The sequence below is a fragment of the Brachycentrus maculatus genome, unplaced genomic scaffold (genome assembly GCF_059751285.1).
Source record: "Brachycentrus maculatus isolate JH-2025_06_01 unplaced genomic scaffold, ASM5975128v1 h1tg000818l, whole genome shotgun sequence".
NCBI lineage: Eukaryota > Metazoa > Arthropoda > Insecta > Trichoptera > Brachycentridae > Brachycentrus > Brachycentrus maculatus.
The window spans coordinates 992-145170 of NW_028281546.1; the positions used below are offsets into that span (position 1 = coordinate 992).

Below are 144179 nucleotides of genomic sequence, written 5' to 3' on the forward strand. Positions count from 1 at the left end.
GAAAACAATGTTTTTTTCACATTAAGAATATTGTTCCAAAAAAATACAATATTTAGAAGTGGAACCGATATGTCCTGAAGGAATTGGTCCAAGTTTCAAAACCTTAAAAGGTTTTGAAACTTGGGAGTTTTGGGATAAGTTTTTTCTTATCGAAGTTATTGCCTTTTTTAATGGCTGGTAGAATATATTTTTTCTTCCTAGGTTGAAAGATTATGACTAAGATGAATGGGATTTGGAAAGTATTACGATCCCCGAGGACTCTGAGAGTCTTCTTCCTTGGATCTTCGGAATTATGAAACATTTCGTGAAAGCTCTCGAAAGTGAAAGGTTTTTTTTAGTTCCAGAGAAAAGTGTGTTTAGGTCTTAACACCAATCGTGTACTAATTTTCTTTAGTAAATATTAAGAATGTTCAGTTGGTATAGTCTGTTGATTTACAAATAAAGGGAAAACTATGAAATTTTGGGACAAATTAATTGAGTATTTTAGTTATTATACAGACCTGAATGATGGAAGTTTAACTTCTGAAACATGTAGTCTATGATAAAACTCAAGTGGTAAAAAACGAAGTGTTTTCTTTAAACATTGTAACATGTCTTACCACAAAGTTAATGCCGAAACAATAAATAAAATTGAGTATTATTAAAATAGAGTATTTGTATCAAATAAATTCTACTGCCTTCATGTGTTAGTACATTTAACCACCATTAATAAGGTTCTAGATTCGCAGCAGCAAAATAGATAAAGTCGTAATTTCGTACTCTAAGGTCACTGTAAAAAATATCTTTGAATTAATTTTTAAATTAAATACAGATTTTTTGAGTCCACTAAGTCGTATTTTATTTTTTTTTTAAAAACGCATATAAATATATACTGTGCCAATTGTTTCACCTAGTTATGTTATTTTCTAACAAATGTGAAGATTAAATGGACTGAAGGGTCTTCACATCGTTCAAAAATACCATAACTATGCAAAACAATTGTCACAATATTAATTTCAAGTGTTTTTTTAATAAAATACAACTCAAAAATCTGTGTTTGATTTAAAAACTAATTCATAAATTTAAATGGAGGTCTACAAATTAAACGCCAAATAAATAAATAAGTAAAAAAATATCGTTTAATGTTTACATATATACTTATACCTTTAATGTTTATCGCACATATCATGTATTTCAAAAATATTATCTGATCACTTAAATTAGCGAATGTCGTGTCAATAAGCCCCTAGATAAATACTTAGATCTTCATTTTAAATCTCAACAACTTCTTCGTTTTTGTTGAGACAGCAAAATATCTTCTATTTCTTTTTCTGAATTTATAAATTGATAAACATGTATGTATATTATGTTTTTAATACATTAAATCATTAAAACTGAATAATATTGAAAATATTGATTCCTGTAAAATTTTTGACAATGTATGTATTTCTGAACAAAAAGTTTTTGATTTAAAAACTAACTAACTAACCATCACGCCGCTTCCCCGCATCGGTAGGCAGAGAGAATAGAACGCCACACCACTCTGTCTTTGCAAACATTCTTCGCCTCTTCCACGTTCATGCATACCCGCCGATTGTTATGACTCCCAACCTGACCACTTTCAAGTATTTGGCATACTTGATCGTCACTCACTGACCGCCTTTTCTTTTTCGATATATCTACATATGATAGTTTCTCGAAGAGACATAATATGTAACCTCACGTGACATAAGTTATAATTTATTTCACATTTCGATTTGAATATAATTATCTTTATTTATATTATAATTTAACTTCACCAATTTCTCACCAGCAGCTTTAAATAGCTTTATTTCATCCCCTTAATTTTTCTTTTAAATTATTAAATTAAATTTTTGAAAAAAACTTTTTTAATTACGGATATTATTCAATATCTCGGGAGTTTTCTCCTTGTTTCTTTGTTATATCTTCACAAAAATAGTGAATAAAGCAGGAAGTCGTTTCCGTTTTAGCGTAGTGATTACGCGAAATAAATGGGGAAGGTATTCCTTACAAATTGTAAAAGCAGCGGAAAAATATGATGAATAGAAAGAAAAGTTATTTGATTTTTTTTAGTGAATGACGAAAACGAAAAAAAATCCTTACAAATATTTTTTTTGATCAATTTAAGTCGATTTTAATGATAAATATAAGGTAATACACCGTAATATATGATTTCATCGTATTTTATTGAATAAATTTGACCTTTTTTATAAGAATTTTGTCAATTTGTTTGGTAGTGTCACATTTGGGCATATTTTTGTCACATTTTTTTTTTGTTTGTTATTATTATTTTCACTTTTTTTATTTCATGCTATTTCTGTGAGCCTAAGTAACTCATTCTTAGAAATAGGTATCAAATTGCAGTAGAGGGGTTCAAATAAAAAAACTCTGACTTAAGAGTCCGCGACACTAACAACCGAACCACAACCCGACACTCACTCATTTGCTCACATTTTTATTTTATATATGTACCTCCGTAATGTAGTGGTTAGCATGTTTGGCTACCATGTTGGATGTCATAGATTCGAATCCCATGGACTTTAAAAAAATGACGTTCATTCATTTCCATATGTATTAAATGTCACTTGTCAAATGTCAAATGTCTTAAAATTGGTAATTTATTATTAGATTAAAACCAATATTTTTAGCTTTTCCACTTTTTTATTTGTCCAGCGACCGGGTTTCGTCGTTCCCGACATCACCAGTCTGATGATGTCGGTAACGACGAAACCCGGTCGCTGGTCAAATAAAAAAGTGGAAAAGCTAAAAATATTGGTTTTAATCTAATAATAAATTAAAAATGCAATTCCATCACGAAGTGTCAGTGGATAATATAAATCTATTAAAATTGGTACTTTAAACGAGGCACTGATCGCTTCGATTTCATTTAATAAACGATCAAGAATGAAGATAAGGAACAAAAATTTAATTTATTTCCAGAAAAGAAAATTTATATTTTTTAATTCATTGCAAAATTAGCCGAGGAACTATAAAAACAAAGATGTTTTTGTAAAGTGACAGAAAAGCAAGAGTTTTCTGTTGTTTATAAACTTTATTTTAACAACTTTGTCATATGCAATGACAAAGTTGAAACAAAGAAATAAGAACACATTAAAAAGATTTTCTGTACAGAAGGGGTACTAGCATGTTGGTTGGTGTAACGTATAATGCAATACCAACTTGCCTTCGCATCCCTTAGGCGCTTGGGGGTTAGGGGTTATGTTCAACAGAGAGGGTCGTTGTCCTAGTTTCAAGAGTTCGAGATATAGAAATACTGGGTGTAGATGCAATTATGTCTTTCATCTGAAAAAAATCCATTTAATTTACCAAATAACATACGAGTGTGTTATATTATTTGGTCACAATAGACCTAATATAGTCGCAGTGACATAAGGGATGCCAGACCCCTTGACCTCACAAAAATGTTAAATCGTTTGTTGAATTGGCATTAACTTTATGGAAAAACAATATGATTTAAATATAAAAATAAAACAATTGTAAAATACCACATTTTGAGTTTATTAATGGAAACAAAACTAGTTTCGAGAACAACAGATGTTCTCATTAACAGGCGAAAATACAAACAGTTCGTATTTACACCTGACAGTCATGTTTACATTAATAAACTCAAAAAGGGGGCTTGCACAAGTTTTTTTTTATATTTAAATAAAATTATAATATTTTTCATCTTCTTCTTATATTTACTTTATCGAAAATTTTATGAAGGTATTCTGATAAGTCTAATGCTTCAGGTGACATTCCATGGTAATTTTAAATAAATATAAAAGTAAAAAATTACAAGTTTATATTTATTTTGATACTCCTGGGAATCGATTTAATCTTTGTTAATTAAATGATAATTTATTAAACAAAACAAAAACGACAAAAAAATTTACACCTTTAATATTAACAACAAACACTTGGCTTGATGAACACTACGGCGTTATTTATTTACGGTTTTAAAAAGGTTGAATAACATTTTAATAATCTGTTATAGATTGTAGATTCGTAATATATTTTTTTAAACAATTACGACGTTTGTATTCTGGCAACAGTTATGGCCGGATATTTTTCGTACACCGTACACATAATCGTGACCCGTGTACTTCCGGTTTCAGAAAAATCTCATGGCTGAAACCATTCTCGTGTATACTCTTTACAATGAAATTCAGGACAGCATACTGCCACTAAATTTTATTTTCGCATTTCCCAAATATTGTTCCAAGGAAAACGGTCATTTTATCATATGTAACAATATTATCGCAGTAAAACATGACATTAATGAAAATGTTATTTGATTAATTAATTTGTCAGTCACATCAAATATCTATCTTTATTCAATTAAAATTTAGACATAATCGTATTTACCAAGGAAAACTTTTAAAAAAATTGGAATAATTTTTAATTTTACGCCATTAATACTTGATAAATCTTTTAGATTTTAATTATCCTATTTCTAAAAATATCTACCAAGGTTATTTGATTTAAGATTAGAGGTTAGAGGTCAATTATTATTTTAAAGCTTTAAAGCATAATCCTTTAGACCATATATTTTTTAAAGCTTTTTTTAACAAACTAACTTACTAACCATCATACTGCTTCCACGCAGTGGTATTCAGAGTATTCAGACAAGACTAGAACGCCACACCACACTGTCATTGCAAATATTCCTCGCCTCATCCCAATTCTCGCATCTCCTCATATATATATATCTCAACTCACGACCAGAAAACTTTCAGGTATTTGAAATACTTGTTCATGTCTCGGTCATCTTCTGCTTCTATTTCGAACTACATTTCCCTCTTAAATTTGTTAAACCGCATGATTTTTTATCATTTTTTCATCCCAAGAAGAAGGAAATATTTGCATTAACATATATTAATACATTCACATGGTGAAAAATTCTATTTTTGATAGAATTTATTTATAAAACTGTTTAAATTAACATAAAAAAACCTAAAAACGCAAACGATAAGAAAATCTAGGAATTATTTTTTTACAACAAAAAAAGTAACACGTGTTTGGTTTTTTACAAAATCAGAAATTGAACGAAAAAATTAAATTCTTAGCAGTTATGATGTATATTTAAATTGTAAAAAAACAAAAGCTAAAATGAGTTTAAAATACAACGGGATGAGAAGATTCCAGATGTTTTACTGTAAAAAATAAATTCAAATTTAAATGAAAAGTAAATCTCGAGAACCGCTTGTATTTTTAAAGTATTTAAATTGGCTTTCTCGTAATTATTGGGCAAATGCGACTCAAATCCTTTTACCAAAACGTGTTACGTGTGGTAATGATAGCCATTATGATAAAAGGCTAATTTGTCTTCTTTTAAGGGTTACATTCACGCCACAATGGTTTCACACGATTTGAAAAAAAATGTCGTTATATTCGAAAGGGGTAGAACTCTCATTAATTTTGTTCAATGTTCTAGAAACGAAACGGAAATCAATTTTCTGTTTAATTGAGTTAATTAAAACTTAAGGTCCCTTTTTGTTCTAAATGTTGTCTTATTTATTGATTTTGTACCATTTTTTTAAATTATTATTTTGTTTAAGCCTTTGTTTATGACGTACGTTATTTACATTTGAATAAAATGGTTAAAAATGAATTTTTAAAAAATACAACGAGATTTTTACTTTTTTTCTTATGACAGTTAATAACGTAATTTTTACATAAGCATAATTTTTACCCTATATTTTTCAACCTGTCTCCCTAAATTTTTAATAACAATATCTGTTTTCAGACAAAGAAAGTTTAAGATTAATTTAATATTTTTTTAACCTTAAAAAATATTTAATCTTTCTTTAAATAATGCTGTAATTTTAATGGTATTTTTAATTTATATATTTAAAAATCGAGACAGAAAAATACACATGATAATATGGTAATATCACAACATTGTAGGAAAAACTGATTGTAGTAAAGCAGGATTTGAACTCAATTGCTCTGATGCCCGGATCTGTTAAGTTATTCTGTAAAACCATATGACTGTATGACAGAAAACGCGTGATTGAATAAAAAAAAATTCTGTTGATTCTTCGTACTTAATCAGTTTTATGATGATTATAACCCTTTTGAAATGAGGTAATCGCATAAATTTCATTAAAATTATCGTTAACTACATATTTATCATCTCATCAAAAATTAACTGAAGCTTTCATTCTGTAATATTAATTTGGTAATAAATTTAAACTGGTACGAGTATATTATCAGTCTAAATTTGTTGGGTTTGTGGGCAGTTAAATTTTAGTAACGGATCCTTTCTTTTATTTATTTCCTCAATAAACTGGACCCCAATAAATTTCACCCCGTCTTATTACGATATATTCTAGGTAGATCGCTTCACCAAGTAAGAGTAATAGGGTGGGAAATTCTAAAAATTTTACCTTGAACCAACCTGGTTCAAATGTTCTCTATTCGTCTAAAATTGTACCAATTATACCCTGAACTGAGTTTTTATAGGCCAAAGGTTATAATTTTAAACCATTTGTATTTAAATAAGGAAAAAATACTTAATCTTAAAAGCAGATTTTTGTTTTCAAAATACGTTGAATGCTGAAAAATTAACCCACAACATAGAAAAAAAATCAGGATTTTTTAAATGATATCTCAACATCGATGGAGAAGATAATGGAAATCCTTGCATCAACAGGGCTTACAACCTAATTGAGGTGATCATATTAAAAATTATCACATTCACAATTCTATTCACGATTGAAAACTACACTTATCTTATTTTGGATGTTATATTTATGCTTCAGTTTAAAATATCTTCATTTTGCTACTTCTCTAGCGATCTATGTTAGGAAAATTCGTTCCCCATATATATTCTAATGCGATACACACACACACACACAAACAAACACACACACACACACACACACACACACACACACACACACACACACACACACACACACACACACACATACACACACACACACACACACACACACACACACACACACACACACACACACACACACACACATACACACACACACACACACACACACACACACACACACACACACACACACACACACACACACACACACACACACACACACTAACACACACACACACACACACACACACTAACACACACACACGCACACTAACACACATACACATTTATACAAATATACACACATACTCATAAATATACACATAAAATATAAAAAATTAAAACTTAAGAAGGTAGCAAGTGGAAAGAGTCTGAATGATCACTTTTTAAAGATACCATTTTAATGATAAATAATGCTGAAAAAACGCAGAGCGATTAAATTGAACCATTTTTTGTTTCTTATCGCTTGTACTTGAGAGTACAATATCTCAACTATTCACACCAACTTGTCTGGTGAGGTAAGATACGATGGTACATAATACAAAGATTAATGACTGAGGGTAGAAAATTACACGATCAATTTTACGACCCCGTAATCCATTATCCGTGTTTCTTGTTTTAAAGTTTATCGGATCGTTCCCAAAGTAATTGGATCATATTAAAACGAGCATTTTATAAGATGAGTATTTAGATCAATCATGGTTTGGCATCAGTATTGTGTTAATATCAAAATTTTATGTGATGTTTAAATTTTCATCTAATTACTTTTTTAACATTATCACTCAAGGAAATCGCACAAAGCTTACACGAGCCATTCCGTATACGAGTAAGCACCCCGAGTGCCTAGCTATTGCTGCTATACTCTTTCTCTCTTCCATGGTACCTAATATTTCTTTTCTTATCCGTTCATATGTGTCCGCTTCCGTAGTTTAATGGTTACCGTGTTTAGATACCGTACTGGAGGTCCCGAGTTAGATTTCCGAATTAGTCCCCAGGGGGGGGGGGTTGAAAATAAATACTAGTGTTTTAACACTATAATATTTATTTAATATTTCTCTGGACTAGTTTCTGATGCGCAAATTTGATCACCTTGCTTTCATAAAAGTAACAATCAAGATAACACTCCATCAAAACGATGCAGTGCTCAATACAACATCGGGTGCGGTAAGGGTAAGAAAGAATGGGGGAGCAATGTTCTTCACCAATTTAGTCAAGTATCCCACCCAACATATTTTATTTTCAAAGTCTACCCATTTTTTATCTCTGTTTAATTTGGTATATACCACTATTTCTTAAAATCTGTTGTGACACGTGTTTTGATGCATTCCGCACAAAACACATTTAAAATCTAAAATAATGCGAAATTTATCGAAACACGTGTCACAGTGGATTTTAAGAAAATGTGGTTTTTACCAAGTAAAACTTAATACATTATTAGATTTGAAAAAAAAAAATTAGCTTTTCCACTTTATTTTAAAATATAAAAAAATAAATTATAAAAAAATAAATTGGAAAAGCTAAAAATATTGGTTTTAATCTAATAATATATTAAAATGCAATTCCATCACGATGTGCCAGTGGATAGTATAAATCTATTAAGTAAAACTTAAATTAAAACAAATATGTTTTAACATAATCTGACTGCCGACTTACTCAATTAATAAAATATTTTGTATTATATTCTAGTTTTAGCAAGTTACGAAAAATCATTAAAAATAAAATTAAGAAGAATTTTCTTTTAAGTCACAAAGTTTAAAAGTCTTCTATCGAAAAATTATTTATTTTAATTTTTTTACTGAATTATACAAAAAACAGCAGTTGAAATTTTTCGGCTGAAATGAAAATGGAAAGTCCTTTAAGCCAAACTTATTTAGGAGTGAGGTTTATTTTCAACACTGCTAAAATTTCCGCCGATCCCAACCAATATCTCTCTTTAGCATATTTTTTGTCCCGCAAATTCCAAATAAAAGAATATGTACATCATTTCGCTGGGAAATTTCACACAGCACAATAATTCTCCGTGCTGAAGAATGAAAAGAAAACAAGGTCCTAGATTTATATCTTAAATTTTGTAGCGTTTTTTGCTAGAACTTGAAACATGGTGATTTAGTTTCAAGACCCAATAAAAGCTTTAAATAAAAGCTGAAATGATTAAAGTATTTATAAGAAAATATAGGAACTTTTAGAAAATAAATCGTTTTCTGAACTTTAATATGTCTTATGGCTCGTTTATATATTTATTTTTTAATTATATTGATTTTTTTCATCATCTGTTATTGGATTACTCACCCTTCCGATGATATGTCAGAAGGCTTTACACCTGCAAATCTTAAAAGATAAAAGCACCGTGCCAAAATTCCACACTTATCGACATTGAAACTAAATAACGCTCGTAACAAATAAAGTATTGCTTTTACAAAAATGCCAAAAAATTGAAATGGGTACTATTGAATGATCGATTTTAATGAATTACAAAACAATTTTATTTCACTTAATAAATTAAATCACAGGTTTGTTTTCAACAACTTTTATTTATGGTGCTTTACTGGCTTCGAAAAGCACCTTCTCATATTTAGATGAGATGAAAAGGTGCTTGTCGATACCGAAAAAGTAGCAAAAATAAATGTGGTTAAAAACGAAGTTTCAGTTTTATTAAATGTGCAAAATACAAAATATCTGCATAAAACATTCAAGAAAAGTAATTTTATTGGTTATTTTTTTAAAGAAACGTCTTTGATTGGTACATTTAAATTATATTCAACCCCTTTAAATAAGTGTCAAAGAAATAAGCTAGGTCTTTTATTCAAAGAAAAATGTAAATGCTTAAGCCTAGATAGTCTATTACCGCTTGCCATTGGGTCTAGGGGAGGTCCTTTAGGGACATTAGAGGCCCTAGGAAGGCTGGAGAGTGGACCATATAATTTTATCCTTCCTTCTCTCTATCAGGGGACCATCTAACAATTTCCTTTCCCTATTTGCAGAGAAATTTTGGGTAGGGGGTGTGAAGTATCGAAAAAATTGGGAATCTTTGGTCTTGATGGATATATAATTTATTTAAATAATTATTCTTCTGTCAACTCCATTTTTCTTTAAGTTTTACATGCCAAATAGCTAATCGATATTGCCTCTCAGATATAAGGTCAATTCTTTGTAGATTATATCTTTATACTAAAGTAGATAGATCTCCCATCCTTCTCCGATTTCATGGAATTTACCCCTAAAATATTTTACCGCAAAACGAAACAAAGCAATTAAGTTACCAAAAAGCAGATTAAAAATTAATGCACGCTAGAGTCTTGGTTCCAACCCTAATGTATGGAAGTGAAGCATGGAGTCGGCAAAAGAACGATGAAAGTAAACTGAATGGAGTTGAAATGCAATTTCTTAGACGAATGTGAGGCAAAACGATGTATGACAGATGTTCAAATGGTGCCAAAAGGAAATAAGAAATAAGCATGATAGATAAATTTAAGAAAGGTGTGTTAAGATGGTTTGAGCATATGAATCGAACGAGTGATGAAAGAAAAGTAAAACTAATTTATGAGGTGAATGTGTTTGGTAATAGACGCAAAAGAAGACCCAAGAAAATTTGGCATGATCAAGGTTTTCAAATACTTGAAAGTAGTCAGGTCAAGAGTCAGAATAATTAGCGGGTTATGTATGACGATTTGCATAAATGTGGAAAACGCGAAGAATGTTTGCATAGACAGATTGGTATGGCATTCTATTTTCTCTGCCTACCCCTGTGGGGAAGCGGCATGATGGTAAGTTAGTTAGTTTTTTATATTAAAAAGTACCGGATTAAAAAATCGTGAGAAATAATGTTTTATTTAGCTTCTTGTATATAATTAAATGTACACAAGCGGGTTTATTGCTTTGCTGAAATAAATATTTTTCAACCATTCAAAAAACACATGTATTATTATTCAAGGTTTGAGATTTGTGGGCAGTTAGTGCTTGTAAAATAGGTATAGAGGTGGAAAAAATATTTACAAAAATTATCAGTTTGAACGATAATATAACAGCAATATTGTATAATATACTTATGAAATTGTAAATTGAAGAAAACGGGGATGACAAGGAAGTTTGATAGGGTAAGGAGTCGAAGGGGAAAGGAAAAGAAACCAAGGAAGGGATGATATGATGTAATATTAAATATTTTACGAGACAAACAATTTTCTCCTCGAAAATAATATCTTCCACGCCCTTTTTTCGACTGCCTTAAATGTAAATGATATTCGTTTTACTTAAGCAATTATTCGAAAACATGATAAAAACTAATTTCCACGATTTTTAACTTTTTGTTAATTTTCTGGAGATGTTAATCGAGAAAAAAAGTTATATAAAATTTTTTAATCATATAAAAATATTATTTAAATAATTGTTGCTGATTTCACAATTCAAACATTTATTATCATACATCGGTTTGGCGCACATTTGTCTGAGAGTTTGCATTTCGATTTCGAAACTACATATCATATAATATCACAACTAGCGCTCTTAGGGTAGTATTTTGTAAAAGTGGCGCCATGTAAATTATCGAAAATTATTTTTATATTAACACTCTCCTTGTCATTTATTGTTCAATTTTTATTATTTCGAAACCGATACTCACGAAGTAGTATTTTTTCTCAACAATGCTTTTAATATATAAAATATATAATTATGTTATCTAGAATATTTATATATTTTTTTAAATATACTTTGTTTACAAGCAAGAAAAACAGTTAAATTGAAAATCATCCCAATTTTTCTAAAATAATTACAGTGCTTTCAATTTTTCACAAAAGTGTCCGCAGAAATAAATAAGTATAAGTTGAGTCGGCAGTTACTTTGTGTTAAATATCTATCAATTTTTTAATTAAAGTTTTACTTGGTACATACCATTAAAAAAAAACTATTGTGACATGTGTAGTTATGAATTTAACATCATATACGGTATTTGAAAATGATGCTGAATGCATCAAAATAGGTGTCACAATAGATTATAAAAAAGTGGTATTTACCAAGTAAAACCTAATTACAAATTTATAAATAAGCTATCATTGCCTTAAAAACTTAGGGTATCTGCCAAAAAATATTGAAAATTATTCAACACTAACATATTCTTAATCTTTTTAACAAATTTTTGAGTGTGTCCAAATGCTGTAATAACAATTACACTATAATCCAGGATTTGGACCTCACGTATATACAAATAAATGAGTTTGTAAGAGTTTGCCTCAATAAAAAGCTTCTTTCATTTCACCATAGACGTTTCTAGTAAATTCTAGTCAATTCAAGCAATTTGTTTTAAATTTGAACAATATATATAGAACATTTTGAGTGTGTCCAAATACTTGTTCACAAAATCTGGATTAACTCCAATTACAGAAGTTATTTTCATATTATTTTTTGACATCTCATCAAAGATGAAGAAGAATATGGAAGTCTGGGCATTTACGGGGCTGACGACCGTCATAGGCTGGTTTAAGTGATCACTTTACATACGTGTAACATTCACCAATTATACCCATTATTGACAACCACACTACTCAAATTCTTGGAAGTTCTCATATGTGTGATTATAATCCAGGATTCGGATCTCACATACTAATATAAGAGTTTTTGCTTAGTAAAAAGCTTCTTTACATCTCACCAATAGATGTCTCTAGTGAAGTTCTAGTGATTCAAGAACGAGGTTTCTAAATTGGTTCATATATATAGAACTTCCAAGAATTTGAGTAGTGTGGTTGTCAATAATGGGTAGAATTGGTAAATGTTACACGTGTGTAAAGTGATCACTTAAACCAGCCTATGACGGTCGTCAGCCCCGTAAATGCCCAGACTTCCATATTCTTCTTCATCTTTGGTTAGATGTCAAAAAATAATATATATATAAAGTTTCAAGAATTTGAGTAGTATCGTTGTCAATCATGGGTAGAATTGGCGAATGCTACACGTGTATAAAGTGTAGCATTCGCTTTAGTATCACTTTAACATGCCGATGACGGTCATTAGCCCCGTAAATGCCCAGACTTTCATATTCTTCTTCATCTATGTTGAGGTGTCAAAAAATAATACAATATATTCTAAATCGTTGGTTTTGTGAAAATAGTTTTTGTTGGTCGCATTTAATATTTGGATCGTAAAATTAACTTTAACCGCAATCTACGGAAAGATCTACTGTGTACGATTTAACGTAAACCAGGAGTAAAAGATTACTACTTCTTATAGAATCTACCTTAGTCTTACGTGATAAGAATTACAAAATACTTTTATTAGGATTGTGAACCTTAGAACTGTGCTTTTCTCTCTTTTGGGGTAGTAATTTTCATTCTTCTCTCGTTTAGACCAGTTCTATAACCTTTTTATGCGACATGACTTTAACTTGCTCATTTCTTTGTTAAAATGAGCTGTTTTTCCAGTTCTTTACTAAATTTTATTCTGAAATAATGTTATATTTTCACAAGGATGAAAACCCAAGTTTAAAACACTTTTTTTTAACCCTTTTTTTTAACCCTTTTGAATAACACATTATCAAGCTTTTTGGCTCAATAAATATTGATTTACAACCAATTAATAATTATTTTACTTTTAAAATTATTATAACTATTAAAAATAGTTTATTCAATTGTTAACATTTATGTTTCTATTTCTCAAATGTTTTCGTATTTCATTTTTACAATTTTTGAGTGTTGTAAATCATTGTACCAACTAAAGAATCGTTAAAATATTTTTTCTTTAATGTAAAATTGATATTCGAAGTGATTTGAGATTTTAAAAAAATATGTAGGGAGATTAGAAGATCTCAATATTATCCTTTACCAAAAAAGATTTAAAAAAGTTTATCATATTTTTGTCAGTTCGAACAAAATGTAATACTAGCTTTAAAGAAATATATTATTTATCTAGATATGTGATAGCGAAATTTATTTTTTTAACGTTTTTCTAAACACTATGATAAATTATCATTAAATATATTATTAAACATAATGAAAGGGCACCGCATCGGATTTGTGTGGTGTTTACTCGATCGCTGATTATATGAAAGCATGATTAACAGTCCCGTTTTGCAAATTCTTAGAGAGGAATATGTGAAGTAGTGTGCAGATGGCGTAAGTGAAGGAGCTCAAGGGGAACTACTATTGGGGAAAAAAAGAAGTAATTGAAGATACTAAAGAAACGGAAAAGAGAATAACGTCCATGGGTAGGACACTCCGGATAGCATTACCTTACTTTTGCCAGCTTTAAAAAGTATTAATATTCTTTAACGTGCGTAACAGTTATTTATCGCAAATTTTATACAGGTGAAAATAAAAATCAAATGATAAATATAACTTAATATGTTTTACAGTTGTTTCAAAATAAACTGAAAACTGGTGTTATACGAGTGTTTTTTGTATTTTTTTTAATATCTCGATTCTGTTATTTCACAATGTTAATTCCAAATCAATAAATAATATATCAAACAAAATAGGGGTATCACAAAATACACTATTACATGTAAAATTCCATCTGATTCATTAATAAATCGATAATACCCGTTCAGTCGGTTTGATTATCAATTATGTTTCAATTACTGAAATGGGTCCCGTCTTTGCCGCTAACTGAAACAATTTAGATTTTCAGATTGAACGGCGATTAATAAATGATTACTCCTCGAAAATATACAAAATGGTGGACTTCGCAAAATTAATGTAACACGTATTTTGTACCGTTGAATAATTCATTGAATTTATGTTTGTATAGTACATGCAGAAATCTGTTGTATTTCATATTAATTATGAAATACCTGGATTTATTACTAATAAACGGTTTTAACCCTAGACCACTGGACTTGTTGTAATGTATCTAAATGGGGGACTATGGCAAAATAAAACTCGTAATACGACAGAGTGGTGTAGCGTTCTATTCTCTCTGCCTATCTCTAAGCGTCATGGTTAGTAAGCTTTGTGAAAAAGTAAGAATGTGTTTTCGTAACTTAAAATTGTTATAAATCCTTAAATTACTAACAGACTATTATGATTTTTTTTATCTGAGTTAAAATGCCATTATTAAAAATGATGAAAGTGCATTTTAAATTGAAATACACACTTTTTTATATGAAAAGTAAATATAAAGTTTTTGCTGCAATGGTAGCGCCATCTATTAAACGATCCAGTAAACGATCAAGATAAAACTGCGTTTAGATGCGGATAAGGGTTTTATTATTACTATTATTATTTTTTTTTTTTAAATTTTTTTTTAAACATATGGGGATACCCCGTGGTATTATGTACTTATGAAAGAATTTAATAAAAGAATTGTATTTTCAACAGTTTGATGCTATGAAATTATATAGAAGAGCTTTTTAATTTTTCTCAAATTAGAACTGATCAAAAGTTAAACTGACTTAATTGAATAATGGAATTTTTATGAAGATTTCTATAAAGAAAACATTAAAAATTCCATTAAGAATTTCGTGAGAGTTCGCCATGATAATGGAGTTTGCAAAATAATTAGCTCTCTTGAGAAGAGGAGCTATCAATAGGGGAAGTTCTATTCACGATGATGAATAAACTATGATTCATTATAAAGTTTGTATGCAGTCTGCGGAATTCATAATGGGTCGAGGATATAAGTATTTTTTTTAAATATCTCTTTGGAAAGCAAATTATTTTACTTTTTTAAAAAAACAGTTTATAAAATAAAATCGCTGAAAAAAGCTTACTATAAAAAAGCTCAAAAATTGAATATTGAGGTGGGCAAATCTGAAAAAAAGATCGCTCGGCCTGTCGTAATTTGATTGAAAGTTATAAAAGTTTTTCTTTTTTAAAATTGTTTAAAGTTTAATTTTTAAATGTGCCCTTGGCATGAAAAAACTCAACAAGGGCGCATAATTGTAATTTTTATTATATGTGTAATAAAATACCTAGGTACCTACCTATACATTTTATTAAGTACTTACATATAGTACCTACATAAAACAGATCTACCACCAGATGTCGCATGCGTCGCGCTGAATAAAACAAAAGACATCAGATAGAAAAAATATACTATTCTGAACTGTCAGAATCAGATAGATAGATAGATAGAAAAATATTATAAAGATAAATTAAGAATAAACTTTAATTATAAACTTTAAGTACAAAGAAACACATTGTTTTTTTTTTATTATTATACACCCACTTTACATATTATTTACACGGAATATTTTAAGGAAAATATTACCACGTTATATATGTACGATGAAATATAAAAATAATATTTTTTTAATGTGTCCAATTTTCGTTTTAAATATTGGATTTTAATATACTTAAGAGAAATTTATTTCAAGATTTTTATTGATATCGAAAGATAAAGAAAACATTAAAATCCGGCATAAAAGTCAGATGACGAACTCTCATAATTACCGGCTATATATAAAGAGATGAATATGAATGTAGCGATGATTGCTCGCAAAGACAGATTGGTGTGGCGTTCTATTCTCTCTGGCTACCCCTGCAGAGATACGGCGTCATGGTTTGTTATTTGTTTTTATCACTTTTTGGTGAAAAATGAATTCTCTAATTTATAAAAGATAATTTTAATTTTGGTGTATGATGGCCTTGAAGGATATTTATTTCATGTATTTTCGCGCCTCACGTACAAAAATATTTTCTTCCTTCCAAATATCAAGGATTCACATCCTTATAAATTTATTTATGAAATGTTCCCTTGAGAAATTTCTAGCCTTCGGAGTAATAAATTTGTCATGCATACACAAAATAATTATTTAAGATAATGTCACAGCATGAAATATTTTGAATAATTTTCCTACAACCCTGATCCGCACCCAGTGGCGCATGGAGCACTGAATCGTATGTAATTTAGAATTTTTGTTGATAGTTAAATAATCAAACATAAGGTCAAACACATCACGTAAAATGGTCTTAGGTCCAAATCCGGAATTAAAGTACATATAATAAAATACCTGCTACATAATATAGTTTTTTCCATATATTTTATTAGACTAGTGACCAGTTACTGACATCATCAAACTGATGGGAGGCTACACAAAATGTTATTGACACAATAGTGCAGGGGTTAAAAACCATGATTTAATAAAAATAAATCTTCAATGAATTAAAAGTGAGTGAAATAAATGATTTCTTATTTAAGATTAAATATTTCTTTCAAGTCTTTCTCTTTCTTCCTCTGCTTCCATTTCGAACTTTATTCGCCCCATAAATTATTTAACATTTGTTTTATAATCATTTTTTCCACATGTTTAAACCATTTCAACAATCCGTTCTTGATTTCACGTATAATACTTATGTCGGCGATGCATTTTATTCCTTGTTTTATCATTTGGTACATCTTTTTACCGCATATTCGTCTGAGAAATAATGTCTGACTGATCCAAACTATTAATATTCTTCTTTGGCCACCTAAATGCTGCATTTTAATACGTTAACCTTTCCCTTCCGGTGCTAAAATAAAAACGAGCGTCCCGGTGTTGAGTCGTTACTAGACAATTAAAAATTATCGATTTTAAATCTTTTAAATACGGACATTCATAGCTAATCCCCTTAATTAATTATAAATGAAGTAAAAAAATAATAATAACGCAGAATTATTTGCTGAAAACATTTTTAAAAATCTAGTAACGCTCACGGAACAAGCATAAGTCCACTCTTGTCGGAAGCCTAAAAACTACTGCCGCTCGCCAGAGATCATTGAGCTTTGAGCTCCTCACGCTTTCACAGTAGAAGTATACAAGAGTGAGATGCAAATATACTGTCGCGGTTCCCGCACACTCTTCACGCGCTGTTTATACGGGAATTTGTTTCCGATATTCACAAAATACTTCCGATGTACCCGATAAAATCTGATTATTAATAATATTATTTTTTAAATTATTGCTTTATTATTTTCTGTAGGAATACCTAAAATCTGAGCCTTGCATTTATTATATTTAAAGATATATTGATGGTTATTAGAAGCAATGTGTAAAAGGTATACAACACCGGGAAGGGAGGGCTAAGGTAATTATAATGGCAACGTTTGCATATTAAATAATCCATTAAAACATAAATACTAGCATAAAAATTCTTTCTCGATCAAAATATTTAAATTTGTTTTGATAATGCACTGAAAATATTAAATATTAGGCCATCCATTGTATCGTAATTTAAAATAATCAAAAGCCATAGGCGATGAACCATATATTTTAATGAATTCTTGTCGTTTTAAGTTAATGCTTCATTAACTTTTCCAATTTACCGCTGGGGTGAAATTTATTGCTGTTAACATACATATATGTGCGTTCATAGCAAATTTACGTTTGTGTAAGCTTTGGCGTAGATCGCTTAATAAAGCGGTGTTTTAATAAACACGTCCTAATTAAGGGAAAAATTATTTTCTTCGGTCTAAACCTACAAATACATAATATCCGATAGAAAGAACAATTTTTATAAACAAAAACCATGTTAAGTTTAAACAATTTCTATAATCACAAAAATTGTTTTTGCGTAAGTAATTACATTCATAGTTGTACAAAATTGTACCATTTTTTTAAATATAAGAGCAGCGAAAAAAAAAAGAAGTTAATAAAACACATAAAAATATCTGATGGATTTTGATGCTTTATTCGCTTACGTTTATTTCAGTTTTCGTAAAGAAAATAAGCAATTAAACTTTTTTGAATATTTGGTTTACGAAGATATACCACAATATTTAATAGTAGAATTTGAAAATCTTAAGTGTTTTTTTCATGTTTTAATATTACTATTTATTCAAAACAAATTATAATTGAAAAAAGCATGATTTAAAATTCATTGTTAATTAATTTATCATAAACGAAAATAGATTTATATTATCCACTGACACTTCGTGATGGAATTGCATTTTTAATTTATTATTAGATTAAAACCAATATTTTTAGCTTTTCCACTTTTTTATTTGACCAGCGACCGGGTTTCGTCGTTACCGACATCATCACCAGTCTGATGATGTCGGTAACGACGAAACCCGGTCGCTGGTCAAATAAAAAAGTGGAAAAGCTAAAAATATTGGTTTTAATCTAATAATAAATTATAAACGAAAATAATATTCGAATATTTTTTTTCACCTGGTTTTTTGCAAAGATTTATTTTATTTCTTGCTCAACGTACGTTTATTTCTTTCACATATTTTCATTATTCATTTTAATTTATTGTATTATTGTATCAAACTTTAAATTGTTACCAAAATATAGTACTAAATAATAAAATCGCAGGGTTTATATTCCTGAGTAAACTCCTTTTACTAAAATTTATTACATACATGTGTACACACTGGCTTTTTACACCGTTATCTCTTATAAGTGAATAATATACCTCGCTTACATAATTAATGTGCAAATTTATTGAACTGAACTTTAATAAAGCTTTTATTCTCTGGTTTATTCATATTAATATTTTTTTTTCTTAAATTTAATTTTAACTAGTATACTTACAGAATAACCACCACGCTGCTTTCCAGCAGGGGTAGACATAGAGAATAGAACGCCACACCACTCTGGCTTTGCAAACATTCTTGGCCACTTCCACGTTCATGCATCTCCTCATACATACCCGCCGATTATTTCAATTATTCCTTACCTGACCGCTTTCAAGTATCTGACATTATTGATCATGCCTAGAATTTTTCGGTCTTCCTCTGTATTTATTATAATTTTATAATTTTACTCACGTTTATTTATTTTAAACAATTAATTTTAAACATTTTGTCCGCCTCCGTAGTGTAATGGTCAGCATGCTCGGCTACCGTTTTGGAGATCCCGGGTTCGATTCCCAGGGGGGTTCAATAAATATAAGTGATTTTTTCACTCTAATATTTATTCAATATTACACTGGACTGGTACCTGAAGTGGAGGGCTGATCACCTTTCCTTCATGTGTAATCGATCGAGATAACACTGCGTTTATATGAAGCAGTACCCTATGCACCATTGGGGTGCGGTTAGGGATTTATTATTATTATTATTATTATTAAACAATTAAATATCCTAATATTTTTAACATTTGTATGTATTTCAATCAACTAAAATAAAACAATAATCTTACTTTGTAAATTTTTAAGATTTTGAAAATAATACTTTAAAAAATATATTTACCAATCATACATCAAAACTCTAATATTAAAAAATTTTGAATATTTAGAGCTAAAAAATAAAAAAAATATTTTTCTAAATTTTCGCTGAGTGTGATTTTCGAGTCTCTTCGATAATTGGCTTTGAATATCCTTAACTTGTTCGTAATTCCCCTTGTCATATGATTATCTTGCCCTCTAACGGGCATTGCGCATGCGCTAACGATTAAAGAGTAAAACATTATGGATGTGCGCGCTTCGACCTTTGGTTAATAACGGTACCTTTATTGTTTGTCTGAGATCAATCGGAAATAATGAATTTCGTCCTAATGTTTGACGTGCTTTGAAAACGTGACTCAGAAACATATAAACACGTCATTTAATGTTTTTCTTAAATGACTTTGTGTGTAAATATTTGTTAGAATGTAATAATGTTTTCTTCATCAAATGTATAGACTAATATATTTTAGTAACCTTATAGTAATAATCTTTAAAATATAAACTCAGCTCCCCTAATGTATTATTTAATAAGGAAATAGGTTTCATGTAATTACGTAGTATCCGGAAACATCCTGAAAACTAGCTCATGAATAAATAATTTCAGGTACATGGTTCAAATTAAGCTTGTAATTTCAATGGACTTCCGGTATAATAATTTAAGCTTATTGTATAATTTATTGACTTGGCGTTTAATTTGTAGAACTCCATTTTAATTTATGTATTAATTTTAAATCAAACACAGATTTTTTGAGTCTACTAAGTTGTATTTTATTAACAAAAAACACATAAAAAATTACATTGTGACAATTGTTTTGCCTTGTTAGGGCATTATCAAACGAATGTGAAGATCAAATGGATTACGGTCCTTATGTAGCTATACAATTCTAAGTGACAGTTTTAACATGTGCAGCAATAATTTATGGGAGACAACAGTAGCTAATGGGGGATGTAGGATGTAGGTATGTGCCCTTATATTTGTTTTCTGGGAAAGGAAGAATTTATTGACATGGCCATATTTTAGAGATTTTAATACAATTGTTGGTAATATTATTTTTAAGAATTTTTATATGTAGATGTAATTATTAGTTTATCAATAACGCATCATGCAAGCGTTTACATAGAGAGAGATGATGTACAGTAATAGTCTATTTAAATATATTTAGCAGTAGTGAAGACCTAAGGTTAGTTTGTTCATAAAGTAGTGGGGGATGTAGGTATGTACCCTTATATTTATTTTCGGGGAAGGGAGAATTTATTGACATGGCAATTTTTATTTTTATTTTGTTGTATAATTTTAATGAATGTACATAAATAAATATGGAAATGTTTTTTTTTTGTTCGAAATCTTCAATCAACAATAAAAGTTGTTCACTAATTACTTTAACGTTTTGACACATACACGTAATACTTCACGTTGCTCATGGCAGACATCATTTTTCTGAACAGTTTACAAAATTTTTAATACACTTCATGATATCTCTTGTTTTACTTTTTCATTTAATCGGACTGAACTACAGCAACGCGTGACTGGGTATAACAAATAATAAATATCGTTTATATTTAAAATAAATTTTGACATAATTTACTTTATCGATTCAAATTTTACTTGGTAAATATCTCTGTTTTATAAATAGTGGGATTCACCAACAAATATTTTCATAAAAATTGATAATACCGCAAAGTGACTGCCAAATCAACAAGAGAAAATTATTTACTTTATAGATGCCATTCATATCAATATATGGATATTTGGGAAAGCTGATATAATTTTTTTTATTAATTTCTACTTAATGTTATGATTTTTTTTAAACTTTAAATTTTCATTTCTTTGCTATTCTCACATACTCACATTTACGCACGGCGTAATACGAGCAAAACTTCCCTGCTGGTACATACATACATAATACAAAGGGTAAGATTAGCTTTTGTCCTTCATTAAGCAGACGAGATACCTGATGCTTTCATGTTTTCCGGGTTATTTGAGAGTTTACGTTGTAAAACATACTTTAACAAAACGTCGTTATAGCCGCTTCTTAATGAGGACGTCGCTTCAAAACATCAACATTCAGATAAGAAAGGAAACGTATCTGCTGCAGAAATTTGTATTAGCAAGAACACTTTTACACTCTCCTTATCATTCATCGTTCACTTTGTGTAATACTATTTAAACAAAGAAGTAGTATCGCATAAAGTGAAAGATGATTGATAAGAATAATGTTATATTACCATACCACAAAGTTTAGAATGCTTTTCATATAAAAAAAGCTTATTTCTTTCATTCAATCATATACTTAATGTGCATTTGTTATTTATTCAAGTAATATTGTTTAAATCTATTGTAACATGTGTTTCGATACATACAAATACCGCGTGGTTGGGATATTGAATGATGAAGAGAGAGTAGGAGCTGTTTCTTATTAATTTAGCTATTATTACTTAGAGGGGATTTAAAATATTTCTTACTTATATTAATTAATTTGTTATTTTTTTATCAGTGGGAACGTAGACAATAGACAAAAATATAGGTCATTTTTATTTTTCTAACTAGGTATTGATTTTAACTTATATTTTTATGAATAATACTTTTGTTTTAAAATGGTACAGTTAATGACTTTTTGTATTTATATTTTTAAGAGAGTTGTTTTATGTGTGATCATTATATATCAAATGGTTAGCGAACTCTTGAAAAAATCAAAAATATTTTTTTCAAACAGTGACTGAGCTGAATCAATGAATGAAATAACTTTTTACCTTGATTAAAGAAAACACTTCGTTTTTTACCACTTGAGTTTTATTATAGACTGCATGTTTCAGAAGTTAAACTTCCATCATTCAGGTCTGTATAATAACATGTAGTCTATAAACTCAAGTGGTAAAAAACGAAGTGTTTTCTTTAATCATTGTAACATGTCTTACCACAAAGTTAATGCCGAAACAATAAATAAAACTTTTTACCTAACTAACAAACTAACCATCACACCGCTTCCCTCGGAGATAGGCAAAGAGAATAGAAAACTACACTAATGGCTACATTCTATAGATAAATATCTGTTATCTAAAGGGTTTTCTTCGGTGGGATCGATTTCCCTAAGGTATGTTGTATATGTCCAATAAAGCTCCAAGCTTTACTCGAAAATGATTTTATTTCTAAGCTTTAAAAGCCTTCCCGTAAAGAAAAAGCGGTTGAGTATTTCCGCACATAGCGTGTGCTCAGCTGACTGACAGGCTTAGTGTCACTTAGATGTTCAGGCTTACTTATATTATATATGTTTGCACATCGTTTATCTTCGTAGGTATTTAAGGTAGATTCTGTCACAGTATTTAACGTTTGATATTTAAAATAAATAGACATTTCCGTATGAATGCTCACCGAGGAAGAAAAACGTTGAAATAGGATTAAATTTGAGTAAACATTACAAAAGTTAGAACACTTTTTTTACAGAAGGTTTATCATTCTTCGTATTATAATGAATATTATAAAGGGTAGGGAAGATAACTGACGTTTAATTTTTTAACGGATTTAAATGGAGGAGGGTTTAACTCTTTTCTCATGCTTAATACAGAGTTTGTGACAGCTGGTACACATAAATTAAATTTGATTTTGTTAGTTTTAGTATTGTTTTTAGAAAAGTCTTCAAAATATCAATTTATTGTGTAATTTATTATACAGCCAAAGACAATGTATATATACAATCGTCATTTTGTATTTACATTCAATTTCCCTTAAAAGTTTCACAGCCTTAAAATTAATATTCCAAAGTCTTTTGAATCACAAATATTTACTCCTAAGAATCCTTTTTCATTTAAGGAAAGGCATTTATTTAGAGTATAGTTAGTAAAGTACATAAAAGATACAGTAAGCGAGAAAAGTATTGAGGATCCTTGAAACGATATTTTGATAAAACGGCTCAAACAATTTAGCCCAATAATATAATATATGACCTTTTTTAAGATTTTTAATTATAATAATATTTAAATTATTTATACCTGATTTTGAGTTGAAATTTGATGTTCATTGATATCAATCCCTCAAAAGTTAAATCGATTATTTGTGGGAAAAGATTTTTACATTATACTACTATGAAAAAACATGACATCATGAAATTACTAAGGAAAGTTTATTTTTCCAATTGGTTTATTGATGACAACTAGTTTCGGAAGCTTAACTGCCATCTTTAGGTCAAAATGTAAAGTATTGAATATGGAAGCTTGGCTTTCGAATTGATATCTATTGATATGTCAAGATATTTCTGGAAGGTTAAATACATTTACTGTGTAAAAAGATTTTTACATCATATTGACATTATGATATCAATCCCTCGAAAGTTGAATAAGTTAACTGCATTTTAAGAGTTTTAAATTATATTGATATTTTGATATCAATCCCTCGAAAGGTAAATCCGTTAACTGTATTAAAAGAGTTTTAAATTAAATTGATATTTTGATATCAATCAATCGAAAGTCAAATCCATTTACTGTGTTAAAAGAGTTTTAAATTATATTGATATTAATCCCTCGAAAGTCAAACCCATTTACTGTGTTAAAAGAGTTTTAAATTGTATTGATATTTTGATATCAATCCCTTGAAAGTCAAATCCATTTACTGTGTTAAAAGAGTTTTACATTATATTGATTTGGCGTTTAATTTGTAGAACTCCATTTTAATTTATGTATTAATTTTAAATCAAACACAGATTTTTTGAGTCTACTAAGTTGTATTTTATTAACAAAAACACATAAAAAATTATATTGTGATAATTGTTTCGCCATGTTAGGAAACGAATGTGAAGATCAAATGGACTACGGTCCTTATGTAGCTATACAATTCTAAGTGACAGTTTTAACACGTGCAGCAATAATTTATGGGAGACAACAGTAGCTAATGGGGGGTGTAGGTATGTACCCTTATATTTATTTTCTGGGAAAGGAAGAATTTATTGACATGGCCATATTTTTGTAAATAAAATACAACTTAGTAGACTCAAAAAATCTGTGTTTGATTTAAAATTAATACATAAACTCATTTACTGTGTTAAAAGAGTTTTAAATTATATTGATATTTTGATATCAATCCCTCGAAAGTCAAATCCATTTACTGTGTTAAAAGAGTTTTAAATTATACTGATATTTGATATCAATCCCTCGAAAGGTAAATTCATTCTTTTGAAAAAGATTTAAACATTTTATTGACATCTTGATATCAATCACATGAATCTTAAATCCATCATTTGTGGAAACCGATTTTATATTTGATATCAATCTTTTGAAGGTTAAATCTGTTTTTGTGGAAAAAGATTTTTACATTTTATTGCTCATAACAATTATTCTGAAAATTTTATTTAAAAGCCTTTTTATTGGGTAGGCGTAAAAGAAGACATAAAACGGTAGGGTAGGTCAAATTCTGTGTTTGTCAACTTCCACTTAAGGCTTTTATAAAATCCACCCAGCTGTAAATGTTTCGTTTGTTTAAGAGAGAATCTATACTCCTAAGCCCTCTTCGCCAGTTTTCCGGATGAATTAATGATTCGGCGCCTAATAGCGAACAAAAATAGCTTTACAGCTAAGTGTGCGTAAAAGCCCGTACAAACAAGACTTGGTGACACAATTATTTTCCGAAGAATTTGGAATAAGCTAAGAATTTGCTCACACGCAGCACTTTTGCTCTGGTTATTAAAATTAATGGAACTTAGCATTTTGAAAACATCCTACCTACAAATACTATGAAATATATATTTTTTCAAATGTTAAGGAAAAGTAATGTTTTTTTTTTTATTTTTTTTATAAACACGGAAACATTTATTTAGCAAATACCCTTTCATTTTATTGTGCTCAAGATCCTAACCGAATTATTTTACAAACTCGGAGACACTTGAAAAAGTGATTTTAATTTTTGATGTAGCTGACAATTAGACCAGTTATTTCACAATATTTTGGGTGTGACTAAATCCTTCTTCACAATTCTTAAATTGCAAATTTAAACAGGAAGTGATGTGCGAATAATATGATATAGGTATGAGCTCCAAAACTTTCCGTAGTGTGGTTTTCAATTATGGATACAGGTGTATAAAGTGATCACTTAAACCAACTTATGGCAGGTCGTAATGCCTGTAAATACCCAGATTAATATATTCTCCTTCACCTATGTTGGGATGTCAAAATGTAAAATAACTCCCAAGTGGAGAAACTCAGATTTGTGAACAACGATTTGGACTCACCCAAAATGTTGTGAAACTTTTTTTTCCTCTTTCTTATAAAAACTAATATGTATTTGAAAATTACGTTCGCTTTTTCCACGTTAATACTTACCCGACGATTATTTTGACTTTTGACTACTTTGATTTATTAATATTATTATTGAAATTTTATTTCAATTATTTCAATTTATTTATTATCAAGTATTTGAAATACTTGATGAAAATAATTATCTGGCGAATAAAGTTGTTATCAAGCCAAGGGTTATCATGTGTAAATGAGGCTTTAAGAAGTGCAAATTGATCAAAAATACTTAAATTGCACTATCAATTTAAACCAGTGTAAAAAGAAATCTTTAATAAAAAATGTACATACAGTTTATATGGGGAGAATTCGTGCAGTTCAGCTGCCTGCGAACTGGGCCTAAATGAAGCTTGGTGGGGGTAAGGTTTTAACAAAAAACAGAATACCTCATTTGCTGTCGGCAATCGGCCGACACCTTTTTGTGGGTTAGTGGATGGGACTCTTATTGGTTCCCCTCAATTTAAGAAGGGTATGAAATAAAAACCTATAAATTGTATAAAATGGTCGTGTTTCCACTTTGCACTGTTAAATTCCCCTCCCAATGAACGTTAAGATATTGTAAAATAGATAAGCGATTTTCAGGCGTATATTTCCAGTATTTCATATCTTACGGTGACTGCGATAAAAAATATACTGGCCAAACTGCGAGAAGTCTTAAAGTTAGAATAAGAGGACATCGCCATCATATAATTATTTTTTGGAATTTGCAAATCATATCATGGAAACTAATCACTCATTTGACTCACATACAGTTTTATTATTATACTCTATTACAAATAAAGGTCAAGTCATGAATAATTTAGTAAATTTAGAAATACATAAAAATTACATTCAGATTAAACGTTAATTAATAATATGCTGTTTCTAAATACGTCACCATTATTATCTATGTTTCCTTTAACAAAAAATCCCGTTAATAAGCCCCCCTTCCTCTATATTTATTACCCTATCAACCTCTAAATATACTCCTAAATATTTTTTGCTCGTTAATTTAAATTTTCACCTGTAGATGAAAACATTTGTGAGTTTTTAAAATTAGTCGTGCATAATAAAAATAAAAGTCATTAAGTGTTTATTACAAGTAATTAATTTTAAAAATAATTCCATATTTCTACCATTGATAAATTTAGAAGTTTAAAAAAAGACAATTACTTTCATTTTTTAAATGTTAGTAATATTATTATATAACCACTCACCGAGATTAGGTCTAGCGGTTACAAACAATACTACCCGTCACCGAGGACCCTAATGCATGTTTGTCCTCGGGTCGACTAAAATCGCATGTGATAAACATTTTGTATGGTTTTAAGTGTGTGAATAGTGCTATGGTAGTGAAGGGTAGTATAGTTTGCACGCTGTTGTAGTGGTTGTCCTGACGAAAAGACGGGTACGTGGTTGTAATTTAGAAACCTTGTTCTTGAATCACTAGCACTTCACTAGAGACATCTATAGGTGAGATGTAAAGAAGCTTTTTACTAAGCAGAAACTCTTATATTAGTATGTGGGGTCCGAATACTGGATTATAATCACACACATGGGAAACGCCAGATGATATTATTTTTCATATTAGTTTTTGACATCTCAAAAAATAAAATGAAAAAATAATATGAGATGTCAAAAAATAATATGAAAATAACTCTTGTAATTGGAGATAATCCAGATTTTATGAATTAGTATTTGGACACACTCAAAATGATGTATTATTTTTTTGGCTAGATTTATTAATATTTTGAGAAAATAAATAAATGTTAAGTTGTGACGTTGTGTGTCCAGGCCTGCCGGACGTCCGGCACCGCGGCACGTCGCCGCTGTCCATCTCGCCGCGGCACTCGATCGACGAGCGCAGCCAGCTGGGGCTGTACCCGCCCGGGCTGGCGGCCAGCATCGCGGGCAGCCTGGCGTCCAGCGGCTCGGGCGGCTCGGCGGGCGGCGCGGGCAGCGCGTGGGCCGAGGCGGCCGTGGACGCGCTCGTGCGCCGCTGCTGCGCGCCGCTGCCCGACGACGCCGACAGGCCCGACTTCCACGCGCTCAAGGAGAATATCAGAAGGATCAATAAGTAAGATTTTTTTGGATTATTTTTCACAAACGCCTTACTCGCAGACATATAATTCAGTAAGCAACGCACGTCTCTCCACGCCCATTTTATTAAGTGAATCAATATACATTTGCTTCTGAAAACACCGTTTTTTTATTAAATTAGTTTTTCATGTAAATAAATATATGGTTTTGAAAATAAAAGAGATATTGAAAGGTAAGGAGTTAAAAAAATATATATTATTATTTTTTATTTTATGTTTATTCTAAATAAAAGAACTAACAATAAATGCTTTTTTTTTCAGAATACATATTTAGAGAAAAAAATTATATATTTTTTTAATGCCTTAGCTTTCAATGATTCCTTTCTTGACAAAACCATATATTCAATTGGAATATAAATCTATTTTTTCACGAATTTCAGAAAAACAAAATCACCTTAAATGTTATTCTCTTTCTTCTAACCCTTATCTATACCCAATGGTGCATAGGGCACTGCATAGTATTGATACACACTGCAGTGATATCTTGACCGTTACTTATATAAACGCAAGGCGATCAATTATGCCCTTCAGGGATTAGTCCAGGGTAATATTAAATAAATATCAGAGTGCAAGGTCACTCAAATTTATTTTCACCCGCACCCCAGGAATCGGAACCTGGGACCTCCAGCACGGTAGATAAATACGCTAACCATTATACCACGGAGACGGACGTTGAATGCTACCTGGGTTTGAAGAAAATAAAGTCGTGGGATATTGATTACGGGGCCTTAATTGATGTACAGAGTGGCTCAAAATTAATCACCCTATTGGAAAATATTATAATTTTAGGAAATGGCGTTGTACGTCAATCATATTTGACATTTCGCTCACTCCTTTCAAGAACGTCATAAATCAAAAATCGTCAATTTTCAGATGTGCATGTTTTCGGAATGTCCAGAAAATGTACTATTTCCCAGCAAAAGAGGCATATTTTAAACATAATATTCACCCGCTACAGGTCAGAAAGTGTTGTTTTTGCATTTTGAAGAAAAGGTTTTGTTTAATGAATTTTTTTAAATATATTAAATATTTTCAAATGGGGAAAAAACCTTCAGGTTTAACCTAAAAAGATCTGTTGCACAGTAAAAAGTTCAATAAGTGGCTTGATATTTATTTTTAATGCATTGTATTATATTTTTAAACTTTAAAACCGTTCTCCTGAAAAATCAAGTTTTTTGATTTATGACGTTCTTGAAAGGAGTGGGCGATTTATAAACTAGACAGCTTTTTATACAAACGAATTCAAGATGATGCAAAATAAATCATCCGATTTTGTTAAAAATTAAAAATAAAAACTTAAATGAAAAAAAACTTTTAGTACTGGGAATCTATATTTAAACTTTTATCTTTTCTGTTATGTGGAAACTATGATATCTTTCAACTAGCTGCCGCTAGTATAAATACACATGTGTACCGGTTTTGTCAATTTGTTTGTATACTGCAGCCGTCTTGTTCACAAATTTGAAATATGATTGACGTACGAAGCCATTTGCAAAAAATATAACATCTTCCGATGCTATTTTTTGACATCTCATCAAAGATGAAGAATAATATGTAAGTTTGGGCATTTACGGGGCTGACGACCGTCATAGGCTTGTTTAAGTGATCACTTTTTACACACATGTAACATTCACCAATTCTAATCTTCCGATGTAGTGATTAATTTTGTACCCTCCCGTATATAATCCGGTCCCAGTGACGTCAGGCACATTAACCTCTAAGCTTTACAGCCACTTAGCGAGGCCTATAAATTATATAATACCTATCTTCACAGGGAATTTCAACACCATCTAACGCCAAACTACATTGATATTTTTTCTCTTCGTTTATTAACTATAGAGCAAGCTTTACTTATTGAATAGTTGCTGATTGAAGAGACAAACTCAGATTAAAAAACCCTTTTACAAACATTTCTCTTTTCCAAAGAAATCAGTTAAGTTCGATGCATTTCGCATAATTATTAAACACCATATGTGAAACTATAATTTTTAGAGTAATTAAAAAAACCTAACTAACTTTCACGCCGCTTCCCCGCAGGGGTAGGCAGAGAGAATAGAACGAAACACCACTCTGTCTTTGCAAACATTCTTCGCCTCTTCCATGTTCATATATCTCCTCATACATACCCGCCGATTGTTACGACTCCTAACATGACCGCTTTCAAGTATTAATTAAGTATTGATTACGATCGTTTAAGGATAAAATTCTACAAATTACCAAAACTTGGTTATTTTAAGAGTTATATCCTTAAACATCATTTAATCTGTCTTTGCGAAAAATCTTCGCCTCTTCCACATTCATGCATCTCCTCATACACACACGATTATTCTTACTCCTGACCTGAACACGCCCAAGTATTTGAAATACTTGGTCATATCAATTTTTCCCCGATCTTTCATTAGTTTGTATTACTGTTATTTCTTTACTTATTCGTTCCATGTGACCGAACCATCCCATCATACCTTTTTAGTTTTTGTTTTAATAGTCTTCATATCGCTATAAAACATTAAACATTTCGCAATGTGGGTGAAAAAATATTTATATTTTTTAACATCTCATCAAATATAAAGAAGAATATGGAAGTCTGGGCATTTACGGGGCTGACGACCATCATAGGCTGGTTTAAGTGATCACTTTACACACCTGTAACATTCACAAATTCTACCCATTATTGACAACCACACCACTAAATATTTTTTTTGAATTTCCTTACCTCCAAGTGATTCTGAAATCTAGCTACGGCTTATGTTACACCGCTTATCATGACTCTACTCAGGCTTCAACTTTTTAAGTTTCTCTTAATGTTGTCTTAAATATTTTATCTTTATGTTTAAAGTTACTATTATTTCATTCTTGGATGTTCTATATATATGAACCAATTAAGAAACCTTGTTCTTGAATTACTAGAACTTCACCAGAGACATCTACTGGTGAGATGAAAATAAGCTTTTCATTGAGCAGAAACTCTTATATTAGTATGTGAGGTCCGAATTCTGGACACACTCAAAATGTTGAGACAAATATTGTTTGCATAGACAGATTGGTGTGGCATTATATTCTCTCCACTTACCTCAGCGGGGAAGCAGCGTGATGGTTAGTTAGTCAGTTTTAATGAAAAATATTACATTTTAAACGGTTTCAAAATGGTAATGAGCTAATTGCAAATTCATGAACGTCATTAAAGCAAAACATGAAGCAGAATACATTTTAATAAATTAAAAGTACTGTGAATTAATTCCGAAAGCAGGTTCCACAATGATTATTCTTGTACAAGAAACATAAATGATATTTCATTATCTTTGCAAAAGCTCGCAGGATTCCTTGACAAAAGCTTTCATGACTGGTCCCTTTTGGGTTCGCAGCACATTATTTATGATTAATTTCATAGAATTTAATACAGCGACTCGAGTTTGTATGGAGCAACTGTAATTAACTGGAAATGAAAATGATTTTGAAGAATAAACATTAAAAAAACATTTTTATGTCATTACATATTTAATACTGTAAAATCAAAATGGCTTCAAATAAAAATCTTTAGCTTCTAAAAAAAATGTTAAACATAATATGATTTTTACAATTGAATGAAATTTCACTATCAAGACATTTTCCGGTGAGCATTAATCCCATCTCATGAGTTGTATAAAACGATATTACATTTATATATATATATATATATATATATATACATATATATATATATATATATATATATATATATATATATATATATATATATATATATATATATATATATATATATATATATATATATATATATATATATATATATATATATATATATATATATATATATATATATTATATATATATATATATATATATATATATATATATATATATATATATATATATATATATATATATATATATATATATATATATATATATATATATATATATATATATATATATATATAAATATAAATTTGGATGGATATCTAATTTAAACACTACTTAAAAAGATACATTGTATTATCTACTAAAAAGGGGTTCTCAAAGTGTCCGAAGAAATAGTTGGTCAAAATTCACAACGACAAAAAGCATCTTCAAACTTCCCATTAATAGGAAACAATTTTATGAATTTACAGTGGACTCAATATTATATTTATTTATTTATTTGTTTTCAATTATTATTGAGTGTGATTTTGTTTTATATTGTGGTGTATAATGTGCATTATATTTTGGTGTAACATTTTGGTGTTATTTTCTTGAAATAATAATCATTTAAATAATAAACTTTTTGTTATTAATAAACCGAGTTTGAGAAACGCTTTTCTAGGGGTTAATTCGCAAAATGAAATTTAAAAATCAAATTTCGAATAAAGCGCGGAATTGTACTCCTCCTATTGGTCCACACAAATGATTGTCTTTTACCCAATCAGGAATATTGAATTTCATTCGCTTGGTAGGATTTGTTTTCAATATTTCCTTTTCTTGTTCGTATATCAAAAACATGTATCTGTGGATGCCGGTCCCTTTAGGCGGCCCTGGTCCAAGATAGGCTGCAAAAAAATATTATCAATTAAAATATCTTGCTGACGTATTTTTAAATTTAATCGCACATATTCTCACATTTTTAAGTTACTATAATTTCATGTAATTCATGACAGAAAACTCTAGGCAAAAATACTTTTTCACTAAAATCTCGAAAGGCAATTTGTAATATATTCAACGATTGATTAATATGAGATGGAAAACGTGATAGGTATTCTTACAAGGTTTACAACGCGACACTGGGTAGTTTGAAAGATTTGACTTTACTTTTCAAATTTCAAATATTAATACGTACATGTGATATTTTTTGACAAAGACCATTTACACTGTTACACCCACATTTTAGTGTTGCTATATATTTGCTTAAATTTTATGTTTAGGCATTAAACGTTGCGCTATGTTTAACGAAGCCACATACTGGTCATAAGGCCTGTAGATGACGAGACCTACGAATTCGTATCTCAAGAACTTCTTTGTCTTTATTGCGATATCAATGAAAAGTTCGTATTATTTTTTAATGTTTTATTGCTATAAAATATCAATGTATTTTATGGTCAAATAAACATTATTTATTAAATACTTACGCTGGACCCCCGTACCATTACACTTGCATCCCTTTTTAAGGTCTGCTCCCTAAAATAAAAATAAAAACATAAGAATAAAATCTTAAATCAGTAAAACACGTGTTATATCTATCTGGTTTCGGTGTCTCCATTCTCAATGTATGTAAATTTCACAAAGAATAAGAAAAACATGTGTTATTTTTTTATTATATAGTTAGACTCTTATTAATATGAGTTGATCGAAGGGCATTGTCTGCAGATAGAAAAGATCGGATGAGGAAGTAAAGATCACAAGTGTATTACAACAACTCAACTTTACGAATGCTGATTTCGGAATAACCATTCCATCATGTGTCGCGTCGTGGTCCCGTGGGTAGTGTCAGGGATTATTAAGTCAGAGTTTCTCGGTTCGAACCCACTCACCAAAATTTGATACTTATTTCTAATAATGAGCCACTTAGGCTCAAATAAATAGTTTGAAATTGAAATGTTTGTTTAAATAATGAAAACACAAAAAATTCTCTTTTTTTTAAATAAATAATAAAAAATCATCAGGTCGACTAAAGGCTTAAGTGAATTTTCTTTCCCGTTTTCCATTTATGTTTTTTTTAATTTAAAAGAGAGAGAAAGAAGATAATTAAAAGAAAAGGAATCACAATGGTAATTATTTCGAAAGTGGACTTGACGTAAAATTAAGTTGGCTATTTAAAATGGGTGAACCTTTATTAATTGCTTTACTTATTTCAAAAATTTCAAGATCATCTTAACGAAGACCACAAAGTAAACAATGCTCTTTATATACAAAATATTTAACATTAATTTTACTGAAATTTCGTCTTATATCAAACAATTTTTATCCGTAATTAAAGCTTTCTAATTTTTCGTAACAAATAAGGCTTTGACCCAACGACACGACGTTTTATATGTTTTCATTACCGGAATAAAATATTAAGGTTTCTTTGAGGCCGCTATGAACTCCCGTTTTTTTAATATTTTTACCTTCAAATTCTTCCTTTGAAATCACGTAATTAATTAGTGAGCTTTATTTTACATTTAAAATACCTTTACATATGCATATTCTAAAATTATGTATTTAAAAATATTAATGTAATATTTAAAAAAATATGACTGAAATATCAATGTCATTACGACTTGTTTCAAAACATGTTAATTTATTTTATATTATTTGTTATTAGTTGTTAAGTTTTTATTATCAGGCGGCTTGCTTGACAGTAAATTGCATTACTATTGACCCTTTAGCAACTGTTTTTTCATTAATCTAAAACGTATATTTATTTATATCTATAAATGTATATATTTATACTTATTTCTCGTTATATTACTTACTGAATATGTCTTTGCATTGTAAAATAAAATGACATTTAAAATATAAAATTAAGACACTTGTGTAAAACCACTTTTGAGTTTATTAATATAATCACTACAAGTTTCGAAAACTAGAGATTTTCTCAACGACAGGGGAAAACACAAAATAAGTGTGTGTTGGTACATTTTTCTAACACTTTTTTTAACACATGTAATAAATCAAAGCAACTAACCCTTAGCGTCAAGTCAAGGAGCTTAGAAACTGAAAAACATGCTGACAAAGGACCACAACCATGCTATTCAAAGGATTAAAATACATTTTTGAATTATTTTGTATGCACATCTTTGAAATTGTGCTTAAACCACAAAAAAAATTAACTAACATGACTGTTTAAGAAAAAGAACTTTTGAAGATGTAATTAATTTTCAAGATAGTTTTGTCACGTGAGCATGTAGTTAACCAGGCAAAAAAAATGGATCTTCCTCGAAAGTCATCTAGAGGAAGACCAAGGAATTCATGGGTGAAGCAGAAAGATAACATAATTCGAAGGCATGGCCTAGGTGACGTTATCTAGGACAGAAAGACATATAACCTGAGGACGAAAAGAGCTGACTCCAGCAGTCTACGAGGACAATAAGCTGGGATGTAGCCAGGAAGAAGAATATAGTTTATCACCAGTCAAAATATCTGTTACTTTAATAAATAAATCTATCGTAAAGCCGAATAGTGTCCTTATTAAAATTAATGACAATAATATATTCTACTCCAACATAGAATAATCTGATCGCAGGACGGATATCTTTTGCTTCATTATAATCGTTAATATCCAGATTTCCAAACTTCCATCTCAACAACTTCATTACCTCTTTTGATATACCAAATTTTGATAACTACTCATTTGTAAGGATAAATCCAGAATTTGTATATTAATATTGAAAATTGCAAACATATTGTGATGTGTATTTAATTTTGCTTCTTTGGTTCTATTATCTAAGTAAATAAATATGTAAATGTTTGCTTTCGCGAAATCCTAAAACGCTTATGTTTTTCACTGATTGCTTTGAAAATTTTCATAACGCTGCATTTAAATTTAACGTTAAAATAGTTGCTGGGTAATATATTTAAAATTAAACACGGTTATTGGATTAGATTCTACTTTTTTTTACATATATGATATATGTATTAAGACTTATTAAGACATTATCAAACACTCTATGTTTGATAATGTCTTAATAAGACGAAACGCATCACATATCATATGTGTAAATAAAACTAGAATTCAATCCAATAACCGTGTTTAATTTTTGTTATATTACCCAACAATTCAATATGGAATTCTACCACCTGTCCTGCAGTTACAATAAATAAGTATTTAATAGTTTTTATTTTCACCTCTTCGTTAGAACATTTGTATATGTAGTTCTCAAAAGTAGTCGTGTTTACATTTATAAACTCGAAAGTTATATTATTTATAGACCACAGTTAATCAGATACTGGATTTAATTTGAACAGTTTTCCTGTGATTTTTTTACATTTTGAAGGTTTCAAAAGTACAATAGTGAATGTAATGAGTCCATGTTTGATTTGTTTACCCTTTATGTCAAAAAAAGTAATAATTTTATTAAAGTTTACCAAACGATGAAATCCTGTTGAAATATTCGTTCAATTTTTTTTTAGTTATTTTAACTCTTAAGGATTTATATAAAAAAGTATCATCGTGGTTTTGGATAGGTGAAATATTGTTTTTTTTTTTTTATATGGGTTATGGACATATGATTTATTACTGGAACTAAAAATGGAGTTGGAAAAATAATTTGATTAAGGCAGGCACATTTTGGTAGACAGTCAACTCAACTGGCGCCCCGGTCAAATTCACGCCAAATGGAATTAAAATTGACAGATCTATTTTTAAGTTTTGTGGACGTTGTGAATATTTCACATTTTTCCTGTATCTTTTTAAAAGAGAAAGGTCTCTAAAATAGAGACTTTATTCATCTCAGAATGAAAAATGATAAAAACAAAATCCCATAAGAAATAATATTTAAAATATCTCATACAGATTTCAAAAATATAATTGTATTAAGAATTTAAGGAACTCCTTCTCTTTTTCATACATGTTCAACATACATGTAAAATAATATGTACACTTGTACTTGGCTACGCTTTGCCGTATCTCTGTCTGATTAAATGGAAAAGAAAGAGAAAGAAAAAAAGAGCACAAATTTATATAACGTATAATTTTACAGTACTTTTAAAGAAATTAAAATAACGCAATCAAATACATACAAAATTCTTAGTTATAGCAGTTGTCAAAAAGTATGCTGAACTCCATGAACAATGTTTTGTATTGTGTGTGTAGCAGTTACATTCAACAGATGACAAAATAAGTTTTCAAAAACAGTTTTTATAGAAACAGGCACGCATTCACATGCAACGTTGTGTCAAAATTTCAAAGCATTCTGTCAATAACTTTAGGAGATTTGAGATCTTAAATATAATTACATTTTTTTTTATATAGACAACATATTTGCATATAGATAACAAATGTACTCGTATGTAGAAACACGCGCGTACGCTAATGCTACGTTAAGACAAACATTCAAAGAAATCATTTAATTACTTTTGGAGATTTATGGAGATGAACAAACTAAAATTAACTTATTTTATTTTTATAGATGGCTGCTGAGTAACTGAGTAAAAGATTTGAATTAAAAAATAAAAATACAAAAACTGTTATAGTGTCGTAAAGGGTTACGTAGAGTCGGCACGCTTTTACGAACGAACAAATGCCATTTATAAGAGAAAGTTGCCTACTTGATACAAGTTTTTATGAGTAAGCTAGTTAGGTTACGAATTCAAACTTTGAATTATATTGTTCTTGTTTTGTTAATAAAAGTGCCAAATGATTTACGGCAGAGATCGGAAACTTTTGGTAAGAAAGAAAAATAAGGAAGAAACAAAAAAATGTGAATGATGAGTGCAATTTGCGTAAAAGAAAGAATTTAACGACAGAAGCTGATTTAGCAGCCATGTTTATATCCGCCTCGCAAAAGAAATGAAACACTTGGAATTTTAAGAAAAATAAAGAAAGAAAGAATTATTATGTATTCCTATTTTAGTATCTTTATCTTGAGGAAGACGCTGTTTAATTCGAAACCGGTTAACATTACAATAAACTTAAAATATGTTATCTTTATACAGTTTTTTTTTTAATATACGTAATCACTAACCCGTTTATTGTTTAATGCTTTATATTTTGCCCTGTGGTAGTTTTGTTTAGTTTTTTTAATATTTTTTTGTAACTTTTTTATTTTTCAATCATTATGTTTCAATCTTGTTAACCTTTATCCCATGTCCCAAAATGAGAAATGGAAGTAACTCGTACGGAATATTATACATATGACTTATGTTTGTAATTTGTTTTGAAATAAAATAAATAAAAATTATGGTATAACATTTTTTTTTCGCAAGCAGGTTAGTACATTTTAATAAATTGACTATAATTTTAGAGATTTTTATTACTTTTCTAAGTAAAAAGTCAAAAATTGACGAAATACATGTAAATTTAAACATTTTTTACCAAAAAATAATACATACCTTAATATTTGATTTCAAAGAATGCAGAAATACTAATTTAGACGATTTTTCCTCAATATCTGGATCCACAAAAATAAGTGTGTAGAATTTTCCCTGCAACATATTTTTAGTTATTTTAAGATATGGTGCAGATAAAAATTATTCTTGTTTTTTTTTAACATTTACATAATATAAAAGCATTTTTAGAAATTTTCATATTCTTAATCCCGAGCTAGATTTAATATGAAGCCACGGTTGGATTTCATATTTATATCAAATACATTTTAATAAATTAATTAAATTTGATGGCAAAATTAAAATAAGATGTTTATCCAAAAAATGCTCATAAAAATAATAATATTTTATGTTTAAATTTTTAAATCAAACACAGATTTTTTGAGTCTACTATAAAATTGCATACAAATAATATTGTGATAATTGTTTTGCCAGTTAAGGCATTTTAAAACGTTTGTGAAGTTTTTTTTAATAAAATATAACTAAGTTAACTCAAAAAATTTGTGTTTGATTTAAAAATTAATACAGAAATTAAAAGGGAGATGTAAAATTAAAAGCCAAATCAATTAATAAGTAAAAATATTTAATTAATATGTAAATAACAATTAATAAGAACTAATATGAAATTTCAATGGAACTCAATAATTATTGAATAAAACGTTTTGGAAAAAAACTTTATATAATAGCTTTTTCACTTTGATTTCATTATACCAGTGACCAGTTATCATCATTACCGATTGTCAGATCATCAGAATTGAAATACTAACAAAAACATAGTTTTTAAAAAAGTCTTGTATAATATTTAAAAACACAATCTGAAAATGTCAGTAACGTGATTAAACCCAAATAAAATAAATGTGGAAAATTTGTGTATTTAGGAGTTTTATTTTATAAAATGCAATTTCATCAAGAAAAGTAAGTGAAAACATTATATCAAATAAAATGCTATATTTAAAAAATAAATATTTGAATATGCAGGTTGAATCAAACTTATCCATATAATATCGGTATGTTAATATAATTCAGTCACAAAAATAAAGTTTTAAGTTAAAAAAAAAGTTATTAATAAAAGCCATGAATTTTTCCTTCTAGCAAAACAAAACATAAATAACTAATAGCATACTACATCACATAGATCCACAACATATAGAAATACATCAAACATAAAGCATATTCGATAAAAGCAATTTTGAAAATTACCTAATACGCTTTATAACCCGCTTCCATTATACGTAGTCATTAAATAATGACACTTTGTTTTATATAGCTATTAATAATTGTTTAATGGAGCTGGGTAGTTTTGCCATCATTGCATGATAAACAACTAATCAAATAACTCAATCAAAAAATATTTTTTTAAATTCTCTCGAAACTGGAAAACCTAGTGAGAACTTTTTATTGATAATTTAAAATTTTAAAAATTTGTTTAATGAAAAAAAAAATACATAAATAAGTATCGTCAAAAGACGCTTTTATTTTAACGTTAAAACACAGAAAAAAGGCAATAAAGTTTATCCCTCCAAAAACTTTACTGGGTTGTAAACTTTGGATCGAAGTTCCTATAAAACACATTTAACTTCGTATGGACAATAAATTTTAAGTAAAAAAAAGACTTACGTCTTCAGCTGAGGCCAGCATTATACCCGGCTCTTTTTCAAACACTTTTTTTGGCAAAAGAACGTCGCAATTCGAATCATTCACAATGGTTCCCCCTTGTGACTTGATAGAGAGACCTTTTATGATGGAACAACCTTCGAAAATATCCACATCAATTTTACATCCTTCAATACTTTCCGTACTAAGACTTTGGAATAAGCAAAAAAGTGTGAGCGAACTTAATGTCATATATGTAATTTTAAAAATCATTTTAAAACTTTTTCTGAACGAGCGAACGCACCACACGATCTTGATTTTGAAACTGACCAGTCTTGTCGTTTTGGTGCTAAAATGTCAGTTAAGAGTTTCAAAATTACGATACCACGCATTACGTCATGCTTTTATATACCGGTCGTAACAATCCAATATCATTGTAGGCGTTTGAAACCTTTTCATGAAAAGAATTTGACATACATATTATTATAAAAGACATAGTATTATAAAATTAAACAATATTCTAGATTAATTTTGGTTCTTGAATAAACATGTTTTTTCAAAGAATTAAATAAATTATTTGGTATTGAAAAACTACACCTTTATAGATGCTCAGAAGTTTTCGTTTGAAACTGGCGTTCTCAGTCTAAACTAACAGTGCACAACTGATTGCTGGTACCAACCATAATGTAGGAAAATGATTCATAGATTCGATAGATTAGATTGAATGCACTTGTAATGTGCAGTAAAACGATGTATAAAAGATATTTGAATGGTAAAATAAGGATAAAATATTAGGCTGAGATAATCGTTATGAATAAAATTATATTCATAACGATTAGATATTTGGACATATTTTAGTTTGGATAGTTTGGACATATGGAACAAATGAGTAAGAAAAGAACTCCATTTTAATTTATGTACTAATTTTTAAATCAAACACACTTATTTTGAGTCAACGTAAGTTGTACTTTATTAAAAATCAAAATTGTGAAACAACTGTCACAATATTAATTTTTATATTATTTTTTGACATCTCAGTGAAGATGAAGAAGAATATGGAAGTCTGGGCATTTACGGGGCTGATGACCATCATAGGCTGGTTTAAGTGATCACTTTACACACGTGTAACATTCACCAATTCTACCCATTATTGACAACCACACTACTCAAATCCTTGGAAGTTCTGAATATATGAACCAATTTAGAAACCTTGTTCTTGAATCACTAGAACTTCACTAGAGACATCTATTGGTGAGATGTAAAGAATATATTTTTTTTTGTTTTTAAATAAAATACAACTTAGTAGACTGGAAAAATCTGTGTTTGATTAAAAAATTATTACATAAATTAAAACATCGTATGTTTAAGTACTTCGTATGAAAACTGATAGATAGTCTTCATGTTTTTTACGAACTGTTTTTTACGTTTTTTTTTAATGCTGTAAACCAACCTTATTTAGTATCATAAATACCATTGTATACAATAAATATAAAAACCTAAATATATTTTTTCATAAAAAAATTATATTTAGAAGGTAACATAAAGTCAAAAGCAAAAGTTAAATAACAACATTCAAACACTCTGTTTTTGTGGTGGAACGCTCGTCTGAAGGTCACCAGTTCAATGAATTATTCAGTCAATTAAGTATCTGTAAAATTTACAGTCTTTTAATAAGCATACTGCTAGTATTTGCACGAAGCTCTGGATATTTGAACCCAGTGCAGTGCAATCACTGAATGAATGAATTGTGGATGGATTGATTCTCTTTGTCGTCTTTTCTTGATCAAACTCCATCAAAATGTCATCAGTATTACTATTCCCCAAGCTAATTCAACCCTTTCACGTCTGGTGCACAATTTATTTTGAAATACATTATTTATAAAATATTTAAAGCAAAGATATTTGTTTAATGGCGATCTATCTTTTTTCATTTTATTTTATGGAGTTCTCAACTGAAGGCTATACTGTCAGATATAATTCGAACTATATTAAATAAAAATAAGTACGTGAAATGAAACCAACAAGAAATCATACATGCATTAAAAAATGTTTAGAAATTGGATAGAGTGTTGAATGTTGCAGTAAGTAAAGTGATCACTTTACTAGAATCAGATGGTTTATAAGCCCATAATCACCAAGATTTCCATATTCTTCTTCATCTTTGTTGAGATGTCAAAATGCGAAATGGACAAAGTTTATAAAGTGATCACTTTAGCCAGTCAAATACCAGGCTGTAAACCTTGGGCCTTGTTTAATAGCTGTGAGTGATTTACTTTTGTTTTTTTTTTCAGATTTTAAATTAGTTTCTGCACTCTTCCACACATACGTATACGGAATTTCCACTTAAAACAAAATTTGTTCCTGTCAAACAGCGCTTAAGTGACTTCTGATTCCCTTTTTTTATTTGACCTTTGACATAACTGGTGACAAATATCCTTCAACGAAATTTCTCACGTTATCTCAAAAACTACTGAAATGAAATAAGTGGTGCTTTCATATATGTTATTAGTCAAACGTCAAGCTTGCAGAATGGCAGAAATGACTTATGTATATTAAACTAGTTACCAGTCTTCAAAAAAAAATATGTTTCAGAATATTAGCATTTTCATTCCTTATATTATGTATGTATAGGATAAATGAGTGAATTAAGCAATAAACACCCTTGAGTGGAAAATTAAACTTTCTCAGTTTACGGTGAACAATTCTCAAAGAAAACATCTAAGCCTGAATGAAAGTTTTTGCGCTACTTACCCTGACTTTTGCGAATCGGGGCTGAAAATAAATACGCTTAGATTTAATTACTGAGGGGGTTTACGCAAGCAAAAGCCTTGCTTATTTTCTTTAAAATAACCTTTTCATATTTTTTTCCCAATTGAAAAAAGTTCTGACAGCCTTCAACCCTTTTATAAAAAAACATTTTTATTCTTCACTTTAATCCACAGGTTCCCAACCTTTTGTGGAATTAGCTCTCCTACGTAAAAAAATGGACGTCAACGGGGTGAATATCCATAATTTACCCTTGTAGAGAAAAAAAATGGATTTTAAAATAAATTTTCCACTTAATGGCCTTATTGGTTAGATAAACATATTATAAAGGGAACACCTAAACAAGCCAATGAACATTCAGCCATCAACTTCAGACCTGTGAATATCCAGACTTTTACTCCATATCTAAAAAGACTCTTTTTTATATTCAATGCATTTTAGATTGGTACGAAAAATACAACATTTTAGGTTTCTCCAAAATTTTATTTATTTCATAATGATTATAAATTAAAAATTACAATAATTTACACTCACTTAATTTTACTACAATAATTTACGCTAACTTAATTTTCCCGTGAAGAAAAAACATTTTAAAATATTTATTGATAAAATTATAATAAAACAAATTTGTTTTTGCAATCAAATAATACATGGCCGAAAATATGATATATTCAAGATTTATTCACTTATTAATAATTTAGAAAATTTTGATTAAAAAAAATTAACATAGTGATTAAACAGTAATTGATAATGTGTTTTTCCAAAATTACTCATCATAATTGTCTATATTCCCGTTATAAAAAGTCCCACACCCTAACTTCCCTCCCTCTTATTAATAACGCAACTACTTCTACCAATCCCTGAATGATATTTTGCTCGTTAGTTTTTGTGTCATGTCGATGAAAACATCTGTAGTTTTTGAAACTAGTCATGTGAAATGAGACAAAAAAGAAATTGGAGGGTTTAATCAAGTGTTTTCAAGCTTATTTTCTTCAAAATGAGATTGCTGGTTGTACAACTTTATTGCATAAACAATCAAAGTTTTTTTTAACCAAAAGATGTATCGAATTTGGTTTGATTTGATTCTGTTTTAAATCTTGTAATATATACGTTACCATAAAGTGTACAATTGCGATTCGTACTTTGCTGTGAGGTATTTTTTGTGTTATATGAGAGTAATTCTTAAATGCATACATTAGAATAGATTTAACATATAGTTGCTGGACTGTATACTTCGACTCCTCCGTGGGAGTAAATCAATAAATAAATAGCAATGTCATTTGATATTTTGAAGTTTTGTTGTTTTGTATGAAAAATCACGGCTCTATGTCTGGGTTAAGAAACGAAATCTTATGAACCACGCGAATAAGCGCAGGGGAATGGATGTCATTGAGAGGCTATAAGAGGGAGTGTATTCAACCCTTAAAGTAAATTTTTATTGCTTTATACATCATTTTTACGATCTTTATATCAATTTTATACCTTTATGGTGCATCGCGTACTGCAGCACTAGCGATTTACAAGTTTACACAGTACAGGAATTGAATATTTGGAAATAACCATTTTTTTTACAAATGGCGGATCAATAATTATTTGACTAAAGTAAAAATCATCTCATTACGATTACTATGGTGACTGTCTAGAATCACCACGATAATTGGTGAGCTCGAAACGATTTAGTTTATATACTAGAATATATCTTTATAAAAATATGTATTTTATCTTTATAATTATTAATAAAGATTTGTAAAAAGAATAGGGCAGATAGGGCGTTGAGAGGGCTTACTTAAAAACATCTTGATATAAATAAATCTCAAATATAGCACAATCCAGATTTTTTAACAAAAAATTAAAAAGACTCAAAATATTTTTAAGAGATAAATGTATATTACCCTAAAATAGCCTTTTATGATTTTTGTAAAATCTTCAAGGTGTAATGGGTTCCATGAGTAATATTATAAGGCATTTATATTCTACACTTTTTTCCGTATTTTTTCATATCCCTGAATTTTAAAATAATTTTTTTTCGTACCTAATCACGTTATACTTAAAAATTTGTTTGCTCAAAATTTAGGCCGAGGCACTTTTCTGTTCAATATGTAAAATATCTGATAAAAATAAATCAGGTATATCTCCTAGCTAAAGTATGAGAAAAATGCTGACTGGTACTAGTGGTAATCGATGTACGGCAGGTCTATGTCGAGGCAAGTAGTATCGTTTTGGACAGTCACCATATTTTTTAAAAAAAACTTCCACGTAAAATTATTTAAGTTTTTTTTATCACTATCAAACCTTTCATTGAATGGAATGTTTATGTTTTTTGGTCATTTTTTTAATTACCTAAAGTTACGGCTTATGCAAACACGACTTATCATGTCCCTACCTAGGCTCCAACTTTACAAGTTTTATAGCTTATTCCTACTTGTGAGTCGGTTTACTCTTTATGTTTAATAATACTTTTATTTCATGTAATGAAGTAGTGAAAATGTACATACAGTAAATAATCACATTTTACAAAATATTTTATTTTTATACATGTATTTATCAAATATATAAATATATACATGTATTTAATTTTTCTAAGTATTTTGGCATTTACATTTTCAATCTCTGAATAATTTATTTCTATGGCTAAGTAATAAATCATTAAAATGTAGTGAAAGTGTATATTAATCATCGCAAATGACAAAACACCATTACGTCCTCTACTAGCCATAAAAGTACGACATGTATACTATAGTCAGGTAATAATAATAACAAAAAAAAAACAAAGAAATATTAAAATAGATTTCGTAACATCTTTTCTGCATTATCTTTATTTAGATATGAATTATTTAAAAAAAATAAAACGTTATATTGGTATGCATTAGTGAACGCAAATTATAAAAAAAATACAAAATAAAAATGACAATATCATTTTAACTTATTAATTGATTCGTCGCTTTGTGGTAATATCTAAGATTATTCGATTTTAAATTTTACTTTTTAAATTATAAAAAAGTCCTTTTAATATATTTAATCTTAATGTGACACCTATTTCGATGCATTCATTTAGACTAAGACACACACACTTTACTTGATAATGATATTGAATGCATCGAAATATATGCTCAAGTGGTAAAAAACGAAGTGTTTTCTTTAATCGTTGCTACAAATAAGTTGTGGTTTTAACTTTGTAGCTGTCATAATTTATTTAGATTTTTTTACTTGAAGAACACAGGTGTTTTCAAATACGTAATGGAAATACTAAATTGAGCAAAATAACAACTTTAGATAAATATTACAAAAAATTGCAATATGGTGAAATTCCAGAAACACGCAGGTGTTAGAAAACAGCCATGCGTGAAATTGCTAAAGTATTATAAAACATACATGAAGTGGCTCAACAGAGGGTAGCCTTTTATCGTTTTTATATGAAAATAGAATTGCATTTCATGTTCTCTCTTCGAATTATACTTATGTGAAATAATTCTGAATGAATCTCACCTATGTCCAAGTAAACAAAGCCATTTACTTCACATATTCTTATCTGAAGACAGCACCATGAACCAAAAATCAACATATTTCAAAATTACAAGTTACCTTCAAATGAAATTCAACAAAAATGCATATAATGATTAAAGAAAACACTTCGTTTTTTACCACTTTTATTATAGACTACATGTTTCAGAAGTTAAACTTCCATCATTCAGGTCTGTATAATATCTAAAATATAAAATATAAAATTGTTCTATAAATAAAGAGAGGGGAAAGTAAGGGGAAGGGGTAAGTCAAGGGACGGAGTTTGAAAACAAAGGAAAAATGGAAAGCAATGGTGAAGAATTTTGAAAAAATATATTATTTTATAAATTATTATTTGAATTCAGGTTTTTTTTTGGATTTCTAAATTTTCAAGATAATTCATAATTTGGCCTTTATATGGAACAAGGTGTAATAATTTTAATTTATGTGAGTGAAATGAGTGATTAGTATCTATTATGTGATTTGCATATTCCGAAAAACATGTCTTACCACAAAGTTAATGCCGAAACAATAAATAAAATAAAAATGCATATAATTATGAATATTTAAAAAATTAAAGCAATAAAGATGTTAAATAACGGCAATAGAAAGTGATCAGTCTATACAGCCAAATACCAGGTTTTAAGCCACGGAATGAGGCTTCTATCTTCTTTTGTATAAATAAATTATAGACGCCTAGGCTCAATACAATAACACTTGTGATAGAAATATTTATTACTTGATAAAGAAGAAACTGTCATTAATCCACTTTTCATTTGTTTATTAATTTTTAAATATTCTGTTATTTATGTTGAAAACGCTGAAATATCGTGAAATAAGTGTTATGTAAAAAATGCTTACCCACCAAATATGTGTACCACATACATGTCTTTTATTCGATATTTGTACAAAATGTATACCGTAAAATCTACTCTTTTCAGCTTACGCTGTGCTTTTTGAAACGCGCTAAATATATTTATTTGATTGAATACGAAACAGCGAGGTTTCAGAACTCGCACCCGCTGTAAATCTGAAAATGCTGACAAAACATTAACAATTCAACCTTTTAACACATTTTTATTATTTTATAACTCCTAAAGCTTGAATTGTTGGAGTTTAATTTTTTACACAATTTGTTTTTTTGTCATTCTTTAAAAAATCAAATTTATACTTTGATATTTTCTATAATCAGTTCTTAGTTCTTATCAATATTAATGTATGTGACTATAAAAACAATAATGAATTCATCGTTTGCATTAGAGATGGCAAGGAAATGTAGATTACTTTGAAAGAATACTAGTAGACTTAAGAAAATATGACAGTCAAGTTTATGGAAAATTCAATTTCATTACATTTATAATAAACTCATTATTATAATGCAATACTTGTATATATGGGAAAAATGAAAAACTCATACAAAAAAGAAAATTATCGCTTTGAGTCCGTTATAAATTAAGCTATAAAATGAAATAAATATTGACCTAGCGTTCTTTATAAATGAAATATCCAATTTATTTATCTCGATTTTAAACTTTGAAATAAAAAATGCAAGCTTCCAAAGCCTTTATTAAATTCTGTACTGCCTTTATTTAAAATATAATACAAGGAATTTAAGTACTAAAAATTCAATAAAATTAAGAAAATGTTTACATTAAAAAATAATAAATAAATATACATAATACACCAAAAGTAAATTGATATTTTATACAATATTTATAAAAATTCAATTCACTTTTGGAATAGTAATTATTCATTAATTTCTATTGTGTTTTGATTATAATTCATCTTTTTTCTTCTTCTTCTGCTTGGTGTAGGCCTTGTGGACTGTATGTAGGAGGGATTAGCCTCTTGCAATGTCGATTCCCAGCTGTCGGTCTTTCTTTGGTGGTCTGCCCGGGAGTCATCTGCCTTGTGGTTGGCCGTACAATGTGGGGGGGGGGGGATTTGTATGGTTCTATTCTTAACTCCTTTTAATGTATTTGAAATACTAAAAGAGCCAAATGTTAATAATTAAATTGGATGTGAAAGAGGCGGAGAATGTTGCAAAGACCAACTGGTATGGCATTTTATTTTCTCTGCCTACCCCTACGGGAAAGCGGCGTGATGTTAAGTTAGTTAGTTATATGAGAATATATAAAAGCGCGGACCACTACACTACGGACGAACTGTAATAATTACTTTATATTTTCCCGTGTTTATTGCTTTGTGTACGTGTTACCTTTTTCAAAATAACAGCTACAATTGTACCAAATTGTACATTAACGCGAGAATTGGCTGTTAAATTAATGATGTGTTACTCATACGAATCGTACTATTAAGCCGCCGAGTGCAGATAAATACCACCCCAAAGTAGGGTATAGAATAATCTCGTTCCGGAATTAACTATTTACGTAATGTACAAGTTACCCCACCCTAACCTAGTTGTAACACCTGATTCTTTAATTACCTGAGTGGTCTACCATTTGTACGAATCCATTGCAGCCCCACTTGGGATTCTGCAGAAAAATGAGCGTGACGTTTTCTCGTGACAGCGAATAAAAAGGGTCGAAGATACTTTTATCATAATTCATATTACAATAAAAATAAATTATCTTCTTTGATCAAAGTCAATATGACATTCAAAAGGTATTTTATGCGCGGTTAAACAAATTGGCATGGAATTAACGAAAAAGTAATATGCTTATTTAATGAGTAGTCCACTCGCAAACCACGTTATGTCAAAAAAATATTTGTTATATATAGTTATTATGTAGTTATAAATAGTTATTAATGGCGACAGACTGTAGAATATTAAATCTTCTACCGATTTGACCTTTTTTGAGAGATTTTAGAAAGTGAACTATCAATCGGCATAGCTAGTAATTTCATTTTATTCCTAACTTAACGACTTTTGGCAGATTATGGTGGTTAGTATTTTCAATTTTCTACCGATTGGAGACATTTTCTAAAATACTTAATTTTTAACATGGTTTGCAAGTGGACTACTGAAATGTACCCTTATAGCATTTTGGTTTGAATCTCAGATAACTTATTTCACATATTAAATGTTTACTGTTAATCTCATCATTCGTTATAATCATTTAATACCAGTATAAGAACGGTATTATAGTGCCCATAATTTGGCGCCCATAAGAAGGATGAAAGTAGACTGAATGCACTCGAAATGTGATCTCTCAGAAGAATATGCGACAAAACGATGTATGATAGATGTGCGAATCGTGAAATAAGGAAGGAATGTAAAGCTGAGATAAGCATTATCGATAAAATTAAGAAAGGTGTGTTGAGATGGTTTGGACATGTAGAACGAATGAGTAAGGAAAGAACGGTAAAACAAATTTATGAGGCGAATGTTAGTGGGAAAAGAAGCAGAAGAAGACCGAGAAAAACATGGCACGATCAGGTATGACAAATACTTGAAAGTGGTCAGGTTAGGAGTCGTAACAGGTTAGGAGTCGGGTATGTATGAGGAGATGAATGAACGTGGAAGAGGCGAAGAATGTTTGCAAGGACAGAGTGGTGTTGCGCTCTTTTCTCTCTGCCTACCCCTGCGGGGAAGCGGCGTGATAGTTAGTTAGTTTAAGAACTCAATAGATATCTAACTCATAGATTATTAAGTATCATACTCAAATGGTTTTATACAATGTGAAAAAATACACTAGACTAGAAATATAAAGCATCTACCAGTGGGAAAATACAAGAGTTAAGTATGAATAATGAAGAGAAAAACATATTTCGTTTTAAATCGTTGTAAAATGCGTTTAACAGTATCATTTATGTATGTAGGTGATTTCAAACAACTTTTTAGTATTAAATCATTTAAAAATGCTTGTTTAAAACCACTTTAGTGTTTATCAATGTAAATATGACTAATTTCGGAGAACTAGGGATGTTTTGACCAACAAATAATACAAACTGACGAAAAATTACACTTACAACAGGTGAAAATTCAAAACGGTTGATTAAAACATCTGTAGTTCTTGAAACTATGGGTGTTTACATTTATAAACTCAAGGGTGATTGATCCTTTTACACGTGTTTTATTTTTAAATTTACACCATCAAGTTACTCCGCAAAGTTGATGCCAAATCGAGAAATGATAAATGTTTACTTATAAAATTGAAAATAAGATCGTAATGTCTTCGAAAATAAATCAAAGTCACTTTATTTTAGCGAAAATCAAGCCGTGCTTATTATCGGCATTAAATTAAATTAATTGTGAATCGCCTACGGCTGTTTCCTTTACGCAGCAAAAAGATAAGGGGCTAAGTAAAGCGATGACAGAATTTTACTGCGTCACCAAAAGAAGCCATCAGATAGGGGTTCATTTATTATTTACCTTGAAGCGCCAATTTCCACAATTATTTCAGCTTTCATGTAGAACTTTACGTTTAATTTAAACAGTCTTTTATTTGTCTAATACTCATTATTTAAATTTTCCGCAGTTTTATCTTGTCCAGTTCTCTCGGAAATTTTATAGTTTATTTTGGTTCCAGCTAACGAGTTTTCAAACAAGTGTTTTATTCTCATTTAATTTTTAATTTACTCGGCAAAAAAAACTATTTTGACACAAGTTTTAATACATTGCTCATTTTCATTCTTAGTATAATCAAACACCAATGTTTGATAATGATTGTGAATACATACAAACACATTTATGTTATTTATAATAAAACAAAAATATATATCATAATAAATAAAAATCTATAAAAATAAATTACAGTGCCTAAATTTTTGTCCGCAACTTTTGGATTTAATGGGTATATAAGTTTTTTAAAAAAATAAAAAAATTATAAAAGATAATGAGGGTGCTATTATAAAGAGATACTAGCAATAATTAAGAGAAGAAATAACTTAAAATTCGTTGGAAAACATACATTTAGAATCTATTAAGTACAAAACGTATTTTCATTTTTGTATGTTTTTTTTAATTCATATTTATCAGCCTAATATTTCCGATAGTATAACAGATATGGCTAACTGTATCTATATAAATGAAAATGTAATTTTTCGCCGGTTCAAAATCATGCTTTTTGGAAAAACAACTCATTATAACCCAAAAGCAGCGTCATATTTATAGGGATAAATATCCAGACTTCCATATTCTTCTATGAATGTTTTTTAAAATGTTATAATAAACGTCGTTCATGGCGGAATACGTGCTTCTTGACGGCTGCTGTAATAAAAATTTCTAATGTTTTAAATTCGACTGTTGCTTCATAGATTTTTTAAAACATTCTCATTGCTTCATAGGCATTGTAATATGGCACATATTAGAAATGTGTGTTATTATTTTGTATCTATTTTGTTAGACTAAGTCACAGCATCGCGTGGTCGGGTACAGCTAGTTTATTATAAAATAAAGTTTTTATTTATTACTTTTTACTTTTTCAACTGCAACCAGCTTGAGTTTCCTTTGTATTTCCTCTGCCCACCTGATGTAGGGTGCTTATTTGTAATTCCAATACACCCCGTAAAACAAAGGATAGTTTCAGTATAACGAATAGCGTTACCTCTATAGAAACCCTATTAGTAGTGTGTTCAATTGGGAAACTCAATTATTATTTCAGTTTGATTGTGTTATTTTTAGGTTCAACGCAACTAACGAACAAAAAAAGAGTCTAAACTTTTTTAAATATGTTAAGTTTCACATAAAATATTTTATTCTTTAAACATTGCTTTTCTTTTATGTGTACTTATATACAATATATTCAGTTAATGATTTATTATATAATTATTTCAACTTAACAAATTTTATTTCAAATAAATTTCTTTGATTCAAAGTAATTTATTCAATATTTTCTTCTTATCCTTACTGTTATTTCATGTTTTTTCTTATAGAAAAAAGCTTAAAAAAATAATGCTGAAAAAATATTGCGTAATATATTTCTTTGTTGGTGAAATATTTAGAGAGATGGTAAAATATAATTTTTTTGAAAATCTCGACTGATTATTTGTAACAAAAGGTCTCATGAAAATAATACCTATATTAATTTTAATTAATACAAATCTTTAACTAAGCTTTTCAAAGGTTGGTTACTAAAACAAACATAAAAGTTGCCCGAATTTAATTACTTATTGTTATACAATACAGTTTATTATTTTTATTCTGATTTATCTATGTCGCATAAATATGAATAACATTTCACTCGGCTCAAAATTTGTGAACCTTATTTATTATGTAGCTGTATAAAATAATATTTTTGCCATAAAATAATATATTTTATTACGAATTACAGTCGTTATCCGTTTGCGTCATTCGTCATTTTGACAATTTTATTGTGTGTCACGTATTTCACATAGAATGTATGTGTCTTCAGGAAAATTGTACTTTGCCATAAATATTTAAGTTTGTGAGCTGTAAGCGTAAATCAATAGGGAAATAAAAAAGTCTTTCTACAATAGAAATGAAAGAAAAAACTCCATATCTCTTCATGTACATAGGATTTTAAATCATTTTTATTTCATTTATTTTAATGACCTTTTTTATATTTATATATATATACACATTTAACTTTGTTTCTTAAACCCAACATAAGTGTAGTTTTTAAGGATGTTGAAATCTCCCTTATTTTCAGTTTCATTGTTATTTTAGTTAAGTGCTCCAAAGCGATGTTTAATTCAATGTGTTTTCTTTCACATCAAAACTCCAAATCTTTTTTCTCACCCTTATCCACATCCACTGATGCATTGTGCACACGTGCATGATAGAGCATTGCACGTACATGTATAAGCAGTATAATTTTGATTGATAAATATATTCTGATGAAGTGATTATTCCAGCGCCTTGGGCACCAGGTCCATGCTTATAGTAAATAAATCAGTCACATTTTAATAAAAAATATTTATTTGTAGAGTGAAAAATCAAATACTTGTATATATATTGGACCTCCAAGGAATTAAACCAAAACTTTTTATTATAATATTTAAAAACTTTAATTTCTTTCGGAAGTATGTATACATGCATTCATCAAACATTTTTTTCTGCAGAAATAACACGCATAGCCTTTATTTTAGAGGCTTATCTGCCTGAATAATAGTAAAAACAGGAACAATTGATTTAAAAAATACTCGTTAAACTTAAATACTCAAAGCAATCGAAAATAATTATTTTTATTTTTAATTTTTGCCAGGAATAACCCGCAAAACGTCTATTTTAGATGCTGGTCTGCAGGTAGTAATCGGACCCTAGACGCATGTTTTCCAGACAAACGTCTATCCAACTACATCTCGACCCTTGTTATGAGTATAAACTCTTTTATGCATATAACTATTATGACTATTTAAAAAAAATGTGAGAATGTAAATAATAAAAAAATTCAAAGCAATGATGTTTTAACTATGAATTTTCCCGTACCCTTAATCAATTCATGTATCTTAAGATATTCAATAAGTCTAATGGTAAAGTGATAATATATTTATGAACTCAACGTACAGAACCTGCAAGAAGACGCCTTATAGTGTTCAATTTGTATGGGTCGTTAAATGAAGACTTTATTACCGTAGAAAGCTAGTGGTTTAGAAACTTTACACGATATTTGTATGTATGTAGGTGTATCTATAGATTTGAGAAAACTTACACCAGCGCTTTTAAAAGATATTCCTCGTATCTTGTTGATAAAGATATCAAAAACATTTTTTGTTTATTATTTCCTGATAAACATTGATGAACATTTACAGCATTTTGAGTGTGTCTAAATACTTGTTCACAAATCTGGATTATCTCCAATTATAGGAGTTATTTTTCTTATTATTTTTTGACATCTCATCAAAGATGAAGAAGAATATGGATGTCTGGTCATTTGCGGGGCTGACGACCACCATAGGCTGGTTTAAGCGATCATTTTACACACGTGTAACATTCACCAATTCTAACCAATATTGACAACCACAGTACTAGATGTCTTGAGATTAATGATATATGCAGGAGTTCCAAAATAATAAGTAGTGTGGTTGTTAATCATAACTTGAATGTTTCACGTATGTAATGGAATCACTTAACCACATTTGACAAGTCTACTCATTGCTCTTATTTGCACACAATAGTGCATAGGTCACTACATCGTGTTAACGCAGTGTAATCTTGATCTTTAGTTACATGAATGCAAAGCAATCACACCTGCGCTTCAGGGACTAGTCCAGTATAATATTGAATACATATTAGAGTGAAAAATTACTTACATATATCAATTTTATCCTGGAACCTTTACTACGGTAGCCAAGGGTGCTGACCACTGCTGGTCATAGACCCTATAAAAACCGAATCTTCTATATTTTTATCTATATTGAGATGTCAAAAAACGAACATGTGTGTATTTGCATATCTGCCACAAAAGTATCGATATAAGAAATACAGTATTTAATCTTATTCTACAAAAATAAAAATAAATATAAAAAAAACTTTTTCCAGATACTCCATCATTGTTTGGCGTAGCAGATTTTGCAATTTTTATGTAAGGGACATTTTCTTGATTGGAAAATAAATTTATATTCTACGACAAATTCTTTATCGCACCCCGTCATTCACCGCCAAATTTATTGATGAGGGTCGACGCGATACCGCTATCTGGTCTAATATTATTATGACCACGTATAAAATACATTTTATGTCTACGCTTTATATTGTCTGGTTTAATCCCCCATAATTACACGGGTTTCTTCATCTTTGATAATCCATATTGCCTTGTTCAATAATTAATATGAATTTCCCATCAGTTATTCACTCGTGTGGAGTAAACAACCTTCAGATAATATATATATTTCTTGGAATAAAACCTTCGTACTACCAATAAAAACCGATATAACGAGATTATTTAGATAATCAACTAATTCTTTTTGTATTCGTGTAACGTTTGATGGCTTCCGAGTAAAGCTCTTTTTAATGATCGGAATTATTAGAAACATTATTACGTCGCATTTGAATATGAGTAAAATCACTGGAAATATTTTCTTTAGAATACCGTCTCGCTGAAACATAATTCAATTTAATTTTGATCAAGTAATACCATTGAAAATATTGTTTTTTGCTCATACGTAAACATTTTAATAAATGTCAAATACATAATGGACTTAGATCAGGAGATACCATAAACATACTAAAAACTACAACAACAATAGCGTAACAATGACACTAGTTTGTCGGAAAAACGAAATTAAATATCTAAACAGGAGAAATAATATATATGTCGTAGTCGTACAGGAGAAAGTGACCAACTAACAAAACTTAAAATGTTCAGGAGGGCCATGTAAGTCAAATTAGTTTTATCCGTTAAAAATATATTTTTTTTTTATAACCCTTGTGTATACGTGTATAGGTTATTGCATCGTATAAATATTATTACGATTTTTTATTCATGATTTTTATTAAATTTACACATGTAATTTAATATAAAACTTAAAAACGTTTTAAAAAAATTTAAATTATCTTTGTTAGCATGGAATCTTCTCTGGTTACTTAAGCAATGCAATAAAAGATATAACTTAATCACAAAAAAAGAGAATCAAGATTATTTTATGAACTAAGAAAAATATGTCTTTTTTATAATATGTTCACATATTAAAAAAAAGAATCGGCGAACTTAGTATAGAGGCTATTTAAGTTGGTCAGGCGTTTCAATAAAAAAAACATGTATTAAAAATTTAATTTATAAAAAAAAACTTTAAAAAACCACAACATAAAACAATAATTTATTAAGGATAAAAAAATAAGTTCTTTTTATAAAATTATTGAGTTCTTATTAACAACAAAATGACTTACAAAAAAAGAAAAATATACAGATAAATTTAATTACAAAAAACTATTTTGTTAGTTCATTTATTAATTAATCAATATATACACTGTTTGTCTAGTTGTTGTCGACATATTCAAATAAGACATTAATTTATTCCAGCGGGCCATTGTCACGCCACCGCGCACCGCACCGCAGGCCAAAATTTCATTTAAAATATGTACAATATTGTAAATACGTTATTATGTCAAATGGTTTCAGTTATCCACTGGGAATCTACGTTTAAGTTTCAACTTGACAAATGGTGTCGGCATTAACTTTGCAACACTTCATAATTAATTATGATTTAGCTAACTATGTTAAAAGTATTTCGATGCTTGGGTTTCAAGTTTACACTTATACATAGTTGTAGGATAGTTGGTCAGATTAAATTTGTTTAAAATGACGTGAAATTGATTTCAAGAAATTTTGTCGAAGTTTAATTATTAAGTTATGTAGTTAAAATTTATGAAATATGGATGTTGGTAAAAAGATAGAAAAGTGAATGTTATCCAAGTGTATGATGTAATCACTAAAGCTAAATACCAAGTCTTTAGCTCAAGAAATCTCAGATTTTCATATTCTTTCGGTTAAAAACGATAGATATTTCATCTCAGTTGAGATACTCAACACATTATCGACATTGTTCATATATATGAATTAATATATGTTAACAATATCAATATCGATAATGTGATATCTCTTCCGTGTAAACATATTTTAATTGGAAAAAAAATAGCTCACACTGAGTGTAAGTCCCTCTCTAAGCACAAAAGCTGAGTCTCTTTTTTGGAGAGGCACAGAGTAACTAGTATAAGACATGGTAAAAGCAGAAATATCTTGTGAATTAATTAAATTGTTATATTTTTCGTAACTATATTTAAACAATAAAATAAACGAATATCGAATTACTTTGATGTTTTAGAAATTTAAAAAATAAATAATGTTAAATTGATTCGAATATTGTATAATTTTTCCTATAAAGAAAGCCATTTCGATTACATTTCAAGTTAGCAGGTGTTTCTGTTATTCGGGTAAACAAAATATTCGTGTAATTTTCCACCAGTCTTGACACCGCTGTCAAACGCATGTTCCTGACACATCGTAAAGGGATGAGTCCTAATACCCTCGGTTCATTTTAATCCAACCGTATTACGTATAATACCGATATGCCGACGTACATTTATATACCATATCATCCATTTTTTCAATCATAATATTTTTTCTCATCTCATATTTATTATTTGCTCAAATACAGCCGAACATCATTATGATCATCAAAGATAATACTGACACTGTGAAAATGGAATTTTATACCGAAATATTAATACAAGAAAACCATTACAACAAGAAAATATGTCCTGGAGCGTTCGGATGTTGCAATCTGAATTTTCAATTTCATAAAATTTTCTGTAGTATTTAATATATGTGTTCAATGATGTTTAAGGGGATATTCGCAAAGATATAACTCGTTCACCGGCCATCCGCCTAAGAGGTAACATGTCTTTCTACGCCCAATTAAAAAAAAATATGCTAACTCCTTACCTTTCAAAAACTCTTTTTTTTCAAAACCATAGGTATAATTATTTCTAGAAAAACTTTTTTGCTATACAAAAAAGGTGTTTTAAGAAAACATTTGAAAAATTGCATAAAATGTTACCTGGGTTTAGAAAAAATTAAGTTGTGACTCATCAAAAACGTGACCTTAAAAAATAAACAGAAGCAACATGTTTTTCAATATTTATATTATATATTATATCAGACACTGGATTAATCACCGTATAGATTATACGTCAATATTATAGGTATTGCAACTGAATATGAAATATCTATCAAACGTAGGAAGCAAATTTTTCATATAGTGTATGTGTTTCATTTTTCTACAATCAGCCATACTTTCAAACATATATATATATATATCCCCCAAGCGACACAGCTATCTTTTTTTTGGAGAGGCTGAGCGCAACTAAAATTATAAGATTGTATTAACTAGAAATGTGTAGAAATTGTTTAAAAAAAATAATTACACCAAATTAAATATAAAAACTATTTGTTAGAAAAATCTATGCAATATGGATGTTTATTTATGTGCAGAATGGTGAACGTTACACAAGTGTTTAAGTGATCGCTTAAGCCAGTCAAATGCCAGATCCTAAGCCTTGAAATGCTCAGACTTCCATCTTCCTTCATATAAAGAGGAACGATACATGGCTCACATTGGTTTAAGACACCTTTAATATGTTTTTCAATAATAAAATACGAGAGAGTTGACGAATACTATGCATTCCTGCTAATGAGTATACCTGACTTATCTACTTTGCCAGTCGGATATAAAGCAGAAAGCATTTCTTTCAAATTTTAAATAAATTACTTACCACTTAGACTCGTACTCTGAGCTCTTTTGACCCCTGGTACTTTGAGATTTAAAAGCACTTCACACCCGCAAAAACGGAGGAATAAAAATATAGAAACTCTTTGAAAGTACATATTTTTATTTTATTTCATTTTATCATATACATAATTATAAATAACAAAAATGTGACCTCACTGAGTATTCCCGTGCCGAGGGCAAATTTTAAAATATTTTTGTATAAAATTATAATGAAAGAAAAACACTCTTTCACACTGTGTTTCGAGTTTGATAAATTTATCAATAAATTTCAAGAATTTGAGTAGTGTGGTTGTCAATCATGGGTAGAATTGGTGATTGTTACACGTGTGTAAAGTGATAATTAAGTAAATCATTTAAACCCGCCTATGATGGTCGTTAGTCCTGTAAATGCCCAGACTTCCGTTTTCTTCTTCGTCTTTGTTGAGATGTCAAGTATATTGAAACCATTTAGTGTGTTAATATAAAGTTTTTAAACTGTTATGGTTACTAATTAATATTTTTTATAAAACGTCATTAAAACATTTAATTCAAATATTTTCAGAGCAATCTATACTGTTTTACTCTGTACGTGTGTTATTTTAACGACAGCCGTAATTTTTTTCATATTTTTTTTTTGTGCATATTCATTTTTGGGTGGACAGGACGAGGAATAAATATATTGATATATTTTTTGTGTTCAGCTTAAAGAAATAGTCTTATGGAAATATAAAATATAAAGAGACAGAAAAAATATTTCTCGACGTCGTGAAAAGCGTATATGAATAGAAATAGGTAATTCTTATGTAAATTTAAGAAAAAATATTTTTGTGAAAAGTGAATTCGCGATGATCTTTTCCGAGTTAGGAGGGTGTGGTAAATATATTCATTTCAATAAAATATAACTCGATTATAGTGTATGAATATCTTGATAACCACCATTTAGAATGTAGGCATCTTTGATTAGTAATTCACGAGTAAATCATTCACTTACCATATCAAACAATTTCTTAAAACATTTTGAGTGTGTCAAAAAAAAACTTGTTCACAAAATCAGGATTATCTCCAATTTTTTATACATAAAACTTCCAAGAATTTGAGTCGTGTGATTGTCATAGTTGAATAGTAATGTTAAACATGTGTAAAGTGATCACTTAAACTAGCCTATGACGGTCGTCAGCCCCGTAAATGTCCAGACTTCCATATTCTTCTTCATTATTGATGAGATGTCAAAAAATAATATAATAATTTCTAAAAAGTCTTTTTCTTCTTCTTTATTAACGGAATACAAAATACAAGTTACAAAAATATATTAACGTTGTATAGTAAAATGTACTCTTTAAGAAATATTATATGAAGGAAGACGTTTGGCTACCGAGTTTGAGGTCTCAAATTCGATTCCCAGAGGGGTCTAAATGATCATAAGTAATATTTTTTGAAATTGATAAATTTAATGTTTGTAATATTTCTTTAATATTACCCTGGAATGGTAACTGTAGCGCAGAACTGATCATCTTGGCAAGAAATATACAATACTAAACGATTTTGTAAACTAATTGGCGCGAATACATTTAAATGATTAAATTTATTGACTTACGATAGCATTTAATTAGTCGTTATTTGATTAGATTGCCCAAATCTACTTTGTACACATGATCTTTAAAACGTGTCTCTAATTTTAATATCTATCATCAGTCTCAAATAATTGTATTTTGAATCTTATCCTATCTAAAAATCAAAGAATGTCCCAATTTTATCCTTGTTACATTTTTTTTCTTCCTTTTAAGTACAAAAAAAGATGTTCTCGGAATGCTCTTAGTCAGTGTTTTTTAAAGTGGATGATATTACCCCTAAGGGTAGTGAAGGGGCTTAGGGAGTAAACTAAGCACTAAGCGGACCCTAATAGAAGAAAAAAAAGTTTTTTTGCAAGGGATATTTTTTCCGTCATAAATGGTACTAAAGGGATTCAAAAATTGTGAAGACTATGTACGATAGAAAAATTAGATATTTTCTATTACTTCAGACACTGGATCATTCACCTACTAATGATATATCAATTTATATTGAAGTGTATTTTAGATAATAAAAAATGCCCACCATGTTCCACCAAGGAATGTCAATACAAAACATGAATCTAATAAAAGGTGCAAGTACAACTAACGACACTCTACAAAAACATAAAATTTTCTCTCTTCTCACCAGTGCACTGGTAACAGACATGATCACACTGCAGTGTGATGATGTCTGTTACGAAGAAACCTGGATCAATTTTGAATTAATGTTAATGTAGGGTCACAAAAAAACCACTATTTTTTACTCGCATACATAAATAAAACATATGTGGATAAAAGTACGTAAGTACATAGTTGTTATTTTATTTTTAAAAAAAATGTAGTTCCACCAAAAAATATCAGTATAAAACTTGAATCTAATAAAGTATAAAATAAAACTGTCCTTATATTTTAAAGTATGTACCATTTTAAAGTTTAAATAATGTTGAAGTATGAACCACTTTAAGGTTTAAACTATTATGAAAAATAAACACCTTTAAAGAGCTAAGCATTTTAATGTATAAACCATTTTATTTTTATCTACAATTCGCAGTCAGCTTCTGTAGAAGACACCATCCCTTTGAGGAGATTAATTTAGGTATGGAGGCACTCAAGGTCACCTGTAAAACACCTGAATTAGTCGAGACCAATAGCACTCCGGAGAGCAATCCATGTTTAATTAGATACGCTTTTTGTGTTTCAACGTGGTTTCTGCGTCATAAAAATAAATATTTAAAAACATTGCCACATATCCGTAAAAATCCAAAAATAATAATAATAGGTTTACAATAATACAATTACAATTGTAATCAACTAACTAACTAAAACTAACTAACTATCACAGAAGAGAAAGAATAGAACGCCACTCTAATCTGTCTTTGCATACAATATTTTCCTCTTAAATATTTATGCATCTCGGCGTACATACACGCCGATTATTCCGACTCTTGCACCTTCAATTACTTGAAATACTTGATTATGCCAAATTTTCCTCGGTCTTCTCTACTCCTATAACCAATCACATTCCTGTCATAAATTTGTTTTAACTCCTTTCTTAATTCATTCTATACACATGCCTAAACCATCTCAACACACCTTTCTTAATTTTATTGATAATCCTTATCTCTATCTTGCATTCTTTCCTTATATAACTATTCAAACATCTGTTATACAACGTTTAGTATACACGTTTGTCTAAGAGAACGCATTTCAACTGCATTCAGAATACTTTATTCCTCTTTTTGCTAACTTCTTCTTCACTTTCAAATATTTTTGGGTTGGAACCAGGATTCCATTGTATACAGCCAGTTAATTGTCATTACATTTTTATTTTTTCAGTATCGACTTTGAAATCAGTCATTTAAACAAAATGTTAGTTTAATAACTACTCTTATGTGACCGCTTACCGAGATTTTTAGAATTATTAGTATGATAAAAAAAAATGAAAATCACAAGCGTTGTTAGTCTGCTTAAAGACCATCGTTCAATTTTATGTAAATGTGAATGTGGAGAATCACGGTTACAAATAGTAACATTGTTTTTTCAATACTCTCCTTATCATTCATTGTTTATTTTTTGCAATACCACTAAAGAATCAATTTTTCTTTTACCCTAAAATAAGTTTTTATATTTCTACTTTTCAACCACCGCACCGTTGCAAATTTATTTTAAGACAACAAATCTGTACGAATTAGATATAATACAAAATCTCCAAAGGTTTATTGATCATTTTTGTAATGATTGATAAAAGTGGACGAAATAATCAAATGATTCTGATACTTCACTAGTTTTACTATTTTTCAACTAACTTCTTACTGCAGTCAGAAATATTTTAATCAAATACTTTTATTTTCCACAGGGACTACGAATCCTCGTCGATCCTCGATGAGCTTTTATCCCGAATGGAGCAGTATGCCAATAATCTGGAGACCTTAGTTGAAGAAAGGACATCTGACTATCTGGAAGAGAAGAGAAAATGCGAAGAGCTTCTATACCAACTTCTACCAAAGTAAGTTCATTTTTTGAACAGAGAAATATTAACTTTTTTATAATTTACAAAAATACTTTATACTGTTTTTTTGAGTCTAAGCGACACACCCCTTTAAAATAGGTATAAAATTGTGGTAGAGTAGGCACAAACTCAGAAACTCTGACTCAAGAGTCCGCGACATGCCTTATCGAAATTGAAAATTACAGTTTTTAGACATCTCAATGTAGAAGAATATGGATGTCTGAATATTTACAGGGCTTACGACCTGTCATAGGCTGGTTAAGTGATCACTTGACACAAGTGTAACATTTATCATTCTATCCATGATTTATTACCACACTCAAATTTTGGATGTCATACAAATATGATCACTCTCATCACATTCCATGATTGAGTTGACAATAGCCATCTATGATTAGATTAGAAAGCTATTATTTAGCAGAGAGTTTTTGTTTGAGTGCAAGATCCGAACCCGGATTTTAAACCCAGGTTTTCTTTTGTTTTTATACATTCACCAGTTATTTTATTTACAAAATTTTTAGTGTTTCCAAATAATGGCTCACAAATCTAGGTTTCGCAAGTATTTTATTATTTTTTTATTCTCAGTATTTGTGTTGAAATACAAAGTTTTTCATTGCGAATTCAGTTTTCTTCCAATATTACTTACAAAAGATTTATAAAATGTATATTTCAGTATCTGTCCGCCTCCGTAGTGTAATGGTCAGCATGATCGGCTACCATTATGGAGGTCCCAGGTTCGATTCCCAGGGGGGGGGGTCAAATAAATATAAGTGATTTTTTCACTGTAATATTTATTCAATATTACCCTGGACTGGTACCTGAAGCGGAGGGCTGATCACCTTTCCTTCATTTGTAAACGATCAAGATAACACTGCGTTTATATGAAGCAGTGCCCTATGCACCATTGGGATGCGGATAAGGGTTTTATTATTATTTTATTTATTATGTTTAACGAATAAAGTTTGGAACGTTGTGGCGTGTAATGGAAGCATTTTCACCACCTTATATGTGAAATACACTCTTGGCTAAGTGTACAAATTTACGACCGCGAGAAACTTAATTGATTCTGAAAGTGAACAATCGAATAATTAATTACTTCTAACGCCGCAAGATTAATTTTCATCGAGCATCCGCAGATCTTATATGTTTGAAACAATTGTTTAAGAACTTGAGAACAACAAACGAAAAGCAAAGAAAATAAATAACAATTCAACATGAAAGTAATAAAATTAATCGCTCATCATGCGAATCCTCATCATAATACAGCGATATTCAATATTCAACTTTTCTGTATTTGATTAAAACCACGATTCCACATTGTATATACAGGGTGGCGCAAAATCAATCACCCTATTGGAATATGTTATAATTTTTGCGAGTCAGTCAATCATATTTGAATAGATTTATATTATCCACTGTCACTTCGTGATGGAATTGCATTTTTAATATATTATTAGATTAAAACCAATATTTTTAGCTTTACCACTTTATTTTTGTTTGACCAGCGACCGGGTTTCGTCGTTACCGACATCATCAGACTGGTGATCCAGTCTGATGATGTCGGTAACGACGAAACCCGGTCGCTGGTCAAATAAAAAAAGTGGAAAAGCTAAAACTATTGGTTTTAATCTAATAATATATTAATCATATTTGATACTTGTGAAATAGTAGCTGCAGTATACAAAAATATCGATAAAACGGTCACACATATCGCTCACGCCGTTCAACAACGTCATATATAAAATAACGTGATTTTTTAGAAGATCGTTTTTAAGGATTAAGAATATAATAAAATGTATCAAAAATAAATATCAAACCACTTATTGAACTTTTTACTATGCAACATATCTTTTTAGCTAAAACTTGAAGGATTTTTATCCATTTGAAAAATATTTAGTTTATTTAAAAAAAATAATTAAACAACACCTTTTCTTCAAAATGCAAAAACAAAAGACATTGTTGAAAGGAGTGAGCAATGTGTGTCTACACTGACAGTAGCTACTTGACGGATATCATCTTTTCCACATACAAATTAAATAGATCGTTCAATGATTCGAACATTGCCATTTTTGTCGAATCTTTGAGTGAATATATATGTATTTTATATATGTTTTATATATATGTATATAAATACATATATATATATATATATATATATATATATATATATATATATATATATATATATATATATATATATATATATATATATATATATATATATATATATATATATATATATATATATATATATATATATTATATATATATATATATATATATATTTATATATATATATATATATATATATATATATATATATATATATATATATATATATATATATATATATATATATTATATATATATATATATATATATATATATATTTATATATATATATATATATATATATATATATATATATATATATATATATATATATATATATATATATTTATATATATATATATAAATATATATATATATTTATATATATATATATATATATATATATATATATATATATATATATATATATATATATATATATATATATATATATATATATATATATATATATATAAGACATATTTCGGATGGTTATTATATATTCCGCGTTTCAAAAACATGTACGATACGTTTATTGATTTTTTTAGAAATTCACAAACAAATATTTTTACTTTATAATTTAAAAGTAAAGTTAGCATTTTATTTTTTTGAATCAGTGATTGGACTTATGATTTAACAAAACTTTCAATCGTTATTATTTTAAAGGTTTATTTTGCCTTTTTTACGATTTTTGAAAATGACCTTAATTGTAATAATTAATTTAATTTTGTTTCGTCATCATCACGTTTATAAAAATAAGAAGAACGACTCATGAAACAGTGTCTGTGTCAATTTCATGACTTGACAGTACACTGAGTACCATGAAAGTTTTCCACGAATGTTTTTGACACCCAGCCTTGGAGTTTGAAATGTTTTGTGGAAAAGAAACAAAAGCTTCTTCAATCCTTTTCTTAATACTGCCATTATTAGCTCGCTCATTCGTAAGAAAATTATTACAGTGATTCACAGCCTTTTGTTACTTTCACAATGTAGGATGTTTCTACAGTGAAAATATTAATTTTATTTTAACCCTAAAAGGTGTATCTTTTCAATTCAGTTCAAGTTAGAGTTAACAAGATATTAGGTAAAAAAGGTAGAACCAGAAAGAAAAGAAAATTAACATATTACAAACTAATGTCACACGTCGTAGTTATACAGAAGAAAGTGATCATGTGCATTTTTACAAAATATCTTTTTACAAATAAAATTTATGAGTTTTTTACCATTTGATATATTGCTAGCTTAATATTCTACTTGAATTAAACTTGAAAGTAAAATATTTGGACCTGTTAAAAATTAATATCTGGATTGATGTTTATTTTCTTGCCAAGCGAAAAAAAAGTGACTTAAATGGTCCCCCTGAACATTCAACGTTTTGTTAGTTGGTCACTTTTTCCTGTACGACTACGATATGTAATATTCCCAGAGAGTAATTTCCATTACACATTTTAGGACATGGGATTTAGATTAACAAAATTGAAAAACATATTAAAAAGTAACAAACAAGAAAACAAAGAGTAAAATGTAATTTAAAAGCAATAAAAAGTACAGTAAATAGGCAAAAAAAAGAAGGTAAGAATCATGTTCAAAGTAATGAAAATAAATCAAGCATCTACTTAGTTGTGTATTGGTATTAAACACATATTGACATTTAACTTACCATCGCGCCTCTTTTCGCAGGGGTAGGGAGAGAGAATATACTGCCACACCTCTGTTGTTACAAACATTCTTCGCTTATGTATAATTTTTTTAAATCAAACACAGATTTTTTGAGTCTTTTAAGTTGTTTTTATTAAAAAACACAAAATAATTAATATTGTGACAATTTTTTCGTCAGTTATGGCATTTTCAAAGCAATGTGACTGACGGTCCTTATGTAGCTTCATTTCTTCCAGATTCATTCATCTCCCCATACATATCCACCAATTTTCCGACATTTAACTTTACAATTTCCGAGTGTTAGTCAGAATAAATGTATGATTACACCTACTATATTACGGTTTCATTGGAAGTTAAACATGCCTCACGTTCAAATTATTTTCGTATTATTTTTGATATCTCATCAAAGATGAAGAAGAATATGGAAGTCTGGGCATTTACGAGGCTGACGACCGTCATAGGCTGGTGTCATAGGCTGGTTTCAGTGATCACTTTACACACGTGTAACATTCACTAATTCTACCCGTTATTGACAACCACACTACTCAAATTCTTGAAAAAATAATATGAAAATAACTCCTGTAATCGGAGATAATCCAGATTTTGTGAACAAGTATTTGGACACACTCAAAATGTTTCAAATTATTTATTAATTTCATATTTTTTTCATTATTTTCTTGGGAGTTATGATCTCGTTTAATCATTCTAAATGCTGGACTGAATGAATACGTTGCCATTTTCGATTCAGAGAGTATCATAAATGTAATCGAAATGAAAGAATCATGAAAGAACCTATCAATAGGAGAAATGTAACATACACATAAAACATACAGCTCTATTATTCGTGGAAAGTTCGAGAATGCTCGTGCATCATTGAAAATCTCCTTTTGTGCGGAATAAAACGGTATTTTAAAATAATTTCTCTTAGTACAACGATGAAATAGATTAAATTGATAGGTAACAAAAATTAAAAATCAAAAACGCTTTTAAAAGTAAAAATTTTTGAAATAAGACCCTTGGGTAAAAAAAAATTACTTTATTTACGTAAATAAAATTTATGTTTTTGAATATGCGCGTGATTAATTTTATTTTTTATTTTATTTGAATACAAAATTTACTGTTCCATATAAGCTAGTCTTATAAGCTATTTTAATTATTATTTATTTTTAACTAACAAAGCGCCGTTTTCGTGTGAAATTACATAAACGGTATTTTTGGATTAATGGTGATTTTAACATTTTTAAAAATTTTATAAAACCAATCTATTAATTTTGAGTTTTGGTTATTTCAAAAAATTGACGTTTAAATTATTAAGTGAGCATAATTTTGTATTCTTTTTGGTTAAACAATTGATATTTTAACGTTTTTTTTCAGTGACTTTAAAAGTTATCCACACTTCTCTAATAATAGTTAAAAAAAATAATGTAATGGATCTAACTACCTCACAAGTATTTTTATTTCAATTAAATTTTGTGTATCTAAATTGAAATTGAAATAATATATCATATACATTCAAATATTGAATGAATTTTCTCGTTTATATTTTCCTAGAGTCTTCTTGATTTATTTACAAGGAATATACAAAGTAGAACTGAGTACAACTTTGATCCATATTGAAACGTATGTTTAAAACAAAAAGCTTATTAAATGAAGGATCTTTAGAAATCAGGGCGTAAACAACATAAACGTAAAAATTAAATGAGTTTGTTGACGAAAGTTATTTAACAGTGGGAGCACAAATATTTCAAATTCATTTATGTAACAAAAGTTGATCTATAGTTGAATGAATCGCTTACATAGAAGATCGAAATTTCATGTTGAATATTTAATTTTCTCGTGGCAATATAATCTGAAATAGTCCTTAAATTTCAGTACATTTAAATATTTCCAGTATATGTATTTAAAAAATATATCATTGATGTCATTTAGCTTGAAAAATTTATTACATTGAAAAACTTTTGTTATAAATGACTTTAGAACGTTTATTTCAAGAATTATTCAAACAATTTATAAAAATAATTTATTTATTTGAGAAAATGTTAAAGTAAACATATGTGGGATTTTGGCTATTATAACAAGAAATATAACTCAATTTAGACAAACAGAATACATAAGTGGTTATTCGGTACATAGACCGTTTGCGAAAAATTAAGCATTATTCTGAAGCATTTTCTACTCATTTGAAATTATTTATAACTCTATTTAGATATTATTTAATTTATTTATCTTAATTTTTAGGTTTAAAAAAATCTTTTTTTAAAAAAGGCTTTATTAACAACTTGTATTTTTTTCAATAAAGTTCATTTTTAAATCAGCACTGAATTGACAATTTTTCGATGTAATATTACACACCAACATTTATTTCCAAAAAAAAAAAATATTTAAAAAAAATTGTATAAAAAAAATAATATATTTTTTGTAGAGTCAGTTTTTGTATAAAAAAATTCTTATACTTTAATTGGTACATAAATAATCAATTTCAAATGGACAATTCATAGATGTTTCCTTTTTTCCAGTTAAAGGAAGATATAAAATGTCAAGGAGGTAATTCAAATTAGCTCATTAAGTCTGAGAATAATTTACTGAAAGCTAGCAACTCGTATTTGTCTTGGTTGAGAATTCATTACAAATGTACGTGAAGCTGTAATATCTCATTCAAAACTCGTATTAAACAGGGCAAACTTTTAAGTGGTAGTTATTAAATCGACTATTTCGTTAAATTTCTACCGCTGAGCTTAAATTGACTTTTGAGACAGTTTTACGTGAAATTTCCCTGAACGGGCTAAAGTCTTACAAATTTGATAAAGTGGTTATGATGAAATAATGAGACCAAATTTATTAATACCGTTTTGGTGTTTGTAACCATTTTGAAATTATATTTTTTTTGTACACTTGAATATACCACTTATATTTTGTTTAATTTGTACCAGAAGATGAAAACATCCGTCGTATATTTATATATATATATATATATATATATATATATATATATATATATATATATATATATATATATATATATATATATATATATATATATATATATATATATATATATATATATATTTATATGTATATATATATATATAATAATATATATATATATATATATATATATATATATATATATATATATATATATATATATATATATATATATATATATATATATATATATATATATATATATATATATATATATATATATATATATATATATATATATATATATATATATATATATATATAAATATATATATATATATATATATATATATATATATATATAAATATATATATACGTATATATATATATATATATATATATATATATATATATAATATATATATATATATATATATATATATATATATATATATATATATATATATATATATATATATATATATATATATATATATATATATATATATATATATATATATATATATATATATATATATATATATATATATATATATATATATATATATATATATATATATATGTATATATATATATATAAATATATTTATATATATATATATATATATATATATATATATATATATATATATATATATATATATATATATATATAAATATATATAAATATATATATTTATATATATATATATACATTTTTTTATTTATTTTTTTATTTATATATTTACATACAAAATTTCGTTCATATAACTTAAAACTTTAAAACAATAATGTAAAATATTTTTTCCATTTACTTATGTACAAATTAAACACAAATGTAAAATAATTTTAGATAAAACCTCTCAAGTTTCAATTTATTACACTATTTTGCGGTTAAAAGGCTTATTATACCCAAGGCTAAAATTACCACCACGATAACTTTATTTATGTACGAATCTAGTTTAAGGCAAAAATTTCTTTTGATCTTCCACCATCAATCAAACAACAGGATCCAAGTTAAATAGAGTTCAGCAAAAACAAACCCGACATGTGGGTGGGAATATACATCGTAGATTTATCTAGAAAACAAACTTTATCTCTTTCGTTTTTAGCTCTCAGAAAAAAAGGGTAGCTCTTTTACTTTTAAACAATTATCTAAGCTTTCCAAGCAACTTGTGTTAATCAAAAATCTTTTTTTGATGTTTAAATTTAAGTAGTATCAGAGATAAAATATTTGCATTTGATGCATGAATCTCATACTTAGAAAAATTTCACAATATTTTCTGTAGGTATGTCCAAATTTTATTTCACAAATTATGGGTTTTGATCAACTATGGACTTTTTTATTAAATCGAGACTTTTTATTTAAATCTTAATATTCATGAATATAACGGAAATCTAGGCATTTACGCTTTAATCTTTATAATTTCAATAATATATATTCCCGAAGAAGTAGAAGGCACATACATAGGTTTTCAAGTGAAGCATAAATTTTTCTTCCGAAATTTCGAGCAGTGCAGTTGTTAATTATTGGTAGAATGGTGAATTTTACTCATATAAAAAGTAATCACGAAAACTAGCTTTTGGCAAGTCGTAAACCCAAACTTCCAAATTTTTCTTCGCTTATAAATACTAAGATACCAGCTAGCTTAATTTCCAGGTAGATCAAAATTAAAATTTGTGATTTTTACTGGACTGGTACCAGAATGAACTAGGTAATATTGTACGAGTATATATGTATGAAAATACTTATTGCTAGAATTTTTTTTAAATGCTAATATTCATTTTATTTCTAAGAGTGGTATATCAACTAATCTACTTACTCACCATCAAGCCGTTTTCCCGCAGGGGAATTTTCCGGGAGGGTAGAATGTCTTTTTTTCTTAAAACATATTTTTTTGTTGCTGAAAGGTTCATCCAATTAATAAAATACATAAAAATCTCATTTTATAATGAGTTCCTGTTAGCTTCTTTAAATTTTGGAATTTCCTTGTTTTTTTTTCAAAGTTTTAATTTACAACAAAAAAAGACCTGAAAAAACCCTTCAGATAAATTTAACGAAAAACTACCCTTAGTCTTCTTGTGTCACGTACAAGGAGCTGTCTGCTTGTTGGTAAATTTCATCCGCTTTAAAGTTCGTGTAATAATTTTGTTAGTCTGTTTTTATTCCCCTGCATTCCACTTGCCGAGAATTTAATTAATTTTACCCCAACTAAAATATCCGTAACTTTGAAACATTAATTAAAAAAGTCTTCATAAATATTGATATTGAAAATTACGTCAACTTTCGACAAAGTGTTCCTAAAATCAAGTAAACGCATTTTTGAAAAAGACGCAACACAACAGTTTAATTAATGTAAATTTTAATTATTTGTCATGAACTGCCATGGTACGCCATTCCACCATAACATAGCCCCATTTCTGAGAAATAGTTTCGCCAACTCTACTTTGATTTCATTGATGAGGGTTTATACCGATAATTTCTTTTTTGAGTTCTGCTATGAGGTTTTTGTGAGCTTCGATTTCAATGTAACATAATGCAAGGCACGTATATAAAAATGTGTTTATTCTCTATTTGATTCATTAAAAAATTCTACGTACAACATTTCTAGTTGCGGTATATAGTAATTTAAAAATATTTCGAGATTACCATCAATCAAACAATTTACTAAAGTTAAAAAATAAGGGATGGATAGATTAATAAATACTAACAATGGAGAATGCTAGAAACACAGCGAATGAATACTGATCTTAGTTATAGAAAAATGGAAGCTTAACTTACAGTGCACGGAATCCTGATTCCAACCGTTATGTGGAAAGTGAAGCATTAAGTTCCCAAAAAAATGATGAAATTAGTCATAAGGTAGTCAAAATGTGATGTAAAAGACGACTGTTTTTCGAAACGATCTATGATAGATATTAGAATGGTGAAATAAGAAAAGAATTCAAGGCTGAGATAAACATTATCGTTAATACTATGAAAGGTTTGGACGTGAAATGAATGAGTGAGGAAAGAATAGTACAATAAATATATTAGGTAAATGTGTTTGAAAATAAAAGCATAGGAAGATAACAGGAAACTAACGGAATGAAGAAACGATAAATGTTTGCAAAGACAGATTGGTGTAGCGTTATATATCTCTGTCTACCTCTGCTAGAAAGTAAATATTTTTAAAAAGTTTATAATATCACGAAAAAAATATTTTCAAATAATTTTTCTTAAAAAATATTTAAACTGAACAAATATATTTGTATGCAAAACGTCGACTTTGTAAGTCCAAAATAAATATATCATATCTGAGATGTATTTTTTTATTTGACTAGCCAAAGATAGATGGCAAAGATGATGAATATCACTGAGTCGGCTTTTCCGAAAAATTAACATTTTCTCTTTGTTCTCTGAATATAAATGAGATAAAAATATGAAAAGCATCTAGCGAAAAGTTCTCTCAGGCGGGACTTTCACAAAGCTGGATCGAGATACATTCGAGTACTGTATCCCCAATTGCTTTTTTATGATCTCGAATAATTTTTATTTCCAAATTTATTCCACCAATTCTATTCAACCGTAAATTGAAATAAAATGGATAATAAAATATCCTTCCTGAATATTTTCTTCTATTACTATAACATTTTTTTTCTTTTGACCCACATTTTCTCTGAATGGTGTATAGGATATTGTATCGAATTGGTGTCGTCTTAAATTGACTGTTAGCATAATGAGGGTAACGTAACTAACCAGACAAAAATTTCTTTTTTTTTATTTGAATTTCACTTGGTAAATACCACTTTTTCTTATTGCAAGCCTATTGTGACACGTGTCCCAATGCATTCCGCAACATTTTCATACACTGTATGTGAAGCAAAGTCTAAATTTTAGAGTTGCATCCTTGAGACTTTGAAGGATGAAGCTGTTTCTTTTTTATTATTATTTTATTACATTTTTTTTTTTAAATTATGAAATATTTATTTAATTTAAAACATCTTTCCGGATTTATGAAAAGACCATATTATTATTTTATTTCAAATGAAGATATTTCACATAAAATAATGAATATAACTATAATAATTCATCTTTGTATGGTAAAATATAAAACAGAATTAAGGCAATATTTCAGGATCATTTTCTGAATTAATTTGATTAAATGGTTATTTGTTTATAATGGCCTTAAGCCTTGTTTTTACCAAAGGACCCTTATTATTAAGCCGAATCTTGAATTTCATAAACAGATAGTATTATTTTCGTGTATTACGTTAAGATAATCATTTATTTTGACAAGAGAAAATAATATTATTTCCTACAAATTTGATTTCAAGGACTATATTTTTGGTATTTTCTCTGGAATGGTAATTAAGGCATTGACTAAGCTTTTGAATATTTTCACCTTGAGTTCTTGAATTTAAGAATAAAACAACACGTTTCCTGTTTCGAATATATTAATTAATTATTCTCGGTAAAAAAACAAAAGGAACAGCAAATATTTTTGCACCTGGCTCGTTTACCTCCACTCCCACGAGAATTTTAACTTACAAGTACTAACAAGAACCTTCAATGTTAGTTTTATATCCTTGTTAATATATTTTTTGACATTTTATGATTAATTTTATTTTTTTCAAACCTTTATCTACACCAATGGTACCAGTGTTATCTTGATCGTTACTTACATTAAAGTAAGGTGATCACTCCTGCGTTCCAGAGACCAGTCCTAGTTAATATAAAATACTTTTAATATTGTTAAATCACTTATATATTATTAGATTAAAACCAATATTTTTTTTAAAATATTGGTTTTAATCTAATAATATATTAAAATGCAATTCCATCACGATGTGTCAGTGGATAATATAAATCTATTAAATCACTTATATTTATTTTCGCCCTCAGAATCTAACCCAAGTCTCCAGCACGAGAGATAAACACGTTAACCATCACACCACGAAGGCAGTTATTTATGTTTTACTTGGTGAATACCACTATTTCTTAAAATTTATTGTATCATGCGAAATGCATCAAAACACGTGTCACAATTGATTTTAATAAATAGTGGTATTTACCATATAAAACGTAAATTCAAAATTATAAATTATTACCACAAAGTAACAGCTGGAAATTAATAATTACATAATTAATAAATACACAACACGTATTATTTTATCGTCCCGCGAAATCAATAAATAAAAGTTATTTTTACGAGTAAAAACAAAAACAATTACATTAAAATGAACGACAAGACGTCGCGATGTTCTTGTGGAATTGTGGTGAACGAGGTGTTGGCCTTTATCCAGCAGAAAATGGATGTTATGGATGAAGTCAGTTTGTGCCAACTTTGTGAATTCTTCAAGGAAGACGAAATAGATGCCGCAAAGGCAATCTTAATAACCTACGTGCCTGCTGCACAAACCAGAAGAGTGGGCGAAGGTAAGAAGAAACGTAATATCAACGATATTATTAAAATTCTGAGAGAGACAGACCCAGATACTCTGCCCAAATTCGCTGTGCTAAACATCAATAGACTGCCTCCCATCACGTTTGACTATATCGATGTGAGTTCTCTACTTAGAGAGTTAACATATCTTAAGAACGAAATCCATAAGAACGCCATAACGAAATCCATTGAAACGCCAAAGAATTCGGAATCGATCCAATCTCTGAAATGTGAAGTAGCAGAAATTAAACGTCAACATAACGTAAACGACCACCATAATGTAGGTAGGAGACAGCATGAAAAATTCATACCAAACGAAGAGATAACGCCATCTGTGAACAGCGACCCAAAGCCACCAACGCTCTATAGCGAAATAGTTGGAAATGAATTGACAGATGTCACTAAAAACAAAACTCAAAATGTAAATAATATTACTGAATCTTCTAGCCAGTGGACAATCGTTAAAAATGCAAAGAGTAAAAATAACTCCAATAATAACGATAATAAACGCCCAAAATTCAAAAATAAAAACGCCATACGAGGCAGTAATGTCTCGTCTGGGCTTAAGGCAATAGAAAATGTTAAATATTTAGTGGTATCGAGATTAAGTCTAGAAACGAATTGTGAGATGATCATTGACTTTCTGAAAACAAAAGATGTGGACGTTCGTAAATGTGAGGAGTTACAAACAAAATCGGGTGATTATAAGACTTTTAAAATAGGAGTTCCTGAATCCATGTATAGTACCACACTAAACGGAGATAATTGGCCACAGTACTCTTTTGTACGACGATTTTTTTATAGCGAAAAAAAAACTAATATTTCATCATGAACAATTCCATTAGAATATGTTCCTACAACTGTAAATCAGTATATCGCATAGCACCGGGTATACACGAAATTTGCAACAATTTTGACATTCTTCTCCTACAAGAAACCTGGTTGATGAAGGACGACTTAAACTTCCTGAATAGTATCCACGAGGAGTTTCTGGCCACTGGAACATCAGCAATGAACTCTTCCGAGGAAATAATTCAGGGAAGACCACACGGAGGCGTAGCCATACTGGTAAGGAAGCAAATTGCTAATGTAACTATTATCGAATGTGGTGACGATCGGATGGCGGCAATAACCATACAACATAGCCACGGAGTCACTCTATTGGAAAATGTTTATATGCCAGTATGTTGCAACGAAAACCTGCCTGTCTTTGTGGACATCTTGAGCCGAGTTACAGCTATCGTAGATGAAACTCAAGTGAATGAGTTAATTTGTATGGGAGATTTCAATGCGCCCATACACAGTAGATTCATGGAGGAATTAGATGCCTTTTCTCAGGAAAACGAGTATAGTATCTATGACGTGAAAAAACTCGACATCAGCTCCTTTACGTTCTTCAGTGAGGCGCATAATACTACCTCTTGGTTGGACCATTGTATAATATCCAGTACGCTCGAACAGCGGATCACAAATATCCATATTGACGACAACCAACAGATGTCCGACCATTTTCCACTACACATACAAGTGGAGATGAAGTGTAAATATACATCTAAAAGTAATACTCAAATAAATGAGGAAAAAATTAATTGGAACAAATACAGTCAAATACAACTGAAGAAATACCACGATAAGACAGAGTCGCTCTTTAAGAAAATAATAATTCCTTACGAAGCTTTAACATGTGAACAGTGTATAAACCCACATCATAAATTCATTATTAAAGAATTTTACGAAAGTACGATAAAAGCTATGCGAAATGCCGCACAACTTGCATTTAAAGTGAATGCAGGGGGGCCCAAAAGCGGAAAACAAAATTCAGGAAACATTCCAGGATGGAATGAGCAAGTAAAACAAAGCCATATTAATGCACGAAATGCCTTCAAAGCGTGGCTCATAGAGGGAAAACCGTCTACAGGACCAGTTGCCCAGAGGAGAGCGGAAACGCGAAGTATTTTCAAAACAAATCTACGCACGGTGGTGAAAAATAAAAAACAGATACAAGCCGATATATTGGCAAAGAATATGCTTACTGCTGATTTCAAAATGTTCTGGAAACAAACAAATAAAATGAGATCGTCCAAAGCTACAAGACCTACAGAAATTGATAACATAACGGGTGACGGAAAAATCAGCGAACTATGGAAAGCCCACTTCAGTTCAATGTATGAGAAAACAGGAAGTGCGGAAAATTGTAATATTTACAATAATAATGCTAACAATATGCATCCACTGAGTCCCTGCATTATACAAGTGAAGGAAATCCAGACTGCCATTAGGTCACTGAAATGTAATAAAGCCGCCGGAGGAGACGAAATTTGTGCTGAGTACCTTAGATATGCTAGCGCGAGAATACACGTACTGTGGGCGCTAGCTTTCACAGCAATGTTCCAGCACTCGTTCATACCTGAGTCTCTGTGTACGTCAATAATTATACCTATTGCAAAAAATCCTATGGGAAATTTAACAGAAAAAGAAAATTACAGGCCAATAGCGATTTCCACCTTGGCGGCAAAAACCATAGAAAACATAATGATGGAGAAAGCTGTTGAAAACCTAAAAACGACCGACAACCAATTTGGTTTTAAAAAAGGATCGGGAACGGACACAGCTGTCTTCGCTGTTAAAAATACTATAAATATATATGTGCGCCGAAATACGCCAGTATATGCCTGTTTTATGAATCTCAGGAAAGCATATGATACAGTAGTACATCACATTTTGGAAGAAAAAATACAAAAATCAATTGAATGTCCTACGACGAAATGCATGTTAAAAAACTGGAACGAAAATCTCATTTATAGAGTAAAATGGGGGACCGAAACCTCAACTCCGTTTAAAGCTCAGCGAGGACTCAAACAAGGTGGAATCACATCTCCTAGCCTATTTAACCTTTACGTGGATGCATTACATGATAGGTTAAACCAAGTAAATGCGGGATGCTCCATAGGAGGAGGGAGAGTGAATGCCATCTCATACGCCGATGATATGGTCCTGATGGCACCATCGATAGCTGGCCTACGTAAACTTATTGCCATTTGTGAATGTTATGCCACAGAAAACGGCCTAGAGTACAACGCCAAAAAATGTGAGCTTGTGGTATTTAAACCCAAAAATTACTCATTAAAGGTACCGCCCATAACTATAAATGGACAAAAAGTTAAGCGGGTAAGTAGCTTCAAGTATTTGGGACATATCCTACAGGAGAACTGTGCGGATGATGAGGACATCAAGCGCCAGTATCGTGCTCATTGCGTGCAGTCCAATATGCTGACACGCCGCTTTGCCCACTGCTCCGCGCAGGTAAAAAATAGACTGTTCCAAGTGTTGTGTACGCAGCAATACGGCAGCGAACTATGGTGTAAGGTTACACAACGAAGCTTAAAGAGCATGAAAATATGCTACAATAACGGCTACAGAGCTTTAATGAAGTAACCCCGACACTGCAGCGCGAGTGGTATGTTTGCCACAGCACGCCTACCACATTGGGATGGCCTGTTAAGGCACCGAGTGGCAGGCTTCCGGGAGAGGCTGATGAAGAGCTCCAACCTCATTATAAAGCGGCTTGTGGAGCACAGATGGGGGCTGGACATGTGGCGGCACTGGAGCGCAGTGCTGCGTTTGCCAGCGAGCTAATTTTCGTCTACATCTCTCCAAATTTATTATTATTTTTTATTTTTATTTTTATTTTTTATTATTTCTTTCAATTTCTTATTTCCTTCTTATTTCTAATTTCATTGTTTAAATAAAATGTTGTAAAACATATATGGCTGACTAAGTATTGCACCCACCACTTAGTCAAGCTGGAATAAAGAGTTAAAAAAAAAAAAAAATAATAATAATAATAATAATAATATTTGTATAGAAACTAGATTATTCACCCTATGTATGATATATCAATAATATAATAGTCTCAACCTCTTACTATATATTTTTACTTTACAAACGCACAATCAGGCACATTTCCGAATCTATTGAATTGCCACTCGTATGTGGAAGGGATCCAAGACCATTGCGTAAATACATGTTCTAAAAATTTTGCAATATTGAAATTCACGGGGAGAATGGTGAACGTTATACACGTGTATGAAGTGATCGCTTAATGAAGGCATATGTATGGTATTAATAACATCATATTTATTGTTATTAACTTTGTAGAATAATATGATCATTTAAAAATTTAAAAACAAAAAAAAACTGTTAGCTAACCAATTTTTATTGTTTATTGATTCGTCATTTACTTTTTGGAATGACATGTCGATTTGTTTTAATTAAACGCTAGTAAAAAATCACTTAATGAGTTTTATTTTATTATACACAACCTGTGAAAATTAAAATTGTTTTAATTTTCACGTGTAGATGAAAACATGTGTAAGTTTTCGAATCTATTCGTGTATAATGAAATACAACTCATTAAGTGTTAAATTTTATTTTTTTTTTATAAATAACCATTTATTTATTTAATAATACTCGTATAAACGCGACTTGTTTCAGTAGTTATGAATGTCTTCATCAGCAGGTGAATACAAACACAATTATTGTAAACATCTGTTCTCTTAAGTGTTAAATTTTCATATTTCAAACTTCGTTCCCTTTTCCTATACACCGTCAAACATCTGTCTCATCTTATGATATTTTAAGCAGTCTTGTATGTAGCACAGCAACTTGAAGGCTTCAATCTTCTTTGTGGTCGCTTGTATGAGAGTGCAGCTTCCAACGCCAAAGAGAAGCATTGAAAAGATACAGCATCATACAACTTTTATGCGCGGGTAAACCTGTGATTCAATCTCAAGGTTGAAGTCTTTTCCACTAAAAAGGTCTTGCATTTTAAAGAAGCTGTTTTAGTATGATTTATTTTCTGATTTTTACCTTTCAAGAGTAATTCTACTGGTCATTAAAAAATAAACTCAGTGATTTTTATTCATATTATCAAATAATAATTCACAGATTATTGGATTAATAAGATTTAGGTGCGAGATTAGGGTAACTGGTTTGATTCCCGGTAACTGTCAATTATTAATAATATAAATGCAGGGTTATTCATATAACGCTTCAGATATCGGTCCAACGTTATTACGGTGATGTAAATAAAAACATTTTTTACATCTCAACGTAGGTGAAGAAGAATATGGATGTCTGGGCGATTATAACGATTGTTAGCTCAGACTTCCATATTTTTTTGCATCTATGTTGAAATGTCAAAAAATGTATAAAATAACTCTTAAGTATTTGGACACCCTCAAAATATTGTAAATAAAATACATATTAATGCAGAAACCACTTTTTTTAACCCTCCTGGGAATTGAACCCCACTAACGTTAATATCTCTTAGCTATCTATTCGAAAACTTAGACTTATCTTTTTTATATTGTGTTTTGAATCAAACAATGTTAGTTTTATCGTCACCATAAATAGTATTTTTTAAAGCATTTCAAACATAATATTATTTCTATCATTACATATTGTTTTAACTGAACACGATGAAAACTTTCTCTGATAAGTTTTATCAAGTTCCGACCGCCGTATATTGTAATAATATTAATTAATAATTTGATATTTACTTCGTAGAACAACTCGTTTATTTCAATGTACAGATAAATTAAACAAAACATTTTAAAAGTTAATTCAATTTATAAACTTTTTGTTATTCCTTTGTAATTTATATAGGGTTACATATTAAATTAAGATGTATGGAACGGCCGAGGAGAAAAACGTGGATACGGTAAAAGATTTATTATGCGATTGAGGATGAAAATAAAAGCCAGGTGTGTCCAGCATACATAGAACATGCGCCTCGCTCAGGTGATAGAAATATTGTGTGTACTCTTGTGAAATGCTCTTGTGGAATAACTGTGTACAACCAGAAAAAAAACATACAAGTACAAAAACCACCCTTTGTAATTTTTTACCAAAAATGGTTTTAAATATGAAAACGTGGTTATCAGAAACGTTATTAATTTGTAAGCTCTGAGCGGTACGTGCATGATAAAGCTTTACATTATTAGCGAACATACTAACGGATGTTAAATGCTTGTTTCAAATTGAAATTAATGTTTTTGATTGAAACATTATTATACGAAAACCACGTTTCTTGAAATCTATTGTTACTTGTGTTTCGATGCATTTCGAATCATTTTCAAATAACGTTTAAAAATGATACATGAATGTAGTGACACAAATGTCATGTGCTGTTGACACAAACGTTGTATTTATCAACTAAATTTTAATGAACAAATTGATGGATTTTACCACAATTTGGCTGCTGAATCAATTATTGATATAAATGTTATTAGTTTGAGATAAAGAATATATACAAAATAATAATTTATATTTAGACCTGAAGATGGAAGTTTAGCTTCCGAAACTAGGTGTCATAAAAAATCTCAAATGGGTAAAAAAACAAGTTTTTTCTTTAATGATTTCAACATGTCTTACCACAAAGTAAATACCGAAACAATAATAAAATATTACAAACGACTCGATTTTTTTTCTAACGATTTCAAGACATACTCGTCTCTTCGTCAGGGCAATCACTAAACCAACATGTAAACTACACTTCACCTCACTGCCAAAGCACAATTTATACATTTAAAATACACAAAATTATGATAACACTTTTTTGGTTTTTAAATTAAAGATGATAGATATCTTAGCGTCGTAGGGGTTGTTTAAAGAACATATGTAGCTAAGTATGATGCTTATTCCAACTTATTAAATGATATTTTATCCATAATGCGAATAATTAATTATCTGATCATATATATATATATATATATATATATATATATATATATATATATATATATATATATATATATATATATATATATATATATATATATATATATATATATATATATATATATATATATATATATATATTTTAAATCTGGAATATATAATTAAAATTGTTCTCACACTATGTATGTTTGAAAGTAATGTCATAATAGATTTCTTGATAAAGTGGTTTTCACCAAGTACTTTTTATTCATAATTGAAAGATGTTACTGCGAAATGAATTTATGTATAATCACTGGTTTTCTTCTTACAGCCCCTTAAATTCGGTTCGTAAACATCTGTTATAATTGAAAAAGAAGAAAACCATTAACATATAACAATAATTTAAAAAGGATAATTGAATTATTGAATGTCTCGCTCCGTTTTATTAAATTTTTATTTTTAAAAGTTATAAAACATGTTTTATGATCTTTTACATGGACTCTGGAAATTGTATTTTTATTGTACATGATTGAAGATGTGTTATTCGCCTGAATATAACTTTTTACAGTCGTACAGTAAAATATAAAGTACGTTCTGAAATGAAAGGTGGTTTTATCGTTCAGCCGATAACCTTTTTATTCCCTTATTTCAAAATATAAAATAAGTTCAAGGGTGAATAACGTGAAAGCTATGTACGACGCCCCAGAGACCGTCGAAATAATTGTCAATGTTCACGCCACTCTAAATTTTCATCATCCGTCATCTATGATACATAATAAATGGCGATTGATCCATTTGCTTGAGTAACGGATCAATCGATCGCTTCAATGACGTAAGAATTGGTAATTTATAGATTCTATTCGGGAACCTTGAGGTGTTTTTTATATTTTTTTATTTGGTGCTTCCTAATTTTCGTTCACAAATTTGAGATTATTCTCTTATTAGAATATATATTTATTTATATCAGGTTTTTTTTATTATTATTTTTATATTTATGTATATCTCAATATAGATAACGAATATGGAAGTGGATGCTAATTGGGGTTTAAACTAGCCTTTGATAGATGGTAAGCCTTGAAAATACCCAGATTTTCGTATCCTTTTTATCACTGTGGAGATATTCATAAAAAAAAATTATATAAAAAACTCTTTAAAGGAGCAAAATTAACATTTTGAAAACACTCAAAACTATGACACTTTTTATATATCTTGGACTGATTTATATTTCAGAAAAGAATAAGCAGATTCAATCTGTTAAAGTAGTATCCATTAAATCCTCTTCGTGTTCTTCTTCTTCTTTTCTTCATCTTTTTCTTTTTCTTATTCTATATTTTTGTCTTCTTCTTTTTTCTTTACGAAGCATAAGACACTGTATTGTATGAACGTGTTGTTATCTTGATCATTACTTTCATGGAAATAATATCATAAATCCTGCGCTTCATACACTAGCCTAGGGTAGTATAAAATTAAATATTAGGTACAAAAGTCACGAGTATTTATTTTGACCCCTCTAAAATCACACCCGAGGTCACACGCACGGCAAACATAGGAAAAATAGATACATAGTAGCTTTAAAAAATGTAAGTTAGACTAAATACTACCATATTAAATATTTTAACCGAGAACAGACCAAAGCACCAAAGCACCAAAGCTTTTAAAAAGCTATGCTCAAATATTGGGTTTAATTTCAGGGTGAACGACTCTTAAAAGCATGATTAAAAAATATACTGTTTAAATGTTGATTTTACCTTTTCAAATATGGACAAAAAATGAGACAACGGTTGTGAACATAAGGCCGTCTTATGTCGACAGAATTCAAGACGAGCACAAAAAAATCGATATTTGAGTGAATGAATACAAGTTTTTGATGGTATCGATTGCCGATTCAATCGTATACCGTGAAATAAGAATTTAAGAAAGTGTACTTTAAAAATCGAAATATTCCGTTTGATGTTTTTTTACATTTTTTTTACATTCTCCTTAAGAAGAAACCCGAATGGAGATATTGGTATTTATGTTTAACTTTTTTTTGTCGATAAAAGGAATCAACCCTTTCCTACATGAAGCCTTCATATGAGGTCTACAAATAAAAAGCTACGCTAAAAGTGCCACCAAATTGTCAAACAAGTACTTATCTTACAAACTTGAAAATATAAAATTACTTTAAAAATTGCTTGATGATAAAAGCAGTTCTACAAAAAATGGCTGTTGGGGGAAAACTCGTTACGTTTACAAACGATGTAATGACCAAACATTGTGCGCAGTGTTTTGAAGATTTCCATTCACGCGTATAAAATCTCTTTATTTCTAATATTATTATCATTCCTTCAGTAAATTGTTATTTCATTTATATTTTTTATTTGGTTTGTCATACAAGAATAATGAAAAACATTTTATTTCACCTTTACATATAATTTACCATCATTTATTCACATTAACAAACAAAATAATACAATCCCATATTATACTCCTTTAAAAACGAAAAAGACTTATATCCCAAATAAAAATATTTTGCTTTTATAATCTTATAACCTTTAACATCCTTAAATAATATTGTAAATAATCTGTTTTCCCACAAAGTAATAAAAAAATAAAAAATAAGAAAGAGCTCCTACCGCCTTCATCCTTCAACGTCTCAAGGAAACAACTCTTAAATTTAGACTTAACTTCACATACGGTGTTTGAAAATAATACGCAATGCATCGAAACATGCGTAACAATAGATTTTGAAAAAAGTGGTTTTTACCAAGTAAATAATTAAAAAAGATTGATAATGTTTTTTTTATGTATAATATATACAAAAGGGTTAACGCATAAAATTTTATGAATAATGTTATTTTTATGCGACTTTGCTATGATTTCCAATGTAGAATTTGAGTTGCTACATTTTTATTTTTCAAGCTCTTAAACATTATTCATTCAAATCATAAACAGGTGAAAGGATGAATAAATAAATAAATATTGTACCTACTTTTTACTTGTTTTTCACCAAAAAAAAAAATTGAAATTTGTTCCATATAAATACGATGTGTTTTTATTACGGAACGGTGAAAACCTGCGTTTTCTTTAAAAAATTAAAAATGGTTAATCGAATAAATGTAATGAAAACTAATATTAGGACGATGTCTCAAAAATAGGTTTTACTTAAGTTAGTATCTTAATTTAATAATTTAAAACTTATCACGCCCATTAGTGCAGAAATTTATTCGCATATTGCGTATTCTGGATATATTTGACAATTTCACATCAAAAAGATGAGAGAGAAAAAACAGAATTCAAGATCAACGTACACGATGAATGCATGGGAAAGGGCAAGATATTCTAGAAAGCATGTTCTCAAGGGATGGAAAAGTAAATATAGATATTGAGAGAAGAGTGAATGTAAAGGTGATGTGATGTAATATAATTAATGGTGCTTATGTAGTATAATAAATGGTGCTTTAAATAGAGTTATTGAAAATAAAAATAAAAAGTCCATGGAAGCTAAACATTTATTTCACAACGAAGTGCTAAAATCGATATTGATGTATGGAAGCGAAACATAGAATTGGCAAAATAAAGATGAAAGTAGAGTGAAATGTGTTCCCTCATAAGAATGTGTGGAAAAACGTTGTAAGACTGAAAAAAATGAATTTATTAGAAAGGAAAGTATAACTTAACAATGGATAATTAAAAATATTTAATAAAGTTTTTTTTAAGTTGGTATGGACATGTGAATTGAATGGATAATGACAGAATGACGGTTGAACAGAACGAAGACGGTAAAAAAAAACTTGGTACAATCAGATCAATCAGAACCTAAAATCGGGTCGTGGAGTATGTAGTATGTATGACTATTACGGATGAAAAAGGAGTTTATTTTAAGACAGGCGATTGTGACGTTCTATCCTCTATGCCTACCCCTATAGAGAAATAGTGTGAAGCAAATAGTACGTATAGTAGTAGTAAACATCAAAATTTAAGCTGGAATTAAATTTAAATCGAAAAGAGGTAAATATTTCTTCCCAATCAGGTATCTGAAAAATAACAGTTAACTATTTATTAGCTGTATTATTACTAGAAATCTTACCTTGGTGATCCAATTTTAAATGGAATTCTGAGTATTTAGAATATTATATTGCTTTTATAACAAGTTTGGTAATCTTAATATGGTTTCCATCCATGTTTCGTAATTAAGATATGGTTTCCTTCCATCAAACACCGAATAAAACAACTTCGAATAACAAATATACAGAATATATTGAGAAACATATTTTTACTTGAGACACTGGATCTGTATGTTTCATTATGAAATGGATTTTGTGTTTATTTTAATAATTTTAGAAAATTAAAAAATTAATAACAGTCTTCATTTATTCATGTTAACAACGGTGAATATTTCTCTGGAATTATAAAAAAATCAGCGTTATATAATAAAATCAATTAATTATACTGAAGTGTTTCACGCTGCTTTCCCGCAAGGGTACGCAGAAAGATTAGTACAGTACACTATACTTTTCTATCCTTTAAAACAATCTCCGCCTCTTCCACATTCATGTATCTCCTCATATATACTCCGCTTATTCTGACTTTTGACTGACCGCTTTCAAGTATTTTAAGTACTTTATCATTCCATGTTTTCCTCAGTCATTCTCTGCTCCTATTTTCAACTTTATTCTTTATTCATGCGATTAACATGTCCAAATCATCTCAACACATCTTCCTTAATTTTATAAAAAAAAACTCATCTCAGCCTTGCATCTTTCCTTATTTCATTATTAGAACATCTGTCATACATCGTTTTACCGCACATTAATCTGACAGATCTTATTTTGAGACCATTCAGTCGAATTTCATTTTTTGCCAACTCCAAGCATCACTTTCAAACATTAGAACTGGTACCCGGACGCTGTTATGTACTACCAGTTAAGCTTTCGGGTATAGAATTTATTTGCTGTAACTGATTTCAATGCACAATTCACTATGTTCCTAGCAAAATTATTTTTCCATAATCTACAGTTTTACAGTATAAAGTAAGAAAGGAGAACCTTAGGAAATTATTTCAATGAAACCCTTTTTTCCCTGTAACATTTAAATATATTTTATTTGTAAAATATAGCTACTGCCAATGTAGAAGCAAATTCGGTACATTACAATAAAGCGAGCTTTTTTGTTAATCTTCACAAATTAACCACTCGACGAGAGTTGGAATTCTTGAACCTTTCACGAAAGCTCTTATTGCTGAAATGAGATAATATAACGAGCTTTCTGGAAGCTTAAATACAAATTGCGTTACATGAGAAGAGGTTTATGGTCGGTATTTGCGGAGAATTTACGCAATCCTTGTAGATGTGTGTATGCGGGTAATACTGATACTCCCGCCAGCCACTTCAATAATTCAACAACGTATTGCTACAAACGATCTACAGCCGAAACCAGCACAATGTTGCTCTGCTTTATTTGTTATTTTACTCACAACATTTCTGCTTTATTTGTTATTTTACTCACAACATTTTTGATGTGTCTAAATCCTTTTTCACAAATCTGGGTTTCTCCACTTACGAATTACATAGGTATACTGCCTGCCATTTCGACATAGACGAAGATAAATCTAGGTATTTACAGGAATTTTTAAACCCTTTAAAAGATGGTTTAAAAAATCATTTTTCACACGTGTAACATTCAACATTCATATTTTGTATATTAAAAGCATTGATTACTTTGTGGTATGGTAATATAATACTCTCTTTATCATTCATTCACTTTAAGTAATACAACTTTTAAAGTGGTATTACACAAAGTGAACGATGAATGATTAGGAGAGTGTTGTTTTACCGTTCAACTCATGATTACCAACCACACTATATAATATATGGAGATCTGGGCATTTACGGGGATGACGAACGTCATAGATAGGTTTAAGTGATCACTTTACACACGTGTAACATTCACCAATTCTACCTATTATTGACAACCACACTACTCAAATTATTGGATGTTCTATATACTCGTGTATGAACCAATTTCGAAATGTTTTCTTTCATTTTCCTTCATATTAAATTTCTTTCAAAACAAAAACATCCAATTTCTGTCATACAAAAATGACAATAGATTTTTTTCATTAAGTTGACACACATAAAATATTTTATAGAAAAATATCTGCTCAAATATTGACAAATTATAGCTTGTGAATCGAAATACCAAATTGATCGAACTATTTTTTTTAATAAAAAAATTTTCTGTAATATTTCAAAATATCTTCAAGGAATATTGATGACGCATTCACTACCTGCGTTTTTCTGAGAAATTATACCGCTATAAAATAAATTGTTTGATACATTTCTATTGTTGACATTATTAATTGACAAAATTTCACTATAACAATACAGAAAAATTTATCTAACCTGAATTCAAATTACAAACAAAAAAAAGTGGCGCAAAACAAAAACAGATAATAATTATACAATTACACCACCGGTACAAAGAGAAAATAGAACGCTTTACCAAACCGTCGTTTCAAACAATTTTCGCCTCTTCCACATTCATGCATCTCCTCATACTTACCTGCGGATTATCCGATTCCTGATATTGCCGCTTCCAACTATTTAATATACACGATCATACCATTTTTTTCGGTCTTTTTCAAACAAAACATCAAATTTCTTTCATATAAAAAGGACAATAGATTTTTTTCACTAAGTTGACACACATAAAATATTTTATAGAAAAATATCTGCTCAAATATTGACAAATTATAGCTTGTGAATCGAAATACCAAATTGATCGAACTATTTTTTTTTAATAAATATTTTTTCTGTTATATTTCAAAATATCTACAAGGAATATTGATGACGCATTGCACTTTTATTCAAAAATAACCACAGTCAGTATTCAAACAGGTGCAAAAATCAAAGATATTTAATCATGGAGATCAATGTGATCATACTGATAAAACAAAATAAAGAAGTTTCAATAAATAATACATATCATATGGTAATAATGCTTTTGCGTAGATTTTCCGTTCCATAATACGCTTGCATAGCATGTACAGAACAATCTAATTACGACACAAAGGGGTAGATTCATGACATACTCGTACAACGTAGGGGTTGTCAGTAAGGGTTTCTTATCTTGTTTGAGCCGTCCCAAATCCTATCATTGAACGTTAGATTTGTATATATCGTACATTCACACATTTAGTTCACATTATTATCTATCAACCCGAGCATTGTAATGCTGATATCATATGGGTTTCGTAGGCCCATAAAGGATCATATATTCATTCAAAATTCATTACATATCCGAAATTTCATCAATCCTTTAATGCAAAACATTATAAAAATTGTTATACTATAAGCGCAAGCATTTTTCATAATGGGATAGAGAAAAATAAATGGTTTTAAAAAAAAAACAAGACCTTTAAATCATTTTTGAAAATACATATATATATATATATATATATATATATATATATAAATATATATATATATATATATATATATATATATATATATATATATATATATATATATATATATATATATATATATATATATATATATATATATATATATATATATATATATATATATATATATATATATATATATATATATATATATATATATATATATATATATATATATATATATATATATATATATATATATATATATATATATATATATATATATATATATATATATATATATATATATATATATATATATATATATATATATATATATATATATATATATATATATATATTGAGATAACCATTAAAATAATATTATATACGGGAATACAAATCAAAAAAAGTATCATGAATTATTTAGCTATCTCATCTCATTCTGGGCATTTACAGAGCTTACGACCTATTGTAGGCTGGTTTATATGATTAATCACAGATTACACGCGTGACAATCACTGTTCTACTTGTGATTGACAAAAACACTTGTTTAATTTTAGAAACTATATGTATGCATCAATTAAACCTTTTTCTACTTGCTACGAAATTTTGTCGACACCATCTATGGTTGGACACATAAAGTTTTTTTACTAGCGGAGACTTTGATTAAATGCATGTAAGATTCTTCTCAAATTATTTTACATATCGTGATATATTAAATGTTTTCGTAGCACATATTTTTTTTCTTCATCTAAGTTAATACATTAAAAAAAAAACTTAATAAAATACCGAAATCATCAGACTGATAGGAGGCTAAACAAATATGTTTTATATGTACATAACAAGGCATGGATTGAAAACCACAATTAAACGTGTCGGGTTGTGGTCCCGTCTTTATTGTCACGGACTCTTAAGTCAGAGTTTCTCGGTTCGAACCTACTCTACCACAATTTGATACCTATTTCTAATAATGAGCCGCTTAGACTCACAAAAATAGTATTAACTTGAAATATTTATATGAATAATAAAAGCACAAATATTTCTCTTTAAAAAAATTTTTAGTTTTCTATTATAATAATAATTACATTTCAGTTTAAGAAAGGTTTTAATAAGGATTTCGTATAATTATATTTAAAAAATATTTTTCTATGAATATTCAAATGATATTTGCTTGAGTCTGGAACCGTTGGGTAATGAGTACTTCTACTGCACATTTGTATATGGGTATCTTTAATTCTCTGAAATATAAAATTTTCGGCAGTTATTTCGTATTGATATGACATTTAAGTATTAATAAAGTAGTAATTATTCACATGCTATCTCATGACATCTCAACAAAGGTGAAAAAAAAGGAATTTCTGGACATTTACAGGGCTTACAACCGTCATAGGTTGGTCTAAGTGATCACTTACCCACGTGTAACATTCACCAATTCTACCCATGATTGACAACCACATTGTTCAAATTCTTGAAACTTCTAGATATATTGATCAAACTCGAAACATAGTGTTAAACTTCACTAGAGACATCTATGGTGGGACGAGAGAAGCTTTTTTACTAAGCGGAAATTATTTAATTTGTAGGTGAAGTCTGAATCCTGGATTATTTTATTTTTATTTTATTTATTCGGGAATTGTACAGCTTACATATTAAAAAATGATATAATACACAATAGTTACATTAACAATAACAAACATTACATTACATTAACAAAAACTAGTTACGTTAAAAAAAAGCCAATTTAACAATTCCACATTTATGTTATAAAACAATATTAAAAAACATTCAGAGATTTTAAAAAAAGGGAATGATATAAAATAATAGATTTCGCAGGAAGGAGAAAAATTATATTTACATTCTTGAAAAACGCCAGAGTATATCCTTTTTCATTTTTTATTTTATTTTAGCTAAAAATCCAGATTTGTGAACAAGTATTTGGACACACTTTAAATGTTATTGTTGTAAAAGTTATTTTGTATCGACATGACATTTAAGAATTTATCGAAATTAGTTTCAAACATTTCATGTTTTTTTTTCAGATCGGTGGCTTCCCAGTTGATCCTGGGCCAATCAGTCATGGCTGAAACGTACGACCAGGTCACCATTTATTTCAGCGACATAATTGGCTTCACACAAATATCTGCAGAGTCTACTCCGCTGCAAGTTGTCGACCTTCTCAACGACCTCTACACGTGTTTCGACTCGATAATAGAAAACTTCGACGTGTACAAGGTGAGTGTGAAAATATACAATAGGTTATAAGCTTTGTGTTCGTCAAATACCTACCTTATTTCTATTGGCACGTCTAATATTGTACTTGGGTATTATGACGTCGACGAAAAGATGCGATAGAGACTTATCGATAGAAAACCATGAACAAAAGATAAAGGACGATAATATCTTAAATGTACTTTTTTCCTTTTAATATTTAACAAAATTTTCATTCATATTGAATATTTATCAACATATATTTACATCACAATTACAAACTAAGCATTTTTTCATTTACAATCGATATTTACAGTCTGAAGAAATCAAAAATATTTATTATTAAAAAATTTTTAATTAATTTATGAATGCAATTTCATTGCAGTTATCATATTTTTTTACATTATTCAATATTTTTTAAATTGTGTCTTTATTTATTTATTAACTGGTAAATAAACCATCTGTAGATTTCGAAACTAGTTGTGCTTACGTTAATAAACACATAAGTGGTAGATCAATATCTCAATATACTGGTTAAAATGATCACTTTGTAAACGTGTTACTTTCACCATTTTACCATTTTTTTATGATTAAATTGACACATTCTTTCATATTTGAGTTCTCAGCACCATCTATGGTTGAGTTGAGTACCGTTTTAAATTTCATTTTAGACCTTCATAAGATAATAATATTTTTCCCGATTTTTTTAATGAACCAAGAAACGCCTGGAAACGCGATTCTCAATTTGTATAAATTTAATTACTTATTATTTGACTGGGCATATTATTCATAAGTCATATATGTTAAGTGTATCAAAATTTTTATGAACTAATATTTAGACAGCCTCAAAAAATTATGAATCAAAAATGTTCTTGAATAAGTTTTTTTGTTAAATGACATACAAAACTGTATGTTAATATGTAATACTAAACTCAAAATATTGTAAAATCTAAGTGGTATTAAAAAATATTTAATTTTCATGTATGTTTTACATACAAAACTGTGTGGTAATATGCAAAGGTGCCTCCTGCTGAACAAGTGTTAGGCAAAACTTTACCCGAATAGTTAAGGGAGTTCCAGTGAATTATTACGAAGCCAAATTAATTCGTACTGTAGAGAAATAATTCACTACCTGCGTTATTCTGAGAAATTATACCGCTATAAAATAAGTTGCTTGAAACATTTCCATTGTTGACATTATTAATTGACATAATTGTAACACTATAACAAAACAGGAAAATTTACCTTACCTGAATTCAAATTACAAACAAAAAAATGTGGCGAAAACAAAAACAACAATCATTTTTTTTTTTATTAACTTACATACCATAACACCACTTACCTACAGGGGTAGAGAGAGAAAATAGAACGCTACAAAAAACTGCGAAGCAGAGTCCGCCTCCGTAGTGTAATGGTCCCGGGTTCGATTTCCAAGGGGGATAAAATAAATATAGGTGATTTTTTCACTGTAATATGTATTCAAAATTACCATGGACTGGTACCTGACGCGGAGGGCTGATCACCTTTCCTTCAAGTATAAACGATCAAGATAACACTGCGTTTATATGACACAGTGCCCCATGCACCATTGGGATGCGGATAAGGGTTTTATTATTATTATTTACACAAAACTGTTGTTGCAAACATTCTTCGTCTCTTCCACATTCATGCATCTCCTCATACTTACTTGCCGATTATCCGACTCCTGCTCCTGCTGTCCGCTACCACCCTCACTCATTCCTAAAGCGATTGTCATTAAATAATATTTTTAAATTGTTTTACACAAAGTGATAGATGAATGGTAATTAATATGTCATATTACCGTACAAAAAAGTCAATGATAATAAGTAATTAATATACAAAAAAAAATGTACGAAATGAGCCACAACTATTTTGATTTGTAGTGTTCTTGCAAAAAGAGGAATAAATGATTCGTTAGGGAGTTGATTTGGCTTGAATTGATAGATTTTCGCTTTGCTGCAGAAAGTTTGATAAAGTTATCAAGGCTTTGTTTAGGGAGGGTTGAAAATTGGTTTTGGTTGATTTTTAAGGTACACTCTTTTGGGGATAAAGTTGGATTCCTGTAATTTCGTCGCATGAACTTCGGTATATTCTCCTGGTTTTCTTGGCAAATAACAATATCACGCGATGAATACAAAATCGACGTTGTTCAATCAATTATTATTATGTGACCAAACAATATAAATACAACAACGAAAAATATTTAATATAACGATAAAATGAAATTACATTTTTTTTAAACTTCATTTAATATAATCCAATATCAACTACAGAGTTTTTATCACATATATATTATTTTACCTGTGACTGGGTTTCGTTGTTGCCATATCGTATTTTTTGTTCCAGATTCATCCATATATTTTATATTTTATATCCCAAAATGAGAAATAGAAGGTACTCATTGGGAATATTATATTTATGACCTATGTAAGTAATACGGTTTGAAAAATTGATAAATTTACTGAAAAAATCAATCCATATGGAATTCTATAAAATCACACTGAAAACCCTTACCATAAATAATTAACTTATATTTTAGTATTATTGACTTAACTTTTTAATTTTTTTTTAATAACACACTTCATTAATTCACTCAATTGAAATTAATTTTGACAGAAAATAATTACTTAAGCATAGTTTTCAACATATGCCTTGTTGTGTATACAGCGTAAAATTTTGTTTAGCCTCCCACCAGTCTGATAACGTCAAATAAAATAGATGTCGAAAAAACTATTTCATTGTTATACTTATTACTATTTATATATATTGGTGTTTACACTCATGATAAAAACACTGTCATGTTTCTGGAGCGATTGAAAGTATACAGAAAGTTGACAAATTGTGGAGTTTTCACACTTTTTATTTTATGATAATAGTTTTCTTCTTCTTCTTCTAACCCTTAACAATATTTTAGTATAGCACCAAATTGTGCGTAGGGCACTGCATCGTATTGACGCAGTGTTATCTTGTTCGTTAACATATGAAGAAAAGGTGATTAGCCCTTCACTTTAGGTACCAGTCCAGAGTAATATTTTTTTTTTTTTTTTTTTTTTTATTTATTTCTTAAGTTAGCTTATATTAAAACTAATATAAACTATTATATACATTTACATCATCTTTATATATTTACATTTCCTTACAGTAACTTAGACATTTATTTTTAAATTCTTTCAGACACTTTTCATTCTTCATACATTCAGGCATCTCATCATACATTTTTAAACCCTTATACATCAAGCAATTTTGCGACTCAGCTCTTTTCAATAATGGTAGTCTTATTTTATCCTTTTGTCTAGTAGCATATTCATGACAATTTTTGTTTAAGACAACTTTATCCTTAAAATATTTTGGCAACTTATCGTGAAAAAATTTATGTACAAATATCAACATATTAAATTTAAGTCTTCTTCTTACAGATAACCATTTTAGTTCATCTCTCATTCCTTTTACATTGCTATATTTATTCTTCCCAAGAACTATTCTCATCGCCCTATTTTGTGCAATTTCTAGTTTATTTAGATTTCCTTCGTTTGCTAAAAATAACACTGTTGAGCAGTAATCTATATGTGGAAGAATGATTGTTTTGTAAATTAGTTCTGCAGTATCTTTATTTAATTTATTCCTTAATCTACTAAGGAAAAATATTTTTTTTGATATTTTTTTATTAACGTGTTCAAAATTTGCATTTAATGTCAATTTTGAATCTAGTATTATGCCCAAATATTTCATTTCATCAACCTTTTCTATGGTTTCATTATCAATATATATATTCATCCTTGGGTTTGGCTTTCTTCTTCCTAACTCCATGTATTTTGTTTTCCCAACATTAAGCTTAAGTTTATTAATTTTGAGCCACTCGGATATTCTGTTTAAGTCCTCGTTTAATTTTTGTATGGTCTCTGTATAATTTTCTCCCGCTACATATATTAATGTATCATCGGCAAATAATTGTAGTTTGCAGTGTTTTATTATATTAGTGATGTCGTTTATATATATTATAAATAAAATTGGTCCTAGAACTGATCCTTGGGGAACTCCTAAATTATTCTCCAAAGGTTCAGATATTTTGTTTTCTATTTTAGTTACTTGTTTTCTTCCTTGAAGATATTCTTTGAATAAATTGAGGGCCTCATTTGAGAGTCCTATTATTTCAAGTTTTTGTAGTAATTTTTTTCGATCTATTGTTTCAAACGCCCTTTTGAAGTCCAAAAACACAGCTAAAACATACATATTTTTATCCATTTCCCTTTTCCAAGTATCAATGACAATATTAATTGCAGATTCACACGAGTTGTTGTTTCTAAAACCTGATTGTTCCTGACAAAGTAATTTATTTTTTTCTAAATATTCAATCAATTGTATTTTTATTACTATTTCCAAAATTTGTTCATATTTCGGTAACATGTTAATTGGCCTAAATTCTTCACACTTTTTTGTATTCACCACTTTTGGTATAGGGATTACCATCGATGTTTTCCATGTGTTTGGGAATTTCCCTTTTAGTAACGATTCGTTTATTATGTTAAGTAGATGCTTTCCAATTTTCGGTAATATGTCTCTTATTATTTTAATTGTTAATCCATCCGGACTTGATTTTGATATTGTATTTTTTAGTACTAGCTTAAGGTGTGTCATATCAATTTCTTTAAATACCATTTTATTTTTTATATCCTGAATATTTTTTACTGTTGTTTCATTAATTAGTGGAATACTTTTGTTTATATCTTTGATGCTTTCTATAAAGTATTTATTAAAGCATGTTTGTGTATTTCCTTTTATTTCTTTCGGGAATTCAACCGTGTTTTTCCTCACCTCCTCTTTACTGTGTATTAGTCTTTTGATTGTTTGCCACATTTTTTTGGGATTTCCTTTTTCGTCTTGTAATTTTCTTTTAAAATACTCATTTTTGCTGTTTTTTAATAATTTAGAGTACTTGTTTCTTATCATTTTAAAAGTCACCCAATCTTGTGTTGTTCTTGTAATTTTTGCTATTTTATATGCTCTATCTCTATCATATTGAAGTGATTGTAGTTCTCTGTTATACCATTTATTTGTTCCTTGTATTTTTACCGACTGAATCGGAATCATAATATTGATTGCTTCCGTGATACAATTTACAAGTGCTTCTGCTTTTTCATTATATTCCATGAGATTGATTTTATCTATATTACCAATAAGGTTTGTTAATGTTTCAATGTCATACTTTTTTAGATTTCTGTATTGCATTTCATTAATTAACTTTTTTGAGTACCTGGTGTTTTTTAGATTATCCGATATGTGGATAATATTGTGATCGGTAATTTTTGGTTCATCTTTCACTTTCACTTCAATATTGCATGTGTTGGATATTACTAGATCAATTAAAGTTCTCGATTTGTCTGTTATTCTAGTTTCAGTTTTTACTAATTGTTTCATACCATTCGCTTGGATAATTGCTTTTAGTTTTTTAGTATATGTGTCTTTTAAATTTAACATATTTATATTGAAGTCTCCCGTAATAATGTTATGCTCATTATCATTTAAATTTTCACTGCACCAGTTCTCAATAAATGTCAGAAAATCTTTGGTACTTGCATTCGGAGAGCGATACACTATTCCGTATACCCCTTTTTTGTATCCTTCATTTATCCTAATTGCTAAGATCCAGTAGTTTTTTTCCAGTTGAGTTCTATTGATAATTTCATAGGAAATGTTATTTTTTATTATAATTATTACTCCTCCTGTATGTCTACTATCTGAATCACATCGTATTGATGTATAACCTTGAAAACTAATTTCACTATCTTCAATTTTGGCTGTTACATGAGTTTCACTTAACATTACAATTCTCGGTTCGTTTTGTTCAATTAGTACTTGAATTTCTTCGTGGTGTGCAATTAGACTTTGTATATTTAAATAAATTATTTGGTTTAGTTTATTACTTTTCAAAAAAATGTTACTTTATTCTTTTCCATTTCCAGTTTCCTTTTGTATACTGGGCAGTTGTAACTCCATGCTGGATGTCCCGCGTCTAAGTTTAATTTTAGTTTGTTTTTAGTATTTACGCAATTTATACATATTTCTTCACCTTTTTTTATGTGACATTCGTCACATGCGTGATTTTTTGTACATTTTGGGCATATTTGTTTTTCATTCGTGCACTCTGATATTTTGTGATTAAAACCATAGCATTTGTAACATCTTTTTACATTTAGCGCATCGTAAATTTTTACCCTTTCCCATCCAATATTTATTTTTTCCATTTTCAGCATTTCGTCATGAGTTTTCGAGTCGACTTCTAGATATATTATATATTCCTCACCTGTGGTAAGTTTTTTATTTCGAACTGCTCCAACATGCATTGATTTTGGTTGTTCTATGAAATCGTTCTGTATTTTAATATTTGTAACGATTTCCTCGTTCGACATTTTATGTGAGACTCCCACAATTTTAATGCATGGCATCCTTTTTTTTTGAACATTAGTTTGGTATTTGTCTGGAAATTTGTTTTCTATTTCTTTTTGCAATCTTTCTGACGCTTCATTGTTTTTGCAGGTTAATATTACTTTTCCGTCTTTTGCATTTTTCAAATTAGTGATTCTATTTTCTATCGGACTAATGTTTTTTTTTATGTCTTCTTCTGTTTTTTCGGTAGTCTGTTTTTCTTTCGGTGATATTACTATTATTTCTCCTATATTTTTGTTTAATTTTGGATTTCCTTTATACACCATTTCTTTTAACATTTTATTTTCGGTGACTATTTCTGCCATTTTCGTTGTCATTTCTCCAATAACACCCATAATATTCAGAATTTTAGGATTCAGTTTATTCATTTGTTCTTTGCTTATTGAATGAATATATGAGTGAAAAAATCACTTATATTTATTTGATCCCCCTGGGAATCGAACCCAGGATTTTGCTGACCATTACACTTCAGAGGGTGATAGTTTTCTACATATGGATAAACTTTATTCGATTTTTTTCTGGGCATAATGATACAGACTGAGTTAGAATAATTAAATACTAAAAATAATAAGCAAATGTGATAAAACAATTCACTAGAAAAAATATGGTATAATAATTATCTAGAACTGGATGGGAGTTTTGACGCAGAGAGTGTGGATTGACCTTATACATACATTTGTTTGCCGTAATGAGGTCAAATATTAATAGGATTTATGATTACGGCTGATACTGACCTTCTCTTTTGATGAGGCGCACAATTCTATTATCTCCAGTCAAAGATAATCATTTCTTGATCAGCAGTTTATTGATCTTCACTTAAGCGCTAAACATATTATCTAGAATGTTCCAGTTAGGCGTTTAATGTGATTTTGATAATTGCTGATCAAAATTAGGTTAAGCCAGATTTGATGGAATACCAACCCATTGAGTGAACTTGGCTGAGTTCTATTTGGTAGTATTATAATATATACGGCAACTGTTCATCAAAGAAACATTGATTCACTTCTGGAATAAAATGGATAATATTTAATTAGATTAAAACCAATAAATAAACCCGGTCGCTGGTCAAATAAAAATAAAGTGGAAAAGCTTAAGATATTGGTTTTTATCTAATAATATATTAAAATGCAATTCCATCACGAAGTGTGGATAATATAAATCTATTAAAATGGATAAGGTAGGAACTCAACAAAATATTCGAACCCAGCAGCATTAAATATAAACTGTGTTGGCCCATCCGTTAAAACAAGTTTTGCACAAAAAACCTTTTCATTCCTTGCGCCAAAGAAATTTAATTTGATGCCCATAACCATTAAGAATTCCAGTAGTGATCATGTCTTTAAGAACAGTGTCCGTCGATGGTTGCTTTTCGTTGGAAGGGACAAGGTAGAAAGTGAATTAATTAAAGTCCATGTGTAATTTTTTTATTATAAAACCTTTCTACTGTAAATTTTTATTGTATCTATTGTATGTAATGTATATAATCTAATAATTTTTATAAAAGATAATTAATAATAAAAAAAAAAATTATTAAAATGTAAGTATTTCGGCTCAACACAGGCCATGCCTACAAAGCCGTAATACATAGTAAAAAAATGTGTTTATCTATTAAAAACAAAATAAAAAAAATAAATATAACCTTCGTTATAAGGTACAAGAAGAGAGAATTATACTTTGTGGAGAACTTAGGAAAAAAATTACATAGAGAATGTCTTCTTCTTTTTCTTCTTCTCCTTTTTGTAGATCCTAGGGATCTTTTTGTGCCTCCGCTTGTCGCTCTTGGGATGTTGACTCCCAGCTATCTTTCCACCTTTTGAGAGGTCTGCCTGGGGTTCTGTGTCCTTCAGGGTTTCCTTGAAAGGCAATATGTGGAAGTCTGTCTTCTGACATTTTGTTTATATGCTCATTCTAGTATCGAATTCGTTGACGTCCCCACCTCACGATATCTTCCGTTTTACACATGCTCCGGATATCGGTGTTTCTTACACGGTCTCGCAATGTGAATTCAATGTGGTCTTGCAACAAAATAATACTACTAGAAAGATAGTCGAATTGTCATTTAACTATCTTTTCATATACATTTTTACAAAGATGAATTGTGCCGCCTACTTTTAAAATCCACCAGATCCATTCTTAAAGGATTTTAAAATAAATACTTCATCGGAATGCCTATTGTGGTTTTTATTGTTTAAAATATTTATATACTTCAAAACCCTGCTAAAAAATACTTACCTTAAATATAAAACAGCTTTGTATTTCAAATTCCGCTATATTCATGGAACTTGCCTTCTGACCCATATAGGCCAATTAGTGAGCGGGCATAGGAAAAAAATTAATATGACGGCATTATCGGTTTGTGTCTCGTGTTTTTTTAGTACTGAAAAAAATCTAAAACAATGTTTAAATTCTCTATTTCATAATATTTTATCTAAAGATAGACAAATATTTTAAACATAAATGTTACTTGGAGAATTTTGTGTTTCTTGGAAAATGGACTTACACGGATCTGGCGGATTTTGAAAGTAGGCGACACAATTAATAGTTTTATGTAATTGAAAAAATATATTGAAGATATTTTCAATTGAAGAATTAATACAGCTTCCAAAATTTAAGTGGTGTGGTCGTCGATCATAGGAAGAATGGTCAATGTTATACGTGTAAAATAAGTTCATTTAAACTAGCCTATGTTTGGTCGTAGACATGATAAATGCCCAGTCTACCATACTCTTTTTAATCTGTTGAGAAATCATTAAAATATTACTTTAATTGTGGTAAAGTAAGCTCGAACCTATAATAGTACGAGTACTTCTCAACATTTTTGGGTATGTACAAATCACTATTCATAAATCTGAGTTTACTCCACTTTTAACATTTTGATATCTTAACATAGATGGAGAAGAGTGTGGTAGTCCGGGCATTTACAGGGCTTATGACACTCATGCCACATTAACCATTCTACACATGATTGACAACCACACTGCTCAATTTTTTGGAACTCGTATACATTTCGCTCACTCCTTTCAACAACGTCATAAATGAAGAAAAAAAACGATTTTTCGAGAGATTTTTCAAGAGAGAAAATTTAAAAATATTATAAAATGTGTTGAAAATAAATATCAAGCCACTTGAACTTTTTACTGTGCAACAGATCTTTTTAGGTAGAACCTGTTTTTTTTTTCTCCATTTGAAAAATATTTAGTGTATTTAAAAAAAATAATTAAGTAATACCTTTTCTTCAAAATGCAAAAACAACACTTTCTGCCTTGTAGCGGGTAAATATTAAGTAAGAATATGCCACTTTTGCTGGGACATAGTACATTTTCTAGGCATTCCGTGCAAAACTGATAATTGACGATTTTTGATATATGACGTTGTTGAAAGTAGTGAGCGATATATCACAAAACTCATGACCTTTTATGCTTGAGTAATGAACCTATATTAAATAATTCCGAATTTCAAAGCTTGTTCATAAAATTAATAAATGTTTGCTTTAAACAACTTTATTTAATGAAATTATTTTGTGGTCAGTTCTGATGATAAGGTTTGTTTGGTTTAATTGAACTACACGTTGTTTAGGTTAAAAGTTTATGGCAGAATATATCAATTTTCCCAAACAACATTGTTTCTGACTCTCGTCTAATTTTATGGAGACCCTTATCCCTGCTACATAAATGTGTTACGACATAATTAATTTATTGGGTGACTTTCCATAGTATTCCTTAATTTGCAAAGACATCTAAGAATAGAATGATAAAATTAAACCGAGAATTTTTTTTCTAACTAAGCTAGGCAGATAATTTCCTTTGCGATGAAATTGAGTAACACCTACTTCATAATTATAAATAACACCCATCATATACTACTTGATAAAACGTACCCTCCTTTGATGGTTTACCCCACAACAAAACATGCATATGGTGCATAGGGCACTGCATTACGTAGAATCACTATATTCTTGATGCAAAGGGGAAAAAGCACAATTTTCAATCTGTTTTATTATGCATTACGTTATTTTATACAGATTCTTCGTCTTCTTTCTCTTCCTTGTTCCTTTCCTTATTCTTCTTCTTTATATTTTTTTCTTCTTGTTCTACTCACCTTCATCTGCACTTAAAGGTGTATAAGGTACTGCATTGCATAGAAGAATGTTGTATTGACCATTACATGAAGGAATGGTGAGAAAACATAATTTTCAATCTATTGTAGCACTTTATTTGCATTTGATACAGATTATTCTCGTTCATCCTCCTCTAGTTGTTCTCATTTTTTCTTCTACATTATTCTTCTTCTAACTGTTACCCGAACTCAAAAGTGCATAAGGCACTGCATTATAAAGAAGAAGTGTTATCATGAATACATGAAGGAAAGGTGAACCCCGCGCTCCAGGGAAATATTATATAAATATATGAGTGAAAATTTTTCTTGATTTATTTTCACCCCCATAGCGAAACGCGTTAGCCACCACACTACGGAGTAGGGAAAATGTCCATAGACAATGGCAAACGATGCTTTTACTACAATCAGTAAAACACACAATAGGGATTTATAATACAGACAGAATTAGACAAAAGATAGAAATTCCAAGAATTTATTGAAGACTTTAGTTACACTGCGAGATTCATGCCACGTGTTAAACTCCTTGTTCTCGTATTTCATAATCTTAACTACTACTCCTTTTTCCAAAATTTGATTTACTTATTAAAATATAAACGCACATTTTCATCTATGCATGTATACACATATTCACACATATTATTTTTTTTTAAATAGGATATAATTTAATTTTGTATAAAATCAAACCGACTTTAGTCAAAATGCGAGATCTTAGATGAATATGCAGCAAAACGATGTAAAGTAAATGTCTGAATAGTAAAATAAGGAAAGGATACAAGGCTGAGATAAGCAATGTCGATAAAATAATTAACACAGTAACACAATACAAGTGTGTTAAGACGGTTTGAACAAGTGGAACGAATAACTAACCGATGAATGGTAAAACAAATTAATGAAGCAAATGTTGTTCGGAATATAAGCAGAGGAAGAACGAGGAAAACATGTCATTTTTATATATTTTAAATAATTAAAAGTAAAATAATAAATCACCGTGTTTGAAAATGATGCAGAATGCATCGAAACACGTGTCACAGTAGATCTTAAGAAATAGTGGTATTTACTAAGTAAAACATTAATTAAAAAATACATTAAAAAAAATAATTAAAAGTGGTTTGAGATGTATTATTGTGATAGAGGCGTTGGTTGTTTGTAAAAACAGAGTGTTGTGGCGTTCTATTCTCCGGGCGTGCTTAGAAAACGGCGTAATGGTTAGTTAATTAGTTTTTTTTTATGATATTTTTTTTTACAAAATACGTATTTAATAATTACAAAATAGTTGGTAAATATACAACATATTTCAAATATAACGCTTCTACCTCTCTAATAAAATAGATACTTGTGTTTAGAGAGAGAATTTGTTTTGCAATTTTTTTTTTAAAAAACAAAGTTAATTAAAATTAAAATTAACAATAAACAAACTAAATTTAATAAAATATATATATTCCTTGGTATGGAGTCTAGGTAGGGGTGAGTCTTATATGCTTTTTCATTTTAGTTTTAAAGGTTTGATAATTTGTTATTGATTTTAAGTTTCCGGAAGTATATTTAAAAAAAATACATATCAATAGAAAATAAAAAATTGACGTTCTATAATCTTCCAAATTTTATAATTAAAAAAAATTAATAGTGGGAGATAGATACTGTCTATATGCTATGCACTTTTTCCTTCATTATAAAACCATTTTTTCTTAGATGTCATATTGTCTACTGATCCTCATCTGACTTCGTTTTACTACTTAATACTTAATTTTAATTAATTTTGATAATTCATTTTATCACATAAATTTTGGTTATTATAATAAAATTACAATTATAATCTTAGAATTTCGCGTTATGGTGAAATTAAACAAGTAGAAAACAATGCGTAGTATAGTATTACAAATCAATTTCATCTTACAAAAAAGTATTCCCTTCTTCACTTCCATCTACAAGAAAAAAATTATCAGCTCTCCTGTCTAATCCAGATATCCGATTTCGTCTGGAGTAGGCGATTGTTTTATCCTGTATAATCAAAAATATTATTGGAATAATTTATTTCAATTAAAACTTTTACATAAAGCTTACTTCAGTCATTTTTTTAATCCCATAAATCAATACATGAAACAATACTTGAAATTCACATTAGCTGATAGTAAAATTGAAAAAAATCATTTTTTCAAAACTGTAAATTATGTATCGGTCATGAGGGTTACCCAACCTAGTCACCCTAATGCACACCCAACGGTGAATAGATCACTGCGCCAATGGATGCAATGTTATTTTAAGTGTTTAATTATATCATTAATTGATTCGGCAGTCACTTTGTGGTAAAATCTATCCATCTTTAATTCATGTTTTACTTACTAAATACCACTTTTTCTTAAAATCTACTGTGACGTGTGTTTCGGTGCATTCCGCATGCGGTGTTTGAAAATGATGCGGAATGCATCGAAACACGTGTCGCAGTAGATTTTAAGAAATAGTGGTATTTATTAAGTAAAACATTATTAAAAATGTTTAATTATATTACATAAATATGACCACAAAGTGCCTTGCGAATCAATAAATGTTTTTTTTTTTGCCTTCAGGTTGAGACAATAGGGGATGCCTACATGGTGGTGTCGGGCCTCCCCATGAGGAATGGCAACCGCCACGCGCGAGAGGTCGCGCGCATGTCCTTGGCTCTATTGGAGAATGTCCACAAATTCGTCATCCCGCACAGGCCAAAGGAACAACTCAGATTGAGGATCGGAATGCATACAGGTACATCCAATATGATCTGTGAAAATTAATCACCAAATATACACCATATATATATCGCTCACTCCTTTCAACAACGTCAAATATAAAAAAAATCGTCAATTTTCAGTTGTGCATGTTTTCGCCATGCCCAGAAAATTTACTATATCCCAGCAATGTGGCGTATTTTTAACTTAATATTTACCCGCTGCAGGGCAGAAAGTGTTATTTTGCATTTTGAAAAAAAAAGTATTTTTTAAATATTTTTTTAAGTATAATAAATATTTTTCAAATGGAGCAAAACCATTCAGGTTTTACCTAAAAAGATGTGTTGCACAGTAAAAAGTTCAAGTGGCTTGATATTTATTTTTAACACATTAATTTATTATTAGATTAAAACCAATATTTTTAGCTTTTCCACTTTTTTATTTGACCAGCGACCGGGTTTCGTCGTTACCGACATCACCAGTCTGATGATGTCGGTAACGACGAAACCCGGTCGCTGGTCAAATAAAAAAGTGGAAAAGCTAAAAATATTGGTTTTAATCTAATAATAAATTAAAAATGCAATTCCATCACGAAGTGTCAGTGGATAATATAAATCTATTTTAACACATTTCATAATATTTTTAAATTTTAAAAACAATCTCTTGAAAAATCAAGTTTTTTTTCTTCATTTATGACGTTGTTGAAAGGAGTGAACGATATGTATACGAGTTGTATACGACAACCACACTACAAAAAATTGAGTAGTGTGGTTGTCAATCATGTGTAGAATGGTTAATGGTTTATTGGTCAATAAGTGGTTTGATGTTTATTTTTAACACATTTCATTATATTCTTAAACTTTAAAAACGGTCTCCTGATAAATCAATTTTTTTGATATACGATGTTGTTGAAAGGAGTGAGCGATATGTAGTATTTAATTTGAAGCGAAGGAAGGTTGAAATTGATCTTAAATGGGATAAATTTAAGGGATATTTTGGCGTAATATTCAACCTGCAAGGCTATTCGAAGGATGCTTAAGACTGTATTAAGGTTATAATTTAATCCATCACTCTTATAATTAGTCCAAGGGTTTTTTAACGTAAGTTATAAAAATATCAAGAACTCGGGTACAAATATGTTAGTTAGTATTCAACAAAAATGTGGTTGACAATAGAAACAAAGGAAGATACTTGGCATGATCAAGTATGTATTTCAAATACTTGGGTGTGGTCAGGTTAGGAGTCGAAATAACCAGCGAGTATGTAAAAGGAGATGCATAAATGTGGAAGAGACAAAGATTGTTTGCAGACAGATTGGTCTGGCGTTCTTTTCTCTCAGCCTACCCCTGTGGGAAGGGTGTGATGATTAATCAGTTTTTCTCTTCTTTTTATTGATATTGACGTGTTGTATTGGTATTTTAACGATATAGCTGTTTCTTTGTGGTAATGTTTATCGTTTATTTATTTATATTTTATTTAGTAAATGCCTCAATCTCGTGATGTTTATTGTGACACGTGTTTCGATGCAATTGGGTATTTATTATTACCACACAGTAATTGACTTATAACAATTGGATAATTGACTTTTTACTCGTTTTCTAATCTTTGAGATAAAGAGAGCATGCATCAAAGGTAAATACAATATTTAAAATACAAAGAAACCAAAGAAACAGGTTATGAATTATTTAAAAAAATAATATCCTTAAAAACACACATTAACTTACATATACATTCATATACAAATTCATAAATATAGAAATAAAAGACATAAAGATTTTTTTAATGTGTCGAAATCTTCAAGTGAATATTTTCTCGATCGCTGAGTTCACATCGAGAACTGCATCCATTCTGCTGTGGCTCTAATGGTCTCGTAAGTTGAGTTTCAGAACACTTCCAAAAGCAAATGATGTTGAATGAATCGAAACGAGTGTCACAATAGATTTTGACAAAGAGTGTTATTTATTAAGTAAAGTTTAAATTTAAAAGAATATTTTGTTATACATTTTTTCTTTGTAGGTCCTTGCGTGGCTGGTGTAGTAGGTTTGAAGATGCCCCGATACTGTCTCTTTGGGGATACAGTCAACACAGCCAGCAGGATGGAGTCTCATGGAGAAGCCTTCAGGATACACGTCAGCCCTACAACCAAGGAGGTCCTTGATACATTCGGGTGCTTTGAGCTAGAGTGCAGGGGGGAGATCACCATGAAGGTAAAATCATTACCGAATTCTTTTTAAAAGGCGTCTAGACTTGAGATGAAAAAAACTAAAGTTTATATATGAAAGAAAATAAAAGTCTTAGCATGGCATTCGGCATTGCATTTGGCGAGCTTAAATGATCACTTCAAATATTTGTGTTACGTTGACGATTCCATTTTTTTTTATCTTTAGTTTTATACCTTTACTTTTAATAAATCATTCGTATAGTTAATAATCTTGTGTCTAAATGTTTTTTCTTAAATATAATTTGCAGACATCTCAACATAGATAAAGAAGAATTTTAAAGTCTGGGTATTTACAGGGTTTTCGTGCTTTAATAGGCCTTTCATACACATGTTACATTTACCATTGCGTCCAGGATTGACAACCACACTAATCAAATTTCCGAACATGTATTCGAGTATGTCCTTTGATTAAGATTTTTCCAATGTGAGTTTTTTGGACCATCTATGGTTGAGTTGAGTAAGCTTTTTTTTTAAATAGCAGATCTATATGAAATGTGTATAAGATTTTACCAAATTATTTAACGTATTAGATACCAGAAAACATGATTTACAATTTTATTTTCGATGTTTTTCATCTGGGTTGGAATGTCAATATAAATAATTCCAAAGTAAAAGAATCTTAGTCTTTGAAAATGAATTGTTTACAGATCAAGATTCAGTCAAATTCTATTGAAATATTTTTGTTTTAAGAAAGGGAACAACTTATTTCTAGTAGATATTTTGAATGGATGAAAATCGTTTCGATTTTCCATTTCATAAATCTAATATCAATTAAATAGATTGAAAATGTTTAGAATGCAAATATCTTTATACTAAAAAAATAATAAGTTTGTAATTCATACGAATTATCTGAGTAAAAGATTTTTGAAGTATTGTTATAACTATCATGTAATTTTATTACCATGGTATTGCAGATTTTATCTTAAGTTTATCAACGAAGAAAGATGTTATTTTTATTAATTTAATTTTCAGGGAAAAGGCAAGATGGTGACATACTGGTTGATTGGTGAAAAGGATTCAGAGACTGGGGCAAATGAGACGCGTAACACCTCTTCATACACATTCTCCAGGAACCCCACTATTACCTACGATGAACCGCCTGATAGCCCAATCAGTCCAAGATTCGCCATGAAGTCTTCAAACGTTTCGAACCTTCCTGAAAACAACAACCACCAAAAGAGCCTATCCAACTTTCGCACCCTATCGCAAGATAGGGAAGAGAATAATACCAACAAAGGAAGAGACGTGGCACGGTTCAAAAGGCTTAGTCAAACCCCAGCCAGCTCAGTGGACTTAAGCTCACCTAGCGGAAGCATCAGCTCTTTGGAATTCCCACAAGACTCTTCCAGAAGCTTCGACAAAATCAACTACGATTACAACAATCAGGATGCCCAAGTCAAAAATGGCAAAGGAATAATCATAGAATCAATTAACAATGTAAAACAAGGTAAACAAGATACTGATATAATTGTTTCCAGCGTTAACGTCAAAGACGTCGTGAACAAATTTAATCATAACATTAATATCGACGCTGAAAAGAAAAACTGTAAAAGGATTCTCAGTTCTACGAGAGGCAAGGAATAAATGTATACGTTTGACGTGAAATTGCCAAGTAATATTTTTATATTAAAACACAAAATACACTCTAGTCAATAGTATAGGAATACTAATATATAATTTATTATAAATATAAACATGATAATTACACTATTTAAATAGTTTGTTAATAGTGACTATACTTAAAAATGAACATTAAAAATACTTCGTTAACTTATATTGTTCAGTAAGATATTTTATTAGAAATAAACAATTTATTAGTATAAAAAGTAAAATATAAATATTAAGGACATTCAGCTATGGATGCTTTCTTAGCGTAATGAACCAAAGAGATAAAGTGATAAAAATATTATGTTTTAAGTTTTATCCGTTGTATGAAATAGATAATTAAAAATTATATGTCTTTTCCCATATGTACACATATAAAATAGTTCACATATTTTATCTTATCAGATAACGTAGAATATTAATTTATATTATAATAGGTATAATAAATACAAAATATATTTGGTGTGAAAGCTTAGACGTTTTGGAATTATAAATAATAAAATATGAAATAAAAACGCCAGGAGTTGATAGTAAATATAATTAACAAAGCATACATATTTAATATGCATATATATTTATTCATTTAATTTCTTTTGCCAGTCCAGGGTGATATTAAATAAATATGTGAAAATTGACCTGCTTGGGAAACGAACCCCGGACCTCCAGCACGGTAGACAAACAAAATACGCTTACCACTACACTATGGTAGCGGTTTTGATTCTTTGTACGGATGTTTATAATATTATGTAGGTAATACTTGTATCTATATTATGAAATCGAACTCTTCTTTATTAAGATTTTATTTCCGTTTAAAATAATTACTTAGCAAATATCTTACAAATTAAAATAAAACTATGCTTATTAAAAATAAAATACTGGTAAATATGCAGTAAAAAATTCCACAGTGAAAACACTAAATTGCATTTTATGATTAAGAATTTGTATTCTGAATATTTTTCAATGAAAAAGTGTTTATTAAAAATAAAATACATAGTCAAAATTCGACAGTGTAAATACTGCATTGCAATTTATGCTGAAAAATTTATGTTCTGAAAAATTCATGGAATATTTGAACTATTTGAACGACTATATTTAATAAAATTCAAAACATTAATAAAAAAGCTGCATTGCAACTACTGTCTTCGAATTTTCACTGTACCAGCATAGGCATAACGTATGTTTGACATTTACAGACAGCAATACAATGTATTTTCATCTTACATGATCAGCAAAAAGAGAAAATGAAAGATTATTTGTTTGTACTAATAAGATAAATAAAATATCAAAATGTTTTCATTACACGAACGAAATCATTAAAAAAAATATATATCTGATTATCTATTCACTGTTGTTGGAAATTTTATTTAGCGCAACGCGCAACGTAACAGTTTGCAGGTTAATGATGATATGGATTAAATAGCTTCGTTAATTTACTATGATATAAAAATTAACTTTTAAACTCGATGAAGGTAGCATACAGGTGGTTTGATGTCATTGTATAGACTCTTCATTGGAAGGTCAACTTTTTAGTAAATACACCTTCATTTACGTAAAAAATATATTTCACATTATTATTATTTTTTTTTTTATTAAAAAAAAAACCCGCAAAGCGTCTATTTTAGATGCTTGTTGCAGGTAGGATAGTAAGGATAGGAAAGGTTAATATGAAAAATACATTACAAACACCCAGACCAATTGAAAAAATCTTTCTTGAATTCATTTTGCAATTGGCGGGAATTGAGTCCGACGCCAGTTTCGCAGTCGAGCGTCTACACAACTACGCCACAGCGCCTGCCTATTTAGTATTTTTTATTTTAATATTTATAAAGATATGTACTCAATAACTTATTAACCTTTTTATTTTTAAAATAAATACGAAATTAAAAAAAAACGTATAACTACTTATTTTTTAAGTCAAAATTCGTAGTTGAATTAATGAACACTTTATAGACGAGATAAATACCTCCATAAAAATATTAAAATATGTTTAGTTTTTTTGTAGATAGAATACTTTTACTGTAAATAAAATTTTAGGTGCTTTCGAAGAGTGAAAGGTTAAAACTGAGATAAATAAGCAAGTATAACAGTATACAAATTATATTCATAGTATTTTAATATTAAAAAAAAATTATAAATTTACTATTTTAATGCCAAATACTATAAAATGTTAGTTAATACAGAAAAAAATATTTAAATATGTAATTGTATTTATGTACAAGTATGTAGCACTATATTTTAAATAAAATTTATGTCCGTAGTTATGGAAATGTAATGATATATTATATTATATTTATAGAATTATTATTTTAGTTTATATTAATTTTAGAAGCTCAAAGCATGGATTTTAGTATAAAATACAAATGCATTATTTTTGTTTTTATTTATTTAAGAATATTAGTCTTTAATGTATATCTTATAAATAATCATATTTATAAATAATAATAAAACAGTATTTTCATGTGAAAATTTGTAAAAAATAGTATTTGATTTTTTTTAATTTATGTTTTTTAAATTTGTCATTCAAATTTAGGCAAATATAAAATTTTATCCGCAAATCAGATATCATGTTTTGTATGTGACACGCTACTAAATTTGATTTTATTTAAATTTTCATTGTATTATTTTACAATTGAATTTCAGTACAATTTTTTTTTCCAATCCCACTCAATATATCAATAAAGACGTAAAAACAACAAGCAAAAAAGGACCCAGCCGTAAACACATCTGTATTTTGGTACCCATTAAAAAAATAGGGATAATATATTGTACATTATTTTTCATGTACCTATTTTAAAGTTAATTTTTTTTTTTTTTGTAAATTGCAATATGCTAAAAAAGTGTTTCATTTGCTTTCTATTTAAATTTTCAAATATATTTTGTCAAATATATAATTCTGTATAGCTTGTACTATAATGTATTGTTTTTTTAGAAAAAAAATATTTAACTAACAAGTACCTCCTATTTTATTAAAAATATTGACCACTTACCAAAAAAACCTATTGTTATATTTAGAGTTTAACTCTGCTTATACTTTATAGTAAAAATAGTTTTTACTTTTACATTTTTACATCCCTTTATAAGTATTTAAACCTTGAGAAAATCTTACGACTTATGTAAACATAGTTTGATATTATTCAAGATATTGTCTTTAATAAAAATAATTAGAAATAAAATTTCAGGAGTACCTGTAAAAATGACTATGTCACTAACTATATTATAGTCTATTTATTATTAAAATGATGAGTGTATATTAAAAAGAATGCATTTTATTCACCCATTCATGACCCTTTTTTCTTTCAGAAAACACACTTTTTGGTTTATAACAAATTGAGTATTTGCATTTTTAATGCGATTAATGAGTTTATTGGGACACAAGAAACTTTATTTTGACTAATAGCACTTTGCTTATTTTGGAAATTAAATTTAAGTAATGTTTATAAGGGTTAGAACGGTGAAAAAAATAAAAGTATCTGAGATGTGTTGCATTAAATAAAGGTTATAATTACAACGAGATACTTATTCTGGAAAAATATATTACATATATAATAAAATGTCTACAATCGGCCATACGTTAAAATATATTTTTTAACTACTCACTTATGTGAAAGCATTCCAAGACCATTGCATTTATACAAGTTCCAAAAATTGATAAAATATGGATGTTTAGATGGGCAGAATGGTAACACCTACACATGTGATCACTTCAGCCAGCCAAATGCATGTCGTAAGTCCAACATTGCTGAGGCTTCTATTGGGCTTCGTATAACTAAATTAAAAACAAAATTTCAAGTTAAGACACCGTTAATATTTTAGTTTTGTGCTGCCATTTTTTGGTGGAACTGCATTTTTTATAACAATACAGCCGCTATATGTTTTTTCCCTTTTATTTTATTTGACGAGTGATCGGGTTCTTACGTTAACGACATCAACGGATATTTATAAGCTTGCGAAAGCAATAGGAACTTATGACACTGTCAAGATAAGGTTACAAACATTTGTATGAAGCTAAAGGTTATTCACGAATTTCTCAAAAATTACTTTTATTATTATTTAAAAGCATAACCCTCAAAGCCTCTATACCAGAGGCTTGTTTGGAGGTAGAAAAGTTTTAAAAAATAACAAACACAGGGTGTTTTTGGATTGAAAAAAAAACATATTTTAATCAAAACCTTTAACATTTGTGAACCAAATGCTTCAATAACCTTCCTACAGATATAAAAAAAATTGAAGACATCGAAATGCTAAAAAACAAATTAAATTACTTACTTATATACTATATATATCTTAATCGAAAAAATAAATAAATAAAAATAAAATAAAAAAAATAGAAACACAAAAACACTTTTTATTTTATATTTTTCTCCCCCCAAAACATATACATACAATAAATAATATTTGGAAGTCCCTCTCAGGCCACAAGAGCTAAGTCTCTTTATTGTAGAGAATAGCGTAATTTATTTTAAGATTGTATAGTATTTTTTTTAAATCATTATATGATTATATAGTATTTAACTATATTAAATAAATTTAAAAATATACACATTTTCTTTGTAATAAGTGAGAATCAAACTCGCGATGCCAATTTCGCAGTCGAGCGTATACCCAGCTACGCCACTGCGCTTTAATGAAACTTTTGTTATTTTAATTATTTATTTTTATCATAAGTAAAGATTCTGTTTTTTTTATGAATCTACCTTTTTTAAACAGATTCTTTATACTCGACCTACTTAACTTTGTGTTTTTTTAAAGAAATCGTTGAGTAACATTAATAAACATGACCGAGTTCGTATTCTAGGCATTCTGATTTTGCAGTGACGTCACTCTAGCATCGTATTACGTCACCCTGGGGGTGTATGACGCCACAAACACCCCAATCGAGCGATTATAGGAAAGGGTGCAAATAGACCAACTTATTTACTATAATTCCCATTAGGAAATACAATTTAATTAAATTGTATTGCATATTTCAATATTTTTTATATTCGGCTTCCAGAACAGGCTAAACTGGGTAAACTAGCAAACTAGCAGTACACAACAGAGTCCTGGTTCCAACCCTAATGCATGGAAGCGAAGCACGGAGTTGGAAAAAGAAGGATGAAAGCAGACTAAATGAAATCGAAATGCGATCTCTCAGAAGAATGTGCGGCAAATCGATGCCTGATGGATGTTAGAATGGTAAAAAAAGGAAAGAATGCAAAGCTGAGATAAGCATTATCGATAAAATTAAGAAAGGCATGTTGAGGTTGTTTGGAAATGTGAGTGACGAAAGAACGGTAAAACAAATTTATGAGGTGAAAGAAGATGCAAAAAAGGAGCAAAGGAAGACCGAGAAAAACTTGGTACGATCAAATATGTCAAATACTTGAAAGCGGTCAGGTAAAGAGTCAAATCAATCGGCAGGTATGAGGAGATGCATGAACTTGGAAGAGGCGAAGAATGTTTGCAAAGAGTGGTGCGGCGTTCTATTCTATCCACCTACCCCTGCGGGGAAGCAGAAGCGGCGTGATGGCAAGTTAGATATGCTTCCAGAATATGAAATAAAAAAAAGTCATAATGTTTTAGCATTCATAATTTTTTTTTTTAATAGGACACTGGCGATTTTGTTATTACTCGTTCCTCGTCCTTTTGATGTATGTCCCTCGTCCTTTTGATAAAATTGACTTTAAACATGACACCCTCATTTAAACACCGTATGGGTAAAACACTTTGGGGTAGTTTTCAATAGAGGCGTAATCTATTTCTAGTCTATTTTCAGGACTTCATTGTTAACCCTAGACTGAAAGGATTTAGAAAGGCCCTTGTCGTCAACTGATTAGATTTAAGGGTAAAGTATCCACCTTAATTATATTCAAATCCTATCGATAACAATGCTTTTATATATTTCTCAAGACGGCCATTTTTCTTTATCTCCAGCAAATGGCACTGCTAAGAATCGATCCGACGGTATCTCGTTTCGTAAATTAGGATAAGCGTTTGACTAATGTAAAAACAGGATTTCCCAATTTCAAACAGCAATTCGAAAATTGCATATCGCTCATTTGGTGCAAAAATGGCGTAATTACATATTTAGAAATATTACAGGAGACGCCATCAGACGCTGTAGCAAAAGAAATAACGTAATTTTACTCAATTTTACAATGACACTCGGGCCATCTCGCAGCATTTCACCACAAAATCAATTCTGTCGATAATATATTATTAGATTAAAACCAATATTTTTAGCTTTTCCACTTTATTTTTATTTGACCAGCGACCGGGTTTCGTCGTTACCGACATCATCTGACTGGTTGATGTCACCAGTCTGATGATGTCAGTAACGACGAAACCCGGTCGCTGGTCAAATAAAAATAAAGTGGAAAAGCTAAAAATATTGGTTTTTAATCTAATAACATATTAAAAATGCAATTCCATCACGTCAGTGTATAATATAAATTCTGTCGATGCTTCTCCCAATCTAAAAAGTATTTCCGCACATTTTGAAATATTAAACTTCTTTTTAAAAAAAGTATAATTACGTCATTGTTTCACCAAATGAGCGATAAAGTATAAAAACCAACAAATCATTCTTATTTATAGAATATATTGTAATATAAAGACAGAAAAAATTAAATAGTTGTTGTTTTGTTATACAATATAAAATCCACCAACAAAAATCAGTAAAAAACTTGAGTCAATTTTTTTTTTGTTTTAGTCCGAGGTTTTCTGTTCAATGTTTAATACTTGAATATCATTCAAAATATTTTCAGTTTCAGTCTCAGTATAGTTTGCAAATGCTGTATTTACATAAAAAATCCACACTTCTCTTTAGTAATAGTTATTAAAATAAATGTTTATCCTTGGCAGTTCATTTTTTAATAATTTTGAAATCCAAATTCTGCCACCCATATTTATATAATACCAAGCATTAAATACACAGAAAATAATAACAACGAACCCAACATCCGTAAACACTGTGATGATTTTGAAAAAATCTATAAAAAGTATGAAAAACGATTTCTACTTTCAATTGAATTTTTTTTTTATTCTATGAGAACATTTCACCTGCAAATGACATTTCTTTTGCGTCATCCAGCATTTTTCTTTAGATTGAAATTCTCGGAAGTTTTCATTCAACCCCCTGTTAACCAGAACTAAGGCTTTAATAATTTTTTTGATTTTTAACCCTTTGTTTACCGAAATCCTGTATATCGGCATTCGATACCTTAGCGAAAATACCGAATCCGTCAGATCTTACATCATGATTTTTAAAAGTATCAGATACTTTTGGACAGCATGTTAGGGATTTCTTCAGGGTTATGAAAAAAAAATCGATTCATGTCATGTTTTTATTCGATAAAATATACATCGATACTAAAAACCAAATGATCACTTATATCTCACAATTAGTTGTAATACAACAAATAATAAAGTTACAAAAATACTTAGAAACGAGAAAAAGAAAACACATTAAACCATTTTCGTTTCCACGAAAAGTAAGTTGTGTAAAGCTGCGATATTATTCTTAAAGATACATTTTTACTAAAAAACACATGTCTTACACATGCCAGGGTAAATAAACAATATGCAATAAGTTGATACAAACATAATACGGATATTGCATAACAAAAAAAACTTGTTAATAACACGCACCCTTCTCTATTTCTTTCAACACCGGATGCCTTCAATTGAGTCAGGAGTCGTTCGATTTGCAGTGTTATGCGCATGGCGTATAAAGGAGTGCGCAGAATTTACTTGTTTGTCGATTTTTTATAACTTTGCATTAATATAGACACTCCTAGGGACATTTTCATTATGAAACAATGGCGCAGAATGTGTTTAAATTATCAAAAACATTTTAATATTGAACTACTTATGCCGACGTTACGATATTTCTGGCAAAATAACCATAAAATTTCCGGTTACAAAATAGTTCATTAAATTAAAGCAAATATTCACTCGTAAAAAATGACATTTGTATAAAATTCTTCGTTTTATCAACAGTTCATATTGTTCAATAATTATTTAATGATGATTTTTTATGATATCTCAGCTCATGTAATTTTAGATACGAAAATAAATTGTCGACAATACAGAAACTTGATAATCTCAATATGAAAAATGATCCGTTCTAGACAAAGGAAAAATAATTGGGGAGTAAAAAGCGATATCCAAGATTTAATTACACGCAATTAGGGGTGAGGATCCAAAATAAGACGGGCTCAGCAATGTCTGAAAAGATTTGTTTCCTTAATTCGCTTCACAAACAGAAGTAGTGACAGACCGCTGAAATTATAAGATTTTTTTATGAAAATCATTTCAAATATTAATTACTGTTTGTGAAATACACCACCCACCTCGTCCCATTTTCTTGAAAATCTGAAATGGCTGAAGGTCTGGAAAAATAATTTGATAATTACAGAAATCACAAGAAAGTTAGATTTTCCCAAACAGATCATAAAAAATATGTTTAATCTAAATTTAGAGGCAGTGTTGATATTTAAAGGGCATCGCAAAGGTATATTTTCAAAGATATGTACTTTTTACCATGAACTTAAAACGATAATAATAATTTAATCAAAAACTAACTTACTAACTAACCATCACGCTGCTTCCCCGCAGTGGTACGCAAAGAGAGTAGAACGCTAAACTAATATGTCTTTGCAAAACGATCTTCACCTCTCAAAATTCGGTATATCAGAGGAGTGTGCTCAAACCGATATATGATGACATCTCAACACAGATGAAGAAAAATATAGAAGTCTGGGTATTTACAAGATTTATGGTCTATCATAGGCTGGGTAAGTGATCACTTTATGCACTTGCAACATTTGCAACTCCTTTATCTCATAACACTCTACATTTGAGTTCACTGTAGTAATCCATGGTTATGTTGGGAAATATTTTATTTAGCACGGACGCTTTTATTTGGATATTTGCAAGATCCAAGCCCCGGATTATTTTTATCAACTGGGATCCGCCTGAAAACATGATTATCAATGTTATGCAGCTAATAATTTGACTAGTTATTTTAAAACACATCACATTGAGTATGTATGAGTATAATTTGTCGGGTTGTGGTCCCGTGGTTTGTGTCGCGGACTCTTAAGTCGGAGTTTCTCGGTTCGAATCCACTCTACCACATTTTGATACCTATTTCTAATAATGAGCCGCTTCGGCTCACAGTAATAGTACGAAATTGAAATATTTGTATTAATAATTAAAACACTACTCTTCTCTTTTTGCAAAAAAAAACCCCTGAAATACTCAGAATTTCATTTTCTTCTTCATATTTGATGTCAAAAATATAAAAAAAATGTTTAAGGGAAATCAATCATATTATTTAAAAAAATATATCACTCGTAAATAAAGACTTACGGGAAAAAGAAATATTTATTTAAAAAAAATTGTTTTAGTAAAAATGTACGTAGAATAGAATTTTTGGGAATAAAACCTCTTAACAGTAAACCAAGAGTATTATGAAAATACGATTACTGCCATCTATGTTTTTAAATTATAAACGTTTTTATGAACTATTTAGTACGCTTGCTGATTTGCAATTCTTGACTGTAGTTTCTGAAAATTTACACAGAGTGCTCTAATGTTTTGCATGTTTCAATAAAACAGGTTATAAAAGTCTATATTTGGTAACCTACAATAATGTTAATAAACAAAAATCAGACGAATTTAAAGAAATACAAAATAATAAAACTACGATAATTGCACATGGTTTTTTCCAATTATTTTTTGTCATCTCATCAAAGATGAAGAAGAATATGATGTCTGGGCGTTTATGGGGCTGACGACCGTCATATGCTGGTTTAAGTGATCACTTTACACACGTGTAACATTCACCAATTCTACCCATTATTGACAACCACACTACTAAATTTTTGGAAGTTCTATATATATGAACACTAGCACTTCACTAGAGACATCTATTGGTGAGATGTAAAGAAGCTTTTTACTAAGCAGAAACTCTTATATTAGTATGTGAGGTCCGAATCCTGGATTATAATCACACACATGAGAAACGCCAGAAAATACCACACAAGTTTTTTCCACTTTTATTAGCTTTTTGGTGTTTTATGACACAATATGCAGTTCTACCAAGAAATGCCGTTACAAAAATAAAATCTTATGAAAAATATCCGTAGAAAAAGCTTTCGTTAAATCGAATAAAAATATAAAAAGTTTTATTCGAATCCAAAGCAATTTAAAAACTAATATTCGAACATCGGATTTAAATCCGATTTAAGGATTTAACCCCTAAAATTAGAAAAGTTAAATTGTTTAATTAAACCTCTAAAATTAAACCCCTAAAATTAACCCCTAGAATTAAACCCCTAAAATTAGAAAAGTAAGATCGTTTGATTCACAACAGAAACTAAGCTTGTGAATAGACTAGAACGTAAAGCACAGGCTTACGTTTTCCCTTTATATAATAATATACTTTAGCTTGAAACACCTGATGTATTCTGACAAAAAAACAACAATATCATCAGACTAGTCTGATGGTGTTGGTAACGACGAAACCCAGTCACTGGCCAAATAAAATAAACGTGAAATAACTACAAAGTTGTTGTTTTTATCATATAAAATACAGTTCCACAAAGAAAACAATATACTTATAAGTTAAACATCTAATATTTCCGAAATATCTCTTTATAATTCTAAATTTCAAATAACATTACATATCACATCGCATATTAACTCCCATATTTCAAAAATATTGTAATGACCTCAAATGAGCGATGTCAATTGACACCTCCACTTTTAAATCGATCGATGCATGACCGGCAAAAATTAGTATCCGCCAATCAGAAGATAAAAAAAAACTTAATATTTAATGTTGATAATTCTTAACTACATATGTTAAAAAATAGGCAGAATGGCATTCGTTGTTAAACAGGTTGATTAACATCCCCCTTAATACTTTTAATTATAATTGTGAATTGAATGTTATTAAACAAATAGCCATAAAAAACAATAATCAATAATATACTGTTTAAAAATACGTCACCATTATTATCAATGTTTCCTTTTACAAAAATGTTGTTCCTTAACCCCCCTACCTATATTTATTAACCTATATATACACCTAAATATATTTTTATTCGTTAGTTTTAATTTGTACCAGAAGATGAAAACAATTGTCGTTTTCGAAACTAGTCGTAAATAAAAATAAAACTCGATAAAGTGGATTATTCAAGTGATTCATTTTAATAAAATAATCATGTCATTCCACAAAGTTCATGCCTTATCAATAAATAATATAAATAACACTATCTTATCATTGTGTATGGAAATTGTGTCTTCTGTATATGAGTTAAGTCATAATTATTTCATTATATTATCAAAATCAAATGGTTATACTATGTCCAATATGAAGGTTCTTCCGTGTGTCTTGGCCATTCTCTCTGCTGCTTTGGGTAAATAAAATTATTTATTTATCTTTATATTGATGAAATGAAAAATAATAAGTCACTTAAATTAGTATACTTTTTGAATAATATATTTTAGCTGCAGCATCCATCGAAAATGTTCCTCGATTCGATCCTGTAACTGATGTTGTATTCCATCTTTTTACACTGTAAGTTTTTTTTTACCAATTTTAACATCGAGAATTAAACATCCACATATCACTATCATTAAAGAATTTTAATTTATTAAATTATAAATTTATAAATAAACTTAACTTCTTCAATAATGAATTTTGTAGAAAATAATGTGTAAAATTGCTTATTATATTATATTTTACAATACCTTGTATTTTGTGTGAGTTAGACATTTAATTTCAATAAGATTTGATGTTTCAGATATAATACTGACAAGTCGCAAATAATGACCATAGATGACAATGATAGTTACCTAAATTCTCATGTTTATCCTAAACAAATATCGGTCTACATAATTCACGGATTAAATTCAAATTACGATGATGAATACAATAAAGAAATTCGACAAGGTATTTTTAAACATATATTTTCTCTTTAAAGTTTTAAGTATTTTCTACAATGTATTAATGGTATTTCTGTGACACACAGGACTTCTATCGAAACAAGGAAGCTTTGGCGTAGTAAATAGTCCACGTAAATAAATCGAAAAGTGTTAAAAATTACTTACACATGCCTTTGATTAAATTTACTGATGCGAGTGACCTTTCAATGAAATATATTAGGGTGTGTTTTTATATAATTTGATATTTTCAATAATTGGTTCGGCAGTCACTTTGTGGAAACATCTATCTAATTTTAGTTTGACTTAAGTCAAAGTAACCGTATGCATTTTCAAAGATGGTGTTTGAAAATGATGCGGAATGCATCAAAACACGTGTCACAAACGATTTAGTGGTTATACTCCCATTAGTTTTCTTTGTTTAACGGCAGCATAATTATATATTATATTATTGAGTGGGGAATTCTATTGAATATAATATAATATTTTATATGGTCAATTATTTTTAACGATTTCATAAATGCTTATTTTGTTGTATTGATTAAAGAGTATTTATCGTTGACATTACTATCAAATGTCAATCGAAAAACACTGTGAAAGATGTGTTGTGCCATTTTTAAATTTTTACAAACATTTAACGTAGAAATGCGGTGATAATGCAAAATATGATTTTATTATGCTTAAACTTACCTGTTGGATTGATTAAAAGTAAAACGTTTTTTTTCAGAAATTTTCGAGGATGAAGATTTAGAAGAGTATAATGTTTTTAGCGTGGATTGGAAATATGGAGCGAATGGTTCATATGAAGAATCTGCCAAAAATGTACCACTTGTAGCTAAGCAAATACATAAATTCATTAAGTGGTTAGACAATTTCGGGTTCGAGCACTCTAATATTCGAATAGTAGGCTTCAGTTTAGGTGGGCAAGTTGCTGGATTTCTAGGAAGAGAATTAAATGGTGAACTTCCTTATATTATGGGTAAGTTGAAAATTAACTTTTTACTCTGTAATTTATTTTGGCTGAGATCTCTTTGCATTTCATTTCATCTGGGCATTTAGAATCCCCAATTGTTTTTTACTGTCCAAAGTCTAATGTTATGGTTTTTGAAAGAGACGAATGTACATCTGGGTGTTGAATTTTACTAATGTAAATGGGGAAATTATGGAATAGGTAGATATTTTGTTCATATTTAGGAAGTATGTTTTCTATGGATGGAAAAATTTATTAAGATATCGTAATAAGAGTGAAGCTGGGAACAGCATGAATGGTGCACTCTTACTAGTTATTCGAAAATATAGATTCTTTAGATGTCCAAATGGTTAAATAATGAAAAAATGCAAGACAGATTATCGATAAAATTCAGATAGGTGCATCGAGATGGTTTGCACAAATGGAACGCATAAGTAAGAAAAAAACGAGAAAACATATTTATGAGACAAATGTAATTGGAAATAGGAGAAGAGGAAAACTAAGCAAAACTTGGCATGATTAAGTATGTTAAATACTTGAAATAAAATCAGATTAGGAATCAAAATAATCGCGGAGTTGCATGAGGAGGTGCATGAATGTGGAAAATGCGAATAATGTTTACAAATACAGAATGATATAGCATTCTATTCTCTCTGCCTGCCCTTGCAGGGAAACGGCGTGATGGCAAGTAAGTTAATCGCTATTTTTACCAACCCTTAGGACTGGACCCAGCCGCTCAATTATTTGAGGAGACTTCGATAAACAAAAACGACGCCCGATATGTAGAAATAATACACACATCATCGGTGGGCATACGTAATCCAGCTGGACATAATGACTTTTATCCCAATAAAGGTCTGGATCATCCTGGATGCGATGGCAATGAGGGGTGCAGTCACTTGAGGTCCTACAAATTCTTTGCGGAATCCCTCAGGAAGACCAGCAAGTTTACAAGCATTAGTTGTGCAAGTCTAATGCAAGTTGTAGGGGGAAATTGCGAAGGAAGTAAGTCTTTGAATTTAGGTGGATTGCAACCGAAAGAAAAGGTTGGAATGTTTTATTTGGAGACCAATGCTAGTCCTCCATATGCAAAGGGTTAAATATTTGAAACTCTTGTATTAATTAATTGTAAGAAAAAAAGTGTTTTTTTTTAGGATTGTAATAAAACATTGCCTTAATAAAATCAAAATTTTATTCTTGTTTCTATTTAATTTCACTTCCCATTTTTAATATTAAATAAAGCTTTAAGCTTTTGTCAAAAGAGGGTTTTTAGTTGTTTTAGTAGTTCTACTAAACCAAAAACGATAGTGTAATATTTTTCTCAGAGATGTCACTGCCAAGCAAAGTCTTTGAATTTTTACAAAATCAACATATAAACAGTTAAAAATATATGTGTAACGTTCTTCACACTTTGAATTTTCATTAAAATTTAATATGGTGCTTTGTTTTTTTACGGAGCATAAAAGTTGTTTTTATGTATATTTTAAAAAAATATATAATTAAAAAAACCTTCTTGTTTAACATTCATACTATGAAAATTACTTTACAATATTTTTTGTGCGTCCAAGTTTTTCGTTATAAATCTGTTTTTCTCCGCTTATGAGTTATTATTACATTGTGGCATCTCAACATAGATGAAGAAGAATATGTAAGTCTGGGTATTTACATGCCTTACGACCTATCAAAAGCTGATGTAAATGGATAGATTTATGAAGGTTGATGAGTAGAATAGTGAATGCTACACGTGTTTAATCCCATTAAATATCCAGACTTTCATATTCCTATCGATGTGGAGAAATACAGATTTGTGAACATGGATTTGATCACACCCATGAATGTTGTATGTTTAATATTTCCCTGGACTGGTACCTGAAGCCCAGGGATTATAACCATTTCTTCGTGATTATTTTTCGATCAAGTGCCCTATGGACCATTGGTTGCGAATAAGATTTTCAAAAAAAAGTAGTTACCCGATGTAAAAGCTGTTGTCTGATAACAAATCTGAGGAAAAATCACGTCATTTAGCTTTTTTTTTTAATCATTCATCGTTCATTTTTGTATAATGTGGGTGAAAATCTAAATTTTTAATTAAATACCACTTATTCTTAAAATCTACTGTGACACATATTTCAATGTATTTCGCATCATTTTCAAACACCACATATGAAACTTCCAAATTTTAGAGTTGATTCTAAATTTTGACGTTGAAGGTTAAAGAGGGGGTAGGAGTTTTTTTTTATTTACTAAGTAAAACTTAAATTAAAAATGGATACATATCACCACAAAGTGACATCTGAATCAATTTATAAAAGTTTTTTTTATCGATTAATCTTTCAATGCGTGAAAAATAAAAAAAATAAAAAAGAGGGAATCAACTTGAATCGGGTATCCCAAATCTCTTCTTGGTGCTAAGATTGGAAGAGTGATGGACAAAGTAATTAGCGGAGTAATTGGTTAACTGATTGACAGATTGATTAACAGTTTCATCGTCAGATTAATGAGAAAAGTTATGGTCAGCGTTATAGAAAGTGTAAGAGAGAAGGGATCAGTATCTTGAAAGGTATTTCGGTCGACAGCAGGTTACATTTTGGTGTAAATATAGGTTTTATTAACGAAAACAAAAAATGTTCAGAAACATCTCGAAATTTTATTCAATTTATCATTTGTGATTCAGAAAAAAAGCATGAATGCATTTTTAGTATATCAAAGTTACATAACACATCCAAAAAAATATAAAACAAAGTTATCACACGTTACAATTTCGAATGAAATTTTAAATAGTTTTGAAAAAATCAATACAAAATAATAAAAAATACAATTAACATTTTATTCAAATAAATTATGAAGCAGAGTAAACATTCATTTACTAGCCACATTTTTTAAAAGGATAATATTAATATTCCTTCGTTCTGGATGCTCTCTTTTGTTAGCCAATATATGGGGTAATTTTATTTTCATTCTCAAAAATATATATAAAAAAAAAATTTGAAAATTCCAATCCTATTTTTTTTTTAAATAAATATTGTTGCAGTGGAAAATGTGAACAACAATTTTTACTTTTCAATGTGTTTTTAAACTAATTTTTATTTTAATAAAAGAAAAAGATTTGATGCATTTTTATTCAAAAATATACAAATGTTTTATTTTTATTCAAAATAGATCATATTCGGATGGCTTGCAATATCGTACGTACTTTATTTCTGACTATCGAAAAGCATTTATATTTGTTTTTTTTTTTTCAATATTTACATCAACCACTGACAAATCATATTGATAACCTAAGCAAGCTTCCATAATTGGCCAGTAACATTTTGTTTACCCTATATACTTCAAAGTCTTGTTTAGAATATAAAAAGTTAAGTACACCAACAAAAAATAGTACCTACGGTAGGCAATAGAAAAATAACAATAACAGTAAATTTTTCACTAATAATTTTAGGGAAAACACTATTTATTTCAACAATATTAAAGGAGATAATATATTTTCATTTAATATATAATATATTAATATGTTTATTTTATTTTAGTGTTATATTTTTTTTGTAATCACCTATGCATTTATTATTTGTAGACATAAATTTAAGACCTACACACTTATCACATTTTACAATAATCTACTAACAAACATTCATTAGATTGTCGAACAAAAATAGTAAATAATATTCGAACAGTTTTTAAAGGCTTTAATTAAGACTGTTTTCCAAAAAAACTGTGTTTTCATGTGTATATAACTAACGAATAATAAATAAAATAAAACATTATTTTACTAATGGTTATCCAACACAAATGATACCTTTATACAGAGTATCATACATTTTTTGATTCCTATTGACTTTGTTTTATAAAAAAAAACTAAGCGTAATTACAATAAGTGATGTGCTTGTTTATTTCAAATGTAACGTGTAATGTTTAAATGAATAAGAGATAAAGTAAATGCAAAAAATTATGATTGTGAAACTAGTTTGGAATCATCGATAAATGAATTGTGAAATTACAGTCATTATATTCAGGTATCACCCAAAATTGGGTGCTTTGCCAATAATGAATTAATTACAGTAATTCATACGTGTACAAAAATTAATGTAGGTAGTTTTAAATATTATTTATTCATCCTTTAACAACATGTCCAGCTTTTGATTTTTGAAGAGAACAGTTTTAAAATATTAAATTGAATTATTTAAATAACATTATGACGAATAAGTTAATGACATCAATAATATAATTGTACATACATCAAAGAAAAAACACACTTACGAAACACTAACATGCATACAATACGATGACTTAAGGATATAGCTATTATACAATATATTTTTTACATACATAGGTACGCTTTAGAATTTTTACACTTTCTCGAGAAGGAAGGAAATCATATTTTTAAAAAAACTTAGAGACAGCTTCTACACACATTTTTTCAATATATTTTTCACTATACATAAAATTTATACACTTTTCGTTTTCTACTTTAATTTTTGATTACATATTTTTTTTTTCGTTAATTATTTCGGCAGTCATTTTATTGTAACTTATATTATTTTTCATCGACATTTCACTTTTTAAATACCACCATTCCTTGAAACCTGTTGTGACACGTGTTTCGACACATTCAGTCTCATTATCAAACACTTTACGACGTGTCACAAAAGACTTATAAAAAAGTGTTATTTACCAATATTTTTCAAATAAAAAACCAAAGATTTTGTCAATTTTAATGTAACTTTTTAATAAATTTTTATTATCCACTGACACTTCGTGATGGAATTGCATTTTTAATTTATTATTAGATTAAAACCAATATTTTTAGCTTTTCCACTTTTTTATTTATTTGACCAGCGACCGGGTTTCGTCGTTGCCGACATCATCCAATGATGTCGGTAACGACTAAACCCGGTCTCTGGTCAAATAAATAAAAAAAGTGGAAAAGCTAAAAATATTGGTTTTAATCTAATAATAAATTAAATTTTAATGTACCTTCCATACATAGTGTAACTACATGATATAGTTTAATCATAAACGTTAATAAAAGAGGCATGTGGCATGTTTTTATACAATTTTTACTTTTGATGTACTTAAATACATAAGTATGTACATTTTAAATTATTTATAAATTTTAGTTAAGTTTTTACAATATTTTTACTCAGTATGGAGACCGTTTATCAATCTTTTCCCGAAATTACACGAAATTCTGTAAAAGTATGTTTTTTTGTATTTTCAATACTTTTTCAGATTTTTTTAAAATTAATAATTTATTTAAAAAAATAAGTGATAAATAATTTTGAAATGTATTGTTTTTATTATACTTACAAATTCATGAAACTTTAGAGTAGAGCCAGATTTTATATTTACACAAAAAATACACATCTTAAAACTACAATGATTATTTTTTTCAATTGACTATGTTTTTAAAATGCACTATAAAAAATAACACAAATGAATTAAATTATTATTCTTATTTAATAAATTCACTATTAAGTATATTGTTTATTTTCTAAAATTAGGAAAGCCACAAGTTTTTCAACAAGAGAGGAAGAATAGTATTACAAACATATAATACCGCAATAAATGTGGATTAATTTTAAAAGCAAATCACATGACCCATCCCATTACCTATCTCGAAAATATGACACGCGAGAAAGCTTTAAGAAGATGACAGTTAAAACAAACATTAAAAAAATATTTGTAATGTAAGCACAACTTTGTAAATACACCGATAAGTGACTTTACTTCTTGATCAATTCAAATCTCTCTTCTCGGAATACGGGGTGGAATAGACGTCTTGACTCACCTGTATTTTAATAACGCAAATAACCGGGTAAAGAAAATTAATACCCCAGCGTAATACAGAGGTTTGTGCATTTGCCATTAGTGCTAGAGTTCCAAGGGCAGTCAAATAAATGTCAACGATTTTCACTGTAATATTTATTCTTTATTATTCTGGACTAGTACCTGAAGCGCTGGACTAATCTCCTTGGTTTTACGGAATAAACGATCAAGAGGAAAATACGTCGATTCGACGCAGTGCTCTTTTTGCCGTTGGAAGTGGATGAGGGCAAGAGAAGAAGGCAAACATTTGTACAGCTTTTGGCAGTCTAGGATGAAAAATATAAAAATAAAAAAATATCCACAAAATATATATACAAGTAAAATACTTTGAAGTGAAAAAGACATTACACGTACTATTATATTATGACACAAAAGTATTTATACTTAATTAATATTATTTTAAACGATTGAATCACTTGTTTCATGAGATCTTGCCAATAAAGGAACGCTGCTGCTACATATTAACGACGACTCTTTGCTTTTTTTGCCCAGCTCAATATCGTCAGGAGAAGGCAACTTAGGAATCCAATTGTTATTACCAATTTTGAGGTTGTTTTTCGAATTGGAATTGGAGATCGGGGGGGACTTCGTTTCCTTCGCTCTGATCGGCTGGACTATTTGATTGGCAGACAGGACCTTGGCACTGCTCCCGATGTTGTTGCCCAGACTGTGGTTGGACGCGTTGGACTCCTTGCTAGGTATCCCGTTAGTGATCTGCTGACTAAAAGCTACATTATCCTGCAGAAGAGGCTGATTCTCGAGTTTTTCTTTGGATTTCTGCGTTGGAAGAAAACTAGCGGATCCTCGTCTGCTGTTTGGTCTCGAATTTTCTTTTCTTTGTCTAAACGGGGTAAGAGAGAGTTGGTTTCCTCCGTCGATGTTTAAATTGTTATTGTGTTTATTGTATTGGTAATCTGGTGGCAAATTTTCAAGAGCTTCCGGACAAGACTTCTCTCCATTCAGCCAATATGTTGTCATCGTTCCTTTACCCTAAAAAAAGAAATGTGAATGATAAGATTGATGAATTTTACACTAGCATAAAGTTATCACTTAATCAGGAATCGATAAGGAGTTAGCCCTGTAAATATCCAGACAAGCATATTCTTTTTAATCTTTGCTGACATATCAATATTTAAAAAAAACTAAATTATAAATAAATTTATTTAAATATTATAAAAGTTTTATTTTTCATACATCTAAAAATAAAAAATAATAAGTTTGTCTCTCATAAACCAAAGATAAAATTCGAAGGCATGTTTTACAAATTTGAGTTTTAATTTTTACTTGATAAATACCACTTTTTCTCAAAACCTATTGTGACATATGATTCGATATATTCAGAATCAGTATTAAACAATGTATTTGATAATGAAAGTGGTGTTTGACAATGATACTGAATGCATCTAAGTAAGTCGCATTTAATTATTAATAGATAAATAAACCACAAATTGAATCAATTAAAAGTTTTATAATGTCTTATGAATTAAATAAGTGGCTTAGTAATCAATGCGAGATATATTATTTTAATATATGTTTTATAATGTAATTTCTTTACTCTCAATGTTTTTACACGAATCAAATATGTAATTTATTATATCTAAAGATTCTTCATCTGCAGGAAATATATAATTAATAAAGCACCGCATTTAATTAACCCCTTGTACGAGTATTAACGTATGTGTTGTTCCTTGAAGCTAATAATGATGTCTTCCGTATAATTAATGTGCCTTAATATATGAAAATGTGGTATACCTAATTATGATTATGTATACATTAACGTTTCCGGATTATGAAATATATCCGGCGGGTTACATTCCCTTATTTTCAAACAAACAAGATCATAAACTTAAGAAAAATATATTTATTTATTTAGTATCGCAAGATATAATAATAAATAAACGATATTTTTTCTGAAAAAAATTATATTCTTTCATAAAAGAATACAGAAAACCCTTTAATTATAATTTTCACATATTAAAAATTTATTTGAAAACCCCAGATCACTTTCAGTGTGAGTATTTTTTTAATCTCTGTTTTCATGTTTTCGTAATAAAGAAACGATTAAGTCTCCCATTCGTATCTCAATACCATTAAAATATAAACGATGCATACAAAAATACTGGCAAATGCGTAGCTTTTTTAATCATTTATTGTGCGGAACAACATGATGATTCCAATATATAAAAATAAAAAAAACTCGTATAAATCTCAAAGCTTCTTTAAAAAAAAATGGTGAAAATATATAATGAGGTGTCTGAAAGTGTGAAAAATAAAAGTGGAAAGTAGATAGAATTTTAAAAATTGTATATTTTTCTAAATAAATTTATTACTTAAGCATAGGGTAAATTTTAAAATGTAAGAAATTATAATTTATTTGTAAAGATTATAGAATATAACGTTTGCGTAATATGTAATTAATTCACATAAATATTACATCACAGAATTAATAAAATCGACATAAACAAAAAACACATGAAAATTAATGGAATACTGTTTTTTTGTCCGTCTCCATAGTGTAATGGTCAGCAAGCTTGGCTACCGTACTGCAGGTCCCGGGTTCAATTTCCAAGGTGGGATCAAACAAATATAAGTGATTTTTTAACTCTAAACTTTATTCAATATTACCCTGTGCTAGTACAACCGGAGGGGTGATCACGATGAGTGTGTAAACGATCAAGATAACACTAACACTGCGTTTATATGATGGCATATGCAACATCGGGTGCGGATGAGGAATTGAAGAAGAAGAAGAAGAAGAAGAAGAAGAAGATTTTTTATTACAAAGGAATTAAAATATTTTTGTTCTACCCATTAAAAAAATAACATTTTACTTTATATGAATATGAAAACAGTACAAAAATAGACAATTTGTAAAAATAAAAGAATTTTTAAAGGATGTGATTTACTCAATTTGATAAATGTAAATTAATTAATCTACCCGTCTTAATTCATAATATTATTGTTCTAATATTACAAACCTTCATGGCAACCTCTCCCCTGCACTCGAGATCGAAGGTCCCGAACGTGTCAAGTATCGCCTTGGTTTTAGGGCTGACGTGGATCCTCAAAGCCTCCCCATTGGACTCCATCCTGCTAGCTGTGTTCACCGTGTCTCCGAACAAACAGTACCGGGGCATCTTCAAACCAACCACTCCTGCGACACAAGGACCTAAGAAAAAAGACGAAAGTATTAATTATTTATGTTATTTTATCTGTTTGGGAATTGTACAGCTTTACATTTAAAACGTATATTATAAAAAATAGTTACGTGACAATAATAAACATCACATCATTAACAAAAATATTAACATTATTAAAAATAAAGCCAATTAAACAATTCCACGTTTATGTTATTATAACTATTGAAACATTAAGAGATAAAAAAAAATAAAAAATAAATTAAAAAAAAGAGTAGGAATGTGTGTAGGAGGAAGGGAGTAAAAGGGTAGGGATATGGTATAAAAATAGAATTTGCAGGAAGGAAAAGGAAAGAAGATTTAAAGTATATTATGTATGTGTATATTATTATTTTAACTTTACCTACAATCAACTGCTGATGAAAGTATTGAAAGATCTGAAAACACTCCAGATGATAATACAACGTCTTTTCGATCTTAAAAAACGCCATCAATAAAAACGCATCTCACAAAAATAACCATGAAATAAAGACATTTTACAATAAATGTTACCACCCACTTTAGACCCCCCCTATTCCTTTCAACTTACCTTACGATAAGTTTATTACGTTCCTTAAAAAATAAAACAAAGTTGTTTTATTTTATAAAGTTTATAAAATGTGCCACAAAGTATCTGCGCGCAGTAAAAACATTCAAGAAATTATTACGTTCTGTTTATAATTAGCAAAGACTATTTTGAAATGTTTGTATGTCCTTCCTTTATTTTACACACTAGAAAAAACCTTAAAAAACATTATTCACTATTTAACAAAGATTTTAACACACTAAAGATATTGTGAAAAAAATCTACATAGCTGGAGGAATATCAATGCAATAGCCTTAAATAACATTTCAGTTTTTTTAACAATTCAATGCAAACCTACCAAAAAGTATTTGAAGTCTAATTCTTTAAGTGTTTTGAATTAAATTTAATAACATGAAACGTATTTTCAAAAATGGAAAAGATAAAAATGTATAATAAAACCGCAACTTTATAGCTTTTTCTACTTTTAATTTATTTGAACAGTGACCAGATTTCGTCTTTTCAGACCATCACCATTCCAATAAAATAATTGTGAAAAAGCTTATAGTTGTTATTTAATTATATTTATATTAGTCTTTTTTATTTTATAGATTACAAGGAACTCCATTACAAGTTGATATTTTAAGCATCGTAAGAAATCATAAATAGTGAGTTGAAAATCAAAAGCGATGCTTGTGATATGGCAATAGCACATTCGTTTATATATGTAGTGACAGATCGGAAACTCTTTATTTTTTTCCACGCTCAAATGTCAAATGTGCAAAAATTCCCCGGAAAAAATGAAAAAGAGTTTTGTGTTTGTACAAATGTACATGCGTGGGAAAATATGTGGTGTTTGAAAGCTTATTATGCAAAAGTTTTCGTCCCGAATAAATTGTGTTTTCTTTTTTTTTTACTCCGCTCCTTACATCTTTTTCTCCTAAACTACCCCATAAACATGTTTTATCTGTTTCAATATGAACATGTACACACAAAGCACTTTTATTTTATGATAGAACTCAAGGAAGCATAAAATTGTAGCAGAATTTCCTCGCCGGATTCTTCCTCGAAAAACTGTTCATATTCGCCTTTTAATCGTAGGATATTATTAAACTTATATTGAATTTAGCTAATGAATAGACTTACTAACCATACGCCGCTTTCCGCAGGGGTAGGCAGAGAGAGGAGAACGCCACACCACTCTGTCATTGCAAATTCCATCTTCTACATTCATGCATCACCTCATACATACCCGCCGACTGTTCCGACTCCTGACCTGACCATACCTAAGTATTTAAAATGTAACTACATTTGCCTTTTTTTTTACTTTTCATTAAAAAAAAACACGGATTTGGATACATGCAAAAATGTTGATAAATGAATTTTTGCTTGGACTGATGAAAAATTTCGTCTTACCGAGTTAAAAGGTTTAATGCAACCAGATATCAATGAAATTATATAGACCGCAAAATATCCAGAATAACTAGACAATATCCCAGAGTTCCTTGTTATTTTTGAGTTATCATAAAAATATATGCTTTTGAAAAAGTTGAAATGGGCTCGAAAATGACTCACAGATCATTGAAAGCCTTCGTTAATATGTGTCGCTTACTTTCAAAATCCGTCAGATCCATGTCAGTCAATTTTGCATTTTGAGATTTAAGATTTGTCTATCTTTAGATAAAATATTATGAAGCAGAGAATTATCCCATTTTTATAGAAAATAAATCGGTAATTAAAAAAAACACGAGACACAAACCGATAATGAAGTCCTCTTAATTTTTGACATATCCCCGCTCTCTGATTGGCCGATATAGGTCAGAGGCCAAGTTTCATGAATATAGCGGCATTTAAAATACAACGCTGTTTTTAAGTATTTTTTAGCAGGGTTTTCAAGTACATAAATATTTTAAACTATAAAAACCCCAATTGGCATTCCGATAGAATATTTATTTTAAAATCGTATAAAATTGGATCAGGCGGATTTTGAAAGTAGGCGACACATATAGAGCACTTATGTATGTATTATGTATGTATAGTATTTTCACAAGTATATTAAAGGTCAAAAGTCAAAGTCACGCACAAGCCAAGGGTAAAATACGTTTGATCGGATAAAGGGTCAAAGACGAGACACCTATCGATACGAAATTTTCTCGGATTGATCATTTGCGGTTTTCTAGGTCAGCGGACCCATTTACAGACTGATCTTAAATTTAAATATATCATTTTATTTTTTGACATCTCAACATAGATGAAGAAGAATCCGGAAATCTGGGCATTTACGGGGCTTACGACTATCATAGGCTGGTTTAAGTGATCATTTTACACCTGTAACATTCCCCTATTCTACCAATGATTAACCACACTACTCAAATTCAAACACGCTGTTTTGAAAAAAAATCGAAACACAGTGTTTGAATCACTAGAATTTCACTAGCAAAACCTATTGGCGAGATAAAAACAAAATCGAGAAAAAACTCTTTCATTGTATTATAAAAACTCTTTCATTGTATTATATCGCTCACTACTTTCAACAACGTCATATATCAAAAATCGTCAATTTTTAGTTGTGGATGTTTTCGGAATGCCCAGAAAATCTACTATATCCCAGCAAAAGCGGCATATTTTTGACTTAATATTTACCCGCTACAGGGCAACACGTGTTGTTTTTGCATTTTGAGGAAAATGTATTGTTTAATTATTATTTTTAAATATTTTTCAAATGGAGAAAAAACATTCAGGTATTACCTAAAAAGATCTGTTGCACAGTAAAAAGTTCAAAAAGTGGCTTGATATTTATTTTTAATACGTTTCATTTTATTTCAAACTTTAAAAACGATCTTCTAAAAAATCAAGTGTTTTGATATACGACGTTGTTAAAAGGAGTGAGCGATATATTGTAAATTTTTATAGAAACATGCTCATAGAACTTGACTGGATGCGAGTAGTCAAGTGATGCCTCCAAGATTTCGTCTCCGAAATGTGATACGCAATCGGTAAATACAATATGATAAATATGCCGTCTAAATCAATCTTAAAATGCTTTCTAAATCCAATCATATGTGGTTGTTGTGAACTTAATCATGGGATTTCATGAGATCGATCATACATGTATGACTTCCAAAAGTTGGAGTAATAAGGTTGTCAATCATGGGTAGAATTGTTAATGTTATACGTATATAAACTGATTACATAACTAGCTGTTATAGGCATAAGCTCTGTTAATACCCAGAAAAACAATATTTTCTTCATCTTTATTGAGATGTCAAAAATGTTAGGTAGATATTTAACTTTTTTTCGCAAATCGCACGTTCGTTTTTACTATTCCAAAAATTATGTGTGTGTTTTTATTTATTTTAACACTGATACGATTTTTTTATAAATAAAAGTTGAATACTTGAATTGGGCAGGTCAGAATTCGAAATAATTGGGGGGGGGGGGGTTTAAATGAAGAGTTGCATGAATGTGGAAGAGGCAAAGTTTGTTTGCAAAGATAGATTGGTTCTGCCTACCCCTGTGGAGAAGCAGCGCGATATTTCGTTTGTTTTAAATCAGCTAGTAAGTTATATAAAAGTTATTGACAATTAAATTTTAATATTATTTATTGATTCGGTATTAACTTAACATATTGATTATTTAAAAATCAAAATTCTTGTATAGTACCACTTAATGAGTTTTATTTTATTACACATGACTAGTTTCGAAAACATCTCTAGTTTTCGAAGTTTCATTATATAATTTGAATTTGCATACAAACTTTATGCTACAATAAAGTCAATAACGTTTAAAATACACATATATATATATATATATATATATATATATATATATATATATATATATATATATATATATATATATATATATATATATAACGTGGTAATATTTTCCTTTTGAAAATTAAGTGTAAATAATATGTAAAGTGGGTGTATAATAATAAAATAAACAATGTGTTGCTTTGTAATTAAAGTTTATTCTTAATTTATCTTTATAATAATTTTTATATCTATCTATCTATCTATCTATCTGATTCTGACAGTTAATAATATTATCGGAAGTCTTTTGTTTAATTCTGAGCGACGCATGCGGCATCTGGTGGTAGAACTGTTTTATGTAGGTACTTTTTGTAAGTACTTAATAAAATGTATAGGTAGGTACCTAGTTATTTTATATATATATATATATATATATATATATATATATATATATATATATATATATATATATATATATATATATATATATATATATATATATATATATATATATATATATATATATATATATATATATATATATATATATATATATATATATATATATATATATATATATATATATATATATATATATATATATATATATATATATATATATATATATATATATATATATATATATATATATATATATATATATATATATATATATATATATCTGAAAATATTCCTAAAACGGCTTTCGCTTAGTCTTGGTATTACTCACTGCATAAAATAGAGAAATAATGAAAGAATTAAATGTTTTATACAAACTGGATGCAAGTATAAAAGTACACAACGTTACAAATATATATCGCTCCATTCGGTGCAACAATGGCGTAATTACACATTTAAAAATATTACAGGAGATGCTATCCAGACTTGTAGCAACAGAAACGGCGCCATTTTACTCAATTCTACAATGACACTTGCGCCATCTCTCAGAATTTACCACAAAATTTACCACACATTTTGAAATATTTAACTTTTTTTAAAAAGTGTAATTACTTCATTGTTGCACCAAATAAGCTTTACAAGGATAATACATGACATGTGGCTCACTTCTTTCAACAACGTCATATATCAAAAATCGTCAATTTTCAGTTGTACATGTTTTTGGAATGCCCAGAAAATGTACTATATCCCAGCAAAAGCGGCATATTTTTAACTTAATATTTACCCGCTACGGGGCAGAAAGTGTTGTTTTTGCATTTTGAAGAAAATGTATTGTTTGATTGTTTTTTTAAATATACTAAAAAAAAAATAAATGGAGAAAAAACCTTCAGGTTTTACCTAAAAAGATCTGTTGCACAGTAAAAAGTTGAATAAGTGGCTTGATATTTATTTTTAATACTTTAAAAACGATCTCCTGAAAAATCTAGTTTTTTTTTTATATATGACGTTGTTGAAAGGAGTGAATGATGTGAATCATTTATTTATCTTGCAAAGCTTATTAATCTGCTATATTAGCATTCTCTTAGTCCTGATATTACTGCCAGGAGGCATACGATGCACTTATGGGCATGCGGTGTTGACGGATAGCATTTGGCGATGCAACTATCCGTGCTGTATACTAATATGTTGCATAATTTGGGTTAGTGCATTCACCCGATACATATAATCATTCACTCGGCAACCCTTCATCTTCACCAGTGGCGAACAACAATATTTCTCAAACCATCACCATCTCAATTTCACAAACCACGTTAACAAATAATTGCATTTTTTATATATTACGAGAAATATATTATACTTAATTTACGAAATCCTGATACAATGCGATCCAAGCAGATTGTCATCGGATTTTGTAATTTAGTTCAAGTGAAATTTTACATTGAAAAATTATAGATCATATAACGTATTTTCAACACATATAAAAGTCGCAAAGGTATCGCATTTATAGTAGTTTTATGCAAAAAACTATCATTTTATTTTTTAGCTGTTTTTTTCATTAGAATAAAAATCATCAAGCTAAAATGAAAAAAAAAAAAATGTAATTGACATACATAAAACAACAAACGATGTGGAAAAATATAACTTTATTTTTTTTAATTCCTCTCTTGCAATTATTCCCTCAACAAATGAAGCGTTTTTATCGTCGGGTTTTAGTCCCGTCGTTAGTCTTGCGGACACTGATTCAGAGTATCGGAGTTCGAACACGCTCCACAACTTGATAACTATGTTTTTGTTAGATAAGCAGCTTATACTTGCGCAAATAGTATGAAATTAAAATATCGTAAGAATGACAATTATCATTTAAATGAAAACAAGAACATATTACCTTTATTATTATTTTTAATGAAATAAATGTTCTATAAATCATTTTCAGAAAATTTATCATATTTATCATCAGAGTATATGTAATAATTTAATCTATTAATGTATACCACCATGTAATGACATAGTAGATGCATTTTTATGATGAAATTCAACAAAACTTTATTGGCAAGCTATTAACAATCGCTTTATGTTCACGATTCACCAATGCCTTCTACATATGTTCCAATAGCCAAATAATCGTTCTACTAGAAACATTGCTCCAATTCCAAATGATCATCGACTGATACTATAGTATTTGTGTTATAAAATATTGTCACGCAAAATTAAAAATACATAGACTCATAAATGAAAATTCAGGAAAGTAAAAAACAATTCGAGATATTTAAAATATAAAATAAAATCAAAAATCAAAATAAATCACTTCACATCTTCTCAGATAGCGAAACTATAATAATTTACTTTTTATTATGATTTTTCTTGGTAAATACCAATTTTCCTTAAAATTTATACCGACACGCGTTTCGATGCATTCATACGAATAAATCAAATATAAATTTTGAATTAGTGTACAGGTAGGTACGGATATAAATTATTATAGGAAATCTTTTTTTTGTTCAACGAAGGAGAGTTCATTTGCTTTGGGGTTTAAGGTATATGGGTAATTTATTAAAGAACATTTTTTAGCAGATAAGTATAAATGCAGGTATGGAGACCGGTGAATTCGTTGACTATCGTTTTTATACGAAAGGAGATGGAATTATGGTCATTCCAAACTCAGAAGTACTCAGACTTTCCTCTTCTTTCGCATGGAGACGCCTCGTTCCAATTGAGACAATTTAAATCAGAATTTTTGTGGTTAAAATTAATCTTCAAACGCGAATCAAGAATGTGTTTCATTCAGTGTTAAGTGCTATATAAAAATCATATTTATTTTCTTACCTGAATGTATTCCGATCCGCAATTTGAGTTGATCTTGCGGTCGGTGCCGGATTTTAAATTTCCGCACATCTTGAAGCAAGGCAAGCGACATCCTGGCCACTTCTCTAGCGTGCCTATTTCCATTTCTCATGGGAAGGCCTGAAACCACCATGTAAGCATCCCCTATGGTTTCCACCTGGAACAAGAAATTGATTTGTAAAAAACATAAGCTGCCACTTGAATAGAAGGGAGGGAGGCTACTACCTGGGACTTGTCCTAGCCTAGCCCAACCTAGCCCATATAATCTGGCATGACGTAATTTCAACAAACCCTCTTTTCAGTTTTCAAGCTGAAGGATGTAGGAATCTGAGTGTTGAATAATGCGATACCATTCATTAAAAAAAATACACGGTAAGTGTTAATGCCGGTTACCGGTAAAATAAACCAATGTAGGACACAAAATGTCGAACACTCTTCTAAGGAAACGGAAAGATTGTAAATGTCCCTCAATATTTTTACGAAGTTTTCATTTTGTAAAGTAGATTTTTAATGGAGTCATTCCATTTCTGACAATTTCGACGTTGACTTCCATTAGACCTTTATTTAGTTTGGTAGGAATACTAAATACTGCTGGAGGTCAAAGTTTTTTCTCAACAAGAACTTTGACCTCCAGCAGTATTTAGTATTCCTACCAAACTAAATAAAGGTCTAATGGAAGTCAACGTCGAAATTGTCAGAAATGGAATGATTCCATTAAAAATCTACTTTACAAAATGAAAACTACGTAAAAACCAAAATAAAGTACAGTTACAACTTATATAATCTAACTTTACATTTCTTCGGCTCACTAAAGGCTCCCACTGGGTTCCTAAATTTAATACATAAATTCTAGGCTTCCTGTTACCACACTTACAAAACAATTTGATGAACCAAGAAATGCATATTATTATAAAACGTCAAATAACATTTAATTCCGATTTAACCGTAAATTTACATCAAATGTTTTCATAATCCTTCACTGCCAATATAAAAGGATACAAATTTGAAAAATCATCAGCATGTTTCTAGAAGGGTTCCAGTATAAGCAGTGAAAGATATTAGTAGCTAGTAGTTCATTTCGTCAGCCAGATTTGATTTTAACCCGGTGGTGGTTGGTCCACAGGCGCCTCTACAACCCTGAACAGCACAGCAGACCGCATTGCATGTCCCACTCAGCCATTATTCAAGAATAATCTTACCTCGAATTCTAGGGTCATAGTTTACATTCTGTTCAGAACGTAGGATTAGCACACTACTCTCGGTTGACCTATCGAATCCCAGCAATATCAACCGGAACCATTTGTGCGTTACATCCGGTGACAGCCGATCCTCCCTAACCTAACCTAACCTAACCTAACTTAATCTAACTTGTTTGGTAGTTTGCGTATAGAAACTAATAATATCAAAGGGGTAAATACAAATGTATTTACGTACAAATTTGACATAATGCTCTAATGGCTAATACATTTAATTTAACGTCGACTAAATAATTAGGAAGCAAATAGTATTCTCATTCATATGCTTGAGAGTCCTGAAACTATTCCCGTCAGCTTGACATTATTTATTTTGAGAAATAAAAATACTTTGTGTTCTGATCCACTCACATTTTTAATAACCATTTAGTTTCGGCAACAGGTTGTTGCCGAAACTAGTTGGTTAATAAAAATGTGAGTGGATCAGAACACAAAGTATTTTTATTTCTCGAAATAATATATCAATATGATCCACAAAGTTAATGCTTTCATTATTCAAAACATGACATTATTTATTCATTTATTGGAAAAACAACAAAAAATAACAAAATATAATTCAATTTTAAAAATTCAATTACAGGTTTTCACTTGCAAGTTATCCCAAAGAAACTGTCATGCATAAAAGTATTACTATATAATATTACTTTCATTTATTAACCAAATAATCAAATAGTCAAATATATATCAACAATATTTATCTTAAACGTTTTAAAAGAAACATTATTGATGTCTTTTTGACTAAGCATTTCATCGCACATATCGCAGGCTCAATTTAAAAAAAAAATTTAGTAGGACTTGGTGTGCATTTTAGGGATTTTGAATACAGTTTGGAACCCCTGAATTGATGACTGATGAAAGATCTGGACAATCTACACAATTATTTAACATTTTATAAAGGGAAATAAGGTCAACAGTGTTCCTAATACAAGAATTAGTTTTAATGTGGGTGTGTTCCAATGTTTATGTGTAATAATCCATGGTACGGATCATATGTAACATGATTAAAGTTAAAAAAAACACTTATGATTTCTATAGACCCAAATCAGAGAAAAAGTTATTGACGACAAAATAACAAGTCACTTTGTGGTAATATCTGCCCATTTTCAATTAAAATTTTACTTGGTAAAAACCACTTTTTCTTTTAATCTATCGTGACGCTTGTTTCGATATATTCCGTATCATTTTAAAGTGTTTGAAAATAATGCGGAATACATCAAAATAAGTGTCACAATAAATTGTATCATTAAAATCAATCTATGATTGATTGTCTGCCCTGTTAGTTCCTAGATTACCATATTTTTCTTCATTTTTGTTAAAATATTAACATTTTTTTATTTATTTTACATTTAAGAACAAAAATTTATTCGCTTTGTTGAATGTTCGGTATGAAGGAATAATATTTTACCCGGAAATTATTGTGCGCAACATTCCTAGTAAAATGGGAATGCAGAATTATGGTATAATATTTGAATTCCTAGTACAGCATTTCATCTCCTGCCAACGAATTGAGGATACTGAAAAGCATGAAATGTACCCATTGTTGATTGCTTTTCGCCCATCGAATCCAATTCGATTACTCTGCATAGTGACTGTCAGCGAAAACATATTTTTGTAGATACCTATATACAGGGTGTTCCATAATCCAACGTATTCCTTTTTAGGGGTGTTAGGCGTATGCCTCAAATGACCAAAAAATGAGAATATAACCTCAGTAAAAGTGCCTTAGTTTTCGAGATATTTTCACTTTTATGAATTTCCCGAACATCTACGTCTTTAATCAGTTTTTTTGTGCCACTTCTTTAAATTGTAATATTTAAGGATTCTAATTTATGTTTCAGAATCAATATCGTGAAACAAAACTGAGAATTCTAAAATGTGAAAATTTGAAGAAATAAAACCCATAAAACCGATTTAAGGTGTAGATTTTCGGGAAATTCATAAAAGTGAACTCATATCTCGAAAACTAAGGCACTTTTATGAAGGTAATATTATCATTTTTGGTGTCTTGAGGTGACCTTACACCTTATTCGGTATTGTGAAGCATAAATTAGAATCGTGAAATATAAAAATTGATCAAATTTGAAAAAAAAAACTGATCTAAGGAGTAGATGTTCGGGAAATTCATAAAAGTGAAATTATCTCGAAAACTAAAGCACTTTTAACAAGGTCGTATTCTCATTCTTTGGTGAGTCATAAGTTGGCCTAACACCCCTTAAAAGTAATACGTTGGATTATGAATATATAATATATACACCCTGTATATATTACATATATTCTCGACTCCTTAAACCCAGATTTGCCAATTTATCAAATATGTCATCTTGAAAATGAACTTTTCTAGAAATAGTAACTCAATTATGTTATTATATGCTTTGACGTTTACAATGCAATAATATTTTTTTTCCTTTTAAATTTCATTCGAATATTGTACTAACTTCAAATTAAACATTTAAATTATTTTCCAGGGAGTAGTTTGAATCGCGTCACTTTCGAATGCCAATAATTACATTCAAAAAATTAATTTATATAACAGTAAATTTAAATAAATATTTAACAACTATTTCGTAGTGAAAACTTACCGTTTCATTTAAAAATACCTCTAACTAAATCATTAATTTACTCGGATGAAATTTTAAACCCTTGCTGCTGAAGAATTTCATATGAAATTTTGTTTAAAATTAAAACGTTTTGTCAGTATTTTCAATTATACTCAAACCCTGAAAACCTTGTGCATTCACAGTCTTCGTTATTCCCTTCCTATAAAAATTTACTTAATCTCTTTTAAGACACCTTATTTATCTAAAAGTGTGTAAATATTACGAAATTTTATTTTCCATATTATTTTACTATATTATATTATGATATTATTTATTATGATATTATATATTTGAATGAAGGCTAAATTATTGTGAAATAATAATATCACAATGATTTCGTCTTTATTGATTCGATCGATTCGAAATTATATAAAATAATATCAATAAATAAAAAAAATTACGATTGTAAAATGATCATAGCTTCTCTCAATTTATACCAATGGAACACAATCATTTAAATCAAGTGAAAAAAATATTCCTGTATTTTCGACTAACCTTATAGACGTCAAAGTTTTCGATGATAGAGTCGAAACATGTGTATAGATCATTAAGAAGGTCCACAACTTGGAGAGGAGTAGATTGTGCGGATAGACTGGTGAATCCAACGATGTCACTAAAGTAGATGGTCACTTGATCATAGGTCTCCGCTACCACCGACAAACCCCGGATCAACTGAGCTGCGACGGACCTAAATATCAAAAACACATCCTTAATCTGATGAAGTAATAAGAGATTTAATATAAAAATACTTAGAATTTATGAAGACAATTTTAACATAGAATAATAATAAATAAAATACAACCGTAAAATGTTGGTGTACCAGGATAACAGATGATACCAGGATAACGGTGAGTGCATGTATGCAGCTGTTGCAAGTTATACTATCCGAAGCGTTCGAATTTCATATTCAGGTGTTTTCCAGCTTGATACTAGCATAAATCTATGACTATGATACCTTTTATGCTTTGACATATAAATTATTATACGTTGCACATATGTTGCACATATCAGCTTCCGTCGTGTAATGGTTAGCGCATTTGGTTACCGTATTGGAGATGCTTAGTTCATTCTCAAGGGGTGTAAAATAAGAATATGTGATTTTTTAGTATAATATTTATTAATATCACCCTGTACTAGTAAGGTTTTTATTATTTCGGCATCCATTTTGCGGTATGACATGATTAAATTATAAGTAGAAATATAGTTTTTTTCCACTCCAGTATTTAATTTTTTTCTTTCATCTACAGTTAAAAATATAATCTTTAGTTTATATTTACACCAGTAGATGGAAGCATCATAAAATGAAATTGAAAAACTAGTTTGATTTTTAATTTGAAGAAAAACGTATATAATACACGTATAGATTGACAAATCTGCCTACAACACTTGTGTCAAATCACTTTTGTTCTTCTCATTTACAAAATTCAGATTATTATATACGCGTGAAAAAATTCTAAAATTTTAATAAAAAGATAAATACGTATTTCGATTCATTGAAGATTTAAATCTCCACACTTTTCTTATGTATTTTTCTATGTATCTACAAAAAGGGTTGAGAGAAAATACTTTTTTGAAGCTTTCAGCCTGGAAAGATTTTTAAAAGAGAAAAATGTATCGGAAAATTGGAAAACAGAGAACTTTCCGTGTTTTCGAAATCAACTTCAATTTGGATTGAAGACCTTTCTAAAGGGAGTGTTTCGGTTATTTTTTTAGTATTATCAACCCTTAAGTAAGCACTCCGACAAAGTGAATAAGATATTGCAAACCAATACTATATATTCTTCAGAAGATCTCCTTTCACCAGAGGAAACCTAAGGGATTTAAAAATGTCGGAAATGATTATATCAAGTGCATTTTTCAAAACATATTATTTAAACCGCTCAAAACCTTAAGCTTGCATGCAGATAATTTGAATTCACAAATTCACTTTTTAAGTAATCATTTTATCACCAATTATGATTAATCTAGATACAGTTGAGAATAAACTTACTAATGTACGTTAATTCAATTTTAAATAAACAACATTTTGAGAGTCACCAAATCCTTGTTCACAAATTTGAGTTATTTTTACACACTCCATATAGGATTTTTTTTTACCTTTAAACATCTCAACATAGATGAAGAAGAATACGAAAGTTTGGGCATTCACAGGGTTTACGACCGTATAAGTTGATTTAAGTGATCACTTTATGCACGTGTAAAATTCATTGGTATACTCATAATTGACAACCATACTACTCAAATTTTTTGATCTCATATTTGAGATGTGATTTGCTCGTGGCAGTATCTAAAATTGATTTAAGTAAGAATTATTTAACAAAGACCCTTTTAAATGTGTTACAAAATTATTTTACATACGCCTTTTAATTTGTCCAGCTATTTTATTTACAACATTTTTCATGTCGCTCACTCCTTTCAAGAACGTCATAAATCAAAAATCATCCATTTTTAGTTGTGCATGTTTTCGGAATGCCCAGAAATCGTACTATGACCCAGCAAAAGCGGCATATTTTTAACTTAATATTTACCCGCTACAGGGCAGAAAGTGTTGTTATTGCATTTTGAAGAAAAGGTATTGTTTAATTATTTTTTGAAAATTACTCTATATTTTTCAAATGGAGAAGAAGCCTTCAGATTTTACCTAAAAAGATTTGTTGCACAGTAAAAAGTTCAATTAGTTGCTTGACATTTATTTTTAATACAGTGTATTATATTTTTAAACTTTAAAAACATTCTCCTGAAAAATCAAGTTTTTTGATTTATGAGGTTCTTGAAAGGGGTGAGCTATGTGTCCGAATCCTTGTACGCAACAAGGATAAAGAATTCTATGAAAGTCTGGGAATTTACACAAAAAACAGTGCGCCTCCCAAAATACGTAGGCCAGAATTTAATCAACTCACATTTGAGTTTTCGGTCGGATTTTGCGACGTTTGCCGTCGCCACCCACTCAACTGGCTGACGATTTGACTCTAGAGTACAATGATGGATCCGCGTTTCATCCATTGTCACATGGCGTATGGAAATTCCT

The 144179-nt window shown here is 29.3% G+C and overlaps 4 protein-coding genes across 4 annotated transcripts in view; 2 read left to right on the forward strand and 2 right to left on the reverse strand.

Moving 5' to 3' along the window:
• The first annotated feature begins 27885 nt into the window (after positions 1-27885).
• On the forward strand, positions 27886-109584 carry LOC148300129 (atrial natriuretic peptide receptor 2-like). The gene is made up of 6 exons (XM_088275211.1): positions 27886-28258; positions 62178-62327; positions 90603-90795; positions 103917-104091; positions 106071-106261; positions 107248-109584. Exons 1-6 carry the CDS (start codon positions 27948-27950, stop codon positions 107857-107859), a joined length of 1632 nt encoding a protein of 543 aa, XP_088131337.1. The 5' UTR covers positions 27886-27947; the 3' UTR covers positions 107860-109584.
• LOC148300130 (protein D2-like) lies at positions 32234-40204 on the reverse strand. Its single transcript, XM_088275212.1, has 4 exons — positions 39894-40204; positions 38283-38375; positions 33380-33428; positions 32234-32803 (listed from the first exon to the last, which is right to left on the reverse strand). The coding sequence occupies exons 1-4, from the start codon at positions 40140-40142 to the stop codon at positions 32610-32612; spliced, it is 585 nt and encodes a 194-aa protein (XP_088131338.1). The 5' UTR covers positions 40143-40204; the 3' UTR covers positions 32234-32609.
• Positions 109585-119220: 9636 nt separating the features above from the next.
• Positions 119221-121975, forward strand: LOC148300131 (pancreatic lipase-related protein 2-like). The gene is made up of 5 exons (XM_088275213.1): positions 119221-119288; positions 119380-119449; positions 119676-119824; positions 120542-120793; positions 121505-121975. Exons 1-5 carry the CDS (start codon positions 119234-119236, stop codon positions 121882-121884), a joined length of 906 nt encoding a protein of 301 aa, XP_088131339.1. The 5' UTR covers positions 119221-119233; the 3' UTR covers positions 121885-121975.
• Positions 121976-126170: 4195 nt separating this feature from the next.
• Positions 126171-144179, reverse strand: part of LOC148300132 (atrial natriuretic peptide receptor 1-like) — a 146100-nt gene continuing 128091 nt past the window's right edge. The window contains exons 14-17 of the mRNA XM_088275210.1: positions 141647-141839; positions 137284-137458; positions 129586-129776; positions 126171-127597 (exon numbers count right to left, since the gene is read on the reverse strand). Coding sequence (XP_088131336.1) covers positions 127007-127597; positions 129586-129776; positions 137284-137458; positions 141647-141839 — 1150 coding nt within the window. The 3' untranslated portion in view covers positions 126171-127006. The remainder of the gene's footprint in view (positions 127598-129585; positions 129777-137283; positions 137459-141646; positions 141840-144179) is intronic.

Coding starts and splice junctions, on each gene's coding strand:
- LOC148300129 (XM_088275211.1), top strand. CDS start 27,948: ATGTTAAGTTGTGACGTTGTGTGTCCAGGCCTGCCGGACGTCCGGCAC. Junction 90,796..103,916: donor AAAACTTCGACGTGTACAAG/GTGAGTGTGAAA, acceptor TTTTGCCTTCAG/GTTGAGACAATAGGGGATGC. Junction 104,092..106,070: donor GAGGATCGGAATGCATACAG/GTACATCCAATA, acceptor TTTTCTTTGTAG/GTCCTTGCGTGGCTGGTGTA.
- LOC148300130 (XM_088275212.1), bottom strand. CDS start 40,142: ATGATTTTTAAAATTACATATATGACATTAAGTTCGCTCACACTTTTT. Junction 38,376..39,893: donor TGCTGGCCTCAGCTGAAGAC/GTAAGTCTTTTT, acceptor AATATGTTGCAG/GGAAAATTCTACACACTTAT. Junction 32,804..33,379: donor TAATGGTACGGGGGTCCAGC/GTAAGTATTTAA, acceptor ATTTTTTTGCAG/CCTATCTTGGACCAGGGCCG.
- LOC148300131 (XM_088275213.1), top strand. CDS start 119,234: ATGTCCAATATGAAGGTTCTTCCGTGTGTCTTGGCCATTCTCTCTGCT. Junction 119,825..120,541: donor CAATAAAGAAATTCGACAAG/GTATTTTTAAAC, acceptor GTTTTTTTTCAG/AAATTTTCGAGGATGAAGAT. Junction 120,794..121,504: donor TGAACTTCCTTATATTATGG/GTAAGTTGAAAA, acceptor ACCAACCCTTAG/GACTGGACCCAGCCGCTCAA.